This window comes from Enhydra lutris, unplaced genomic scaffold (assembly GCF_002288905.1).
Source record: "Enhydra lutris kenyoni isolate GAN:26980312 unplaced genomic scaffold, ASM228890v2 scaffoldscaffold66, whole genome shotgun sequence".
Taxonomy (NCBI): domain Eukaryota; kingdom Metazoa; phylum Chordata; class Mammalia; order Carnivora; family Mustelidae; genus Enhydra; species Enhydra lutris.
The window spans coordinates 15,814,217-15,954,747 of NW_019154150.1; the positions used below are offsets into that span (position 1 = coordinate 15,814,217).

The window sequence follows — 140,531 nt, forward strand, 5'->3', positions numbered from 1 at the left end:
AATTTAGTGGCTTAAAACCGTACAAATTTATGATCTTACCATTCTGGGGGTCAGAAGTCCAAAATCAGTCTTATTGGGCTGAAGTTAAAGTGTCAGCAGTGCTGATTTCATTTGGAGGCTCCAAGGAGCATCCGTTTCCTTCCTTTCCAGCTTCTAGAGGCTGCTTGCATTCCTTGGGTTCTTGGCCTCTTCTCCATCTTCAAGGCCAACCGCATAGCATCTTCAGCTGGGTGCGTCCTGCACATGGCTTCTCACTCTGAACCTGCTGCCTCCCTCATGTCAGCAACCGTGTAATTAACTTGGGCCCACCTGAGCAATCCAATGTAAGCTCCCTCAACACTTCACTCTCCTTGCTAGCATAGCATGATTTCTGAAGAGAAATTGGGCGTCATTCTTATCTTTGCTCCTCCGTAGGTGTTTTTTTTTCCCCCCTTTGGCTTCTTTCAAAGTTTTTTGCCTTTGATTTTATGTGGTTTGTTATGTTATGCCTAGGTGTAGTTTTTTGGAATTTATCCTTTGTGTTCTGTAAACTTTCTGGATTTGTGGTTTAGTGTCTTGACATTAATTTGGGGGAAATTCTTAGTCATTATTGCTTCAAATATTTTTCTGTTCCTTTCTTCTGGTAATTCCATTATATATATGTTACATCTTTGTAGTCCCACAAATTTGGGATATTCTGTTCCTTGCCCCTCTCCCCCTCCGGTCTTTTTTCTCTTTGCTTTTTAGTACTTGGAGTTTCTATTAACATATATTGTCACCCAGAGATTCTTTCCGCAGCCGTATCGTGTCAACTAATTAGCCCATGGAACGCACTCTTCATTTCTGTTATAGTTTTTTTTTAACTCTACCTTTGTTTTTTATTCTTTCTTAGAATTTCCATCTGTTTGCTTATTATTACCTGTCTGTTCTTACATGTTGCCTACTTTTTCTGTTAGAGCCCTTAGCATATTAATCATAGTTGTTTTAAATTCATGACCTGATAATTCATCATTTTTGCCATATTTGAATCTGATTCTCATGCTGCTTCTGTCTCTTCAAAATACTTTTTGCCTTTTACTATGCTTTGTAATTTTCTGTTGATAGCTGGACATGATACACTGGGTAAAAACTACTCCAGTGAATAGACTGTTAGTAATGAGGTGGTCAGGTGTTGGGGGGAGGAGAAGCATTCCCTAGTCCTGTGATTAGGTGTCAGTGAGCCTGCACCCCTGGGCTGTGAACTTCACAAGTCCTTCCCAGACCCCATTTCCACCACCAAGGCCTTACACCTTAGGTAGACAAGATGGCTAGATGGGGAACACCAGGGGATTTTTCTCATTTTTCCCTTTGACATCCTGGTAGAGCTCGTGGAGGTAAAATTCACAAAAGCATGGGGAACCCCCTGTGACTGGGGGTTTTTAACTCACAGACTTGACTGCTGTTAGTCTCCAGCAACTTGTCAATTACAGTTTAGACTTTCTTACCCCAGAACTCACACCCTCAGAGGTTTCTGCTTGGGAGTTTCTAGTTAAGCAAGTTGTTATTCTATGTCCACTTGCCAATCTCTAATTCAGGGGACAAGGGTTGGCCCTGGGACCTCACTTCTCTGACAAATCTAAAAAGAGTAGATTTTTCAGTTCAGCCTTTTGCTTGTTAGAGTAGAGAGATGACTTCCAAACTCCTTACTTGCTGGCTTGGAAACTGGAAGTCTCATTTCTCCCTCTCAAAATCCTAAACACATCTGCAAAGTCCCTTTGCCAAACAAGGTAACATTCCCAGGTCCCCAGGGATTAGGATATGGACATCTTTGTAGGATCATCATTAAGCCTCCCTACAGGATGTTAGCAGCTTTCAGCTTTTCCAATGCTATTATGAATTGTGCTGTTACGAACACTCAGATGTGTCTGGTGGGAAATATGTTCTAATATCTATTGAGTAGGTACATAGATGTGGATTGCTAGGTCCAAAGGCTATGTGTATACTCAGCTTTAGTAGATAATGCCAAACAGTTTTTCCAAAAAGGTATAAGAATTTCCATTCCTGGGAGAAGATATTTGTAAATGATATATCTAATAAGTCTAGTATCCAGATTATGCAAAGAATTCTTAAAACTCAAGGAACCTAAACTTAAAATGGTCAAAGAATTTAAATAGACATTTCTCAAAAAAAAAAAAAACACAAATGACAAGCACAGGAAAGATGCTTATTCTCATTTGCAGCTGAGGAAATGCAAACCAAACCACAATGGGATAGCACTTTACAACCTAAATAAAAAATGAATGTTGGCAAAGATGTGGAGAAATTAGAACCTCAACATTGCTGGTGGGAATGTAAAATGTAAAATGGCAACCACTTTGGGTAGCAATGTGGTGTTCCTCCTAAGAATATACAAGAATATACATGTCCTAAGAATAAACATGTCGTATTACCATACGACCCAGCAATGCCACTCCTAGATAAGTACCCCAAAGAATGAGAACATATGTCCTCACAGAAACTCGTATACAAATGGTTATAGCAGCATTATTCCTAATAGCGACAAGATGTAAACAACCCAGACATCTACCAACAGGAAGATAGATAAACAAAATGTGGCATATGCTAAAATGGAAAAATTTTCAGCCATAAAAAGGAATGAAGTATTGATACATGTTATAACATGGATAAACCTTGAATACATGTTAAATGAAAGAAACTAGTCAATAAAGTCATGATACAGGATTCCATTTATGCAAAATGTCCAGAATGGGCAAATCCATTGAGGCAGAAAGTAGATTAGTAGTCTGTCTTTAGTTTGAGACATGCTAGCAGGTATACAGTAGGATATTCTAGTGGTTTTAGTTGTATTTCCTTGATAACTAATGAAGTTAAACATATTTCATGTTTATTGGCCGTATAGATCCCCTTTTTTGTAAAGTACCTGTTCAAGAATCTGGAGTCTTGTCCTTTTTATTTTCTTTTTCTTTTTTGGGGGGAGGTTGGGGATAGGGGTGGGAGGAAGGTGAGGGGGAAACTATCTGACTTTTTCTTACTGACTTACTCTTTACATATTCAGGATGCTAATCCTGGTCAAATATGTATTGTAAATATCATCTCTCATTTTGTGGTTTGCCTTTTTACCCTCTTATTGGTATCTTTTGATGAATAGGAGTTATTGATTTTAATGTTTCATTTGTCAGCTTTTCTTTATTGTTTTTGCTTTTATGACCTATTTTAAAGAAATCTTTGCCTGCCTTCAAGGTGATGATATTCTATGATTTTTTTTTCTAAAGGATTTATTTTACTTTTCTATAATCCTGGGATTGATTTTATGCATGGTATGAAGTAGGGAACAATATTTTTTTTTCTTTACCATGGGTAGTCAATTAATTCAGTACCAGTATTGGAAAAAAATCATCCTTTTTCACCTCAGTGCAGTGCCCCCTTGGTCATAATTTGTCAATTTATATATAATTCTGTTTCTTGGCTTTCTATTCTATTTGCCAGTTTGCCTATAAAATACCAGTACTACACTCTCAATCTCTGTCCTTTATCTGGTAACCAAGTCCTCCAATATTGTTTTTCCTTAAGATTGCTTTTGCTATTCTTGACTCTTTGCATTTCCATATAAACTTTGGTATTAACTGGTCCATACACACACACACACACACACACACACACACACACACACACTCTGCATTTTGATTGAGATTGCTTTGAGTTTATAGATCAATTTGAGGTTCATTTGTCATCTTTAAAACATCTTCCAAACTATGTACAGGACTATCCTGCCACTTACGTAGATTTTCTCTATCAATATTTATATTTTTCAATGTATCATCCTGCACCTCCTGTTGGTAGATTATTTTTTCCAGTGAATTTTTTGATGCTGTCATAAATGACATCCTTTTAAAATTTCATTTTATTTGTTGCTGGTGTATAGAAATACATCTTTTTCATATTATCCAGAAACTTTATTCAAATCCCTTTATTAGTGTAATAGTTCATGTGAAATTTTTTATGGATTTTTCTACATAGAATTATGTTATCTGCAGATAACGAGTTTTATTTCCTCCTTTTTAATGTTGTCTTGCTTTATGACACCTGTACACCAGTACAGATACTACAGAACCAATGAGAGGAAGCATCTTTATCTTGTTCCCCATCTCAGAGTGAAAGCTTTTACTGTTCCACTGTTGAGTGTTTTTGCTGCATGCTTTTTGTAGATACTCTAGCAAAGAAAGTTCTCTTCTTTCCTAGTTACTTTATATCATGAGTTTTATCATGAATGAGTGTTGAATTTTATAAACTGTTTTTCTTTATCGAGATACTCATTTTCTTTTTTTTTTCCTGTTAATGGTTTCATTGACATTACCTTTTAAGAATATTAAGCCAACTTTGTATTTCTGAAATAAACTTGATCTTGATGTATTAGTTTTATTATATTGCTGGATTTGAGTTGCTAACATTTTATTAGGATTTTACATTATGCGCCTAAGAAAGATTGGCATGTAATTTTTACTTCTCATCATGTTTTTGTCAGTGTTTGATATCAAGATTATGTTGACCTCATAAATCAAGTTGGGAAGTCTTCTCTTTTTGTATTCTTTGTAAAGAGTTTGTTAAAGATTGGTGTAAATCTTGTCAATTTGTTTCTTTAAAACTATCTGACATCAATTTATAAGGCCTTTGTGGAACTTAACAATAGCCCAAATAGTAATATCCATTACAGTTTTCTTATTTGGGCTTCATTTTTCAGAGAAATTACTTTTTCAGTCTGCAAAATGTCGGAATATGGGAATTCCTCCTTCATGTAGCACCTTATTAATGTCTGTACCAAACAACTGTTCCCCATGCTGAAACAGGATGGCAGTCAATGTCAGGGAATTCTTGCTGAATGTGTAAGACTTCTCCTATGATCATCATTATTTTAGGGAATCTTGGGAAAAATTATGATTCATGCATACAATAAAAAATACAAAGTTATTAACGTGAAGAAGTACATGGATTCAAGAATATTTTTAAAAATACTTCTCAATCATATAACTAGAGAATAGATGGATATGATCATACTTTGAGAAATAGTTGTTACTCTCCATTTTCTAAAACTATGGCTACGTAGAGGTATATATACACATATACATACACACTTAAACATTTGGGGCAGAGTGGTATCTCGATACCATTGTATCACCAAAATCTCTTTAGAATTAGCTGGCGACAATTCTTTTCTGTCTTCTCTTGGGTCAAGATTTTTTTCTAAAATTCAAATACCATGATTCTCCAATTTTTTGTCATGGGACTCCTTTACACTGTACTTAATAAGGAGACTCCAAAGAATTAATTATGTGGGTCATATTAAAACATAAAAATATGGGTCATATCTATCTATATTTGATGTATTATAAAAGCTGAAAATTTTAAAATATAATAATAATAGTAAGGCTTTTACATATTAAATAGCCTTTTTTAGGGCTGACTGGGTGGCTCAGATGGTTTAGCGTCTGCCTTGGTCTCAGGTCATGATCCCAGGGTGCTGGGATCAAGTCCTGCATTGGGCTCTCTGCTCAGTGGAGAGCCTGCGTCTCCATCTCCCTCTCCCCCTCCCCTGCTTATGCTCTCTCTCTCTCTCTTTCTCAAATGGATAAATAAAATCTTTTTTAAAAAATAACGTTTTTTATAGAAAATAACTTTTACAAAACAAATGTATTGAAAAGAGTGTCATTGGTTTTACGTTTCTACAAATTTTTTTAATGTCTAGCTTACTAGAAGACACCTGATTCTTTTATCTGCTGTATTACATCTGATGTCATGTTGTTTGGTTGAATTCTGTGAAGGAAATGCAGCCTCACAAATATATAGATGGAAAGGGTAGGAGTATTTTAATAGCTCTTCCAGATAATTGTAGATTTTCTTTTTGTTTCTAAAACTCAAGAAATCGTAGTTTTATAAAGGTCAGTTGCAGTGTAATGCATCGATCTGTCTTGCATTTTGAATGGATTTTTCCCATGTGATTTTATAACATTATTCATTGGTCTTTTAGAAAATACCAGTTCACTGAGTTAGAGTTCTTCCAAGTATTGACATGTCTTATAGAATATCAAATCACATTTTTAGTAATATTACTGATCTCTTTAGAAGAGTTTAAGACATGAGGTGCCTGGATGGTTTAATCAGTTAAGTGTCTGCCTTCAGCTCAGGTCATGACCCCAGGGTCCTGGGATAGAGCCCCCCAATGAGCCCCACATCAGGCTCGCTGCTCAGTAGAGACTATGCTTCTCCCTCTGCCCCTCCTTCCAGCTCATGCTTATGCTCTTTCACTCTCTTTCTCCTCTCAAATAAAATCTTAGAGAGAGAGAAAGAAAAAAGTTTAAATGATAGGAAACTAACAAGCTCAGTGACAGATACAGGTTGTTCAAAATTCTTTTTTTCTCTGGAAAGTTCAAATTTTACCAGTGTAGTGAATACTACCAGTTTTATTCCTTGTACTGGCAGGCTCACTTCATTCATTTTTGAGAAAATGCCTGCCAAATACTGAAGTCTGAAAAACCAAGTGGCCTATAAGTAGTTCTTTCAAGTAAATATGGTGAAATAAAGTGGCCGTTCAGCTTATAACTATTCAATAGCACAAATGCTTTTCCTTGAAACATCATTGTACTTCAGTATAGAGCAGAAGTAATGTACATATACTTCCCATTTCCTTATACAGAATTTGAAATAAGGCTGGTACCAAATGGTTACAACTTAATAAAACCAATAATTTTTACCTCATTAAGAGAGTTCTTAAGTGAAATCAGCTTTTTTTTTTCTTTCACACATAGTAGTAAAGAATACAATGACTATAAATTCAGTTTGGTGCTATTGCCTTGCTTCGTGCTGGAATGCCAGTAGCTTTATTCTACCAGCAGTGCAAACAACTGTCCACACGGTGAAGAAGCCAAATGACCTCTTAGTAGTCTTATGAGAATAGTTTTGACCTTCCAGAAACTGCAAAGGTCTCAAGACCTCTGGGGGGGGGGTGTCCCCTGACCACCCTGAGAACTGTTGTTATAATCCAAAGTCAAATTACTCCTTTGATTTTGCCCCATGTTGGCTTAGAATTTAAAACAAGGCTTTCATTCCAAAGTTTTGGTTGATACACTGTAGAATGTGACTCTTCCAGCATCTTCTATTGAAATGTTTTCTGTCTGGAACGCTGCAACTTTGCCATTGTTGGCTGAGTGAGACTTGTATTATTCTGTGTTTCGTGTGTGTGCACTCTGCTATCTCCAAGTCTGGCTCACATAGAAAGGACTGTAGACGGCAGGTGATGACCACGTCTCTCGCTGCTCTAGCACGGCTTGACATTTGGAGCACACTCAACCTTCGAGTCAAATAGACTTACTTCAGCCCTGCCCTGCGAGATACCCAAGCACCTTAGCAACCACCTCCATGAGAACCTTCACGTACAAGACTTGCAGTGCCAGGACACTGTGGAAAGAGCCAGAAGAGCTGGGCTACCCGCATTTACTAGTCACATGACTGTGGAAGAGGCCTCTGTTGTCCTGCAGCCTTAGTTTCATCATCTGGTTGGTGGCCAGCACAACCTGTCCAGGTATAGGGTCACAAGTGAGGATAAAAAAGAGGGAGCTTGTAGAAGTGCTATGTAAACTGTGAGGGGTCACACACATTTAAGTTTTTATTGCCACAGGGGAAGGCGTTTTAATTTATATAAGTGTCATAAACACTAGTCCCATGCATAAATGACTCAAGCAAGCATTTTTAGATAGTACCCTAAATGTATTAGTGTAATCAGACCTCTTCTGACAAGCAGTTGCAAGGCAGTTGCTACCTTGTGTGCTTGTTTTACAAAAAATATATATATATTATATATATATTTATACACTATACATATATTGTATATACATATATATAGATCAACTGCTAGCTCTTTGTAAAGAAGAAATTAGATCTATGCCTAACATCAGTCACAAGAATAAACTCCAAATGTATCAGACCTAGATATAAAATATGCAACCATACAAGTATTAAAAGAAAATAAAAAATGAAACGCTTTTGCATCTGAGTGGGAAAAGGCTTTCTAACTTTAATTCAATCCACAGGTAATAAAAAAAATTTAAATTCAAGTACATAAAAATGATTGAAAAACACATGATGACAAAAAGCACCTTAAGCAAAGCCAAAAGGCAAATAAAAATGTAGAGAGAAAATATTTGTAATATATCGCAGATAAAGAGCTAATATTCCTAATTACATGAAGAACTCTTAAAATAAGAAGTGGGGAGCCAAAACCCCTGTAGTAAGTAAATAGGTAAAGGACATGAACAGACAAGTAAAAAATAATATAAAAACAGCCCTTGAACATGTACAAATATGTTTAACTTTCCTTAGGAAGAAATGCAAATCAAAACTACATTGAAATATTATTTCTTCCCATCAGAATGAAAAAAATTCAAAAGCCTGACAACGCTTGATTGGAGAGGGGATGCAGAAATAGATGTATTCATTCACGGCTCCTGGGAGTGCAAAACGACCTCTAGTGAGAGACATTTGCAGTATTTAAAGAAACGAACCCCTCAAACTCAGCAATCATGGAACTTACCCTAAACTTTCCTATCTGACAGTACAAACGTAGTATTCACACAGATACTCAGTGCGGCATTATTTGCAATTGCAAGATATTGGAAGCAACCTAAATGCCTGTACACAGGAAATTGGATGAATAAACTGTAGGACAGCCACACAATGGAGTACTATGCGATTATTCAGAAAAAAATGTGAAGATGATTTCCATGAACTGATAGGGAGCAACTTCCAAGATGGTATCTGTCTCTTTCCACCAAAGAGACACAGGAAAGATCTCCAGTAACAGTCACAAGTTGTGACCTGCGGCGGGTGGTTGGGTGAAATGAGATGGAAGGTATAAAGGCTGAGCAGCACTTCTCTAAGGATACCCTTTTGTATGATTTTCCTTTGAGATTTGTTAATTTTTCACATTTTCAAAAGATAATATTTATTCAACGACGAGGAAAAATCTCTAAGACGGGGGCATGTCTGGGTGGCGCATCTGGTGAAGCATCTGACTCCTGATTTTGGCTCAGGTCATGATCTCGGGGGCCCGGGACTGAGCCCCACATTGGGCTCCACATTCATTGGAGAGTCTGCTTGTCCCCTTCCACTCTGCCTCTTCCCCGCTCGCGTCATCTCTCTGTCTCTAAAATAAACAAATAAATATTTTTTAAAAACAACAACAAACCTCTAACACGGTTTTCTATAATCTTTAATGACTCTATGAGCTATGAGGGAAAGTCTTGTGTTAAGGGTGGCCTTGTGATGACAGGGACTCCCCGTAATCCAAATCCCAACCTGGACCCCACCTTCTCTCTTCCCAGTCAGAAGCATCTACCCTTCTTCATCACATCTGTCCCCCAACTAATCAGATTGTCCTGTAGTAAAATACCCAACTGATGGGGCACTGGAGTGGCTCAGTTGTTAAGCATCTGCCCTTGGCTCAGGTCAGGATCCCAGGATCACAGGAGCCTGCTTCTCCCTCTACCCCTCCCCCCACCTGTGATATCTCTTTTTCTCTCTCTCTCTCTCCCTCCCTCCCTCTCTCAAATAAATAAATAATAATAATTAAAAATACCCAACTGATAATGAGAGCAAGGGCGCTAAGCAACCCATGGTGTCCTCCTTGCCCCCCAGGCCAAATATCACTGTGGAATTAACTCCCTGCAGAGAGCAGAAACCCTAGATCAAAAAGCATTACTAGCATTCCTTTGCCCTTGCAGCCCTCTGCTGGTATAAATGAAATGTGGAGATTGAACATGTTGATGTCTTTTCCTCTCTATTCTAGTTTGTTGGGAGAGGAACTTGATAAACTATCATCCCAAGAAGATATCTGATCCAAACTTTTCTTTGCATATCTGGCATTCTTGTCCACTCTGCGGCGTTTGGAAACGTTGGTAAGGAAAAGGTAAGACTGTTGCTTTGCCTTCCATAGCACCACTTCCTGTGTTCTCCTGCTGGCGATGAACACCTCTTTATTTCTCTGCCTCCTCCTCACCTTCTCTCCCACTCCCTCCAAAGCTCTAGCCTAAATCCTCTCCTTTCTATAGGTGCTTCCCCTTAACACTTGTCAGTTCTGTGTGTCCCCGTAAATGCCTTATCTCTTCCAATGCTCCAGATCCAAGTTTGAAACAATTTACCAGGAACTCCACCTGATGCCCTCAGGCACTTGAAACCTCCGGCCTAATCTGACTTTTTCATCTGTCTTTTGTTGAGACAGATGGTCCAAAACCTGGAAATAAGGCAAAAGGATTATTGACTGCTCTTACCCGTGTCCTACTAGAATAGTGTCCTCAAAGTATGGTCTTAGCCCAGCAGCATCAGGCATCACCTGGGAACTTATTAGAAATGTAAAGTTTGAGGTTCTACTCAGGATCTACTGAGGCAAAAACTGTGGAGATGGGGCCCAGAAGTCTGGGGTTTAACAAGCCCTCCAGTGATTATGATGATCACTCAAGTTCAAGAAATAATGAACAGGAACAGGGCTGGCAAACTATGAGCCAAATCCAGCCCAATGCCTGTTTTCATGAAGTTTTATTGGAATACGACAGCATTATGGCATTTAGTTTTACTCTACAACAGCAAGATTGAGGTGAGTGGCTGCGACAGAGACTTTTATGTCTGTGACAGAGACTTAAATGTCCTTCATAATCCGAAAGACTTACTATCTGGCCCTTTACAGAAAAAGTTTGCCAACCCCTGGACTAGCAGCAAATCATCTACCAAACCCTCTTATGGGTCATTGTTGGTTGAAAGATAATTTGATGTGACTTACTATTTATTACTCAGTTGGGCCCAGAGTCTGTGAAGTTAGGTGTTAATTATAGAAGATTGATAAACTACAAATGATTTTTGTCTGATAGAGGTGAAATGATTTCTCTATGCTAGAGTTAATCACAAAGGCAACAATTTTATTGTCCTTGTAGAGGTTAGTCAATTTTGAGTCTAACCTAGCAACCATATTCCAGCATTTTTCCCTTTCACTATATATTTTTAAACACTATACATACATCCATATAATATATGTACACAGATATACACACATACCACCATCTCTTGTATCCTCCTCTGGACCAGTTTTACTTTCTCCTGATTGCTTTACTAATAAATTAAATCTCTGAAACATGCTCACTATATACTTATATGAGAGTCATCTTTTTAATTCTTTGAAATTTATACTTTGACACTGACAAGGGTTAATGCCTCCTTCCTCCTCAAACAAACCAGTCTCCAAGTCTCACTGATTTTACCTCCTACATATTGTCTTCTGTGACTCCTCTCTGTCCTTCCTTCCTTCCATCTTTGTGCCTGTGTATACTTTCTTTGGCTTCTTTCCTATTGCCTCTCTGCCTACAGTAAGTATCCTCTGTCCTGTTTTCTTCATGTCCAAGGGTAAGTATCCTCTAACCCCCAGTTTGAAATTCTACCAGGCTGATCCTTTAGCTGCAAGTGATTTCTCTTTGCTCTTTCCCAGCACATTTAATTTGTATCTCTTTTGTAGCACATTATCACTTTCTATTTCATGACATGGTCTTTTATGGAGGTTTCTGGGGCCTCATTGTAGGACTTCATCTATGATTCGACTTTGTATCCACATTATTGCCTAACTGTGCTAATATAGATAAGAAAGCTAATAAAAGTTTTCGAGTAGGGATGGCTGAAAAATCAAAATCTCAACGGAAAAAAAGTAGCACCAAATTAATTTTTAATGTCTAAAATCTCACCAAAGTGTATTTTCCCAGACTATCTCTTTTTGTGAATGTTTCCTCTGCCTCATTTAAAAAATATTAACTATATAATATTGAAGGAGAAAAAAGAATATTCTTCAAAACTTAAAAGAGCCTTTCTTTTTTTCTCTTTGGTAGATCTTTTCTCCATAAATAAGATTTCTCATTTTGCTGTGGCAAATCTCAGCATTTAACTGTTCAGTGTTGTTTATTCATGACCAAACATGACAGTTTTCCTACTGGATGCCCCCATCAAATGGAGTCCCTAATTCAAGTGTCTGTTCATGAAGCCCTAAACTCTTTATTTGACTTTTTTTTAATCAAGAAAACTTAAGCGATGCACAGTTGTTATTGTTGTTGTTTTAACTGGGAGGGGTATTAGTGCCTTAATCTAACTGATTTGGGCACCCCTAAATCAATCAGGACAAAAGAAGTTATGATACATCTGCTGTCCTCTGCGTAATGGCTTTTGTTCTTATCACATCATAAAATAGTGTTCCTTCATATGCTTAGATTTCTCACCAGTATCCTCTGGAGAGCTTGTTACAAAAGTATATTCCCAAGACCCACCCAAATTCAGAAACTTTGGGGGCAGATCTCCAAGAATCTTTGTTTTTAGTTAACTTCCCAGCTAAAAATCCCAGTTTGGGATTCTTACGCATCCCAAAGTTTGTGAATCATGAGCTAAATTCTTATCCTTTTCTAAATTCAAGAAGTAGAGACCCCCTAGTGCATTGTCCAAGTGCACCTTAAGTAAACTGAGAGGGCTGGGAGAACCTGTCCATCTTCTCTCCTCGATCAAAATTTTTAAATATAACTTCCCCTCAATAATTTATCTTGAAAATGTTCAAACACAGAAGAGTTGAATTAAGAAACGACCCCAGTAGTCACCCATATACTACCCCGTTAACATGTTAATGTGGTTACTTTGTCACAGGCTTATTCTTTTATCCTGCTCTCTGCTCTTCCACCTGTCTGATTTTTTTTTTCTTTTTTTGGATGAATTTCAAAGTAAATTTCAGACTTCGGTAATGTCTGATTTGGGATGATGGCAACTTGAAGAATAACAGGGCTGTGAGTCCTTGTAGCCCTGGCGAAAACACGGTGGTCTCATTTCATTGAACACGATTGGTGGCTGCTTGGCAGGACATTTATAAGGCATTTAATCAAAGACAGAGGGTTGATTTGGGCTGGCTGTATAGACAGCCCCCGCAGAGTAGTATCTACTTGTCTCTATTCCTGTGAATGGGGGCTTTTGTTCTGTTACCAGAGGAAGAAAGGGAGATTTGGGACCAGGGAGGAGACTAGATTAAATATGGAAGTAGGTGGCAGCAGTGGCCCCTCCCCTCTTGCATGGATTTTGAGGCTCTGACTGCGAGATGGGTTAGAGGCTGAGGTTTGCTGAGTTTATGTTAGCAACAAGGTTGAGTCAAGACTATGTAGGTCTGCATTCCAGCTACCCCTAACCGCCTGCCCTTGGATATATTCCCCCTCTTGGCCTCAGTTTGTTCATCTGTAAAATGAAAGTAATGATAGTACCTACATTACACTGTTGAGGACAGGATATGTGTGCCTGACATGGAACCCAATCACCTTCAGTTGCTAAAATATAAAAATATGAATTTCCTTAAGTTGAGACAAAATTAACATATATGACTGCGGAAGTTGGTGCACAAGTAAGAGACAAGTAAACTAAATGGTTTTGACAAGCCTGAAAGGAATTCAGAGAGATGCAGGAGGGAGCAATCCTGAAAGTCCTTTCAGACAACGCCCTGCACTCAAAATGAAACCAAATTTCTTTCCTTGCTCTACAAGGCCCCTACATGATGTGGCCTCTGCCTACAACTCCAACTTCCTCTTCTCTCCTTCCTAACTCGGTCCTTAGGACATGCTGTTCTCTTTGCGCAAAGGTTTCCCCCCAAGAACTTCAGTACGTTCGACGAGTGACTAAGGCGCAGACGCAGGGGATGGGGTGGGGCTAGAGCGGAGGCGGGGCGGGGCGGGGCGGGGCGGAAGCGTGGGCGGAGACCCAGGAAGTGACGGCCCTGCTGGTGGTCCTTCTGGAGTCGGTCAGGTCCGCGGCGCCACCTCTGCGGCCACCGCGTTCCCGGGCGATGGAGAATGGAGCGGTGTACGGCCCCACCACGGAGGAGGACCCGGGCCCGGCCAGGGGCGCCCGGAGCGGCCTCGCCGCCTACTTCTCCCTGGGCCGGCTTCCGTTGCGTCGGCTCGCGCTCAAAGCCTTGCAGCTGGTAAGTCCGCGGCCGGGGTGGGCGAGTCGGACTTGGGGGTAAGGGGTCTGGCTCCGGAGCCTCCGGCCTGCGGGCGTGGGAGGCTGCCGAGCTGCTGCTTCTCGACCTGCTTGTTCAGGAAGCAGCGGTTTCCACACCCCCAGTTCCTTCTCTCTCGGCTGGAAAGGGGGGCGTTACCTCCCGCCGTGGGGCAGCCTTTACACCCCAGTCTCACCCCCACTGGGTCCCCGGTGACGACCTGGGCCCCCGAGCGTGTTGCGCGGGTCCAGGAAATGCGTCGGAAAGCCTAGTCAACCGCTTAGACTTCTTTCACTCCATCCTCTGTTACGACCTCCGTCTCCTCTCCCAGCTGTTAGGCTGCATTATCGACCAAAGTGCCTGTATTTAGACTTCCAAGTGCCTTTTATCTTTCCTGGTTCTTGTGGTTTTCCTGGTACGAGCCCGTGGGGGGGGGGGGGTGCAGTTTAATTTGTTGGTCGAAGTCTTCCGTTGCCACGCACGGCATTGAGATGGATGTTTCCAGTGAATTGTTTCCTAAGTGTTTTATATTGACTAGAAAAAGAATTACTTCTGAATGAGCAATAATGTGTATACGAAGTACACAGTGAAAAGGACAGTTTGTATTTGCGTGCAGGTGGCAAAAGGAGGGCATGGTTTACCCCTCTCTGAATTTCATTGAGTTTTAGTTCACTTTAGGCAGTAAAGGTACCTTAAACCTCATAGTGAAAATATCAAACATCTTTGGATTTTAACTCCAGTTACACACATACTTACACACTATGTTCTGTTTTAAGCAACAATATTTTCTGCCAGAGGAAAAGTCAGACTGCCTAGAATGTTCCTAAGTTGATTTTGCTTGGTGTTTTTTGGTTTTTGTTTTTTGGGGTTTTGCTTTGTTTTGTTTTGCCTTTAGTCATCTCAAGTAAAAATAGCCAGTTGGTTTCCTTGGGAAGAGCTTAAATTCTTAGAACTCCAATAACCAGAACTTACATTCTTAGAACTCAGGTGACCTACTTTTATTAAATTAAAAAAAAATGCTCTCAGAAAACAGGCACTACTTTCTGGTTGTCAAATGATCACATCTGGGAATAGTTTGGAAATCACTTGGAAGCAGGTGAAAGTGTGACCTAGGGAACTGAGAGCGTCTGGCTTTCTCTCCAGCCTGTTTTTAGGGAGTTCCTCTCTGGTAGCCTTTCAGTGATTAACAGGCATCCAGGGCTCCCTTCTGCCATTGTTCCTTTGTATCATGTGCTCCTTATACCCAGAGATACTTCTTTCTGTTCTTTTGTCAGTTCTAACAGGACTTTTTTTTTTTTAAGATTTTATTTATTTATTAGAGAGTTGGAGAGAGAACACAAGTGGGCAGAGCAGCAGGCAGAGGGAGAGGGAGAAGTAGGCTTCCCGCCAAGCAGGAAGCCCGATGCGGGGCTGGAGACCGATTTGGGGCTTGATCCCAGGACCCTGGGATCATGACCTGAGCCGGAGGTAGCCGCTTAACCAACTGAGCCATCCAGGTGCGCCTTCACAGGACTTTTAGATATCAGTGATGTTCCTCTGTAGTGGAGTTGAAATGTATCTACACCAATAGAAGAACTTTTTAGAACAGAAAAGGTTAGTATCTATATCTGAAGTATACTTGCTGCCCTACAGACATTATCAGTATTGGTGTCCTGCCTGTTAAATCTCATTTTCAGTTGTCTGTTTTTCCTTTCTAATTAGAAATGGCACAGCTGAAGTAAAATTTCTCATTACCTTATTTACAGTTTAATAGACTGTATGTAGTTCCATATCCCTGGACTAGACCTACAACCAGAAATTTTGGTGATAGACTTTTTACTTGAATGGGAGAAAAGGAGGAAATGAATTTGCCTTGCAAGGGTTGGTTGTTCCTGCTTGTTCTCCATCATAAGGGGAAGGAGAGAAAGAATAAAAACTAATGTCTCTTCTTGAAATCCATTTACAGGCTTATCTCGGAGTCCCTGCGTGTTGGGTTCCAGACCACCACAGTAGAGCGAGTATCACAGTAAAGCCAGTCTAGTGAATGTTTTGGTTTTCCAGTGCATATAAAAGTTATGTTTGCACTATACTATGGTTTGTTAACTGTTCAAAAATAGCATTATGTCTAAAAAATATATATACATGCCTTAATTTAAAATATATTTTTAAAATTTTTTAAAAAGGTTTTATTTATTTATTTGAGAGAGAGAACACAAACAGGGGAAGGAGAGGAGGGAGAGGGACAAGCAGACTCTGCACTGAGCTCAGAGCCCAGCAAGGGGCTTAATCCCAGGACCCCAAGATTATGACCTGAGTTGAAATCAAAAGTCAGATGGTCAACAAACCAAGCCACCCAGGCTCTCCTTAATTTAAAATATTATATCACAAAAAAAAAAAAATTTCCAACCATTTTCTGAGCTTTCAGTGAATTGTAATCACTGATCACATCACCATAGCAAATATAATAATGCATATGTTTGAAATATTGCAAGAATTACTGAAATGTGACACAGAGACATGAAGTGAGCAAATGCTGTTGGGAAAATGGTATCAGTAGACTTGCTTGGCTCAGTGTTGCCACAGACCTTCGATTTGAAGAATGTAATCACCTGTGAAATGCAGTAAAGCGAAGTACAGTTAAATAGATATGCATTTATTTACTTATGGGGGATTTGTAATGTTATAAGAATACTTTCTTGGGGCGCCTGGGTGGCTCAGTGGGTTAAAGCCTCTGCCTTCGGCTCAGGTCATGATCTCAGGGTCCTGGGATTGAGCCCCACATCAGGCTCTCTGCTCAGCGGGGAGCCTGCTTCCCCCTCTCTCTCTGCCTGCTGCTCTGCCTACTTGAGATCTCTGTCTGTCAAATAAATAAATAAATAAATCTTAAAAAAAAAAAGAATGCTTCCTTTAATATAGATCTTTAAAAATATTTCATTATTGCTTTTGATTTTGATTGTTGTCTTTTCGTTTCTGCTTTGAGTGATGGCCTCTATCTCTTTATAAGAGCGTATATTATGGAGTTACCCAGGAAGTCCCAAGGAAGTTAAAATGAAATAAATTAAAGCTGTCGTGCAGCCTGGGGCAATAGGCACAGTCTTCTTTGCCTTAAGTCACATTCTGCCTTTAGATTGTTTTACTTTAGATAACTTTTTTTTTTTTTAATTAAGTAGATTTGCAGAGCTCCAGTAAGGAAACACCTGTAATGAAGAAACCCATAGTCAGAAGAGGAGGTACTTAAACTAGGGATGTGCAAGCCCTGTGACATTTTACCCAAAATGTGGTGCATTTCCATGTCTGGGTATGTTATTCTAGACCCATAAATCTTATTAGAGCCTCAAAACTCCAAAAGGGAAAGGAACCTTACTCTAAAACTTAAAAATCAGACTCTCTGGGCTTAGGAAATTCTTAGAGTCCAAAGAGATGGAGTTGGATTTCCGAGGTTCTTTTCACCATTTAAGGTTTTTACAAATCTCTGAGGCGCTGTGGGGTGTGCTGGTACAGAGCTGAACACCAAGCAGGTCGAGAGTGGAGCCTACAAACAGGAGAGGTTAGAGATAAGGAGCATAACTAGCTCTTGAGGTTCGTACTCTTGGAATTCTATAGCTGTGTCTGCTACCATTCAGAAAAAACCTTAATTTCGTCAAAGGCTTGTCCAAAACTTAAGCATCCCGTAACTACCATCTGCCCTTCCGGAGCTGAAGAAGAAATACTCAGCTGGAAATGCAATGCCAGGAGTCCTTGCAGTCCTCAGTTTATGCAGTTTCTTTCTTTTTCAGTTTATTTTGTCCTTAGATTGGTCATTATGCACACATACACACACATATTGTCAAGTTTTTATTGTTATTTTTGAGGGAGTTTTTATTTTCAGGGGAAAATTGGCATTGGGCAACCTAGTTCCTTGCTAGTAAGCTCGTGGAATGATTTGAATATGTGTAATATTCCCTCTGCTACAAGCTGACCTTGTGTTTATGGTACCAGTTGAATGTCCTGATGGCTGCAACGTACTGTGGTTATAATGACTGTTCAGACGGGCAATCACCAGTGATTTAAATTTACCGAATTGTAAAATAATGTTACCGTGTAAGTGCCAAGAAATAAGTCACTGAGAAGTAATTTCTATTCGTGCTCTCTTCATTATTTCAGTGTGAAAATTGATCTGTACTAAGTGGTAGTGCTCTATTTTTAACCTTGAGGAAGATCCATAAGGTCAGCAAATTATATCTTTGAACCTTTGTGAGAGTAAATATTTGCCCAAGGCAAGAGAGGCCTAACCTAACTTCAGGCTGACAGATTTGTTTACTTGGACTTTACATAGGACTGCAGGTTTTGGTCATAAGTTCATTAATTCACAAATTAATATAATTTTATAGTGAGGCCTTATAATGAATGGCAAACATCTGAAAGTTCTTTTTGTAAGAAATGTTTTAATAGTAGACTTAAAGATCAATGATGGAGACTTCATGTTTACTATAACGACTGTTAATTTTAAGGAAGACTGACGTTTCAGCAGGGGTAGTGAAACTGAAATGAAGAGAGACAGAGGGTAGTCACTATCTGAATGTTTAAATCACCAGAACTGTGAGTAAGCCGCGTTTTAGTCACGAAGATTTCCCAAATGTGTTGACCCTAGCACATTGGTTTTAATGTAAAATTTAACAGCAAAAGGGGAAATGCACATTAATCTGATTGTAACTTCCAAAATCCAGTTTTAAGGAAAAACCCAGGCAAACATACCTAGTTGTAAAGTGAGCATAATAAACAGCGTTTCAGTGGGGCGGGGGATGGGGTGGGGGGACCAGCACAGAGTGGGAGTCAGGAGACCTGGGTTTTGGGTTGTGCCTGGCCCCCATGGAACCTCGCTGTCAGAGATTCACTCCATCACCTGTAGACAAAAGGGTGGGAGACTGCCCTCCAAGGACCTCCCAGCTCCAAAGGCTTGACAGTTCCCATAGTTCTGTTTGGGTAAGATTTTATGTTATTAGAAGCAGTCACATTGACTATAATGTTGTTAGGTTCTTAATAGTCAGTAAGCAGTATTTCATGTGACATCTTCATGTTACTGAGAGTAAAATTATGTACCAGAAAATAATAATTGAGCCTTTCAACTTACTTTTAACATTCATCATGATTTCCTTACCGAGTGACCTTACCTCTCTTATCCTTAACCACTTTGGTATTTAATGCTGGTGACTACCCATTTCTTGAAATTATTCCTTCCCTTAACTTTCACACTTACATTTTTTTTTATTTTTTAATACAAAAAGTGTTTGTTTACCAAGAAATATATATAAATTAGGAAATATGATTAAAATCAGCGATGCTTCACCACCACCTCACCCCGTCATTGTTTAAATCAGGGATATGGAGTATATTCACTTGTTTATTGAGGAGTTTTCTTATAAAGTGTTAGACCCCTGTTTCTTGCTTGTCAAGTGTGAGCTGCTCTTTCCCCTCCTACTCCTGAACTGTGATAGTCTTTCAGGCCCCACCCGTCCTCTGTTCCTCCTGTCTTCGAACCAGCTAAACCAGGCCTGTAATTCCTGTTGCTTTCATCCGAAAGCCATTGCTCCCTGGCTTGATCATCACATAGCCACACCCAGCTCCTTAAACATTTTCCGTCATCATTCCCCACTCAGGTCAGTCGCCTCATTATCCCTCTGGGGCTTACCATGCAAATTCTTGCCTTCATGAATCTCTTCTTTTTCATCCTCCACCTGAAATGTTCTCTGCCTATCCAGATCCCATGTGTCTCTTGGCCCTGCTTGAGTCTGGCTCTTCCATTTATCCTTGTCTAGCTACTATTAGTCCATGAGAATCCAAGCATTTTCCTGAGATTTCCTGAATCTGCATATAATGGATGGTCAATTAGGAGGTGTATTGTTTTTTTATTGTTTCTTATACACTGATCTTGTTGCTCTATCATTAATGTGCTTATACATTTTACGGTGTTGGATAATAATACTTAAAATGCACTTCAAAAAATTTTTTGTAACTGAGGTAGAATTGACATGTATTAGTTTCAGGTATACAACATAAAGATACTGTAGAGTACTGTGGGAGATTATATAGGAAGGTTTGGAATATCAGACAGATGGGGAGTCAGGAGAAAACTTCATACTGAATATAATTTGTAGTGCTGATTTCTTGGCCTTTAACTGAGAATAGGAGCCAGTAAATGTCCAAACTTGATATTGTACCCCTTTAATCTCTCAGGATGTCCAGGCAAAATCTGCCTCTTAATACTGCTCTGAGGCTTAATTCCTATTAATAAGTTTGGAGCAGGAGTGGTAAGGAAGGCACCGACTGCTGCTAGCTGAGCTGGGTCCTGCCCCTTTCTTACTGAGAATAGACAAGCAGTCTCTATCTCTGCAGAAAAGATTTTATTGTCATATGGCTTACACAGATGAGCATTCCTGATAACCTAATTATTGTGATATGAATGGCTCTGGAGCAACTCGTCTCAGACCCCAGTTAGAGTTTTAGGCTGGTATCTTCTCACAATTAATTGACTTTTATATACCTGAGGTCTATTTTGCAAATTTGTCATAGAGAAACTCCTAAAAGTTGGGTAAGATTTAACACAGAAGCAAGAATAAAACACATGGAATATTAGACATTTAGTATTTTATTTTACTGGAGTCATGTAAAAACTCACCCTGTAATTATAATTACAGGAGACTAAGGAAGTACCTTTACACAATAACTTTCTGAGATTTGTCTTGGTGTGTCACTTTTTATCCTATGGTGTAATAATTGGGAACACCTTACCTAACCTAACATCTGTCTGAAGATGGGTATTTGGGATACGCTGGACTATTTTATGTCTTACTAACTTGTAGGAAATCATAATAATAGGCTCTGTTTTCATCCCTGTATAGATTCTTTTCAGTTGTGTGTATATAGGAAATTATGTATTGCCAGTTGGCGGGGGGAGAAAATCCCTTAGAGACCTTCATACCAATTTAGGTTTGACCATTGTTTTTGAACTTTTTATTTTGAAATATTTATAGATTCACAGGAACTTGTAAAACAAAACATACAGGGAGGCCCTCTGCACTTTGTGTGCATGTGTATGTGTGTGTGACCTGTGTAGCTTCCTAGAGTCACTACCATAACTGTTGAGAACTGTCCAGTCACCACAGGATTCCCTCTACCCCGTTATGGCCACACCTTTCCCCTCTCCCCTGGCCACCGCTAATTAGTTCTCCAGCTTTGTAGTTTGTTACTTCAAGAATGCTGTATAAATGGAATCGGGCGGTGGGGGGGCGGGGGTTGGGTGCTCAGTGGAGCAGTCAGTTAAGCCACTGACTCTTGGTTTCAGCTCAGGTCATGATCTCAGGGTTGTGAGATTGAGCCCCGAGTTGGGCTTCACCCCAAACATAGAGAATGCTTGGGATTCTTTCTCTCTTTCCCCCAGCCCCTCTAAAATAAATAAACAATTCTTTAAAAACATAAATAAATGGAATCCTATAGTATGTAACTTTTGAGTTTTGGATTTTTTTCACTGCATAGTTTGGAGATTCATCTAAGTTGTTGCATGTGTGAAGTTTGTTCCTTTTTATTGCCAAGTAGTAGTCCATGGTAGGATATATCTTGGTTTGCTTAACCAAAGAAAGACATGTGCATGGTGTCCAGTTTCCAGAGCCATTATTAATAAAACTGTAATGAACTTTCATGTATCGGTTTTTGCACAGACATAAATTTTCATTTTTCCTGGTCACATGCAGAATGTGGGAATGTAGTTGCTGGGTCATACAGCAACTGGGTGTTTAGTTTTTAAGAAACCACTCAGTTGTTTTCCAGAGTGGTGTACCATTGACTGCTGTTTGATGGAAATATTTTGTAGCCTGGGTGGCCCAGTTGGTTAAGTGTTCTGTGTCTTGGTTTCGGCTCAGGTCATGATCTCAGGGTCGTGGGATTGAGCCCTGAATCAGACTCCACACTCAGTGGGGCGTCTACTTGAGGTTCTCTCTCTCTCTCTGTCTTCTACTGCCCCTCCCCCACTCATGCTTTCTTTCTCAATGCTCTAAATAAATAAATAAAATCTTTAAAAATGAAAATAATTTGTAGGGTAACATTTTTATAATATGCAACATATCTGCTGATTTTGGTAGCACTCTTGTTGCCATTCATATATCTGGTTGCTTCTACTGGTCTGAGGGGCAAAATGGCATTTCCCAATAGGCTTTGATTTAGGTTACCAGTCATTTTGATGGTCTAAATGCTTGAAGGAAACTCCCTTGGCTTTCACAAAACCACACAAACTGCCCAAGTGAACCTCTCTTCTTTCTCTTCCTTCCTATTTCTGGAGAAGAGTTAAACCCCAAATCTGGGCCCTGAATCCTATCTATAGAGAGCCTCTTTTCTTCCTTGTCTTTAGAGCCACCCACCTTATTGGTTTCTGCCCAAGTATTTAAATTCTCTCCCGTATTGAAATTCCCTTCCCTTTGACCTTGTCCACTACTCCCCTATCTGGCCACTCATGTTACGCTATCCCTCTTGACTCTTCTGGCTCTATCCCACTGCTTTGTCTTCCTCTCACTTTCCACCATGCGTCCTATAATCTCAGCCTCCCTGGTTGACTACACTGCAATGGGCTTGCTGTTGCCACCAGCAGCCTTCTTGTAGCTCTCTGATGTCAGTGTTTCAGTGTTGTTCTTACCTGACTTTTTTTTTTTTAAGATTTTATTTATTTATTTGACAGAGATCACAAGTAGGCAGAGAGGCAGGCAGAGAGAGAGGGGGAAGCAGGCTCCCTGCAGAGCAGAGAGCCTGATGTGGGGCTCGATCCCAGGACCCTGGGATCATGACCTGAGCTGAAAGCAGAGGCTTTAACCCACTGAGCCACCCAGGCGCCCCCTTACCTGACTTTTAAGTACCATTCATTACCCGTGCTTACTTTCTCTTTGTAAAAATACTTTCTCCTTGGTCTGCTACCTCTTTGGACTTCTGCTCCTAATTGTCCTTTGCTGGTGTTACCCCCTCTGCACATCCCTTGAATCTTGGGCTAGCTCAGAGTTCTGGATAAAGTTGGCTTTCCTCATTCTGGGTGATCTCACTGGCTGATGCCCATGTCTTCATCTCCACCCTAGACCGCTCCCCTGAGCCACAGACCTTATATTCTTTTGCCTCCTAGACACCTCCTTTAACTCTTTCACAAACCCCTCACACATGTCACCTTTAAAACAGAATATATTCTCTTCCCAGCATGCTTGCCTCTAAAAAAAAGGGTGGGGGGGCAAAAAAAACCCTGACTCTTTTTTTCTGCAGTAAGTCCTCAGTATATTAATACCTTATATACAACCGTGGGAGTGCTATTAAATCCCACTTGCATTTAATTGAGTTGCCAGATTTGCTGGACTTTACCATTGTCCATTCAGTACCATTGTCCATTCAGTGCATGGCTTTCTGACCCACGCATGTCTTGAGCACTCTTGCCTCTGCCATTAGTTGACTTGGGTTATTCCCACTACCAACTATACTTTTATGGTCAAACATTTAATTAAATATTACACAGACTGAAATTGAGTGGGAAAAGGAATTGTTTTTGTGAAAACTAAATTGAATGCTTTGGAAAGTCCGAAAAAATAAATTACTAAAGTATTTTCTGTGGAATTAAGTAAGAGTGAGATAACCGTAAAGGGCTAGTAGAATTAGTCCAGATCTAGAAGGATTCTGCACTCTGCTTCTGAAGTGTCCAGGTCTTGCCCCACTTCAACTAAGCATTAGTCTGCAAGTGGTAATAATAGATGATGAAAGTGGTTAATGCAGAAAACATGATGTGGAATTCCAGTCAGTAGGCTCAAAGTCTGAGAAAAGCCCTGTTTAAAAATATTGGTGAATAAAATGCCTTTTTGCTTTAAGTTAAAGTGTTCAAGTCTGTTATCTTTTTTCCTCCCTTATTTGTACCCGTCCTGATAAGGGCTTCTGCCACCTCTTGCCTCTCCCAGTGATTGCAGGAGCTGTTCTCCATTATCACTACCCAGCTCACTGTCTTCCCCTGGTTTCTTCCATCAGCTTCCCTATTGGACATCTGCCCCAAGATTGGCCCTTCCCCAGCCCCTTCTCCATGCCGTAGCCAGTGAAAACCACTGAACGCATAAGCCTGAACATGTCACCTTTACTTTTAAACTCCTAGAATCCAGACTTTTAAAAACTAGAAATTGAGGACATTTAGACCTAGCTTCTGCTTATGCCTCTAGTCTCGTCTCATCGATTTTTGGGTTTTCTTTTTTTTAAGATTTTATTTATTTGACAGAGAGATCACAAGTAGGCAGAGAGGTAGGCAGAGAGAGGAGGAAACAGGCTCCCTGCTGAGCAGAGAGCCCGATGCAGATGCGGGGCTTGATCCCGGGACCCTGGGATCATGACCTGAGCCGGAGGCAGAGGCTTAATCCATTGGGCCACCCAGGTGCCCTCATCTCAACGTTTTTGTGCTGCCATCCCCTTCCTTCATGCTGGGTACCTGAACCATGTTGACTGAACTCGTTCTGTCCATTCAGTGGAGGTGGTGGGATCTGTGCGTGCCTTGGGGTGGGAGGGTGCCAGACCTCTAGCCACCAGGTTTGCCTCTGCTCCTTCTCTGCCTGGAGCTTCCTTCCCTGTCCTTCACCGCCCCGCCCGCCTCCCCCCTCCACCCCCGAAACTGACCCTCCTGTCCCATCAAGTCTCTGCTTTCCTTCAGGAGGCCTTTCTGACCCGCAGGCGGAGGGTCCCTCCTGTGTGCTTTTACAGCAACACCCTGTATTTCCCCCAAGTCTAGCTTTTAGCACTTGGTAGTTAATTATTCGAGTCCCTGGATTCCCTTCAAGGCAGCTGTACTGTGAGGTTCTGTGGGGATCAGGTCCAGCCAGTAATCTCATTTGCTACAGTCTCCACTTCACAGAGTTGAGTGAACAAATGAGTTTTCTGAATACCGGTTTCTGTGGAGAACACTTGAGTAAACCACTTTGCTTCTTTTGTAGTTGCTGTCCCTGCTGGCCTTTATCTGCGAGGAAGTCGTGTCACAGTGCACACTGTGTGGAGGACTTTACTTCTTTGAATTCATAAGCTGCAGTGCCTTTCTTCTGAGTCTCCTCATCCTCATTGTGTACTGCACTCCCGTTTACGACCAAGTCGATACTCCCAAAGTCAAGCAGTCGGTAAGCCTGAAGAAAATAGAACCCCTTGACGAAGAACATGGCTCTTTTGGAATCTTGTGTAGTTTTGTTACTCAGACAAGTGTTGCTTTTAAAACTCAGTAGCATGAGAAGACGCTCCCCATGGTGCCAGCTCTGCCCCTGAGCAACTCCATTTTTCCTGCCAAGAAGGGGGTGGAAGAGGGGGAAAGTAAAATCAGAAAGGGAGGGACAGATGAGGTCAGGAGTTTACAGTGATTGGTGGTTTAGTCTCATTCACACTAGGTATTTCTTAAAGATTAGGATTTTTGTCACTTCCAATTTCTCACATTTCGGAGCATCCCTCATGGGTTCTATAGTCGTCCATTGTGTTCCTGCTCTACACCAGGCATTATGCGAGACGCGAGAGAGAGTGATGAGCTAATGTGATGTATTTCTGGAGCTTTTCAGAGAAAGCACCACATGATGCTACCTATTTTGTTTTGATTTTTTGTTGTTGTTGTTGTTACGAAAGAAGTTACCAGTAAGTGAATTAAGGCACTTGTTGAATTCATTGTTCAGAAATTTCCCTTTTAATGAAAGTGCACACAAGAATTTTATTTTCACAGGATCAGTGTTGCATAACTTTCTGAAGACCATCTGCTGGCGCATATTTTTATTTGAGTAGAGTGTGGATTTGTGAGATGACACATGAGATGATTCACATGTTTACTGTACTTAAGAATGGAGACGTTTCCTTCCTCAGTAGCACTGAAGCTAATAATAGTGGTTTGTGAAGAATTGTACGTGTCAGGGTTGCCATTCATCTCTCTGAGGGAAAAGATACAAATGAGGGTGAATTTTTAACTGTTAAGAACAAGGGATAACAGAGCAATACAAACCAGTAAGATTCTATTAATTTTTTAAACTAATGGGAAGTAAGCATTGGGTCATATATTAATATAAACCTAAAAGATGTACTTTTTTCTGTATACCCTTGAGTACATTGATACAACATTTTTTATCTTTTTGATAAGAAACAAGATTAAAATATTTTCCAGTTTAATGGTCTAACTAAACAATGTGAAGCATTTATTATATCAAAGAAGCATTTGAAAGTTATTTTTTAAAAAGTCATTTTAGAGTAAGTACTGATATTAAAATGTTAGAGGGGAAAATAAATCAGTTGTTTCATTCTAAAACAGCTTTTGTAAATATTTTACTATATCTCTTTTGGGTCTTTTTTGTCTGTTCATAGGTGATTAAGAGACATAGCCCTATATGTTGTACTTTTCACCTAACATTATAAGGATTTCATGTTTGTTTAAAACGTTTAAAAATCACTTTTACTCTCGCTCTGTTAATGTACCTAAATACTTTCTAATATCAGAGAAGTTTTTAGAAAATGTTTTGAGAATGTGGTGGTGGTGGTAGTGTCTGGGGGGTGGGGGAAGATAAGGGGAGATCTGAAGGGTGGGATCTTTTCTATTCCATGCTGTTGAGACTCAGGTTCTGTTAAGAGTAACAACACCCAACACTAACAGGACATTTATTGTGTGCCTGGCACTGATCTAAGCCTTTTCTACTGATTAATCTTTAGAATCACCTCTGAAGAAGAACTGTTATTACTCCCACTTTGCAGATGAAGAAACTAAGGCACACAGATGTTAAATAATGAATTCAAAGGCATAGAGCCAAGAAGTAGCATAACTGGTATTTGAACTCGGATAGTCTGATTCTAGAATCCATGTTTCTTCAACACCACGTTCTTCTTTTTTTTTTTTTTTTTAAGAGTTTTATTTATTTATTTGACAGGCAGAGATCACAAGTAGGCAGAGAGGCAGGCAGAGAGAGAGAGAGAGGTGGACGCAGGCTCCCCACTGAGCAGAGAGCCAGGGCCCTCTCAGCGGGATCGCGGGGCTCAATCCCAGGACCCTGGGATTATGACCTGAGCCGAAGGCAGAGGCTTTAACCCACTGAGCCATCTAGGCGCCCTAACACCATGTTCTTCTGCCTCAGAATGGTTGTCTTGTTTAATGCCTCCTTGAATATCTCCAGATATTCTCCAGATATCAGTAAATGTAGTTTTATTTGTATGTCACAGATTTGAAATAATATTCAAAGAAATAGGAAAAACAGAGTAGTGCAGAAAAACCACCTCTTTTAAGAAGCAAAGAGAAAATCTCAATTTTTTTTTTAATCTTAAATGCACAGTTGACATATAGGAATTCTGTATTGGATGCCTTATTGATATTAGATTTAGGAGACTGCACCTCAGAAAACTCCGAAAGTATCAGACTTAAAACCCTTTGGAATGGCCATCATTTTACCAGTTTCTCCTGAGTCAAGTGTGCATGTCAAGCACTGGTTTCAGTTGGCATCTGAGAGGAGACTTATAAGATTATACCTGAGAAAACCCTTGGAAACCCAAGGAGAATTTCATGTCATGAGCTGCATTATGAGGAGATAAGGAAGCTTTGATAGAGTAGATGAACTCAACTTACAAGCTCATTTTGGGTCACTCACTTGGAACAATTGAAAGCAATATGTTACTGCAGAAAGCTTAAGTGTCTAGAAAACATACTATTGGCATAATTTTATGTAGTTAATGACAGGTGGTTCTTCTGATTCTTTTTTCTAGAGTGCTTTGCAGGCACTAAAGTACCCTCAGAGAGGCCTTCCTAACATAGAATACAGATTTTCCCAACTTACAGTGGGGTTATATCCCAATAAACCTGTCGTAAGTTGAAAAATGAGTCAAAGTGCATTTAATGCACTTAGCCCCCTGAACATTATAGCTTAGCCTAACCTACCCTCAGTGTGCTCAGAACACTTACATTAGTATCCAGTTGGGCAAAATCATTGACCACAAAGGCTGTTTGATATTAAAGTATGGACTCATGTAATTGGGTACTATACTGAAAATGACCAACAGCATGGCCAGCCGTGTGGGTACGGAAGAGTTGTCAGCGTACCTGTTGTTTACCCTTGTGACTGGTGGGTGGCCAGGAGCCACCGCCGCCGTGTAGCATCACGATGGGGGATCGTCCCATACCATGTTAGCTTGAGACAGCATCAAGATTCACAGTTTGGAGCACAGTTTCTCCTGAACGTGTAATTACATCATTTAAAGTTAAAAATCCTAAGTGGAACCATTTTAAGTCAGGGACCATCTGGACTTTGAAAGGGAAGAAAAATTTTTTGTTTCTGCCTTTTGGGTTTTTTTGCTGGAAGTAAGATGGATTTAATAAACCTTTGGCTTTGATAATATCAGTATGTCCTTGAGAAAAACACACACACACACACACATGACCTTTTGGGGGAACTGCTCTTATTAAAAGATTATCTTGTGGGGCACCTGGGTGGCTCAGTGGATTAAGCCTCTGCCTTCGGCTCAGGTCATGATCTCAGGGTCCTGGGATCGAGTCCCGCATCGGGCTCTCTGCTCAGCAGGGAGCCTGCTTCCCCCTCTCTTTCTCTGCCTGCCTCTCTGCCTACTTGTGATCTCTGTCTCTCTGTCAAATAAACAAATAAAATCTTAAAAAAAATAAAAATAAAAATAAACAAAAGATTATCTTGTGATGTACTTTGAATACGCCATGTCCAAAGTGTGGATAATGTTCCTTTATGGCCGGGGTTGGTGGGTGGTGTTAGTGAATGCCAGACTGATGGAAAAGTTAGAAGCTGAAGTATGTAGGTTTGGGCTATATGAAAATAGACACAGAAAATACTGTGTTGCTGAAGTTTTTTAAAAATAAAAAACAAAAGAATTTGTTTCTGTCAACCTAACTGTGTTCTTTATGCACGTTACAGGATTTTTATCTTACTGCGGGAACGGGATTTGTGTTTTTGTTGGCATCCATCATTTTCATTTCCACACATGATAGGACCAAAGCTGAGATCGCTGCAACCGTGAGTATCTCATATTTCGAATCCTTGCTTAGTTTTGTTTCCTTAGAAATATGGAACTTGGAAAGTTCTTGCCAAGTGATACAATATGGGAGAGTAGTTTGTCTTGTAACTTACTTTTTAGCGTAATTTTAAATAGAGGACCTAAGTGCAAATAAATACGATAGCCCTAGCAATCTAGAACCCATCTTTAGAATCTAGAATAAAAACCCATTTACTCCACTTATGAACATGTCACTGCTAATGGAAGTGGTAGAATTGACTTCGTTATCCTATATTTTTCTACTTTGCAGTCCAGAAAAAATACACCTACATGCCATGCCCTGTTCAAGGTGTAGAGAATACATGAGAGAAATGATCCAAAGGTTGAGTCTTTATAATAAAAGATAGATAAATAAATGTCTTTATCTGGAAGCCTTGGGGGAGGGGCAATTTTTTTTTTTTTTTTTTTAAGAGTTCAGTATATTCTGGTTTTTCAAAAGGTAATCCTGCATATATTATATGACACCTTCAGACCTTCAGAGGACTTGGGGCAGCACCCTGTAATCCAACATATTAGTATTTCTGAAGCATGAATATTCACAGTAAAAAGGATAAAGACTCTAAGTAGTTTTACCTCATGCCACTTTTGAGCCCAGTAAATTATGAAAACTTCACTTTTGTGGGTTTTTGGATTTGAGAATGACAAATCAGGGCTCGCGCACCCGAATTGGTGCTGGTCTTATGAACGTGAGTAACTGATAGCTGTGGAACAAATCCTCTCATAAGTCAGCTGGGTTCCAGTTAATCCTCGTCTCATGGCAAAAGTGAAGTTATAATTAATTGACTTGGCAGCTAAATAGATCATTAAAACTATTTTTAATTACAGAACAACTCCGTAGGAGTTCAGGGCCTTGCATGGTTCTATCTACCTGTTCACAGGAGTGCTGTTTACAAAGCACACATGTAAAGCAAGTGTAAAAAAAACAAATTAATGCTGAACTTTGACTCATTCCAGCCACAAGTAGTATTTCTGCATGGGCACGTGAACCAATGGGTACATGAAGAGAAAATCAGTTTTAATAGACCGTTATGGTTAATTGCAGTTTATATACATATTTTTATTGTGGAGGAGTATGGTAAGAGTGATCAGTAAAATGTTTTGCAGTGTGGATATGTATTACTAGAAAATCCTTGGAGGGGGTGCCCCTGGTTGGCTCAGTCAGATGAGTAGTTGACTCTTGGTTTTGGCTCAAGGTTGTAAGATTGAGCCCTTGCCTTGGGCTCCGAGCTCAGTGGGGAGTCTGCTTGAGATTCTCTCCCTCTGCTCCTTCCCCAGCTTGCTCCCTCTCTCTCTCCCTCTCTCTCTAAAATAAATAAAATTTAAAAATCTTTTTTTTTTTTTTTGTCAGAGAGAGAGAGAGTGAGCACAAGCAGGCAGAGGGAGAAGCAGACTCCCTGCTGAGCAAGGAGCCCAAGGTGGGACTCGATCCCAGGACCCTGGGATAATGACCTGAGCTGAAGGCAGCAGCTTAACCAACTTGAGCCACCCAGGCATCCCTAAAATAAATAAATCTTCAAAAAATACAATAAAATCCTTGGAAGAAATGAAACAGAGTTGAGGAAAATTGAGTTGAAGGGGGAAAGAGAGCATGGCATGAAATTCTGAGCTATTAAAACAGCTTATTTGTGTGTTACAATTAGGTGATGTGTTAGATTATCACAGTATTTCGATTTCATTGGATATATTTAAGAGTTAATGGTAGTTTAAAAACTCAGTATAATATGCTGGAAATTACCTTTTGCAACTGTTTAAATTATGAAAAAATTTGCAGACTAAAATGAGTGAGGGAAGCCATTTAAAAAAAAGAAATTGAAGTATGTGAGCAAAAGATCTGGACGATCATTTGTCTGGATGTCCTGCATGGCCCGAAGCTCTCAAGGGGATCAGGGATGGCTTCACAGACACGGTGATATCTGGTCTGTCCTTAAAGCATGTGATATGTTTGTCAGGCAAATAAGGGGATAGATACCAAGATACCATCAAGCCAAAATGAAGACTCCAGAGGGGAGAAGTGACTTGGGTTTGGAGATGGAGGATTGGTAATTAATTGTAGGTTGGACAGATGTGCTGGGGCTGTTTGGGTGAATTAGTGAATTTGGAGTTGAGTTTGCTTTACAGTGGCATGAGTCAGAATGCATATTCTTTAGGAGAGAGGGGTTGGGAGTGAAGGGTCAAGAAACTGGAGCAGATGACAGCAAAATGTTAAAAATCTAGAACAGGGGCTCCTGGGTGGCTCAGTCGGTTAAGCGTCTGCCTTCGGCTCAGGTCCTGATCCCAGGGTCCTGGGATCAAGTTCCACATCAGGCTCCCAGCTCAGCTGGGATCCTGCTTCTCCCTCTGCTACTGCTCCCCCTGCTTGTGCTTGCTCTAACCCCCTCTGCTCTCTGTGTCAAATAAAATCTTCAAAAAAAAATCGAGAGCAAAGTGCTGGTTACCAGAGGGGAGGTGGGTGAGGGGATGGGTGAATGGGTGATGGGGATGAAGGAGTGACTGGAGATGAGCACAGCGTGACATACGGAAGTGCTGAGTCACTGTGTTGTACACCTGAAACTAATATTACACTGTATGTTAACTAACTGGAATAGGAATAAAAACAAAAAACAATAATATAATAAAAATCATGGAGAGATGGGGTGTTAGAGGTGGAAGGGACTTTAGCCATCACCTGCATCCATTTTTCCTTTTTACGGAAAAGTTCTTTGCCCCATTTCTTTAAGAGTTTTGCTAGTGTAGATCCCTTCTTGACAGAACTCTCAGAATGTTTGATCATATGTTAGAAGAGTACAATGAGGAAGTTATTTAAGGAAGTTGGAGTAGGTCATGGTGTCATGTTGCTGTGTCGTTACAGTGTGACAGTTAACTGGAAAATGGTTTTTAGGTAATGTAACCTAGACGTATCTTGAAAATAGAGTTTCTGTTGATGAGTCATTGGATAGTGATTACTTCTTGCCATTTTCACCTATGCTCAGCTCCCTACTCACATAGTTCCCTTCCCTCCTCTGGGGTCAGGCTGACCATGGCTAATAATCTTGTGTTTTGTATCATTTTATAGGATTTTGTTTTTCCTCTGTTAAACTTAGTATCACAGGTTGACACCCCACACATACACATGCACACATAAGACAGGACATCTCTATTTTGCAAAACTTCAACTAATAGCCATTATTCTAGAATTTCTTTTTATAACATCTTTTTGATGCCCTTAAAAAGTCCTTTATTACTAGGATTAAGAATAATGTGTATAAGATAGGGATGCCTGGGTGGCTCAATTGGTTAGACATCTGCCTTTGGCTCAGGTCATGATCCGGGGGTCCTGGAATTGAGTCCTCTGTCAGGCTTCCTGCTTAGCAGGGAGTCTGCTTCTCCTTCTCCCTCTGACCCTCCCCCTACTAGTGCTCTCTCTCCCTCCCTGCCCCCGCCTTGTGCTCGCTCACTCAAGTGCTCTCTTCGCTGTGCACGCACGTTCTCGGTCTCTCTCTGCGCACGCTCTCTCTCTCAAATCTTAAAAAGTAAAGAATGTGGATAAAATTGGTGAATTGTCTCGCTTGTATAAAACACTCCCAGGGCCAAGTAGGAAATGGGAGATTATATTCCAAAATCTGTCACATAAATCCTTGCTCTTTCTTCACCTCAGGTGTTTGGATTTCTAGCAAGTATTATGTTCCTGTCTGACTTTGTCATTATGTTCTTCGAGAGACGACAGGAGTCCCAGATGAGGAAACCAGAGGCTGCCAGGAGTGCAGGGGCCCTCACAGAACCCCTTAATGCTTAAGGACTCTGGGGACCGGGTGTTAAATAAGGTATTGACTGCGTGCCGCCTGAACCCTGGCCGAAGCTCATGTAGAATTTGTGTAATTGTTAAACCACTTCTTTCGGAGAGCAAGGGGAAGGACAGGAAGGCAGTTTTATTAACTTTTGCCTATGTGCCAGTCACCGCAAATTAGGTCAGTGTTTTTGGGTTTAAAAAAAATTTTTTTTTAAATAACAGTTAAAACTTCTGTCACATGAAATGGTTCTACTTTTTTGTTTTGGAGGTGAGGACAGTTTCTTTAAATCTCATAGTTCAACTGATTCTGATTTATTCTGTCATTGTTAACTAGGCCTAGCTTTTAAATTAAGACTGTACAGCCAGCATAATTAAGTTTATCAATTTAGAAATTGTTTTATTTTTAAATTAATTTGTTTAGCCAGGAGTTTTTTAGGTTTGGTTTTTGGTTTTTTGTTTTTTTGATGATCAGATAAAATTTAATGTATATTTAAGAGATCACTATTTAAAATATTGGACTAGGGGTTTTTTTTCCCCTTAAAAATATAATACCCAGGCTTTATTGTATGTCAGCCTTAAAATTATATTGTTTAACATTTTAGGATAATTATTATTAACTCTTTCTGAGACCTTTTATAGCCTAATAGAAACTGTATAGGAGGTGTTGGTATTTCGTATATATAAAAGCAACAACATCAGAAACCCCACGTTTATACTGCACTTTGGTGGTTGGTGATAAGCAAAAAAAAAAAAAAAAACAAAACCAAACCCCCCCCCCCACAAAAGAACCAACAAACATTATAAAACATGTAGAAGAAATGGAAGAAACTCTCATGGCTAAGGACCAAAGATAAAGAAGATACACTTTTTGCACCATACAGTGAAAGTAATTATAAAAACAGTCTTCAACCACTTACCACTGTCTAAAGAGATAAGTTTACACTATGAGTTCGAAATTGGTCCCTTCCCTTACTGGCATATGGTTATTTCTACTGAAGTTAATACAGCTCTGTAGGTCCCATTAAGTGTTTTCCTTGAAGGCGTCCCTCTTTTTAAGACCCCAGCCTTTGATTTTTCTTCTATTTGAGATTCTCCTTGTTCTGTCTCTTTATCCCCATGGTCCATATGCTGCTTCATCATCTGACAGAGGTGAGCCTCTAGCTCCGACTCTTGCTTGATGGTGGTGGTCTTTAGGTGGTCCACAATTTGGGGCCCTTTTAATTGCATAGTATATGTAGCAGGATCTTTCGGGTTTTTGTTCCCACGTTGGGCATTACTCTAACCTCTCTTTGGGGGAGCCCTTCTTAAGGAAGTGAGGATCTAGCAAATCCCACCCCAGTGAATACTGATGATGGTGTAAGGGAGTAGTCAACCCATTCTCAAGAGACACTTCATAACTGGTTCTGATCATTTGGGACAATTGTCTCTTGCTGGCAGGCTGTCTTAGAGACCACCAGACAAGGCACTCAAGATCAGACCTTTCTGACTAAGTGGTTTGCAGAATAAACCTGTCTTGTCCTCCTCTTGGATTTTTGACTCCGGACGCTAGAGTTCAGGCAGTGAGCCCAGGCATCTGGTGTTCTTCAGGACTTCAGTGGCGGCCTCCTGGGCTAGCCGGCCTGGGTTTTCTATTGGAAGGAGTGGAATCATGTTTCCAGTGAGACAATTTAGTGACCCCGCCCTTTTTAAATTTCTCATTTGTGTGTTGTCAAGGTGGTGAATGTGGTGATCAGAATTCATCATTATGGCCAGACCCAGCCTCTACTCTGTCTTCACTGACTCAGGACCTTAGCCCTTTACCAGAGCTTGGGTGCCAGCTGGTGCTGATGGTGTAGTCACCGCTGCCTCCCTGGGAGGCAATGAAACCGATCACTGATGCTGTCGTTACTGGGCATGCCATCCAAGAGAGGAGAAATAGCCTTGGTCTGGGCTCCAAGAATGAAGAGCAGTGCAAAAACAACCCTCTTCTGGTCAGCAGGTTCTGGAATTTCCCATCTAACTGTACCACTTTCATTTGAAATACTGTCTAGACCCAGCTGGGTTTCACAGAAAGTGGTCTGGGCTACCTCTGCCCCCCCCCCCCCCACGCATGGACTTAGTTGAGGTTGATGGACATGTCCCCGCCGGCCTCACACATGGAGTGCGTTGACATTGAGCTTCAGCTCTGCTTGCTCTGAGGCTTTGTTTCCATTTGTTCGATTGGGGCACGAGTGGGCCTCATAGCTGCCACTTAATCCTTCCCTTTTCAGAAAGATCATATATTCACTAGTATTTTTGGTCACTCTAGAACTTTTCTTCATAGTGGTTGTTATGGGACCCGTGACTGATAGCCTCCCTCTTCTATCGTAGAAGGAATGAGAGGAAAAAGACCTCTGTGGAAATGTGGAAAATAAAAAGTTTTCAAGGAGAACTTGGGACCAAAACCCCTTCTATGTCCAAAACAGGGCACACTGAATAAACTGAAGTTTAACATAATTTTTTATTAACAGCCATATTAGACTTAATTTGTTATATTTTATACAAATAAACTGTTTAGAGTGGTTTTTAAAAATTATAAGGGAAATGCACATACAGTATAAAAAATTTTATAATTGTTGTACTTAAATTATGTTCTGTTTGGGGACTGGGAAATGTATTTTTACATTGTTTATGGCCAATCGCTTTTGTATTTATCGATTTAAATCCTGTGTGTCTTCTTTTTTTTATCATCTCTCTCAATGTCAAATTTTGTAGTCTTTTTAAATAAATCCATTTTATTGTCTGACTTTGTATTTGTTTCATTATTTCAGAATCCTGATGCTCAGGGTGCCTGGGTGGCTCAGTCAGTTAGGAGGCTGCCTTCAGTTCAGGTCCTGATCCGGAGTCCTGGGATCCAGCCCCACATCGGGCTCCCTGCTCAGCGGGGAGTCTGCTTCTCCCTTTGAGTCCCCCTACCCCTGCTCTTGCTCTCTCTCTCTCTCTCTACCCCCCTCCCTCAAATAAATAAATAAAATCTTTCAGGGAAAAAAAAAAGAAGCCTGATGCTGAGATGAAACCTTTTTCCAGAATTCTAGGAATTGTCTCCAAAAATGTGGTAAGTCCCTGTGTAGGACACTGAACTGTGGATCCACCCAGGTATGGGGCACAGGCAGAAAAGAAGCCCTCTTCCTACCTAGGGGCTGCTTCTCTTGTTGCCAAGATGGAACACACCTTCAAACAGTGTTTTTAGGGAGCCATAGAGGAATGTTATGGAGTGAACACCTTGAAATACTTGTAAAGAAGCACATTGGGGCTCTCCCATCCCATTTCTCGATGTGGCTAAACAGTGCTAAAAACAAAATAGGCACATTCTCTTTCAGACTGTCCAGTGACTGGGAACGTGAAACGACTGGGGTGGTTCTGGTAAAGCTACAACTATTTGTATCGTTTGCAGAATTCCTGCCTCCAGTCTGGACAAGAAGAATGAGATCTTTATAGTCATCGAGAACTCACTGGAATTTGTACATTCTTCAGAGTTTTGTGTTTTGTTTTGATAAAGAACAATGTGTATCGATGTGCAGTCAATGGCGAGGAGCAGAAAACTTAATTTAAACAGGTCTTAACCAGTACGGAAAATATCTTTCAGAAGAAGCCTGGGTGAGGTGGTTCTGTGATGGTCAGAGTTTGGTGGCTCAGTGGTACTATCAAGCACCCAGACTCTCTCCGTGTTTTTCTGCCCATCCATCTTCTGCTGTGAGTTTTTATCCTTAGGATTAACCATTTATGGTGTAGCAAGATGGAGGCAACATGTCCAGACATCACCCACTTGCACGACTATGTCTAAAGGCCCGAAGAGAAGAGATTGTGTATTTCTCTGTTCCTAAGGAGTTCCTTCTTCCCAGAAGCCCCTCAGTGGACCTCACCTACTTGTCTTTTACTAGAAGACTTTAAATGCCTCTTTCTAAATCACTTACGTGCAGAATGGCATTACTGAAGAAATGGCCTAAAGTAATCCAAATTCCTCTCCTTACGTGGGAACACCCTTTGGAGCATATAGTCTTCTGTTATTGGAACAGATTGGTTTTATAGCAGGAGAAGGGCTACTGTCCTGGGGTTCAACAGTGTCTGTCATAAGCTGGTTGAGGATTGGGCCCCAGCTAGGGGAAATAAAATTCCCATTTAAGAAAGTTTCACAGGCCTGACTACCCCCAAAACAATGTAACATAGAAAAACTAATGATTTTGATGTTTAAATTATAATTGTATAAGTAATGGGTACCATAAAAAATTGGTTTAATAAAATATGGAAAACACTGTTCTTTTCCTGAGATCTTTGCATTTGGCTACTGTTAATTATTGAAATACGTCAAGCACTAGAAGTACGAAAGATCATATCCTGTTGTAGACACCACCCAGCTTTAGAGCCTAACTTTTTACCAGATTTTCTTGAAAGGGCCTTGTTTAAAACAGAAAATGAAGTTTCACTTGTGAAGTACCACCACCTCAAATTTTGCTCTTTTTACTTTTCCAAAGGCAAACACTACCTTGAATTTGGTGGCTGTCTTTCCTGCTTTGTGGTCTTTGCTCTGTATAGAGATGTACCCATAAGCAATGTACAACATGGTATCTAGGCTGTATTTATCCTTTTACAGATGGCTTGCTTCAATTCTGAAATTCATCTGATACATGCAGCTCTAACTCATTCACTTCAACTACTACTTGGTATTCCATTGAACAGATATGCCACAATTTACTTACCTCTCCTCTGTGGATAGAAGGCTTTTAATGTGGTTTATTTTTGACCGTTTCAACCAGTATTGCAGTGAACATATTGGAACATCTCACGCATGTGTGCAAGAGTATATATAGAGCGTGTACTTAGAAATAAAACTGTTAGGTCACAGGGTGGGTGCAATTCCCACATGGCGAAATAGTTCCAAATGGTCTCCAAAGTGGAGACTTCTCAGCAGCGTACAGGGGTGCTTGTTTACTTATTCTTGTCTTGCACTAGTTTTAGTTTGGCTGAACAGGTGATCTCTCATTTGATTGTATACTCTCCTTTCTACTGGTGAGCCTGATCATCTTCTCATTTGGTTGTTGACCTTTTAGGCTTCCCCACATCAAAGAGTTATTCGTTCATATCCTTTGCCTTTCTTTCACATTGAAGTCGTTTTTGGGTTTTGTTTTTGGTTTTTTTTTTTTTTTAACTTATTTGAGAACTCTTGACATGTTATGGATGTTATCCTTTGTTAGTAATAAGCCTTGGAAATAAATCTTCTCAAAGTCTATATATTTTAACTTTGTGTCTTTGCTTATTGATTCTTGTTACCTCAAGGTGAGAGATGTTCTCTGCTTTCTAAGATGTTTAAAGATTTGCATTTTAGGGGCGCCTGGGTGGCTCAGTGGTTTAAGCCTCTGCCTTCGGCTCAGGTCATGATCTCAGGGTCCTGGGATTGAGCCCCGCATCGGGCTCTCTGCTCTGCAGGGAGCCTGCTTCCCCCCCCCCCCCACTTTCTCTTTCAGATTTATCCTAGGTACTTTATTTCTGCAGGTTTCCGGAATGGGATCTTTATTTTTAAAATTGTGTATTCTGGTTAGAATAGTGGAGTGGGGGGCTGCCTGGGTGGCTCAGTGGGTTAAGCCTCTGCCTTCAGCTCAGGTCCTGATCTCAGGGTTCTGGGATCGAGTCCCGCATCGGGCTCTCTGCTGGGCGGGGAGCCTGCTTCCTCCTCTCTCTCTCTCTCTCTGCTTGTGATCTCTCTCTGTGTCAAATAAATAAAATCTTAAAAAAAAAAAAAAAAAGAATAGTGGAGTGGGATTGTGATAGATTGTTACCAATCTTGAATCCAGCACTGTTGCTGGCATCTCTTGTTACTTCTGAGAATTTGTGGCTTCTTGTAGGATGTCTGACATCCTGGATTTATTTGTGTCCTTGTGGCATTTTTTAAAGTATTTTATTTATTTGAGAGAGTGAGAGAGAATGAGGGAGAGCATGAGTGGGGGAGGGGAAAAGGAAGAGGGAGAAGCAGACTCCCCATGGGGCTTGATCCTGGGACCCTGAGATCATGACCTGAGCTGAAGGCAGTTGCTTAACCAACTGAGCCACCCAGGCATCCCTGTCCTTCTGTCCTTCTGTCCTTTAACCTGTTCCTCTCCCTTCCCCATGTTTCCTCTAAACTAAAAGATCACTTTAAAGGCTTGCTTAAAATCAGATTAGTCTTTTCCTTTTGTCAAGGTTTTCTTGTGGGTGATGGTGTGGACTTCACCAGGCTCTCAATCAAGCCTGCACTCGCTGTACCCTTCGTGGTTGGGGGGCTGACATCAATCCCATCAACTTTATTAGTTCAAAGTTTCCATCCCTTGACCTTTCTCTACATCTGTTATCAGAAGTTGCAAAGTGGTGGCTGTCACTCCTGCCGCGTTTGTTAGCTAAAATTCTTCAGTGATGCTCCTCACACTTGTAGCACGCATATCTGACGTTCTACAAACAACGATAATCTGTACTCCTCATCTCTTGAACCCATACTAAGACCTTAGAAGTAACGCCCGTCAGTTCTTCCTGTCTAGAGCACTGTCACGGCCTAGCAGTTTTTACTTCATCGTGTTTTAACACCTCCCTCGCCTCCCATGTGTTCATCTCAGTACCTCTCTCTAGATGTGGTTGCTTCACGTAACCATGGGTATGACACAAACATTGTGCCTGGAATTACGGGGGGTGGGGGCGGCGCACTCACTGGATTATGTCGTCACTAGTCCAGGCCGGGGTGGCCCAAACACCCGAACGTACAGCTAAGCCGTCAGTGACAGCCCAGGAGCCAGCATACGGATGTTGTGCACTGGATCTCGGGGAGATGCACTCTGGCTAGAAGTCCCATGAGTTCAGCCCATTGCACAGGGTGTCCACGGCTATGGGCCATGACCCGGCTATAGCGTTGCACAGGACCTGCTCGCCTATGGGCTGTTTCATCACGGATTCTCGCCAGCTGGCTTATTTGACAGGTGAGACCTTCCTCACACCAGCAGTTCATTAGGGCAAACACCTGTTAGTGAAGATGGTTAAAAGCTCAGGGTCTGGCCCTTCATCAGAAGATCCATTTTCTTCTCAGGAGAGGACTTTCTGGATCTTGTCCCACCTGTGGAATCTAGCTCAGAGGTGCCAGATGAGAATGTCAAGTTGGAAACGGTTTGGTTTAGGGCCCTGGATGCCAGCGGTTGCCTCGCGGCAGCAAGAGAAAACCCTCAAATTCCAGGGCTCACAGGCCCAGAAGCCCAGGAGTTTCCATCACCGGAGGCCAGTCAGCTGTGCGATCCATCAGACACCTGTAGTTCCTTGAGGTCTGGGGGAGACAGAGGTTCTAGGGTATGGCATTGCCTGAATCGCCCCTAAGATTTCCTTGTTGGGGCCCTCCCTCAAACAGAGGCCTATCTGCTGACTTGGGGCGGAGGCTGTAGGAATATCCCCAGGCTTGAGACGTACTGTCTCCAATAGCTAGTATGCAAAGAAGCCAGTTTTGGTGCAGGGCCACTTATTTTGTGGTTGGTGGCTACTACAAAATTTGTCTTTTTTTTTTTAAGATTTTATTTATTTATTTGACAGATCACAAGTAGGCAGAGAGGCAGACAGAGAGAGAGGAGGAAGCAGGCTCCTGGCTAAGCAGAAAGCCCGATGCGGGGCTCGATCCCAGGACCCTGGGATCATGACCTGAGCCGAAGGCAGAGGCTTTAACCCACTGAGCCACCCAGGCGCCCCCCGCCCTTTTTTAAGATTTTTCATTTATTCATGAGAGCCAGAGGGAGAAGCAGGCTCCCCGTTGAGCAAGGAGCCCAACTTGGGACTCGATCCTAGAAACGTGGGATCATGACCTCAGCCGAAGGCAGACGCTTAACCGACTCAGCCACCCAGGTCCAGTTTGTCCTAACTTGATTGTGAAATAGCTCCATGAGCTGTGATACAGCTTCCAAGAGGATCACTTGGAAGGCAGGTCACTTGGATTTCGTCCTCATTTAGGGCCCACCGGCTTTCAGCAGCTGGGCTTGGGTGGCATGTAATGCAGCAAGAGCAGTTTTCTCTGTGGAGCCTTTATGGAAATGCATAACCACGGGGAGTTCACATCATTCTACCGGTGTCCCATGCACTGATGCTCTGTCACCGGAGAATTTGGAGCAATCCAGGTATACTGCTGGATGCTGTGGGGGGAAGGCACATTCCCCCACTCCATGCCCCTACCCCCACCCCTAAGGAGATCTGAAAATCAAGTATTAGCAATGCTGGTAGTGGCTGCAAACCAAGAACCAGGTATGATAGGTAGCAACCCATTCATTCACTTTGATGATGTCACGTACTGTTGGAATGGACAGGACCGTGTTCTTTAAGCTTCCACGGTCTGGCTTCCATTGAAGCCAGCTTCCATTGGCTGGCCTGGGTGTCCCATTGAAAGGAAGCTCGGAAGCTTCACACAGCACCCCTGGCTATACGAAACTTGTGCGAGAAGACAGTGTACTTTTTCTTCTCCCAGGAAAAGGCACAAAGTTTTCCATCATCATGCTTGGCAAGCTACATGGGTAAACACCGTTCTGGGCTCAGCCTCTGACTGACCCTTAGATGAACTACCAACAGAGGTCGCCATGAGTGCGTCCTGTGAGCGGGTTCTTGCAAAAGAGCCACGAGCAGAGTCCAGACCAAAAAACAAAATGCCCCACAAAACCACCAAACTACAGCCAGTATCTAATAAATTGAGGAATATTTGGGGCTTCCTTCAGAGTGGGTAGAAGCCGGAGACCCCATCCCATACCTGATTCTTGTCCCATGGCTAATTAGTGCAGTCGGAATGGGATCAGCTCAGATTGAGGTCTTTGCTCCACAGGAGCTGTGAAATCCGCCCCAGGTTTTCACTTCTGCTGGCCTGTGCACCCTCAGAGCCCCCAGCCAGTCCTACTTCGCCTGGCCTTCTCATTCTGTCTTCCCTTGACTCTTAATCATAAAACACATGGACATGTAAAAGCTTCCCCCACCCCCAGCCCCCAGGGGCTGCTTTTTTTTCTGGCGTTCAGTGGCCTCATTACCCAGGATTTTTATTTCGTAGGAAATCCACGTCTTGTTCAAATGATTTGTCTGTTTGAAAATTTTGGTGGCGTTCTGCCCCGCCCACCCCAGAGCCTTCCTGGTCTTTCTCTCCAGATCCCTCGCCATTCACCTCTCGCCAGGGCTCTGTTTTTCATTGTTAGGCCACTTGCACCCAAGTGAATGATGAGATGCACTGCACAGTGCTTTGACCATTGGAGTTCTTTCCCCTCACCTTGTCTTCCAAGGCCACACCCGAATAAGGCTATTCATGCATCCCCCTCGTAATTCCTGCTTGTGCCCACATACCCAGCCCAATGAACGAACCACCCCATGTGGCAGGAGTGAAGCTGGGAAGGAGAGAGCCAACAGGATGATGCCTTACCGAGTTGGCCACCCCTGTGTGATTCTTGCCTTGGTCCCACGGAACTGTCTTGGAGAAGTGATCTTGGAGAAGTGACGTAAAACCTGTCTCAGAACAGTTTTGTCCTGGGAAAGGAGAACAGATGTATCCCCTGACTCCTACGTCCCAGCAGGTAGGGTAGGGTAGGCACTGTCCAGCACTTGCGGGTTACACATATGGGTGCTGGCTGGGGTCCCTGGCAACGTCCACAGGAAATCTCCCACATGAGAGTCCACAGGCATCAGTGGAGGTCTGGAGCACAGCTGTGTTACGATGGCATGAAGTTGGTCACAGCCCTTGCAGGACTGGCACTACGGCGATGGCTTGTATCAAGACACACATGAGGCCCGGAGGATGAAAGTGTTGCGTAAAGGAGGGAAAGGGGTGTCTGTTACAGCAACATTAACAGTAAGAGAATGAAGTCCCAAAAGATTACGGAGGGCGTGGTGACCGCTTCATTTAACTACAAATAACTACTGTAGTTATATGCACTTTCTAGACAATCCATATAACTGCAATAGAGCTATAGAATAAGAAAAGCAAAGATGTGAATGGAAGGGTCGGCAGGTTATGCTGGAAGGAGCTGGGAAGGGGTGAGGAAACGGAAAGTTTTGCAATCACAGTTCAAGGTTAAACGTTGCGCTGCGCCCCGCTGCCACAAGAGGGCGCGCGCTACTAGGTGAGGAAGCGCCCGGCGGCCACCTGCGCGGCCATCGGGTTTTGTTTTTGCCAAAGGAAAGTTGGGGCCAGCTGCGAGAGGGGTGGCAGGGCACCCCGGGGAGGGCCCCCGCCCCACGGGTTTCGAGAGGAAGCAGGTGCCGGCACGCGAAGCCTCGACGCGCGCCGGCCTCAGCCCTGACTTCCTGCTGCCCCGCACCCTCCTTCCCTGGGCCCCGCAGGGGCGCAAACCGAGGGCCCGCGGGGCTGCGCGAAGCCTCCGCACGGGTGTGGTTCGGCCTGAAGCGCGTCATTTTGAGAGTTCGTTTGGCAGCCTTTAGAACCCAGGAAATGTTTAGCCTGAAAATCCAGACTGGCCCTTCTTCTCTCGGGCACTTGGGGCAGCTGGCAGCCCTGGGCTGCCGTCCCCTCCACGTGCACACCCCCTTCCCTGGGCAGTGCGGTCTTTCATAGTTTGGGTCAGATGGATATTCAGCGGGACCGTTATTCTGGCTGCTAGCGCCGGTCAGAACCAAGCCGAGGGGTGCACTCGATACCGCGACATTTCCTTTTTTGCACAACTCGGCGTGGAGTTAACCCCGGTCTTTCTCGTTTGTGTAATTCTCGTGTACGAAAAACACGACAGTAAAACCCCAGCGAGCCACCAGTCGCCTCATCCACCTTACAAGGTCCACAGGCTCCAGTTCCCCTCCCGGTGGCCTTCAAGAGGAGGCCCCTCAGGGTCCCCTCCGCCGGGCTGGGGCTGGTTGCTCTGGCCAGGACCCAGGAGCCCAGCCTGGCAGCTCCCTTCCTCTCAGGGGGTTCGGAACGTTGGTTTTTTTTGTTTGTTTGTTTGTTTTTAAACAGAAATCCCCCTTCTCAGTCTAAACCATATGGAAACTCCACTATATAAAACAGGAAATAGGATATTAGTATAAATAACCAATTTATAGTTATATATACTGTAAGAACGGGATTAATTTGAAAAGCCCCCAGTTTGGCGTGTATGACCTCTTCTCTGGATTCATTCCCGTGCTTTGTCTTGGCTGTGCAGGGACAGAGAAATTCTGGCTCCATCCAGGACACAGCAGGTTCGGAGACACTTGACTCACACGCTTGGCATCTTCCTCACTTAAGGGCGAAAGGCCAGGGTCCCCTGAGGCTGCCCAAGGTGAGGGAGCCTGTGGGGGTGGCAGGAGGGTCGAGGGGTTCTAGTGTCAGTGTTTGTTACGGAGAATGGAGAGTGTGTGATTTAAGGGGTTAACACATTTTGCACATAAAATCAGACCTCCATGAGCCGCCTGAAGCACCCCCGAGGGCTCATAGGATTTTCAAAGTGCTGGTTGCTGTGGAGAGGGCCCAAAGACCCTTGTTTCCATGGCAACAAAGTTAGCTTTTCATGCTGGGGAGGTGGCCTGAGTGGGAGATGGTGGCACAGGGAATGGGCCAGCTCTGGGTCATCTGAGCATCCTGGCTGGAGGGCTGAACAGGTAAATGTGTCTGGAAGGGAAGCTTCTAGCACATGGCTGCAAGCAGAAGGAGTGTGTCAGGCCAGGACCTCCCTCAGGAGCACACTTGTTTCCTTCTCTGGGCTTATCTGCAGACACCACAGCCAACTGTCTGTGGATGAAGCCAGCTGGCCTAGGCCGGCTCCGCCCTGGCCATTCCCGAGGCCCCCAGGGCACAGTGGTCACAGGCCAGGCCCAGGAGAGGGCCAGATCTGGCCTCAAATCCCAGCCCTTTCGCCAGCCTGGTTTCCCACTCAGCTCCCTCCCTGGGTCCCTGCTCCACTGCCAGTCTGTTCAGGGTAGGTGCGGGGCATTTTACTGTAGCCCAGAGCAGCCCGCTGGAGAGAACCACACCAAGCCTGTCTCAGAGGGCCTCTCCAAGCAAGTTTTTCTTGTGGGTGGCAGAGGCTTCCCCGAGAGAGAGCATCACCCTCCATCTTCCTTCCCTCCCTCCCTCCCTCCTCAAGACTTGTAAGGCAGGCCCAAGGAGGCTCTGCTTGCCAGGGAGCTGGCTTCCTGTGGGAGAGGCTGTGAGCAGACCAGCTTTGGCCTCGTCTCCCAGTGCCCCCTCGAGCCACAGGTGCCAACATGCTTCTCTGGGGGCTCAGGTTGGCCCCTGACTCCCTGTCCTCCCTCCAGGGCCCAGTCTTCCTTCCTCTCGCATCTTTACTGCCCAGTGGGTCACTTCCCACTGGGAGCTGGGGAGCTGGCGGTGGAGTCTGGGTTACACACAGGCACCACCCCTGGACTGAGCAGTCTCACACCCACACCCTGCAGCCTCAGTTCTCTAGCACCGGTTAGCACATGGCACCGGCCATGCTGCCAGCACGGGCTGGGTGGCACCTGGGGCTCTGTCTTCCCCCACACCCCAGGTAGCTCTCCCAGCTGCTGAGGTGCCTAGACAGAATGCCTTGTAGTGCGTTTTTGTTTTTTTTTAATTGTGGTAAAAGATACATAAAACTTATCAGTTTAACCATTTTTAGGGGTGCGGTGGCATTAATTGTGTTGTTGGGCAGCCACCGCCACCATCCAACTCCAGAACATTTCATTCTTCCCAAATGGAACTGTACCCATTAAACATGAACTCCCTGGTCCCCTGCCCCTGGTCCCTGGCCGCAATTCTGTCTCTGACTTGTAACTTCTACAGGAACCTCCTGTAAACGGCATCAGACAGTTCTTGTCCTTGGTTGTCTGGCTTATTTCACTCAGTATCATGTCTTTGAGGTTCCTCATGTTGTAGTATGTTCCAGAATCTCCTACCGTATTTTTTTTTTAAAGGGCTGCTTGCGTGGCTCTTGAATACTGCTTTCTGTTTGTGTGTGAACAGTACTGGCTTCCACCCTTCACCACTAATTTACTCTGAAAATATGCAAATCTGCCTCTGCTGTTCTCCTTCCCCGGGGAGGGGGTGGTGTGCACACACATGGGTGGGGCCCCCAGGCTTCCCATGAGCTCTGTGGGCCCCATCACTCTACTCCTGGTTGACAGCCTCGGTTAATGAGAAATCCTTGTGCAACTGGCCAAGTCAATTATTTTATTACAAAACACACACACACCCCTACACAGACACACACACACACACACACAGACACACACACAATGGGAATTAAGGCTGAGGCCCGAAAGGAGCCAGGATCTCCGATCTGGGGACAGGCTGACCAGACTGCTTCTGCAGATGTGCCTCACTTAAGAAAGAGGGTCTCTCCCAGAGGGGCTTTCCAAGCTAGATAAATTAGGAGATGGCTTGGTTTCTATAAGGGGACTTAAGGCGGCTTCACTCCCCCTGAGGAATGTGAAGCAGAAGCAGATTTAGGCAGGCGTTTCCAGAAACCCCTCCTTCGTGTGTTAAGTGGGGTCATCGGTCCCTGAGGCAGTTGGTTCCCAAAGCAGGAGGGAGAGACCGGATCTCCCTGGAGGCTGGTCTTCTTTTCTAGGCGGGGAGGACTATTCTCCAAGGACTGGAAAGAGGCTCGGTGTGGCTCCAGAGCCCAGGACACCCTCCTGCGTGGACAGGGCTTTGGCACAGGAGCTCAGGGTCAAAAGCCCTTCATGGGGGCTGGCCCACTGACCCTCCTGTCTGCAGGGCCTTCAGCGGGGCCAGCCTGGGGTGGCGTCACACAGCTGCATCTTGGGAAGGAAATGGCAAAGTTAGGCAGCTGGCAGGGCAGGGCCCACAGAGAAGCCACACAGCAGGGGGCCGAGCCTAAGTTGGGCTCAGTGCACTTCCTCCCCAACCCAGCACCAACCGCCCTTGGAGTGATTTTAGTCTTTCTGAATACACTTCTCAAAGAGAAAAAAATTCAGTAGTGCGAGGAGGATTTCTCTTCCTGCTCCCCCTCTCCGCCCAGGTATATCCTCAGAGGGACTTGAACTGCCTAAGCTCCTTCTTTCGGCTCTTCCTTCCCGAATTTTAAGCCCTATGTTTCTGCCAATATTTACACATGTATCACCTTCAGCTGTTACCTAGTAACACTCTTCTCTACTTTTCATCCTTCATTTTTTCTTTCCTTAAACAGCTTGACCGAGATATACTCCAGGTACCATACAACCCACCCATCTAAAGTGCACACTTCTAAGGTTTCCACATGTTTACAGGACGGCACAAGCACTCACCGCCACAATGTGAAAATGTTTTGTCACTTCCAAAAGAGGCCCCCTGCCCATCTGCCGTCCCGTCCCCCAGCCCCTGGTCACCCCCCACCCCATGCCCTCCCCGCCATCTACTTTCTGCCTCCTGGGATGAGTCTATTCGACACATTTCCCATCAATGGGATCCTACAGCCTGTGGTCTTTTGTGCCTGGGTCTCTGCCCTCAGCGTCCTGTTAACTTTCTGTCAGCAGCTTCTGGAAGGAAATGGAAGCTCTGATGAAACAAGCCCTCCGCGGGGCAGCTCGACCCCCAGACTGTACATGCTCTGCTATTTTGTAGTGTATTCTTTTAAAGGAAAGAAGAACAGAGGAAGGAAGGCTGGAGTAGGGAAGGGAACTAATCGACATTGTTGACTCAAGGTCTCAGCAGTGTTACTTCTAGTAATGTATTCTAAAGAGAGACAGTATCAGGGATGAGTATGGGGCTATATTTACAAGGATGTTCTTTACAACACTGCTTAGTAGCAAAGAGTTAAAAAAACAAACCAAATGAAACAATGACCCCAAGTAGGAGACAAACTATGACACAGACATGCAGAGGGGTCAGTGCCACACCATGCAGTCATTAAAAGTGAGGGAGAAGAAGGGGCTTGGCTGTCTCAGTCAGTGGAGCGTGTGACTCTTGATCTCGGGGTTGTGAGTTTGAGTCGCACGTTGGGTACAGAGGTCACTTAAAAATAAAATCTTGGGGCGCCTGGGTGGCTCAATGGGTTAATCCTCTGCCTTCGGCTCAGGTCATGATCTCAGAGTCCTGGGATTGATCCCTGCATTGGGCTCTCTGCTTAGCAGGGAGCCTGCTTCCCCGCCCCTCTCTGCCTGCCTCTCTGCCTACTTGTGATCTGTCAAAATCTTTAAAAAAGGGGCGCCTGGGTGGCTCAGTGGGTTAAAGCCTCTGCCTTCGGCTCAGGTCATGATCTCAGGGTCCTGGAATCGAACCCCGCATCGGGCTCTCTGCTTGGCAGGGAGCCTGCTTCCCCTTCTCTCTCTCTGCCTGCTTGTGATCTCTGTCAAATAAATAAATAAAATCTTAAAAAAAAATCTTTAAAAAAAATAAAAATTAAAGGATAAAATCTTAAAAGTGGATGAATGAATGAATTCATAAATAAACTCTAAAAAAAAAGAAAAACATGTTGGAGAAGAAATCTTCAACCATGTGGGGAAAACGCCTGATAGGCAGTTAAGTAGGAGAACAAGAGCATGTCACAATAACACAGAAAGTCGGATCCTTTAATAAAAGCAACATATATATCTATAGATCTTTATACCTATCTATGTATCTTTATATCTGTCCATCCATCCCTCCATCCAGAGAAAGGAAATACTAGAAGGACAGACACCCAGCAGCTGTTCTTCCTGGGTAATGTGATAACACATGGTTTTCATGAAATTTTTTTTTTCTTTATGTGCACTTTGTAAATTCTCTGCACTTCATCTTTGTCATTAGGAAACTGATTTAAAGAAAATGCTTCAGCATTAGAGGCGGACATGTGAGGGTGTCCCGGGTGTGGAAATGAGGCAAGGGCAGAGGGTCTTGGGTTCCACCTTTCCACCTGGGCCCCACGCCTCAAGGCCTCCCCTGCAGTGGGGCCCTTCCCTGTTGCTGACTGGACTCCACAACAGGCTGTCCTCCCGTTCCCCAGCAGAGGGAACTTTTTTTTTTTTTTAAGATTTATTTATTTATTTGACAGATTACAAGTAAGCAGAGAGGCAGGCAGGGAGGGGGGTGGGAAGCAGGCTCCCTGCTGAGCAGAGAGCCCGATGCGGGGCTCGATCCCAGGACCCTGGGATCATGACCTGAGCCTAAGGCAGAGGCTTTAACCCACTGAGCCACCCAGGCGCCCCAAGCAGAGGGAACTTTCAGAGACCGCCGGTGTTCGGACAAGCGGAACTCACCTGTTGACTGGGTCACACATGAGATCTTGTAGGACATCCAGATGCTCGCCAGGCAGAGGAAGGTGGCCACAAAACCAAAGATCTGCACAGGACAGGGAGGAAAGGAAGTTCCGAGGCCCAGGGCCAATCACTCAGGCTGTCCTTTATGTTTCTCATTCCTGTATGAGCTGTGGCCCAGAGGGAGCCTGGGGAATCAGAGTGACCTGACACCTGGTCCTTGCTCAGGTGCAGGGCTGGTCCCCAGGCCTCCCCCAGCAGGGCCCTGGCTCAGGCCTGGCCCTCAGGCTCTGGCCTCCACCTCCTGGCCCTCCTCACTCCAGGCAACTTCAGGGCCCACGTTCGGGTTTGTATTTACAACTGAGCTAAGGCCAAGACACTGCACAAGACCGTTACTGGACTAACGAACGAGGAAAAGGTGGAACTGTACATTTCAGTTGGGGTTTTTACATTTCTAACGTTCAAATGGATTTTACTGATGGGAGAGGGTTGCATTTCATTCAAAACGGCTTTCTGTTCTGTCTTGCTGTATAGCTGTGTACTAATAGCCAGAATCCGAGGCCTTGATACACGGTTTTATGTTTGCACACATTTCCACAATCGTAGACTAAAATCAGTTGAGGCAGCGCTCCTTCCCTTTCTGAGGCTCCCCGCCGTGCTGAAGTGGCTAACCTCGCTGACCTAGGAAAGCTGACCCAGCCCAGTCCAGCTTCATTTAAAGAGGAACGCGGCCCCCAGAGAGGAAAAGGGCCTCAGGGCAGGGCTCCTCTGATGATCCAGAGAGAAGTGGGTGCACCCTCTGGTGTCTGTCTGGCCCTTCGAAGCCTGACGCCACTTCCTCACCTGTGAACACCTGCAGTAGCTCTAATTTACTGACCACCTACTCTGTGCCCAGCTGTGTTCTAAGCCCATTAGGGGTGCTGTTCCCTTCCACTCCCACCACTCTGCTAGGTGGAGGCTGCTGTTACTTCCCGTCTCCCTCATCTGGCAGCTGAAGACATGGAGGGACAGCAAGTCAACTCCTTTGCCCAGGGCCACGAGCCAGCGAGGGCCGGACATGGGATGTGGGCCCTAGGAACCTGGCTCCAGAGCCCAGGTCGACTGTAGCCCGGGTGTTCCTGGACTCGCCACTGGCTTCAGGCTGGTGACGTGGCCACAACCATGAGCTGACGTGCAGCAAGAAGAGCCCGGGAGCAGCCAGAGACCAAGGGCACGGTCTCCGAGGGCCTGGTTCGATTTTCAAGCCCAGCTGCTGGTTTACAGAAGCAGCTGCCTCCTCTCCTTCCCCTCCCCCAGGCCCCTTTCCTTGGCTCCTTTTGTACCGATTGTCTACAGCACATAATTAGCCTACTGGAGCCCATCCTGGCCCCTCATTGTTCTGCACAATTAGCACATGAGATGCCATCCCAGGCTCCTACTGTCTGCACTGCATAATTGAATAGTTTATTATATCGCTACATCACGCTCTTCTGGATGACAATGCCTTGTTTGCTCATTGTTTCATGGGCCTTAGCTTTGACTCTACACTGGGTGACCCTTTTCTTATAAGCAAGGACCGTATCTTTTAATTTATTCTGGCTTCCCCTGGCCAAGGCTTTGTCCTAGGCACCAAGATGGTGTATGATAAATGGGGCTTACTGGGATTCCAGGGCTTACAAACACGGGTGGGGCAACCTGAATCATAAAACCCAGCAGGAAACTCCCCATGCACCAGTCTCTGTGTCTCCCTCAGCCGCCTGCCTGTCCTGGGGCGGGTAGGAAGCTGGGGTGGTGGCCACCCCTCTCACTGCGGACTGGGGGGTGTGGGGGCACTTAAGCTCATGAGTGTTCAGAGACTTGGTGGCCTGCCGTATCCATGTGTTGCCTGTTCCCACCTTTGGAGGACAGACCCCACCCCTCAGTGGAATTCCAGGCATTTAACCCACTCCCAGCCCCAAGTCTGGAGACTTTTGCTAACATGTAAATGAAAGAGTGATTGTCCCATAAAGCTTTTCTTAAAATTCATTTAAAAAATGAAAGGTGCCTGGGTGGCTCAGTCAGTTAAGCATCCGACTTGATTTTGGCTCAGGTCATGACCTCAGAGTTGTGAGAGGGAGTCCCGGGACGACATGGAGCCTGCTTAAGATTGTCTCTCTCTTCCTCCGTGCCTCCCCTGCCTTCACATGCACCTGCTCTCTCTCCCTCTCTCTCTAAAAAAAAAAAACTCATTTAAAAAATTTAATCTGCTCAATAGTGAGGCAAATCAGGCCACCCAACTGTAACCAATTAGCCGAATCAGAAATCAGATAACAGTAATCTATAAGCCTTTTAAAAATAAATACATATACACATACATACCCCTGTATGTATATTTGCATAGGTGTGGTAAACGATGCTCCCACATCACTGTATTTTTAAACATTTCCATGCTTTTATTCAGGCTATCAGATGGATTAGTTTACACCTTTTAAAGGTCTAGGAGTGTTGTTTCTTGACCTGAATACTGTTACAAATAAGGACCAGCAAAGCTAGGACTCATGGCAGGTATCACTGACGGATCACATGTGCTCTTCCCCTGGGCCCCAAAGAGGCCTTGGGATCTTTGCATAGCTCTGAGGCAGCCATCAACGAATGACCCGAATGGCCCCCTGATGTAAGGAGTGGCTGGCTGAGGGAGGGCCGGGCCACTGGGGCCATTTGAGTGTGCCAGGAACCCTGACCAGCCACCTGCTGAGACCCTTTGCTGTGGGCCCGGCTCTTTGGAGGCTGCTGTTGGCTGGATCAAGGTGGGTTCTGATGAGTACTTTTCTGGGGAAGAAAGTCCCCAGGAAACAATCCCCTCACTGCCCATCAGGAAGAAAATGCTCTAGAAGTGAATTCATTTGTGAAGGTTCCCTGAGACCATCCTTACCGCTCCAGCTACCAGCCCGCTCTGGCTGTAACTCTTGGAGGCTGCCACAATGGAGGCGATCAGGAGGATGAGGGTACCAATCAAATAGTGCAGAAGTTCCTGGGTACAAAAACAAAGCAAAGCAGTGGGTCGGGAGGTCCACTCCTGGTTCTCAGAGACAACTGGGCACAGAAGAGAGGAACAGAGGGGAGGGAGTAATACCACCTCTTCTCCTCATGGCATCCTGACAGGAGCGGTTAGCTCACAGGGAGCAGACGCGGAAGGCTGGCCAGGATGAGGCCCCGCAAGACAGAAAAGGAGCTGGGCAGGCAGCCAGAGAGATGACAGAGAGAAAGAACACTTATCGTGTGAGGAGAGATATCCACTAAGGTCTGCTCCACTCCTGAGAGCACTCTGTAGACAGTACCCTGACCTCTGCCAAAGCTACTGAAAGCAAACAGCTTCTCACAACTCCCAGGCTATGGAGTTTAAAGGAAAACGCCAGCTCTGAGAAGCAAAGCCCCTTCAAGAGGTGTGTACCTTTCCCTGCTTCAGAGAAAGTTCTGGGCTAACGACGTGCTGGCTTTGCTGGCTGCCTGGAGTGCCGCCCGCTCTGGGAACAGTTTTAGGTGTGGACTTGAGGAGCTGGCCCCGTCAGACTTGGGAGTCAGAGCTTACAGTGAGGTCAGGGGCCTTCTGTGAAGTGCTTGTGGGGCTGGGGAGAGCTGACTTTCTGGCCCCTAATAAGCCTCCTCGCTTTGTCCTCATTTCATCTTCTCTCTTCTCTGTTCTCCAGAAGTGTGCCCTCAGGCCACACTGCTGAGGAGTGTGTTAGCCGGGCAGATTCCACCTCCGCTTCCATCCATCTGCACCCCATTCAGCCCCCCGGGCTCAAAACAGCATCCCCGCAGGCCGTGAATGAGGCTGAAGCTCTGTCATTCAGCAGCAGGGTAAGGCTTCCATTTTCTTCCTTCTTCCTCCCCATTAAACACCAGATCAGAGAACTGGGGCTTAGGGCCACAAGAGGACTCCCTCTGAATCCGGAGCGCATTCATTTTTAGTTGTCTTCCATGAGGATCCAGAAATTAGTTCTTCGCAAAGTTCTGCCCATCAGGGCAGGCACCTATTAAATTTTGGAAAAGCATTCCACTTTTAAGCTGCAGCTCATCTGAAAGTTGTGCAAAATCAAAGACCCCTATTTCTCCTTTAGTGACTAGAAAGGACTATCAGAAGGTAGACCACAGAGATTTTTGACTGAAGAGCAGATTAGTAACTGAAGTTCCCTACCTCCAAGATTCTCAAACGAAAGGAATACGACACGGGGTAGAGAAAACTGACTTGAGAGACTGCTAAATGGAAAGTGCCTCCACAGTACCCCATCAAAAATGTGGGGCTGAGCTTACCTTCCAACACATACTCCTCCATTCCTGCCCCCAGCCTTTTTCTCTCCTGTGGGAATCTCTCCTCCAGCTGCTTCATTATCAGCATCATTATCAAAAGAAGCAGAAAGGTGCCATAACTTTGGAACACAAAAGAAGTGTCTCTCAAAATAACATAGTAGGTAATAATATTGAATGTGAATAATTCAACAATCCAATCAAGAAGTGGAGGTTGTCAGATTGGTTCTTTAAGAAAAAGATAACAGGGGTGCCTGGGTGACTCAGTTAAGTGTCTCAGCTTGGGTCTTGATCTCACAGTCATGAGTTCAAGCCCCATGTTGGGCTTCCCACTGGGTGTGAAGCCTACTTAAAAAAAAATCCAACTACATGCTGTCTGTTGGAGAAACACTTTATACTCAAAGATGCAAATAGACTGAAAGCAGAAAGAAGGAAAAGAGAGGTCATTCAAACAGCAACCAAAAGAATGCTGGAGTCGTTCTACTAGTATCAGGCAAAAATTTCAAAACAAAAATGTTACCAGAGATAAAGAGAGATATTCTACAAGGACAAAAACGGCAATCTATCAGGAAAACCGAACAATCACAAACAGGTATTCACCTAGTAACAAAGCAACAAAATACATGAAGCAAAAACTTGGCAAAATGAAGGGAGAAATAGGTAATTCAAAAATAACAGCTGGAGACTTTAGTACCCCTCTTTCAATGATGTGTGGAACAACGAGGGAGAAGACCAAGAAGGAAACAGAAGACTCAATGCTGTAAGACAACTAGACCTAATAGACATCGATAAAACACTCTACCCAACAACAGAACATACATTCTTCTCAAATGCATGTAAGATATTCTCCAGGAGACACTATATGCTAAACCATAAAACAAACCTCAACAAATGTGAAGGATTAAAATAATATGAAGTATGTTATTCAACTACAACAAAATGAAATTAGAAAGCAAGAGCAGAAAGAATTTTGGGAAACCCACAAATATGTAGAAATTAACACATTCCTAACTACTGGGTCAATCAAATGCAGAATCGCAAGGGAAATTAGAAAGTACCTGGAGGTGAATAAAGAGGAAGACACAATATACTAAAAATTATGGGATGCAACTAAAGCAGTGCTCAGAAAGAAATGTATAGCTGTGCATACCTACATTTAAAAGGAAGAAAGTTTTCAAATTAAAAACCTAATCTTCACCTTAAGACACTGGAAAAAGAAGAGCAAACTAAACCTAAAAGCAAGAAGGGGAAAAAAAGGACTGAAGCAGAAATTATGATAGGGAACAGAAGAACAATAGGGAAAACTAGTGACACCAACACTGGTTCTTTGACATGATCTTTTTTGATCTACAAAATAGCCAAACCTTTAGCTAGACTGATCAAGAAAAAAAAGAGAGAGAATAGATGACCATATTCAAATGACCAGAATCAGAAATGAAAGAGGGGACATCACTATGGATCTTACAGAGAAGTAAAAAGGATTTTAAAGGAATACCATGAACATTATATACCAATTAGAAAACTTAGATGAAATAGACATATTCCTGTAAAGACACACCACTGAAAATGACTCAGGCAGAAATAAACAATCTGAACAGATCTATAACAAGTCAAGTTTGAGTTAATAATAATAATAAATTACCCACAGAAAAAACCCAGGCTCAGATGCCTTCATTGCAAAATTCTACCAAGCATTTAAAGAAGAATTAATACCAATTCTTCATAAACTCTTCTAAAAAATATAAGAGATGGTAAAATGTCCAAAACTACTCTGAGACCAGTATTACCCTGATAACAAAACCAAAGACATCACAAGAAAACCACAGACCAATATCTCTTATGAATACAAATATAAAAATCCTCAACAATACACTAGCAAACCAAATCCTATAGCTACATATAAACTGAATTATATATCATGACCAAAAAGAATTTATCCTAGGGATGCAAATGTGTGATCCACATATGAAAATCAACGTAACATACCATATTAATAGAATATTAAGGGGAAAACCCCCAAATGATTATTTCAATGAAGAAAAAGCATCTGATAAAATCTAACACTTTTTCATGATAAAAACAGGGGTGCCTGGGTGGCTCAGTAGTTAAGCGTCTGCCTTCGGCTCAGGTCATGATCCCAGGGTCCTGGGATTGAGCCCCGCATCAGGCTCACTGCTCAGTGGGAGTCTGCTTCTCCCTCTCCTACTCCCCCTGCTTGTATTCCCTCTCTCTTTGTCTCTTTCTCTGTCAAATAAATAAACAAAATACTAAACAAATAAATAAACACATTCAACAAAGTAGGACTGTAAGTTAACTTCTTCACTCTGATAAAGGACATCTACAAAAATCCATAACATCATATTTAACGATGTTATGATGGAATGCTTTCCTCCTAAGATCAAGAACAAGAAACGATGGTGTGGTCTTGCCACTTCAGTATTCATCTGATTTCTTGCAGTAAGACAAGAAAATGAAATAAAAGGTATCCAGATTGGAAGGGAATATGAAACTATCTCTATTCATAGATGGCATAATCTTATATAAAATCCTAAGGAATCCATTAACAATCTGTTAGATCTAAAATGAGTTCAGCAAGGCTAACGATATAAGATCAATATACAAAAATCTCTTGTATTTCTACCCACTTGCAATGAACAATCCCAGAATGAAATGAAGAAAGTAATTACATTTGAAATATCATCAAAAAGAATAAGATACGTAGGAACAAATTTAAGCTCCCCTCCCCCAAAAAACACAAAACTTATACTCTGAAAACTACAAAATGTTGTTGAAAGAAATCAAATATCTAAATAAATGGGAAAACCTTCCATGTTCCTAGGTCACAAGACTTAATATTGTTAAGATGGCAATATCAAATCAATCTATAGATTCAATGATTTGTATTAGAATCACACTGACTTCTTTGCAGAAACTAAAAAGCTGGGACACGTGGGTGGCTCAGTGGGTTAAGTCTCTGCCTTCGGCTCAGGTCATGATCTCAGGGTCCTGGGATTGAGCCCTATATCGGGCTTTCTGCTCAGCAGGAAGCCTGCTTCTCCCTCTCTCACTCCCCCTGCTTATGTTCCCTCTCTCCCTGTCTCTCTGTCAAATTAATAAAATCTTAAAAAAAAGAAACTAAAAAGCTGATTCTAAAATTCATATGGAATTTCAAAAATCCAAAACAATCCTAAAAACATGGGAAGATTCATAATTCCTAATTTCAAAACTGGCTACAAACCTACAGCAATCGAGACAGTGGGTAAGATCAAAGCAAGAGTCCAGATGTAAATCCATGTGTTTACGATCAACTAATTTTCAGCAAGGATGCCAAGACAATTCAATGGGGAAAGAACAGTCTTCCCAACAAATGGTGCTGGGACAACTGTATAATTACCTCGAAAAGAATGAAGTTGAATCCTTATCTCACACTAGACATGAAAATTAATTCAAAACAGACTGAATATCTAAATGTAACAAACTATAAGAAGAAAACATAGAGGCACACCTTCATGATCTTGGATTTGGCAATTTTTTTTAGATTTTATACCCACTTTTTTATACCAAAAAAAGAAAAGCGGTTACATTAGATCTCATCAAAATTAAAAACTTGTGCTTTAACGGACACTATCAAGAAAATGAAAAACAACCAACAGAATGGGAGAAAATGTCTCCCAATCATTTATCTGATAAGGGACTAAAATATACAAAGGACTCTGAGAACTGAGAAATAAAAGGACAACCTAATCCAAAACCAGCCAAAGGATCTGTACAGACTTGTCTCTGCAGAAAATTCACAAATGGCCAAGAAGCTCTTCAAAAGATGACTGACATCAACAGTCTTTAGAGAAATACAAATCAAAACCATGAGCTACCACTCCACATTCGCTAGCATGACTAAAATCAGAAGGTCAGAAAATAATGAGTGTTGAGAAGGCTGTGGAGACACTGAAACCCTCATACACTGCCGATGGGAATGTCAACTGGGCAGCCACTGTGGAAAAGAGTCCAGCCGCTCTTCAAACAATGAGACATAGTTAGCATGGGGTCCCACAGTTCTACTCTCAGGTATCTTCCCAAGCAAAATGAAAACATGTCCACACCAAAGACTTGTAAACACGAATGTTCACATCAGTGTTAGTCATAACAGCCCAAAGGTGGAAATGACCCAAATGTCCATCCATGATGAACGAATAAACAAGAAATGGTCTGTCCTTCCAATGGACTATGACTTGGCTATGAAACAAATGAAGTACTGGCCTACGCTATGACAGAGATAAGCCATGAAAACACTCTGCTGAGTGTAAGAAGCCAGTCACAGAAGAGCACACATGTGATTCCACTTACAGGAAACACCTAGAACAGGAAGATCCACAAGACAGAAAGTAGATCAGTGGTTGCTTTCAGGCTAGAGAAGTTGAGAGGTGGGAGTGTTGGCTAAAGGCAATGGGGTTTCTTTCTGAGGTGAGGAAAATGTTCTAAAATTGACTGTGGTGATGCTTGCACAACGCTGGGAGTATGCTAAAATCCGCTGAATTGTACACTTTAAGTGGGCAATCAGGCATGCGAACTATATGTCCATCAGGCTATTTAAATAAATAATAGAATGGGAAGAAAAACATCCTGGAAACTTCTGAAATCTTTCCTCGGACTCTACTGTCCCATTTAACTGAAAAATCTTGTCACAACAGTATGACCACCCATGGCCTTTATCAGCTTCCTCCTCTCACCTCATGCACACAGATGTCCCCTTTTCTGTCCCTCGAGAAAGCGCATGAGAGCTTTCTTGTCCCTGGAAGAAACCGGCAGGACACGGGCAGCGATGCCCGCCAGACAGTGAGCAGTTCAGGGCTGCAGCAGGAAGAGATGATGTGGGGGGACTGTGGGGGAAGGGCGGATGGGACAGACTCAGTCGGGTCTCAGGGCCCCAGCTCCTAACCTGACCTCTGGGAGCCCAGAGTGGGGCCAGGCCACCCCCTTACCGACAGGGGCCAGCTGATGCACGTGAGCAAGCGGTAGAGGCGGAACAGGTGCACCAGATAAAAGACGAGGATCATTATCAAGTTGCAGATGGTGACCACTTGGAAGTAGCTGTAGGCACTGTAGCTGTGCCACACGGAGCTCCTCACGCAGATGAAGGCGATCAGCAGAGTGACCTGGGACGGAGATACAGACACGTCAGACACAGGCCCGCCCACGACGGACGCCCAGGGAACCAGCAACAGCAGCCCGCCGAGGAACTGCTGCACTTCTGGCGATTTTCTGACAAACTAGCCGCGAGGCCGGAAAGGGCCAAGTTCCCAGAGTGCACGCTTTTAAGGCTGAAGTCCATTATGTTTGCCTCAGACAGAGGGCAGGAACGCAGGAAAATAACCAAGCAGAATCATTCCATTTATTTCCCTATTAGGTGGAACTGTAGGAAGTTGCCAATATTGGACGGTTTTTGACCCACAAAGATGGCGATTCCTATGTCACAAGTTATCAGCTGGCGGATGGTAAGTTACCATTTATTGATGCCTGATGTACATGATCTCCTGGAGGCCTCACAGAAATCTGCCAGGGAGAGGATATCACCCCCATGTTCATATTTGGGAAACTGAGGTACACCGGTTCAGTAATTAGTCCAAGGCTACCCAGCTCATCAGCGGTGGAGGTGGGATTCAAAACCCAAGTCTGTCTGACTCCAGGGACCTGTTCCTCCATGTCAGATACAGTTTTGCCTTCCAAGAATGTAAGCCCTCCTCACAGACAAGCCGAGGAAGGAGGATATGTTATGAAACACAAAGGAATCCTGGTTATTCAAGGCTTGCCTGCTCACCACTGGGAATGTGGTGAGAGCTCACCCAGTATATTTTTGCAAATGAATGACTGGGCCGAATTAAATTAATGACCTATTAATGAATTAACAGGCCTGGTAGATTATTAGCAACAAATGAATGCCATGGGAGAGCAGAGTGGAAGAGGAGAGAGAAGATTCTGAGTTTTTGTGAGGGCCACTCAAAAAGAGTAAAATCTCATTCACCCCATGTAGGGAATAAACCACTAACACGCACAGGGTTAAATGTATGGAAAACCTTGGGACCAATTTTAAAAGTACACCTAATTTTGGATAAAGTTAATTTTTTACTGCTGCCTTCCTACAGAACAGTGAGCAAAGATGTGCGACAAAGAGACTTTGTGTCCTATGGGACCTCGGCAGTGCCTCGTTTGGTTGTCACCACTATGGGAGGTTTCTGCGGGCATTTAGTGGGTAGAGGCCAGGGGTGCTACTGAACACCCCAAATGCATAGGACAGTCCCCACAACAAAGAACCATCTGGTCTCAAATGTGGCCCAGCAGAAACCTGCTGTAGAAGATGTGAGTGTCGGGGCACCCAGGTGGCTCAGTGGGCTAAGCCTCTGCCTTCAGCTCAGGTCATGATCCCAGAGTCCTGGGATCAAACCCCACATCGAGACTCCTCAGAGGGAGTCTGCTTCTCCCTCTGACCTTCACCCCACTCATTCTCTCTCTCTCTCTCTCACTCTCCCTCTCTCAAAAAGATAAAATCTTTAAAAAAAGAAGATGTGAGTCTATAACGAGCATTAAATCATAAAATGGAGCTAATACCGGTTGAAAGGGTTAGTGTGAAATATACTGTTTTCTGAAGCCCCTTAATCCACTCTGGTACACTCCTCAGAACAGGCACAAGGGTGAGAAGAGAGTCTAGCGGAAGATGAAGGCGGGTGCGAGGAGTGCTCTGCTTGCCGGATCTGAACAGCGGAGGGACTCTGACACAAAGGGACCCTCGACATTTGCCTAGTCCCCGTTGCTAATGAGCAACGTGAGTATTTTCATTTTTTCGGTTCCTCTCAAGCCAGCCAGCCTTGCTAATATAATATAATGATTCATGCCCTGAGGTTGTTTTAAAGCTCCAAGGGGATCTTTGCTTCACCCAGCACTGGGCGTGATCACCAGGGCTTTGCTGCTCATCAGTCCCCATTTGCAGGACCCGGGTCTACGGGTCTCCCCACCACCCGCTAACCCCCCTCCAGAAAGGGGGGCCTTCAGGGCCCACCTTAAAATGCAGAGAACTCTGGATTATGCAGCGCCATTCCTAGGGGGAGAAGCAAATTTGTGCCTAATTTAATGCAAAGACTAGATTAATCTGTACAATGCTTCATCTGTGACAGTCACCTCTTTCTCATGGTGACACAGAGATGTGGGAGTTTCCCAGTGAACAGGGGGGTCCATGCAGGTCTTCTCCTCTGAGCTCCCAGGGCTGAGGACCTTGCAGCAGCAAGGATGTTACTGCTCTACCACAAAACCATCTCAGACCCGCCTGGAAAACATTCTCCTGAAGGAAGACATCCAGAATTCTGTTCGATTGGCCTAAGGCCACCTACCACTTGCTCTTCTTCAAAGAATCCCAATTTTGGAAAATCTCATTTAGACCACAGATGGCATACACTAATGCATGCAACTAAATCTTCCTTTTTGTCCAATAATTCACCCATTCCTACTTTAAATGGCCAGCATCTTGGCCAGAGCACCTAAAAAAAAAAAATTTTTTTTTAACTGACATCTAAACTTTTCAGAACTCTTCTGGGCCAGCAAATAACCTCTGCAAATGCTGCAGACCCCGGAGTCATCTAGATCAATACTCTGGGGGCAGCCAGAAAGGTGCAGAAGAATGAGCAAGCCAGACCATCGTGGAGAAAAGGCCCTGGGGTATGGCTTCTCCCTACCCCGCCCCCCCTCAAGGTAACCAGGGCCCCCTCAGACCTCTTCTTGTTTCCAGTTAGAAAAGCAAATCAAAAACACAGTGGAATGCAGACAGCCTGAAGGAGGAGTTCTGATTTCAGGATTGAGTGAGGCAGGCTGGGAGGTTTCTAGAAGGCACTTGTGGTTCTGTTCAGAGTGACTTAAATGTGATACCATCCAACGGACTAACTTGTTTTCCTAGGGGCCCTCTAGCTCCCCTCATAAAGGTATGTTCTTTTATATCAAACTGCCATGGAAGTTGTGAATAAAATCTCTAGCACACACGTCCGGGGGTTTAAAAGGAATGCCGTGAGTCCCCTCCACCCAGAGCCAGGGTCTCAACACCCCTGCTGTGGCACCGTTCAGAATCGCTGGAATCATCTCACATTGAAACCACCCCTCTGCCCCCAAACTGTGTTGTTTCTGACTTCATTCTATCGGAGTTCTTACTAACGGTTAGAGATGATTTTTGTGGAAGCAGCAGTGGGTTTAAATTGCGCAGATGAGGGGCGCCTGGGTGGCTCAGTGGGTTGAGGCCTCTGCCTTCAGCTCAGGTCATGATCTCAGGGTCCTGGGATCGAGCCCCGCATCGGGCTCTCTGCTCAGCGGGGAGCCTGCTTCCTCCTCTCTTTCTCTCTCTCTGCCTGCCTCTCTGCCTACTTGTGATCTCTACCAAATCAATAAATAAAATCGTAAATAAATAAATAAATAAATAAATAAATAAATAAATAAATTGCGCAGATGAGGCAGGCTGACATCACCAGAGGAACGTCCCTCCGCCAGAACTCTGCAACTAAAACATCCTGGTCTCCCCAGCCAGGCGCCAGGCTCCGGTTCTCAGCCTGGGCGGGGGTCCCTCAAGGAAGAAGCCACCTGCTGCCTGCAGTCTGTGCCCTCGAACAGTCCCTCAAGCAGGTTTGATCTTCCCACGCACCTGCCAAGTCTGGTCCCCTGAGCGTTCGTTCCGGCATCTGACTGAAGATGGCACCAGACACCTTATATTTCAAGAACCCCGGGCTGGATGCAGGCAGGTCACCCAACCCCACCTTCTCATGGGGGTTTTTGCCCTGACCTTGGAATAATGTTTCAGTGAGGGAGACAGGCAGGAGAAAGAAAAGTAGCTGATGAAAGCCAACATCAAAAGGTCTCAGATCCAACTCTAAGAGGCTTTTCTGGAAAAGCCTAGGAGATGAAAGCCAGGCTTGTTCAAAAAGTCAGAGATGGGGTGAGTCAGTGATTGCAAAGTGCATTTGTAGATGCAGGTGGGCCCATAAATGACTTTGCTTTGCCGTGGGCAGGCAGGAAGAAGAATTTGATATGCTTCTAACTTCTGAATTCTGCCCTGCGGTGGGCAGAAATTTCCCCCCACCTTCCTGTTAAAGCCCCCGCTGGCCATCAGCGCCAAACAGCCCTTGGGGAACCTCATCAACACCCACGTGCAAAAGAACCCTCCCCAGCTTACTTCCTCTGGATCCCCGTCTCGCTCACCGGTATCAGACTCTAGGTGCAGGCTCCTTCCCATCCCCCCATGCCCCAGCACACAGTTCTGTTCTGTATCCAAGAATAAAAAATGCCATCAAAAGCACAAGGGAGGGGGAATAATCCAAAGAACATGATGTCAGGGGTCCTTAGACGCAGGTCTCAAGCAGGCCTCTAATTAGTGTACTGGGTTCTGACTGACCATGCGGCAAAGGACCTGCGGCTTATTAAAAACCAAATACGCTTGTCCAGGCTGGGACTATTTCCGGAAGGACACATAAGAAACTGGCCGCCTCAGGGAACAACTGATTATTTAGCGGTTTTTCAAATTTGCTATTTTCTTTTCTTGATTATTAAAAAAATCATATACTAAGCTGGAAAAAAAAAAGCGTCCTCTTTTTAAGGACACAACTGGGAGATCTTGAATGGTACAGATTCACCCTTTGCTTTCAGTCAGCTGCGGCTTTATTTGGCCCAGTGTTTCTCAACCTCAGTACTACTGGCACGTGGGGTTGGGTAATTGTTTTGGTGGCGGCTATCTGGGAGGATGGTTAGCAGAATTCCGGTCTCCACCCACGAGGCAGAGCCCTTCCCTAGGTGCAAGAACCACAAATGTCTTCAGATGTTGGCAAAGGTTGTCGGGGGCAAAGAACCGCTACCCTAAACAACCTTTTGCTAAGGGGTATTTGTCTAATTCCCAGTTGTTTTTTTTTTTAAGATTTTTATTTATTTATTTGACAGAGATCACAAGTAGGCAGAGAGGCAGGCAGAGAGAGAGGAGGAAGCAGGCTCCCCGCCGAGCAGAGAGCCCGATGCGGGGCTCGATCCCAGGACTCTAAGATCATGACCCGAGCCAAAGGCAGTGGCCCAACCCACTGAGCCACCCAGGCGCCCCTAATCCCCAGTTTTTTACTAATATACACAACCCTGCAAAAGAATATCCTTGGACATGCCTCTTTATGTATGTATGAACATTTCTGAAAGGTTCTCCGAAGTGAAACTGACGTAGGAAACAGGCAGGAGAAAAGTTATTAAATTTCCTTACTATCTAGAGCCCACTGACAAGTCCTTGAAATAGGAAGAGTGACATTCCTCCAGGGATTCATCTGCTTCCACCTTAATACTTTGCTAAGAGCAAAAGGCAACCCTAGCCTGACCGCTCCCCACCCCCAACCAGGACCCTGTGGGTCTACTTTCACATATAAAAATTCCTTTGGAAACTTCCTTTATCTCTAAACCCTCCAAGATATGTGCTGGCAATCATCCCCAAGCATATGGCCCACCGAGAAACATATCTGAAGGATCTCATGACTAAGGTTTTATTAGACGGTAATAAATGACCTTTTCCCAACAACAGCTAGCCCCTCAAGGTCCTGGAAACCTTGCTTCCAAAATTCCTTAGACATTTATGCTACCCCTGACCCCCTCCCAAGTTACAAGTATATAATGGACCACTCCTCACAACTCCAGGGCAGCAGCTCTTCCTGCCCACAGGTCCTGTCCCCATGCTTAATAAACCACCATTTTGCACCAAAGATGTCTCAAGAATTCTTTCTTGGTCATCGGCTCCGGACCTCACCCCACCGAACCTCACTTATATTCTAAGACTTCATCAAAATGACTAAGTGAAAGCATGTTCTCATTGAAGATTTTGATGTTTGCTGCCAAAATGCCATCCAGAAAAAGAGGAGCTTCCCTGCGCAGGTTACTATCAGCATTTACAAAGCAAGGAAGTGGTATCTTGTTATTTAATCTTCATCTCCCTGATTACTAGTGGGTTGAATACCTTTTTGTAAGTTTATTGGTAACTGCCTGTTCGTATTTTCAGCCTATTTTTCTCTTGTTTATATTTTTATTATGGATTTGATATATTCTAATTAACCTATTAATCAGATTAATCTCCTATTAAAGAGATTGCAAATATAGTCTTTCCATCGCCTTTATTTTTAGTCTTTTTGTTTTACTGAAATTAAAGTTTTTTATGCAGTCAAATCTATGTGTCATTTTTTATAGCTTCTGGGTTTAGTGTCTGACGTTCCACCTGCAGACACAGCCACCTCCGGTCCCAGCTACCTCCACTTCTCTGGGCACACTGGGCCCCCAGAGTGCCTCACGGGCTGCCCCTCGGGTCCCAGTATTCGCTCTGATGGAACTGTTGCGATTGATACTGTATCTCCTTGTTTGTTGGTTAAATGTGTATTTTCTTGTTGGTTACCTTGTTCACTATTCTTCTCCCAACTCCTCTAAGGACTCTGCTCCCAGCAGAGTGCCCTGAACATGATAGGTATTGAATTCAGCATCAGGTGAATGAATGATTTCTGGGATCATCCTGTCATCCTCCGTGACAGCTCCACCACACTCTATTGCACTAAAACCCAAAAACCAAAAAACACACACAAAAAAGGTCTCCTTCCCTTACTGGCCTCAAGTGCTTTGAGAAGAGAATTGTGCTTTTTCATTAAACTTCACTTGGGAACCTAGCACAATGCCTGGCATGTAGAAAAAAATGAATGACTTTTGGAGGCTACTCTCAAACACCTTTCCAAGTTGGCTGAATGGGCTCATTAACTACCCCGGGGGCTCTGGCATTCAGGCTCTCCCAGAGAATGGGGTGTAAAGGTTTCCAGACACCTCGTTCCTGATGGAGCCAGAACATTCTCTGCTTGTTATTCAGGCCAGGCCATGCTCCCCTTGTCCCTAATCGATTTTCCACCACAGAGCCTGGATGGCAATCTAGGCAAGCATCATGTCACCCATGTCACCCCTGCCCTTCGCTGGCAAAGGTCATCAGATCACACTTAGTCTACTGAGATAGAACACTCAACTTGTCAAAAACATCCTCGTATCAGAAAGGATCAGAGAAGCACAACTGACATTTATTAGGGAGCAACCTTGATGGTTTGGTGCTTATACTGAACCAAACTGAAACCATTTTTTGTTTGGTTTCCAAGTCAGTTTCTCTACGTCGTTTCTCTTTCAGTATCTGACCCGATTTCCTGGTCTCTGCTGTGGCTGATTGAATTTCAAGAACAAGAGCAACGTCCTCTGCCTCTTGCTCCTGCTGTTACTAGGGGAGGACCTGCGGCTTTGTCTCGGAATGAAAGTGGAAAGACAGGCCTGGGGGTGGTCACCTCCCCAAGAAATGGGTCATCAGGGAGGACCAGGGGCAGCTGAGACAATGTGGAGATGCCACAGGGGATGGGAGGATTCAACCATGAAGAGAAGAGCCTAATGGCATGGCTCCCCAGAGGCAGTACCTAACGCTGACCATGCACGGTGCACTGAGCTCGAAGTGCTTTACAACTACTCACCCATTTTATAATGCGGGTTCCCAGAAAGGAGGCTGAGCTACGGAGACAGGAAGCAGCTTTGCACCAATCCCTCAACTAGTGAGTACACGCCGGGCTTGGACCTGTGCCTGCCTGCTGCAGCGCACGCTCCCCAGCACCTGCAGCGTCCCGTTGCCATGGCAGCCATGGCCAGAGCCCTGGGAGCTGCATCTCCCAAGGGCACTCCAGCCTCAACACTGGCTACTGAATGTGTCTCAGCAAAGTGAACGGGACAGAGAGGAATGGCTGGGGTGGGTGGTTTTTTTTGTTCTGACTTACACTCCTTTCTGTTGATGCAATTCAAAAATGATTTCCTACCTCCTTTGTACTAGGCACTATTGACAGAATCATTATCAACGTAACAGATAGTCCCTGCTCTCCTGGAGCTTACAATCTAAAGGAAGAGACAGATAAACACCCACATTTACGCCATCACAAATTCATTATAAACTTTTCAGAAGGAAAAGTAGAGGGTTTTCCAAAGACCACAAGAAGTTTAGAAGAACTTGGGGCACCTGAGTGGCTCAGTGGGTTAAGCCTCTGCTTTCCGATCAGGTCCTGATCTCAGGGTCCTAGGATCTAGCCCCACGGCGGGCTCCCTGCTGAGCAGGGAGTCAGTTTCTCCTTCTCTCTCTGTCCTGCTTATGCGCGCGCTCTGTCTCTCTCTGTTTCTCTCAAATAAATAAAATCTTTTAAAAAAAAAGAATAATATATAATACAATAATATATGATAGAGCTTGAAAGGGTCTGCAGGCTAGTTCCATGGAAATCCCTGAGGGGCGAAAGAAGTGCTGGCAGAGGCCGGGCAGGAGGCACCCAGGGAGTGAACTGGGAGCCCTTCGGGGTGAGGAAGCCACAGTAGTGACAGGCACCCCCTCCTACTAGGTGAACACCTACTAGGTGCCAGCTGGTAGGATGCTAACTCATGTCACCCTGGCCCTGCCCCCCACCATATTGAGGTCGCACCATGCCCATTCCGGACCAGGGGCAAGCCAGTTGCCACAGATGGTAGATGGTGGCGCCAGGAAGCAAATCCAGGTCTACCTGACTCCCAAGACTCTGTGAAGAGCGAGTCTATTCCAGAAGGACGGGTTGCCATGCCTTGGTGGCTTGAGCTAGCACGCATCCCTCCCAAGGTCACTTTGTCTGCTCCCAAGCTCCCAAGTCAGCAAGCAGGAGAAGTCCTGCAGGGGCATTTGAGAAGGTGGTGATGGATCGGGGTTGGGGGGAGGGAGGCATAGCCCACGTTTCCTTCCTCTAACGTTTCTTTCTTTTTTTTTTTTTTTAAGATTTATTTATTTATTTATTTGACACAGATTGAGAGAGAGAGAGAGAGAGAGAGACAGCGAGAGGGGCGAACACAAGCAGGGGGAGTGGGAGAGGGAGAAGCAGGCTTCCCGCTGAGCAGAGCCCAATGCAGGGCTCCATCCCAGGACCCTGGGATCATGACCTGAGCCTAAGGCAGACACCATAATGACTGAGCCACCCAAGCGCCCCCTCTAAGGTTTCTTTAAGGAACCTTCTCAACGTGCTCTAGAGAAATCTGAATTGCACTCCTGCTCAGCAGCTGGCCCTCCGTGAGATTGGTGGAAGTGGGGGCAGGAAGGAGAAGGGACAAACCCTCTGGGGGGAAAGAAGAGGAAAAGGGGGGCTCACAAATAGAGGACACAGAGCATGGCTAACGGGGGTGTCCAGTCCCCACAGCTTCTATGTTTCTCATGCGAATTTCCTTCCTGCCATACTTTCTTTTTTTTTTTTTTTAAAGATTTTATTTATTTATTTGACAGAGATCACAAGTAGGCAGAGAGGCAGGCAGAGAGAGAGGAGGAAGCAGGCTCCCTACTGAGCAGAGAGCCCGATGCGGGGCTCGATCCCAGAACCCTGAGATCATGACCTGAGCCGAAGGCAGAGGATTAACCACTGAGCCACCCAGGCGCCCCACTGCCATATTTTCTCTTGTCACAGTCTGGATGTCACACTGCCCTCCTTGACTTGCTCCGCAAATGACAAGTGCTACCATTTCTAAGCTCTTACTCTTCCTCTGTCTAGGCCCTGGGCTAAGTGCTCTATAACTGTTAAACAAGTTCACCCTCACAACAGTCCCAGTACAATTATCATTGTCCTTTTGACGAGGAAATATGAAGCACAGAGAGTTAAGCAACTTGTTCCAAGTCACAAAGCCAGGCAGAGTTGCTGCAGGCCCTGAATCTAACTACCCACTACTCTGCCTCCAGGACCTGCTTGGTTCTCATCACAGCCCCCCTCTCAGCTCCTGGCCTGTTTTCAGCATGGACTTGAATCCTTTGTCCTGACCCCCTGCAAGCCAGCACAGGGCATGGCCTAGGACTCTGCATGATAAAAGGGAAATCCTACTCTGCCTCAGGGTCCCTCCCACTGGAAGCAGGGCTCTGGGACTCCAACTCAGAAACAGCCTGTTAGGAATGGTGTTCAGGGGTGCCTGGGTGGCTCAGCTGGTTAAGCGTCTGCTTTTGGCTCAGGTCATGACCCCAAGGTTCTGGGATGGAGCCCTGCATTAGGCTCCCTGCTCAGTGGGGATTCCTCTCCTCCCTGCTCTGTGTCTTGCTTTCTCTCTCTCAAATAAATTAAATCTTAAAAAAAAAAAAAAAAAAAGAATGCTGTTCATATCAAGTCTCCTATTTAAAGCGAAGTTACTCAAATTATACAATCAATACCTGTTGATGATAGAAAATTAATTATGCAAGTGTCTATTTAAGAAAATAAAAATCACTTCTCATCCCGTTTCTCAAAGATAACCACCACCCCTCGCCTTTTGGAGTATTTCTTTCCACATAGGTATGTTTAAAGAACATACGTATTATTTTTTTCTTTTCAAAGATTGGCTCATACTTAAACATATACTGCATTCTAAAAAGATGATTATTTTATCATTTGTGGATGCGACTTATTCAATTACTCTGCTCCAAAGCCCTTATCATGGCCTAGCAGCTGTTTATTTTTACCTGTTTATTATTATTAGTTTTGGCTGTCATCCCTGAATGTAAGCCCCACAATGATGGGGGTCTGATGATGGGGGTTTTAATCACTCTTCAGCTGTCTCCGCAGGGCCAGGAACCCTGGATGCTACCTGGGTGCCCCAGGGATATTTGGTGAGAACGTGAATGAACAGACAGATGGCTGACTGCAGTCCGAGACCCGTCTGTGTCCCAGGCACTGGGGGGAGGGGAGGCATTCCCCATCACCTGCACCTGGGAGGGGGGTGAGGTGGACAGGGGAGTAGAGGAAGTTAGTAGAAGCATCACTCTGGAGAGATCCCACCTTGACACGTGGGATGAGACCAGGACACTCCCTGGTTTCCTGTGCAGCCTGGAACAAGGAGAGGCTTCAAACCCGGAAGCCAGGGGTCATCAGGAAGTGTGTAGAATACGCACACGCCAGCTGTAGGTGACACCGGAGCGATGCTTTAGTTTGAGACAAGCTGACTCTTAAGCTCATATCCCAGCTGAGGCCGCCCCTGCTCCCCTGTTCCTCAGTGCGTACGCTGCTGACCCCTGGGCACACAGAGGGGGACCATGATTAAGTCCCTGTTGGATCTCCAAGTGCACAGGCCTTCAGTGGTCAACTGAGATCTGAGCGGGGTGGAGGGCCGGTGTTAAGCTAAAGTCTCAACAGCGCTCCTGGGGTAAAAATGGCTGCCAGGTGGGGGGTGTGGCCTCTTCTCCGTAATCACTTCCCCCCAGGCTCTCCAGGGTTTTACGGACAGGGGGCATGGGATGCAGGGCTTTGCTTTTAGGCCTAAGCGGAAGAGGAACAGCCCGAGCAGATGTCACCATAACAAGTGACTAGGATGCCCGGCAAATTGGATGCATGCTGAAACATTAATGGACAAGATAACACACAGTAGAAGGTCTGCCTCCCAATAATATCGGAGCAAATGGGCATAAGGGGTCTTTCAGGGGTGATGGAAATACACCAATCCAATACAATTGGATTATGGGAGGGGCTGCACAACTCTGTCAGATTCATTAAAAATCACTGAACTGCACACATGAAACCAGGAGCTTTTGTGGGATGTATATTATACCTCGATAAAGCTGTTAAAGAATAATATGGGAGGGACTAAGTGGGTCAGGATATAGTTCAACGAGGACTGGCTAAGGGTTGGTGGTTGAGGTCACTGGCTGAGGGCTACACTGCCACTCACTGCGCTGTTCTATTTTCATAGATGTTTGAAATTGTCCATAATAAAGAATGAAAAAAACAACAACGAAAGCTCAGGGAAATAATGAATAATGAAGGGGGAGAAAGGAATTGAAATTTGCAGTCATCCCTGTTATATTAAGGCACCCGTGGGAGTTAGGGAGTTGTTACTTTTATCTGTAAATCTACAAAGCAATAATCTCATGTCATGAACAGTTCCGGACACTGATGCCACGGGGCTTCATCCAAGAGCAGACAAGGGTTTTTGGTTTCTTCAGATAAACCGAATTCCAGCCGAAGGCGACGGGGTCACCAGACCAAGTACCAGAGCAGAGAGCGCCTCCGAGGCAAACAATCACCCCGGGGCAGAGAGCATGGGGGGTACCAGGTGGGCCCCAGGTGGAACAGCTGCTGCCTGTGGTTCTTGGTACAAGGTGGGCTGGACACAGCATGGCCAAACTTCTGCCAAGAATACAAGGAACATTCTGGAGCAATGTTTTTCCACAATTGATCAGAAAAACAGCCAAGCTGCTTTGATCAATTTGGCAGTGGGGTATGCAAAGTATAACCAAGGCGCTCAGATGTCTGGAAATCCACGGTTTGATTTTATAAGCCAAAGAGCCTTTGTGAGCAAAAAAAAGAAGTGAGAAGCCTTATACTAAGATGAGACCCATTTCTTCCCTAAAAGGGCAGCTGCCCCATAACACCCCGGATTCATTCTTTTAAAACCTTTCCTCTGCCCCAATCTTACCAAAACCTTTGGCTTCTAAACCCTTGCTCTCCAGAAGCTAAGAACCCTTGTAAACCCTTTCCCAATGGACAGTTCTCTCAACTCTGGTTTGTCTTTGCTTCTTCTATAGGGAGCACCCCTACCTGGTCCATCAGGGCCAAGATAAGGAAATAAAGGGAACACTCAAGGCAGGGCAGCCAGACTTGAGGCTACAGGGAGCATGCCACCCCCCAGGTCCCCTCGGGTGACGGTGCTTGCCCTAAGGACATGGGGAGCCGCTCTGAACAGGCCTCTCAGGAAGAGCTGGTGGGCAGCCTTCATCATTCAGGGCCCAGCCTACACATGGGTGTCCTTCTCCCCAGACCGTGCCACATGCTCCAGGACTGAGCCCCTCTTATCCCACACTCTCCACAGGGTGCAGCCCTGTCCACCAGTCATGGCCCAGAACCAGGCCACCACGCAGGCCTGGGACCTCCCTCATGTCCTGTTGACAAAGCGGTCTTTGCTTTAGCCAGTTGGATCCAGGGTCACGTGATGCCATATGCAGGCTTCTAGGCCAGCGATGTCCACCAGGACTTTCTGTGATGACAGAGAAGTTCTCTACCTGTGCTGTGCAGTGTGGTAGGCCATGGCCACAAGTGGCCATGGGGCACTTGAGATGTGGCTGGTGAGGGGGGCGCCTGGGTGGCGGAGTTGAAACCACTCTTGGTTTCGGCTCAGGTTGTGATCTCAGGGTCATGGGATCCAGCCCTGTGTCGGGTGCCACACTCAGTGTGGAGTCTGCCCGAGTCTCTTTCTCCTTCTTCCTCTGTCCCTCTCTACTGCTCTCTCTCTCCCTCAAATAAAAAAATCTTAAAAAAGAAAAGAAAAGGAATGTTCCTAGTGAGACCAAGGAACTGAATTCTTAATTTATGTTTAATTGATTTAAAGTTAAATAGCCACACATGGCTAGTGGCTACCGTATCATACAGTTCTATACTGTTCACAAGGCATTCTCTGTCCTTCTGTTCCCCAGACTAAAGGGGCCTCTCCCTCCCCCAGCACCTCACTCTCATCTACCGTACTCCCATCAACCGTATCCTCTTCCCAGTCTTGTGCCCCTCACAAGATGAAACTTCCTTGCAGATCCAGGCAGGGTCTGGGCCTCCCTGGATCTCGCAAGGGAACCATTCAGTGAGAGAACTCACTCACCAAGTGCTTTGTCCCTCCTTGGATTTAGTGTCGGGCTTCCAGCAGTGGCTGTTCCTAGAGTCAGAGAGGTTGGTGAGCTTCCACAGATACGAGAAGAGAGCGTACACTCCAGCCATCAGTTCCATTCCACGTAAATCCAATCTTATTTCTGACAGGCAGCTTGACTCTGGAACGACTGACTGCCTCAGCTCAATGGCTGCGGCCACTTTCCAGCTATGAGGCCTCACTCTTCCTCGCCCCGAGTTCCTCATCCAGTGAGGATATACCTTGTAAGGACGTTGTGAGGATCAAATCAGTTACCACATATACCTCTAGACTTAACACCAAACTATCCTATTAAAACACTCATGGATTAAAAAAACAAAAAAACAAAAAACAAAACACCATGGATATAAGTCAAGATTTATTTAGAAGAATAATGCAGTGTTATAAAAGTGGAGACATTCTTAAAAACCTAAGTATTCAATAGTATATTGATTAAATTATGGCTCACCCTCATGATAAAATACTATGTACCCATTAATGAAAATGTTCAACTACCTAAGAAAAAAAAAGTCAGGCACAAAGCTTTAATTCCTCCCACCACACACCACACAAATAAAACTAGAGACAATACATGTAACGGACACAACCACAGACAAAATGTTAACTGAAAATTCTGGTATGATGGCATTATGGGTGATTTTTATTCCCTGGGTGTTTTTTTCATATTTTTAAAAGATGTCTATGTTGAAATGTATTACTTTCATAATTATGGTAAACATACTTTAAACAATCTTGCTTTAATAACATGGGAAGATATTCCCAACATAGTGTAAGGACCTATTTAGCAAGAGGCTTTCATTAAAGTTAAACTGTCCCTGCTTCCCTACCCCCAGGGGATTCACTTAAAAACAAGTCCCGGAAACCAGCTTCAGGTAACAAAAGCCCAGACTTAAGGATGGGTCAGGCCAGGTGGAGACAACCGATCAGTAGGGGGTTGCATACTGTCTCCCTAGCTACCAAGGAGTAGGGGGCCCCCACCCTTTGGAATCCTTTTGGCGCCAATTGTAATCAAGGTGTAATAGGCTGGGTCAAATGTCTACTAGGGTAAATTGTAATCTCATCGGTCACCTGTGCGTGGCCAGGCCCTACCACATGGTTTTTGCCCTTAAAAGCTAGACTGTGAAACAGAGAACAGTCGCCCTCTCTTGTAAGAGGTGCAGCCCCGAACGTTCGGTTTAGATTCTTGATGCTTGGCACGAAATAAAGCTTTGCTTGACCTTCGCTTTGTATCAGTCTCGCTCCTTTAATCACGGACCCATTATTGGGGCATAACATTTGGGGGCTCTGTCCGGGATTAAACGACGAGAACTGAGCCAGCATCAGAATTTCTGGGAAAAGCCTCGAGGTAAAATCTCACAGATTTTACTCTGTGGGATCCGCCAATCTCCAGGTGCTCTGTGAGATCCGTTGGTCTGTCTGGGTGGAGCTCCGGGTATAGCCCACCGGGGTGAAGCCGGACGCGGCCGTGCTCCCCAGGGCTGGAGAGGATGCGGGGACGCCCCTTCCCTCCACTGGTAGATCACCAGGGGGTTCGAGTCCCCCTAGACAGTCAGGGGGTTCAAGTCCCCCTAGGCAGTCGGGGGGTTCGAGTCCCCCTAGGCGATCACCTAGGCGGTCAGGGGGTTCGAGTCCCCCTAGGAGATCTCCTCAGGTTCTAAACAACTGGGCCTATGGTTGTCTTTGTCTTTTCGTTGTCTGTTCTGTTGTTCATTCTGTTTGCAGGGGACGGAGAAAATTCCCACCAGCAGCAAGATCTGGGTGAGGACAGCTGGGCCTGCGGTTGTATTTGTCTTGTTTTTTTGTTGTCTGTTGTGTTGTTTATTATGTTTGGAGAAATGAGGCAAGCGGGGAGTAAGGGACCTATGACACCCTTAAGTCTTGTTCTCCAGCGTTTTAAGGATTTTCAAAGTAAAGCCGCCCAGTCGGGTGACAAGGTTTATCCAGGAAAACTAAAAACACTCTGCCAATTAGAGTGGCCCGCTTCCTCCACAGGATGGCCGCCGGAAGGAACGTTTTTTCTTGGCTCAAATCTACTCTACTCAGAGCAAGGTCTTCGATCTCCATCGAGACCAAATACCGTACATCATGGCCTGGCGTTATCTGGTAGAAGAGCCACCATCATGGCTCAAGTCTCACCTTCTCCCCACTAACGAAACCATCTCTCTCCCCCTAAGGCAGGTTGGATCACCAAAACCGGAAGAAGAAGAGGAGGGGAAATCAGGGAAGAAGACCATCCTACCTCCATCGGATGTGGAGAATGTGGAATCCCCCCCTTTTTATCTGCCCCCTAGACCTGACTTTCAGTCCTGGGATGCCCTTACCAGCCCACCTCATACACGGTCAGGGTCCACCTATGGGACCACCAAGCAGGAAGACTGCTCTAAATCTCCCCCTTTTCTCTATCCCCCTTTAACTCCCTTCACCTCATCGGCTCCATCGGCGCCAATGCTGCCTCTCCGTGAGGTTGCTCCACCGGACAGAAGAGGGCTTCCCCACTCGACTTATATCCCTTTCTCCTCTTCTGATATCTGTAACTGGAAGGCCCAACATAAGTCCTTTTCTGTTCACCCTCAGGATTTAATCAGTCTTTTGGAAACTGTCTTTCTTACCCACCAGCCCACCTGGGTGGATATTCAACAACTCCTTATGGCCCTCTTCAGCGCGGAAGAGAGGGATCGCATTGTGCGAGAAACCCGTAAGGTGGTGAACGAGAGGCTTGGCAGGGACCTTGATCCCTGGCAAATGGAGGACTATTGCCCAAGGGAACCCCCCGACTGGGATCCAAACTCCAATGAAGGTAAGGAGAGTCTACGCTTCTACTGCCAGGCTCTACTGGGAGGCCTCCGTGCAGCTGCAAGGAGACCCATAAATTTATCTAAAATTAGTATGGTGACTCAAGGTAAGAATGAGTCTCCGGGAGCTTTCCTAGAAAGGCTTATTGAAGCCTATAAGATGTATAGCCCGATCGACCCTGAGGCACCGGAGAATCAGAGGGCAATGAATCTTGCTTTTGCTAGTCAGTCAGCCCCAGATATAAGGAGGAAACTTCAGAAAATTGAGGGATTTGAAGGGAAGAATCTGACTGTTTAACAACAGGGATGCACAGGAAGAGGAAAGACAGACAAAAAAGCTGGTTAAGGTTTTGGCACTACATGAAGCAGGGAAGAAGGGGGAAAAAGGTCAATGGAAAGGGAGAAGGCAGATAGGGGATAGCCAATGGAGGGAAAAGTCTAAGCACAGAGAAAGCAGACTGGAAGACTTAGATTCAGATCAGTGCGCTTACTGTAAGGAAAAAGGACATTGGGGCAGGGAGTGCCCCAAAAGAAAGATGGCAATGCTGGCCACTAGAGACTGAAGGGGCCGTGGTTCGGAGCCCCTCCCCGAACCTCGGGTAAAAGTCAAAGTGGAGGGAAAATCAATTGATTTTTTTGGTGGACACTGGAGCCCAATTTTCATCATTACTTAAACCCATGGGAAAACTATCTAGAGAGGAAGTCTGGGTGCAAGGGGCAAACGGCACGGAAAAACATAAATGGACAACAGAAAGGACTTTAAATTTGGCCTCAGGAGTAGTCAAACATCGATTCTTGGTCCTCCCCAATGCCCCTTATAACTTAATGGGAAGGGATCTCCACAAATTACAAGCTGGCATTCAATTCTCTGACAGAGGCATGACTGTAACCTTGGGACAACCCACGGTGCAGATGTTCATGGCAGCAGTAGATGAGCACCTCCTTTATGAGCCAATCTCAAAACCAGAGGAGACAAGAGACGGGAACATTCTCTAAACCCTACAGGCCGAGTTTCCTGAAGTCTGGGCAGAAGGAAAGCCCCCTGGCTTAGCCAAGGAGCGGCCTCCAGTGGTGGTACAGTTAAAAGCGACAGCCATGGCTGTTCGCATCCGGCAGTACTCTCACCCCTGGGAAGCAAAGGAAGGGATCAGGAAGCACATTAACCGCCTCCGAGGAGACGGGATCCTAGTTCCTTGCAAATCTCCATGGAACACACCTTTGCTGCTCATCTAAAAGGCCGAGAATGGGGAGTACCGACCTGTTCAGGACTTGCGGGAAGTTAATAAACGGGTTGAAGATATCCACCCGACAGGGCCTAACCCCTATACCCTACTCTCCCTCCTGGGCCCTAGAAGAACTGTCTATACTGTCCTAGATCTCAAGGATGCATTTTTCTGCATACCTTTAGCGAGGGAGTCTCAGCTTCTCTTTGCTTTTGAGTGGTCCGACCCACAGGAGGGATTCCAAGGCCAGCTCACCTGGATGAGACTTCCCCAAGTCTCATCTTCAATGAGTCTCTACATGAGGATTTGCGTGAGTACAGAACCTCCAACCCGGGAGTCACTCTGTTACAGTATGTTGATGATTTGTTGATAGCCGCTGAGGACTATGAGTCATGCTTGCGGGGGACAAGAGCTCTCTTACAGACTCTGCACGAAAAAGGGTATCAGGTGTCAGCAAAGAAAGCACAGCTCTGTCAGAGCCGTGCCACTTACTTAGGCTTTGATCTCCATGAGGGAGTGTGTTCACTGTCTGAGTCCAGGAAACAGGTGATCACCCGATACCCCCGCCCCACCATGTCCCGACAAGTGAGGGAGTTTCTTAGGACGGTGGGCTACTGTAGACTGTGGATACCGCGGTTTGCGGAGATGGCCCGGCCTCTCTACGAACTGACTAAGGGAGGGCTCACTATGATAGAGTGGACAGCTGAGGCCGAAGGAGCATTTTGGGAATTACAAACAGCATTACTGAGTGCCCCAGCATTGGCCATCCCAGATGTCACCAAGTCCTTCCACTTGTATGTGGATGAGAAGGCAGAGGTGGCCAAAGGAGTTTTGACTCAGACGTTAGGGCCCTGGAAAAGGCCAGTAGCCTATCTTAGCAGAAGCTAGATCCAGTAGCAGCTGGGTCCCCCCCCCCCACCGCCTCCGCCTAATTGCTGCAACGGCCCTCCTGGTCAAGGATGCGAGTAAACTGACTCTGGGTCAAAATCTCATCTTGACCACCACCCATGCTATCGAGGGCCTTCTCCGGACTCCACCAGACCAGTGGATAACAAATGCCTGAGTGACAGGATATCAGGCCCTCCTCCTCAATGAAGCAAAAGTGACCTTCCGGCCCCCGGTGGTGCTAAATCCAGCCACACTGCTGCCAGAGGAGGCAGCTAACCATCCACACGACTGTGGGGAGGTCCTAACCCAAGTCGCAGGAATAAGGCCGGACCTCAGAGACATTCCCCTTCCGGGTGCCGAGATGACTCTGTTCACGGATGGGAGTAGTTACATAGTCAATGGAAAGAGGTACGCGGGGGCGGCGGTGGTTTCCCCTGAGTAGGAACTCTGGACAACAGCCCTGCCTCATGGAACCTTGGCACAGAAAGTGGAGCTGATCGCATTCACCAAGGCACTGCGGATGGCCAAGGGTAAAACCGCCAACATCTATACGGACAGCAGTCACTGCAGGCATTACAGTCTGTCTTAAAAAGAGCCCATGCAGAGATCCGGACTGCACACACTGAGACGGAGACGGAAGTAAAGCCACATGCCTACCAACCCGGGGACTTGGTCTGGATGCACCGTCACCAAGTGGGAAACTTGGAGCCTCGCTGGAAGGGACAGTTTACTGTCATCCTGACCACCCCCACAGCAATAAAAGTAGAAGGCATCAGGGCCTGGATTCACACAGGTCACATCAAACGCACCGAGGACGAGAACGCCCCCCAGAGGTGGATGCCGCTGCTGATGGACCCCGCCGATCGTGGACTAAAATTAAGACTCAAAAAACAATGAGTTCATTTAAATTCATTGTTGGCCCTGTTGTTAAGATATAGGCGGGAGGTATAAGCAATTGAAAATAAAAAAAGGTGGGGCTTAACTTACTGTTTCTGATAAAAGGGGGGGCTATAGAACTGGCTAAAAAGTCAAAGATTTGACTAGTCTCCAAAGAAAAGGGGGGAATGTAAGGACCTATTTAGCAAGAGGCTTTCATTAAAGTTAAACTGTCCCTGCTTCCCTACCCCCAGGGGATTCACTTAAAACAAGTCCCGGAAACCAGCTTCAGGTAACAAAAGCCCAGACAGAAGGATGGGTCAGGCCAGGTGGAGACATCCGATCAGTAGGGGGTTGCATACTGTCTCCCTAGCTACCAAGGAGTAGGGGGGCCCCCACCCTTTGGAATCCTTTTGGCGCCAATCCTAATCAAGGTGTAATAAGCTGGGTCAAATGTCTACTAGGGTAAATTGTAATCTCATCGGTCACCTGTGCGTGGCCAGGCCCGACCACATGGTTTTTGCCCTTAAAAGCTAGACTGTGAAACAGAGAACAGTCGCCCTCTCTTGTAAGAGGTGCAGCCCCGAACGTTCGGTTTAGATTCTTTTTTTTTTTTTTAAGATTTTATTTATTTGGGGGGGGGGGGGGGGGGATCACAAGTAGGCAGAGAGAGAGGAGGAAGCAGGCTCCCCGCCAAGCAGAGAGCCCGATGCGGGGCTCGATCCCAGGACCCTGATATCATGACCTGGGCCGAAGGCAGAGGCTTAACCCACTGAGCCACCCAGGCGCCCCTCGGTTTAGATTCTTGATGCTTGGCGCGAAATAAAGTTTTGCTTGACCTTCGCTTTGTATCAGTCTCGCTCCTTTAATCACGGACCCATTATTGGGGCATAACAATAGTAATAAATATAGTCCCATAGTAATAAAGTCCCAAAGTGAAAAAAGGTCACAATGTAAAAATATAGTCCCATAGTAATAAAGGTTCCAAAGTGAAAAAGGTCACAATGTAAAAATACGCTTGCCTGTATGCCAAGAGAGAAAAATGGTAGCCAAGTCCTCAGCATGTGGTTCACAGCTCATCGTAACTCAGGGTTTTAGGTGAGGGGTGTGGAGACTCTAGTTTGTTCAGGATAATCCTAGTTTATGCCCCAGACCAGCTGGCCAGTGGTGTCCCCCTAGCTCTTAAGTGTCATAAGAGGTTCTAATTTTCCCATTTGTGTTTTCCAATATTTCTAAATTCTAATGAACAGAATATGTTACCTTAATTATGATTTGTAAATGTGCAACACACACACTGATGCTGTTGAGACTGGAACATAATTTACAACAGATTAGTGCTCCTGACCTCCCTCCTGCCCCTAGGTTCTAAAATCAGTGGAGGGTCTTCCCGTCAGTAGGATCTTAGAACCAAGACAATACAACATATTAATTCAGAAATGGGAAAACACAGAAAATCTATTAAATGCTGTTTGTTGTTCTTGTTTTTTTAAGATTATAAGACCTAGAAAACTGGATAAAATCAGCTGGGTAAGACCCTTCTGTGTAGCCACGGTCTTACTGGTAGAAGGGGCTAGTGTTTCTCAGAGGTTCCCTGATGAGATGATTAACAAAATAAAAGACTGTGACTGCCAAAGAATCTTCTCCAGGACCGGAAGGGGACAGAGGCAGGGCTTACTGCCCTTGCTGGGACCTGAGGGGGGTGCGGGTTTACTATTTCCATGAATGGCTAATTTCATTAGGCATGGGGGTAAATTCTATTATTACCCCCATTCCACAGATGAGGAAACAGGCATGGAAGAGGCATCTGCCCCAGGTCGTAGAGCTGTATGCACAGAGATGGGATTCAGGTTTTCCATTTCGTTCCAGAATGTGCTTCTTAATCACAGTACTATTGCTTCCTGCCTCTTTTATGTTTTTCCCAAGCTGTGAGACTGAGCAGATGAATGCATCAGCAAAGCCTTGATTTGTAAAGCTTTCCCAAGGGCTCGGTGGTCTGGGGTGGGGGTGCGGAACGGTGCAGTGGGGAGGACTGGCAAGGAAGGCTTAACCCAGCTCTCTGCAGCCTCCGCCTCAGTAATGAGGTGTAAACAGAGCACCCAACACTCTATCTATGCACAGTCACTGACTGTGTCTCCCCAAATGGCCACAGCAGCATTTGCAGTCCCACAGACTCTTCTAGAACCTTGCTGTGCCTCACCAAGAAGCAGAATCTATTTCCCCTCCATCAACCTCAGCAGCCTTGCTGGCCACCTCAAATATGGTGTTAAACAGATCTCAGTACTGACTTCCTTCTGCCCTCTGTCTTAAGATGCTCACGCCTGGAACCCTGCTACCATGTTACACGGAGGCTCAGACTCTTGGGAGAGGCCACGCATGGCTATATCCGGCCCACAGCCCCAGCTAAGGGCCCCGTCGCCAGCCAGCATCAGCTGTGACATGTGAGAGAGTGAGACAGCAGCCCATCCCAGCCCCAGCTTTCAAGTCTTCCCAGCCCAGGCCCTGGCATTATGGAGCAAAGTCAATGCCTCTTCACTGGGCCCTGCCCCAATTCCTGCCCCCACAGAATTCCAGAGAAGAAGTGGCTGTCTTACACCACCAAGTTCTGGGGTAACTTCATATGCCACAGGGCAGCTGGACCGCAGACGAAAACAGAAGAGGCCCCCGCTTGGTCTGTTTTGAAAGTTGCGTATGAATTGTTCTGGGTTTCGGGCTCTGATTCTTTGCACAAGGAAGTGGAGCTCCATCCAGAAGGCAGCGGTGGGCCCAGATGGGAGACAGCCAACATCTGTGACCCGCACCTGGGACTCTGGCTTCAGAACGTCCCCTCAGAACGTTCTCAGGCCAGGCTCAGCTGGAAGGCAGCTGTCACCCCTGAGAGTCTCACCTCTAAGTACTGTGTAATGAATCCGCCATGGGGGGATGATGCGAGAACGGCTCCATGGAGCCCACCCCCGCCCCGCGTCACTGAGTCCATGTTCATCCTCAATCATCTGCAGACGAGAGGCTCTGCCCGAGCTAACCCCGCTGCCCCTTGAGGCCCCAGCTTGCTTGAGGTAAATGAAACATGCCAGTGACGCTCAGAGGCAACTCTGGAGAGCTCTTGGTCTCGGCCACCCTGTCGCCCAGAATCCACGAGGGAGGAGGAGGAGGACAAAGAGCGGAGCAGCTCAGCTGGTAGGAGTCATCTACGTGTGCTTCCGGGCACGACTTCATTTGGCTACAAGGCCAACCACCAACTGCATCTACAGGCACTCTGCGTGCTGCTGCCCACGTGGGATTTGGGTTCAATGAGTTCATTCGGGCTAACGTGGGTTCTGTGGCCATGCTATCTTCCCATCCCCCACTTTGGAAAAAAGATTTTATTTCTTTATTTGAGAGAGAGCGAATGAGCAGGGGGAGGAGCAGGGGGATAGGGAGAAGCAGGGTCCCCACTGAGCAGGGAGCCCGAAAACGTGGGGCTCGGTCCCAAGACCCTGAGTTCCTGACCTGAACTGACGGCAGATACTTAACTGACTGAGCCATCCAGGTGGCCCCCCATCCCTTTTCTTTACTCAAGCTACTGGCCTGAGGGGCCTAGAGGATGGGAGACATGGGGACAGGCTGAGCCACTCCAGTGGCCGCAGTGGAAGCCAGCCCACATCAGATGACAGAAGCCAACCCCCAGCTGAGGAAGCAAGCCTCGTTCATAAAGAGCAGGGCCAATCCCAGCTGACCTCAGTCATGTGAGCAATAAACACCTGTTGTTATATGCCACCAAAGGGTTATGACTATTTGTCAGACAGCAAAAGCTAATTCACACATCTGATTTCAAAACAGCCCTGGTCTCCCAGTCAGGCAACCCTGGTTTTGTTTTTGTTTTTGTTTTTTTTAAGATTTATTTATTTATTTATTTGACAGACAGAGATCACAAGTAGGCAGAGAGGCAGGCAGAGTGAGAGGCGGGGAAGCAGGCTCCCTGCGAGCAGGGAGCCCGATGCGGGGCTCGATCCCAGGATGCCGGGACCATGACCCGAGCCGAAGGCAGAGGCTTTAACCCACTGAGCCACCCAGGTGCCCCAACCCTGGTTTTTAAAATGGAAAGAAGAGGGGCGCCTGGGTGTCTGACTCTTGATTTCAGCTCAGGTTATAATCTTGGGGTTGTAGGATCAAGCACTGCATTGGGTGCCATGCTCAGCAGGGAGTCTGCTTGGGTTTCTCTCCCTCTCTCTTTCTGTCCCCCCTCCCTGCTTGTGCTTGTGTGCTCTCTCTCTCTCAAATAAATAAATCAATCTTTAAAAATAAAATAAAAGGGAAAGAATAAAGCTATTAATTCAGTGATTATTTAGGAAGGACCAACCACGCTGTCAGCCCTGTGCTCAGCACAAGGGATACAAGGCTACGCTGGTTTCCCCTTTTGCCCAAGACAATCCTAAGGAAACTGTGATGCAGGGAATGAGTTACATGGCCCATACTTTGGCGGGTGTCCTGGGGAAGTAAATATTTGGAGAAGCTGTGGGGCCAGTCCCAGCAGGAGGCCTGGCATCCAGCCCTGGGCCTGATGCCAGAAGTGAGTGGCTGTTGGATCTGAGAATGTGGGCGTGGGAGGCCTTGATTAAAAACCCAGGCAGTGTCATGCCAAAAAAGTGCCAGCCTGGGGAAGAAGAAATTAGTCTGGGATAAAAAACAAGGCAAGTATGCAAGAACCATTAAGGGATTGTAAGCATGTGTCACTGATAAAAAACCACAGTTGTTAAGGCTGTCTGATCATCAGAAGGGACCCAGTGAGGAGGAGAGAAGGGAGTCCTGCGTGTTGGCCAAAGGCTGGTGCTCAATCTGTAAGTACAGCCAAGTGGGAGCACTAAAGCATGGCCAGCAACCTCTAGAGGTCCAATAGTCACTCAGCAAACACAATTATTAGTGGGCCAGTCAACCATTCTGGGACTCAGTTTCCTCATCTTTAAAAGGCGGATAATTGGGGAGCCTGGGTGACTCAGTGGGTTAAAGCTTCTGCCTTCAGCTCAGGTCATGGTCTCAGGGTCCTGGGATTGAGCCCCGCATCAGGCTCTCTGCTCAGCAGGGAGCCTGCTCCCTCCTTTCTCTCTGCCTGCCTCTCTGCCCGCTTGTGCTCTCTGTCAAATAAATATATAAAATCTTTAAAGGGGGGATAATAAAACCTTCCACACAGAGTAGATGGGAGGATTAAATGAGCCGATTTGGGCAAAATATTGAGAACAGCCTGGAACATCTCTAGTAAACATTCAACAAAGAATAGGTATTAGAAGTCTTTTCAGGGGTTTGTTGGGAAGAGTAAATGGGATGTTTGAGAAGCTCTTAGCACAGTGTAGCTCTTACACAAGGATTCTCCAAAAGGGTGAGGATGTTCAGACCCAGACACAACCACCTTAAAAGAAAATGGGATAAATGCCGTCCAAGAGGTGCTGTTTGTGAGGAAGGGTCTGGAAAAAGGAGAAGGTCAGGCACGTCCTCTGTGAGAGGCAGACGTGGCCCTTGTAAGAACTCTGTAGGAGGTAGGATTTGAACATACAGTGAAGGAAACATGGGGACTTCCAGCATAGGAAACATGACAAAGGGAGGCCCAGGGATGCAAAGGCACAGGGCATATTTGGGACTAGGTGAGTTGTCCATTTGGGGCAAACCCCACACACGTGTAAAGGGGTATGATGGGAACGAAGCTGGCAGGGAGGAGTGGGCACCAGATGCCAGGCTCAGAAAGTAGACACTGTTGATGGGCAATGGTGAGCCAGTGAAGGTTACTGAGCAGAGAAGAGCCAAAACTGTATCTCTGGACACCTAATCCAGTAAGTGGACTGGAGATGGGAGAGAAGAGACTCAGGTCAGTTTAGAAGGCTGTGGACTGAGAGCACCAGCCAGAGGGGATGGGTGGGAGAGAAGGCGGCCCGCGAGGACCCAGACTGCATCACCCCTACCCTCCAACCACCTGGTCAATGCAGCTGGTGAGTTCCAACAGGAAACTCCCTTTGCTAGCTTGGTAGGGAGGTAGCTGCCTCAGATTCCTCTGAGTCCTGACAAAATGCTCAAAAGGAGCTGGCAAAAAAAAAAAAAAAAAAAAAAAAAAAAAGCTGGCAATTCCATCTGTCCAAACACTTTCACGCATGAGACACAGATTAAAGAAAAATCTGCCAGGCCTCACCCATTCTGCAGGCCATTAGCTATCCCCCCACCCCCCCCGCTCTCTGACCCCGTTCTGGAGTGCAGCCCCCCAGAGAGGACCTCTTCTGCCTGCCCTCTGGCTGCCTATGCTTCTAGAGAGCACAAAGCCTGCCCATGGGGAACCACCTCCTTCAACAGGCCAGAAGAGGGACACCTTGTCCTTTCGGCCTCCCTCCTGCAGCTACGCTGTCCCCAGATCAAAGACATGACTACTGTGACCTGCATCCCCAGGTTCAGCGAAGTCATTTCAGAAGGCAGGTGTCAAGCATGCCCTTCTCCGATGTCAGCCTTCTCCTCTGCTCTCTCACTTCTCTCGCATCTGCATGCCAGGGGAAAACAAAGACCTGCCTTCAGAAAGTTCTCTACTCGCTTGGCCTTCACTTATTAAAAATAACCTAGGAAGGCTGGCATCCAGCCAATCCCTGCATTTCCCCTTAACGGACTATAGAGTCACTGAGAGTCCTCTCCCACCAACACAAAAGCCGCCTGGTGACAAGACAAAGAGGGCCTTTCAGTCCCCAGGAAGCAGCCCAGCTTCTGCCCTGGTGCAGATGCCTTTGAAGGAAGCAGAGGGTGTGGCCTAAACAAAGCCCCATCCCTGTGCACCTGCCGAGGGGGAAGGGCCGGCTGGGATAAATCCAACACAGACACACAGCCTTCCAAGGGCAGTCACCGCAGCAGGCACTTAGCTCCTCGGTAAGGGGAGGCCCCTCAGCTTGAATCCGGCTCCTAGGCTCGAATGCTTCTTCCTAAATCCTGTTTCTGAACTGGGTCCACAATCTCATGTTTTGTTTTTTGTTTTAACATGTGGGCAGAAGTGAGAAACAGGTAAAGCCGAAAACAAAAGCTGTCACAGGATGAGGAAAGAGAGACAAGGATTCTGAGTAACCCACAACAGACTATTAGTATGTGAATGTCTCGAAGGGACAGACTGGAAGTGGGCTGAATCATTCGTCAGCTTACGGATAAACTCTTTCTAGGCTATCAGAATCCCTCAACAACGGGACGCCTGGGTGGCTCAGTTGGTTAAGCAGCTGCCTTCAGCTCAGGTCATGATCCCGGCGTCCTGGGATCGAGTCCCGCATCGGGCTCCTTGTTCTGTGGGGAGCCTGCTTCTCCCTCTGCCTCTACCTGCCATTCTGTCTGCCTGTGCTCGCTTGCTCTCTCTCAAAAAAAAAAAAAAAAAAATAAAATCTAAAAAAAAAAAAAAAAAGAATCCCTCAACAAAATATTAGCCTTTCAAATCCAACAATGTATAAAAAATATAAATATATAAAGTTGAGTCACAACAAGTGACTCAACTTCATTTCAGAAAGGCTTGGCAGGTTCAACATTTGAAAATCAATGTATATATATCATATTACCAGACCAAAGATGGAAAACCAAACATGCATATCAATTAATGCCAAAAAAGTACATGACAAAATTCAATACCCATTCATGATTAAAAAAAAAACTCCAGCAAATGAGGATAGCAGGGAGGTCCCCTGATCCAATAAAGGGCACGTTTGCAAAAATCTACAGCTAACATCTGATTTAGTGGTGAGAGGCTGTCCTCTTTCCCCCTAAGATAGGAAACAAGGAAAGGCTGTCATCTCTCACCACTCCTATTCTGCATACTTCTGGAAGCTGCACTAAGCCAAGAAAAAGAAATGAACGACATATAGATTAAAAAGGAAGAAATAAAACTTCTTTATTTGTAAACAATACAATTGCCTATGTAGAAAATCTAAAAAAACCTCCATAAAAAGATCCAAGAACTAATACATGAGCTTAGCAATGTCACTCACAGGTTGCAAGGTCAAGGTGTTTGCCTACATTAGCAATGAACAACTAAAACTGAATATTAGAAATGCATAGGACTATTTATGGGAACACCAAAAAAAGAAAAAAAAGTATTTATTAGTATTTTTAGTATAAAAAGTATTTATTAGGTATAAATCTAACTTTAGAGACTGCTCAAACTACAATAATGATAAAAGAAATCAGAGAAGACCTAAATAAGTGGAGAGGCAAAACCCGTTTATGGATTGGGAGATACAACACTGCTAACATGCCAATTCTCCCCAGATCGATATACGGGTTCAATAAAATCCCAACCAAACCCCAGCAGGCTTTACGGGTACATGTTGACGAGCTGATTCGAAAATTTACATGGAAAGGCAAAGGGGTTACAATGTGGGGAGAGGGACTGACTACAAAGGGACAGCACAAAGGCATTTTGGAGGGTGATGGGGCTGTCCTCTATCACTCTGTGGTGACAGAGACATGACTCTACGCATTTGTTGAAAGACAAAACTCTTCTAAAAGTTCTGATATGAATTGTGGTGATGGCAGCACAGATTCTATGAATATACTAAAAACCACTGAGTTGAACACCTTAAATGGTATGGTATGTGAATTATATCTCAACAGAGCTGTTACCAAACTCCACCCCCCCCCCCCCCCCCCCCCCAAAAAAAAAAAAAAAAAAAATCTGCTGGGAGATGGCGCAATGATGCTGCCAAACCACAGAGTGGGAGGTCTGGGGACAAGAAAAAATTTAGTGGCCCCAGCCCTCACTACACTTTGTAAAGACTTTATTGTGCCATTTCCACACACCGCCCCCCCCCTTTTTTTTCAAAAACTCTGACCTTTTCTCTGCCCTGGAATTTTATTGATCATGACAGAAAAACCTTCCAGAAACTCCCCTGCTATGGAAATGGCAGAGCCCCCAACACTCACAGCTCACCCACCACAGGGCCCAGGTGTTCTTGAACGTACCCAATGATTCTCACTCTGACCCAGCACGCACGTCCATACGCCTAACACTGAGAACAACAAGGAATCTTGAACATTTGCCTCCTACCGCTCAGGAGAAAAATTTGAGACCAAGAAAAGCGACATGACTGACTTGGGGTTACCCAGCTGACAGGTGGCAGACACAAGAGCGAAGCCCATGTTCATTCTTCATCGTCTCGATACCTCTCTGTTGGGTCAAGAATAGAGCCTGGCACATAGGACACGTTCAACACCAGAACACTAAGGGCAGAATAAAAGTTCCACGTACCCCGAACGAGGGGGAGTGAGTTCTCTCTGCATTCCGACACTGACCTAGGCCAATCTAACTTTCCCATCAAAAGGACCAGCACGGAGTCCAAGAAATAAGAAGGGGACACGCAAAGGGGAAAAGAGGATGAAGACCTTGTAGGAAACAGGACTGTTATCAATATGAAGAACAGACGCCATTGATTCCTGGAGAAAGGGGTAAAGTTCTCACCAGGCACTGAGAGGAGGTAATAAATAATTAACATTTCCTCAGAGCTCAAATGCTTCATACAGAATCTAGATAGTAGCCTAGGGACCAGGTGATATCATCATCCCCATCTCACAGATGAAGAAACTGAGGCATAAAGAGATTAGGTGACTAAACCAGTCTCTCACTCCAGCAGTGGGGATTTCACTAGCTGTGTGACCCAGGAAAGCTACATGACCTGCCAGAGTCTCAGCTTTCCCATCTGGAACGTGGGGATGACAAACAGTACCCCACTTAGAGGTTAGCTCATCCGAGGTAATACTGGAAAAGCACTGAGCACAGCACCAGGCACAAATTACATGCTCTACATGTATTATGTGCAAAATAAAAGCCTCACTGGGTCCACGCAACATTCTAGTATGGTGAACAAGCTGTAGGCCGTGTATCATAACATTCTTGGGTTATCACCGCCTCTTCCTTCACTGAATCTTCTCGGAAAGAGTCTCTTTCGGTGTGTGAGTGAGAAACTATAGAAACCACCACTTCATCAGCTTCCCTTTTCCCCCCAGTGGGGAGGGGGCTCTTCCTGAAATGCTTGGCCTTTATTTTTCTTCAACTTTCTCCTTGGCCCCAAGGAACAGAGATGGATATTGACTTAAAGTGGACATCTGTTCAGGGTACCTGGGTGGCTCAGTGGGTTAAGGCCTCCGCCTTCAGCTCAGGTCGTGATCCCAGGGTCCTGGGATGGAGCCCCGCATCAGGTTCTCTGCTCGGCAGGGAGCGTGCTTCCCTTCCTCTCTCTCTGCCTGCCTCTCTGCCTACTTGTGATCGCTGTCTGTCAAATAAATAAATAAAAGGGGCGCCTGGGTGGCTCAGTGGGTTAAAGCCTCTGCCTTCGGCTCGGGTCGTGATCCCAGGGTCCTGGGATCGAGCCCCACATCGGGTTCTCTGCTCGGCAGGGAGCCTACTTCCTCCTCTCTCTCTGCCTGCCTCTCTGCCTACTTGTGATCTCTGTCAAATAAATAAATAAAATCTTAAATAAATAAATAAAATCTTAAAAAAAATAAAAATGAAAAATTAAAATTAAAATCTTTAAAAAAAAGTGGACATCTGTTCAGGGGCAGTTGGTCTGTGCGATTTGAATATTTATTATCTCAGTAATTTGTACTTTACCTCTTCCTAAAAGAAGAAGGTGACAGAAGGGGGCTTGGTAAGAAATGTCAAAGAGGAAGGGAAGAGCAGGGATTTGCACCAAATAGAAACTATGAACACAGTGCTGAAGTATCATTACAAAGAACAACAAGCACGTACAAACTTTCAAAGTCCGTGCAAAGTTAAGAATAAAAATTTAATCTGAAAAGCTTAGGTTGGTCATTAGGACTGAGGGGGTGGAGAGAGTTTCCTGGAAACAGACTCTGGAACAGGTCTCCTGCCCCAATTGGCAATTGTGGGGCAGATACCGACTGAGGAAAGAAGCAAATAAGTAAATATGTATTACAGAATCCCATGCTATGACTTCTAATATGTGTGTATATATACTGTAAAATCAAAAAGCAAGGTGAAAAATATCAAAAAGCAACAAACAAACAACTGGTTTGTTGAAATCAAGTTCCAAATAAAAACTTCATAGTTTTTGCCCACCTTATAATGAAGGGCTCAGGCTGACAACACACAGGCCTACTGATCCATCTTAACATCATGAAAATAAAGAGAGATCATGTATTGCCTGATGGAAATACACATCAGCACCCATGATGTGGTCTTGCGACAAATCTGAGTCTGAAGAACCTCTAAATCTAACTGCCAATTTACAGGAAACATGGAGGACTGTAGAACTTCTTAATGACACCATAAGGATGCACTCAGACACATCTACTCAGTGGGAATGAACCAAAGGAATGAATGAGTAGGTGTGTTCAAGAAATAAATTAATAAGGAAAAAAAAGGAGGGAAAGGAATGCATAGATTAAAAGAAACTTGAGAGGGAGCCTGGGTGGCTCAGTCAGTTAAGTGTCTGACTCTTGATTTGGGCTCAGGTAATGATCTCAGGGTCTTGAGATCAAGTCCCATGTTGGGCTACATGCTGGGCATGGGGCCTGCTTAGGATTCTCTCTCTCCCTCTGCCCCACCCCACTCCTGCACGTGCTCTCTGCCTCTCAAGAAATTTTAATTTAAAAATGAGTACATAAAAGATGGGGCGCCTGGGTGGGTCAGTGGGTTAAAGCCTCTGCCTTCGGCTCAGGTCATGATCTCAGGGTCCTGGGATCGAGCCCCGTGTTGGGCTCTCTGCTCCATGGGGAGCCTGCTTCCTCCTCTCTCTCTCTCTCTGCCTGCCTCTCTGCCTACTGGTGATCTCTGCCTGTCAAATAAATAAATAGAATCTTTAAAAGAATAAATAAATAAAAATAAAAATGAGTACATAAAAGAAACTTGAGAAACATATAAATGAAACACGATAAGTGGTTTTTGTTTGGATCTTCATTTCAACAAACCATTTGTTTAAACACACAATTGGAAGAACGCTGAATAGACTGGATATTTGATGATGTTAAAGAATTATAGTTAGTTTTTTAAGCTGTAACAATAGTAATCTAATGTGTTTGTTACTAAAAAAGAATGCATACTGAAATATGGCGTCTAGGCCTTACTCCAAAATAATCTGTGGGGTAGATCAGAGACAGAGATGAAACAAGGTTGGCAATGTATTGGTAATTGTTCTAGCCGGGTGATGGGTTGGAGTGGGGTCATTATAATATTCTTAGCAGGCTTATGCTGAAAATTTCCCATAATAAAAACTTTAAAAAGCAAGATACCAGCAATGTGTATAAGCGAACTATGGAAACAATGTTGCCACAGGGAATTGTGGCAGCCCAAGAGAGGTGTATAGAAACTTTACCCAATTTTATCCTTTTAGACTTTGTGAATTCTTTGTTGAGAGAGCATGGGAGTGGGGAATGGTGGGGTTGATGGAGAGAGAGAGAGAGAGAGAGAGAGAGAATCACAAGCAGACTCCTCACCCAGCACAGAGACTGATGCAGGGCTGGATCTCATGACCCTAGGAACCTGACCTGATCCAAAGTCAAGAACTGAACTCTGTGAATATATATAATTATACATAATACACATTATGTATTGAGTATATATTATATATGATATGTATATTATATATTTTTTAAATGATTTAAAATGTAAAAAAAAATAGCAACTGTAGCAGAGATGGCTAAGTGATACCAAAATTTGTACTCCTCCTTCCAAAGTACAGAGCTGTAGGTAAGGAGTGGTGCCTAGCCAGGGAACAAGAGGAAGGGTTATTGTGTGAAAGCACTGGAATTGAGGGTCTATTTGTTATAGAAGCTAGTGTTACACTATTACAGCAAAGAACTCAAAGAAATACTGGGAATGAAAAGAAGCTTACAATGAAGGTATAAATTAGTAAATTCTGAATACAAACAAAATTGACCAAAGTTGTTTTAATAATACCTTCTAATTATTAGAACTTATAATGGTCAATAAACTGGCTCATTCGTTTCCATGACATTTCACTATCTATATGGGATCATATACATGCTGTAAATTAGAAATCACTTTGAAATAAAATAACATACATATCCTCTGAGCAAAAAATCCTCTCTCCTGGAATTTATCTTAAGAAAGTGAATGCTAACCAGAAGAAAGCTCTAGTATTGTACAACAACAGAGGTTGACAATTTCTTTGTTTTTTAGCGACAAGTAGGGAGGGGCAAAGGGAGAAAGAGAGAATCTTAAGCAGACTCCAGGCTTAACAAAGAGCCCATCGCAGGGCTCCATCTCACAATCCTGAGATCAGGACTTGAGTGAAATCAAGAGTTGGATGCTCAACAGACTGAGCCACCCAGGTGCCCCCAGAGGTTGACAGATTTTTTTTTTAAAGGACCAGTAAGTCAATATTTTAGGCTTTGAAGGCCATACAATCTTTGTCATAACTACTCAGCTCTGCCACTACAGCCCAAAAGCAGCCATATGCAATACACATAAGTGAATGAGTTTGGCTGTGTTCCAATAAAACTTTATTTACAAAAACAGGGGGCAGGCTGGATTTGGATGCAGGGAGCTGAGTTTGCCAACCTCGGCAAATGTTCAATGTAGTATCATTTATGGTAGCTAAATGCTCAAAAACAACCCACATGTTCAAAAGTGAATGGTTAAGTAAATTAAAGAATATCCATTTCAATGACTGTACATATTATGCACAATTACAAAGACTTTATAGCAACAGACATGTTAGTAAATAAGGAATTTTGTAATTTTAAAAAAAAAGAGGAAGCAGAATCCATGATTATAATCAGTAGGATTACAGCTCTGCAAACTTGATGTACACACTCAGACAAGGACCAAAATAGATCTGTGGAATCTGTGGAATGGTGAGGCCATGGGTGAATTTTGTTTTTAATTTCTGTGGCTAGCAGCAATTCCATATTCTACCACGACCGAAAAGCCCATTTTGTGAACTGACCAAGAAGCTTTCAAGCCCTCTACCTTCCTTCCCAATGCTGGGCCTTTGCAAAGGCTGTTCCCTCCTCCCAGACATTCCCACCTTCTCCTCTCACCTTGCCCCTTCCCATACTCAGGGGAGGTTCCTTCCCTAGAAAAGTCTGACTTATGGACTAGGGAGGACCCCTGTTACCTATGCTCACAGCATCCTCTACTTCCTCCTTCGTGACGCTCACCACCCTGACACTAACCACACTTGACTCATCCAGAGATGCTCCACCTTGCTCATTTTTACTTCCCTGGAGTCAGGGCTGTAACTTACAAATGCTGTCGGCCAACTAGACAGTCGTTGTGGAGTAGTTATCGTTCCCTGCCCTGTGCCATATGCCGGCATCAAAACTTCAGAAGGGTGTCAGCAGCATGGAAGAACATTCCAGAGACAGGAGTGGTGCACACCTTAAAGCGCTGAGAACCAACGGTTTGTGGGGCTGAGGCGGTGGGATGGGGAATCAGATGTGTTCAGTATCACTGCCAGAGCGGGAGTCAAAGAAAGCCTGTGAGCCCACCACCAACGGCTTTCAGTTCTTTTATGAACTCTTCTAAGGAATGCTCCACTGCTCTCACTCTTGATGGCACAAAGGACAACAGGGTGTATAAAAATACTTAAAAAAAAAAAAAAAAAAGGAATTTAGAAGAGGAGGGCTCTGACGGTAAAAAAGGTTGTAGGAATATCTTAAGCAATTTTTTTTCCTTCATCAGTTTTTCTTTTTATGTATTCCTAAGAGTATATAGAATTCCAATTTAATTAAGTCTAAAAGAACTCTTCGAGGGGTGCCTTTTGGTTCAGTTAGTGAAGTGTCCAACTCCTGATTTCAGCTCACATCATGATCTCAGGGTCCTGAGATCAAGCACCCTGCCCCCCATCACATTCCACACTGGGCATGGAGCCTACTTAAGATTTTCCTTCTTCTTCTCCTTCTGCCCCTCCTCTCCCCTCTCCTCCCCTCCCCCTCTCTTCCCTCAAATAAATAAATAAATAAATAATAAAAGTAAGAGAACTCTTCCAATGAGCATAAAATAAAAATTCCAATAAGAGAAATGTCATCGGGGACGCCTGGGTGGCTCAGTTGGTTGGACGACTGCCTTCGGCTCAGGTCATGATCCTGGAGTCCCGGGATCGAGTCCCGCATCGGGCTCCCAACTCCACGGGGAGTCTGCTTCTCTCTCTGACCTTCTCCTCGCTCATGCTCTCTCTCACTCTCTCTCAAATAAATAAATAAAATCTTTAAAAAAAAAAAAGAGAAATGTCATCAAATTACCATTTTCTTTTTTTCTTAGCCATGCCTCAGAGGTAATGAAACCTGACACCTGTTCAGGGTCTGGATTTTGTGCCCACAGGGGAGACATGGACTTGCCCTGTTCATCACTGGAGCCTCAGAACAGGCATATATGATGAAGTCCCGGGAAACAGCACCCTGCCAGCCAAAGGGCCACGACTAGGACGCCACCACAGAGTTGGCGCCTGAGCCAGAAATAGAAATCCAAAAGCGAGCTCGCCACATCTGGCACTGGATTTGTTTAGCCTTTAATCCAACTCTGTAATGCCACTATTCAGCGTCTGCCAGCATCGTGTTAAATTCGGAATCCTGTCCTGACAGCTTGACACACTGACAGACACTTCCCTCATCCCTAGGCTTGTCTCTGTTTGCTCTGGCACAGCAACCCGCTGTTTTCACAGTGTGAGTCAGTGGAAACCTGTCAAGTCAACTAAATAGGAAAGAGAGGTGCTCTCACACCGGCAGCCAGGGCAGCGAATGTCACTTTACCAGAAACTCCAGGCCGGGCATCTTAGTCTCTCCCTACTGAGGTCTCACCTGCATCTTCCTCATCCTCTCCTCCCTCTGCAGGGAGACCCCCCCACCAACATCCTGGCCTGAAGTTAGTACTGTGGGCACGCGGTGCTTCCAGGCCTGGCACAGGGGCCCTTCCCATAGCGGGGCCCACCCCCAGCCCCTCGCAGACACCTCCCCACATGGCATTACCACACCTTCTGAGGAAGATCCAGGTCTCAAGCATTTCATGTGGGCTGACTTTTTTGAAAGGAGGGCTATTACCAGGGGCTTTGGCAAGAAAATATACTTTCATTCATTAAAAACAAAACAAAACTGGGCACCTGGGTGGCTCAGTCGGTCGGGCATCTGCCTTCACTCGGGTCCTGAGATTGAGCCCCACGTCAGGCTCCCTGCTCAGTGGAGAGTCTGCTCTCTCCCTCCCCCTGCTCTTGCTCTCTCTCACTATCTCTCTCTCTCTCAAATAAATAAATAAAATCTTAAAGAAAAAAAAAAGAACTGCTGTGAAGGAATCAAGACTGGGCAAAACGACAGGGTGGTGGGGTTAGGGCAGTGTTAGGGGGACGACTTCAGAGGAGGGCACTGGAGAAGGCCTCTCAGGGGCAGGACAGGGAGTGGTCTAGCGGGAAAGCAGGCAGTCTCTACCCTTAGATTGGTTTCTGTTTCCTGATCTGTAAAATATGAGAAATAGGGCCTTGGAGCCTTCACGTATAGCTGACAGAAAAGGAAAGAGTAGAGAATCCTGCCCCTTAAAAGCCTCCAGCAGGAAGCGACAAATACCTCTTCTATTCGGATTCCACTGGCGAGAACTAGCGGCAGAGCCACGCGGACACAGCCGGCAGGAAATGTCTGCCTATACAGCTGTCCATCAGGAACCAGCCCACACCGCAAAAGAGGGAGCGTGAGCTTGGGGTGAAAAGCTAAGTATCTGTCACCGCACTGAACCCTGTACCGCAGTAACTGACTGCACAATTACGGTGAATTCCGACGCTTGCAATGAAATATGAAAAACAGTAGTACCTAAATGATAGGGGAAGGTCGGGAAGATTAAGTGAGGTCATTCCTGTCAAGTTCATAGAACGGAAAATGGTAGGTGACGAGCCCTCAGGAAAATTTAGCCATTGTCCCAAGGATGTGACATGTGAGCTAAGTCTTTCTTTTTTGTCTTTTTGTCATCGTTGTTTTTTTGACTAGGACAAGCAGTTAAGCTCCACATAAACAATTAACTTTGGAGAGGAAGTTTACAAAAGGGTCTCGTAAGCATAAAAATTGAGATAAGGTGTATGTCAGGATCCAAACGTGTTTTCTTCCCCTTCTTCTTCCTTTGCATCAACTGTGGCTATAAAACACTGCCCTCCAAACCAACTTTAATATCCAGTGATAGGGTGGCTCTGTCCTGGATTCTTTGGAAATGTCAAGGTCATGAAAAACAAAAAGGACTCCTCCGGCTTGAAGGAGATTAAGGACAAATGAATATAACTCATGATCCAGGATGGGATGCTAGAGGAGAAAAAGGACATCAGTGGGTCAACTGGCGAAATCTGAATAAGGCTGGTGGGAGAGATAATAGGGCTGGTGTCAGTAATTTCCTGATTTAGGAAATGCACACTGGAGTATTCCTGGACAAAAGAACATGACGTCTGCAGCTTACTCTCAACTGATTCAAGGAAAAAATAATATAGACGTATATATATGCAAAATGATTATTAGACAAGTGTGTTAAAAGGTTAATAGTTGAGGGGCGCCTGGGTGGCTCAGTGGGTTAAGCCGCTGCCTTCGGCTCAGGTCATGATCTCGGGGTCCTGGGATCGAGTCCCGCGTCGGGCTCTCTGCTCAGCGGGGAACCTGCTCCCCCCCCACATCTCTCTCTCTGCCTGCCTCTCTGTCTTCTTGTGATCTCCCTCTGTCAAATAAATAAATAAAATCTTTAAAAAAAATAAATAAATAAAAAAAAAAAAATAAAAGGTTAATAGTTGAGAATCTGCGGGGGAGGATATATGGAGAATTCTTTGTACTGTTCTTGCAAAGTTTCTGTAAATCTGGAATTATTTATAAATTAAAAGTATAAACGTATTTATAATTAGAGACTTAAGTCACAGGGCACATCTCCAAATATTTTAATTTTTATATATTTTTAAAATTTTTATTTTATTTGAGAGAAAGAGAGAGGGAACACAAGCAGGAGGAGCAGAAGAGGCAGAGGGAGAAGTCGGTTCCCCACGGAGCAGGGAGCCCAATGTGGGACTCCATCCCAGGACCCGGGAATCATGACCTGAGCTGAAGGCAGATGCTTAACCAACTGAGCCCCTTACAAACATTTTTTAAAAATTGCAACTATTTCACAAGCAAGGCTAACTCGATCACCTTAAGACATATTTTGGGGGCACCTGGGTGGCTCAGTCATTAGGCATCTGCCTTTGGCTCAGATCATGGTCCCAGGGTCCCGGATCAAGTCCCACATCGGGCTCGGCAGGAGGCCTGCCTCTCCCTCTCCCACTCCCCCTGTTTGTGTTCCCTCTCTTATGGTCTCTCTCTATATATAAAATAAATAAATAAAATCTTAAAAAAAAAAAAAGACGACATATTTTGGGGCTGCAATATCTTATCTTTAAAAGTTCTACTAGAATGCTATAAAATTTACTTGGCAATCTAATGGTTTGGGGGAATTGGGGACATTTCATTCAATGCCCTAAGAAAGCCAGAAGCAGTTCTTTGGAATGTACTTTTCATCTTTTGTCTCTACTCTGCATCTGAGAATGACTCTCCGATGCTCTCTTCATGTTTGCTCTATCTTTATGGTCCTGCTTTTCTCAGCAGAAATTCAAGGACTGCTTCTCTTTTTGAATAAGCTATTAAGGAAAAAGATGTACTAAAATAAAGAAGATTGAGATGTAATTGCCATCCAGAGTGTCAGGGGATGGCCATCTCTTCTCTGAAACACTGTTCCTAGAAGCAAGCAATGCCTCTTCACGGAGAAAATAGTAAAAGTCTACAGTCTATGCTGCTAAGGATTTTTAGAATTTAACCACAGTGGAAAGTCTTGAACTGGCTGTACTAGTTTCCTGTGGTTGCTGTAAAAAATTACTATCAACTTGGTGGCTTAGAATAACAGAAATTTATTCTTTCACAAGTCTGTAAATCAGACCCAGAAATCAGTATCATCCGGCTTAAACCAAGGTGGCGACAGGACCTAGTTCTCTCTGGGGACTCTAGGGAGAATCCATTCACTGATTCTTCCAGCCTCCAGTGGCTGCCTTGGTGTCCTTGGGCTCATGGCCACATCACTGCAATCTCTGCCACATCTTCATGTCACTGTTGGAGAAGGTCATCAAACCGATGTGACCACCAGTTGACCTGTAAGCTGGACCTGGGCACTCAGAGGTCCTTGCCCCTTCCCTGTCCTTGGAATGTGGGTTCCACTGACCCTTCCCGCTCCTAGAGGCTGCTCCAAGGACACAGCCTTGAGACAGTGAGGCAATGTTGAGAACATCTGGACCATATATGTGACTGAATCCAGTTAAGGCCTTGATGTAAACTTTTACGGTTTGTTGGGCAGGTGCAGAACTGACTCAACTTGCTGCTGACCAAGAAAAGTCTCTTATCTAAGTTCCCTTTGTTTATTAAATGAGCTTCCTTCCTCAGCTCTGCCTGCCCTCCCAGTATGGAGGCTGGTTTCCTATTACACCTGGGGAAGGTAGGAGAGGGTTTCAAAGCCAACAGTCCCCTCCCCTTCTCCTTTGTGTGTCTCTTCTAAAAACACTTGTCATTGGACTTAGGGACTTCACAGGTAATTCAGATAAATCATTTCAAGACCCTGAACTTCATTACATCTGAAAATACCCTTGTTCCAAATAAGGTCACGTTCACAGGTTCCAAGGGTAAGGACGCAGACCTATATTCTGGGGGCCATCTTTCAACCCACTAAACTAGAAAGTAATTTTTCATCCCTAAATCACAGCAAGCAACTGTATGTTGAAGTAGCAATCACATCTCTAAATGTGGGACAGATGTCACCACAAACTGTGAGAGTAGGTCAGCAAGGAGACCCCGTTAGATCCAGGGGAATGCACGTTATGCGGCAGAGATTTTTTTCCTCTGACTTAAGCGGCGGTCAATAAACAGGATGTACTGCTCAGTAATGGTAATATTTAAGGAACCCTCGTAAAACCAGGTCACATCAATACGAAAGTTATTGGGGCCTCTTTTACCTTTTCCACGTGAAACTCACAACAGTATGTCAAAGAGGCCCCAGCTCTGAAATCAAATTGCTTTTCTCCAGGAAAAATTCCTGTGGTTCTGTTCTTAAGTTTTTCCAAGGAGTTAAAACAGATATAATCAAGTTATCTATAGTATGATGGCAGTGACATTGTTTATCATTCCCTTCTAAAAGGTTACAGAAATACTTTTGCTCCCTATTGAGTTTATTTTTCATCCAGTACACGTTGATTTGTTTTCCTCTCCTCTTGTTTCAAATAGGAAATGACAAAAAATAACAGGTCTATTTAAGTGGACCTCAAAAAGTAATGTCAGAAGTCTGGAAGGCTGAGCAGCCTGGCACTGCAGATCCAGAGGGGGCCTGGGGCAAGAATACTGATAAGTCAGTTTTGCGGGTAGAAGCAGTCTGCAGTCAGCTGGCCCCAGACTGCATCAGCTCAGAGCCTCAGGAGAGATCAGAATGACGGGAAGCAACTCCAATGGCTCCGTTTAGCCAGGTCGGTGCACCACTGCCCAGGCACTGCAGGGGGCGCTGCTGCTAACCCCGCCCACGTGCACTAATGATTCCCCCTTAGACAGCTGCAGCGGTCTGGCTCAGAGGTTCCTGGGAGTTTATCTACTCCCCACCACCCCAGGTCCATAGTCAATAAAGAGTACAAAAGCCCAGCTCCCCAGCCTCAAAACAGGAGAATCTCTAGGGTGTACTCACTTTCAAGAGATCCCTGAAACATCAGGCTGATGCTTAGACTTATAAAACCCATCTTTGTCCGGCTCCTTCTCCTGCCCCTGCCTGCCTCCCTCACTCAGAACCGACCAAATGCACAAGAACATCTCTAGCTCTACTCTACGGGAGCGGACTTCAACACTCCCTGTGATGGATGTTGGGAAATTCTAAGAAAAATGCTGGTCACACAATTTTCTTGTTCCCTAAACTTTCCCAGTTCTTAATATCTTAATGCTAAGTGCAACTCTGAACACCAAACACTAAGCAGTCTTGGATGTGGAAGACGCCTGACGGCCTGAAGGAGAAGATCACAAGGTAAGGTCTGTCACGCTCACTTTTGGGACAGATGAAAGATTTCCAAGAACGGGCCACATTTGGTCCAGGAATTCTATTTTAGGGCCTTCTCCTTCTGATATTCCCATACACGTACCAAACTGTGTTACATACAAGGCTATCTGCCACAGCACTGGGCGAACAAGAGATTGGAAATAACCCAAGTGCTGTCAGTGGGGACTAATTCAATAAATGATGGTAAATCCATTCTCTGCAAGGCAATGCAGCTGTTACAGAGAATGAGAACTCTTTTTGAATGGACGTGGGATTAGCTCCAAGATGGAAAACTAAGTAACAAAAGTACAGAACAGTGAGTTTAAGTATGCTCCCATGGGGGGTGAGAGAGGAGACACACATGCGTGCACAGACACACACACAGACACAGAGAAGCACAAAATAATTCCTGAAGGATATACAAGAAACTGGTATCACTGGTGGCCTCCAGGGAGGGAAAGTGGAAACTGAAGTTTTTATACTTTTAAAATCTTGATCTTGTTATCTGTTTTTTTTAAGACTGATGTACTTATTTAAGAGAGGGAGAAAGAGAGCGAGTTGGTGAGGCGAGAGACAGAGACAGAGAGAATCTCAAGTGGACTCCCAGCTGAGCGTGCGGCTTGATGCAGGGCTCAGTCCCATGGCCCTGAGATCATGACCTGAGCCGAGATCATGAGTTGGACGCCTAACCCACTGAGCCACCTGGGCGCCCTGATCATGTTATCTGTTTTTAAAAAGTAAACATAATCTGAACAATTACACAGTCATACTTTCTGTTTGCATCAGGACTTTTATTTTTTAGAATGGCTCTGGAAGGGACCATGGAAGAAAAGAGGACTGCTGGGAGAGGGAGGCAATTTTAACAAGCCTAAAGGCTGCAGAGAAGGCCCCCTCCCCCCACATGTTTCCTCATCTGTAAAATGGGAATATGGACACCTCCTAGAAATGCTATAACGACAAGTGAGTTCTTGTAGATCAAGCAGGCAGCACAATGCCCACAGCAAGGGCTCAACAGATCCACTGCCCAGGAATTCAGTGATGTATGATCATAACTCATATAAAAATAATATGGTCTTTACTGTTATAAGGATGGCACTACTGTTGCCCCATCGTCCCTGACAAGGAGCAGACACAGGAGAGGCTTCTGTGGATGCAGGAGTATGACCACAAACTAAGTAGCTTAGAACATTTATTTATCCTGTCACCGCTTCCACTGGCCAGGAGCTCCAGGTGGGAGTCTTCTGCTCTAGGTCTCACAAGGCTGCAGCAAGATATTGGCCAGCCTGGGGCTTTATCTGAGGCTTGGGGCCCTCTTCCAAGGTCACGTGGTTGATGGCGGATTTTAGTTCCTTGAGCTGTAGGACTTGGTCTGTTTTTCTGGCCATCAGCTGAGGGCTGCTCTCCGCTTCTAGACACAACTCATGGATGCTTGCCACATGGGCCTCTGCCTGGCCCCTTGCCTCACTCCCAAAGCAGATGACTTCTCAGGGCCAGCAGGAGAACCTCCCTCTTGGGAAGGACCCAGTACCTTCTTCTTTTTTTTTTTTTTTTTTAAGGTTTTATTTATTTATTTGACAGAGAGAGATCACAAGTAGGCAGAGAAGCAGGCAGAGAGAGGAAGGGAAGCAGGCTTCCTGCTGAGCAGAGAGCCCGATGTGGGGCTCGATCCCAGGACCCTGGGATCATCACCTGAGCCGAAGGCAGAGGCTTAACCCACTGAGCCACCCAGGCACCCCTTCTTCTTTTTTTCTTAAGATTTTTGTTTACTTATTTGAGATAGAGAGAAAGCAGGAGCAGGGGGTGGGCGTGGTGGGCGGGGGCAGAGGGAGAGGGAGAAGCAGGCTCTCAGCTGAACAGAAAGCCTGGTGTGGACTCAATCCCAGGACCCTAGGATCATAACCTAAGCCGAAGGCAGACACTTAACTGACTGAGCCACGCAGGTTCACTCCCCCACCAGTACCTCTTTTAAGGACTTCCACATGAGTAAATCAGGCTCCCTTGGAGACGATCTCCTTTTGATTAACTCAGAATCAACAGATTTGGGACCTTAACTGCATTGGCAACATCCATTCACCTTGGCATATGACATGACATAGCCATGGGAATGGTATCCCGTCAGATCTGCTGTATTCTATCAGCTGGAGGCAAGTCCCAGGGCCCCCCCACACTCAAGAGGATGGATTACACAGGGTTGTGACTCACTGGGGGTCACCCTGGGGTGCATCTGCCACCCTGGACTCGACTGGGAGCCTGCTCACCCTACCTGAATGGACGGCATACCACAGTGGCAAAAGACTAGGCCTTGCCCACACCTGGCTTCAAATGCTGGCTCCAGAATTAAATGAGTATTTGAACCTTGGGCAAGTTACAATGCCTCTCAGCCTCTATTCAACCAAAAGAAGGGGAAGATAAATAATCTAGGGTCGCTGAAAGGGTGAAACCAAGGGAAACTGCATGGGAAATTGCCTGACACAGTACAGCAAATACACAAACCTTAGTTCCCCTCTCTGGTCCCAACCCTTCCAGGAGGCACTTGTGACTTACCAACGAGGATACTAGTGATGGTTTCCTCTCAAGCCTTCCAGCAGCCCTATGCATGACATGTAAATATGCTTTCTGAAATACTATACACATACTGTTCAATACCCCAGTGAGGGGTTTTCCCTACTCTGGCTGATTTCATCTCTGGCAAAGGGTGAAATTGCCACTGGCACCTGCTGTCGAGTCTCATAGCCCCTCCCTTCAGATCTGCCGCAGCCTATCCACCCACACGGAGCAGACGGGATCAGTTAGGATACAACCAAACAATGGCCTTATATGCACGTATCCCATCATTTTCAAATAAGGCTTAATGACACGGGAAAATACTCAGAGGGTATTGGCAATGAGAATGAAATGACCCCAAACTGTCCTTTCATGAGCTCAAGATCTGACGCAAGCTGGCTGTTTCAAAACCCAGCCTCATTCTTTACAGCTGTGACTTCGGGCAAGTTACCAAACCTCCCTGCCTCTGTTTCCTCATCTATAAAATGCAGGTAACGACAGAACTGACTTATCATGGGGATTGAATGAGGTAACACGTGTAGAACACCTGGCCCAAGGGGAACTCAGTGAGTGATCAACTCTATGATTATTATTGAAGTATCACTTTTATCACTTCAGAGGAAAAGTTCGAAAAAGACTTCTTCACAAACAGTCACTAGCACTGTGGCCAACGTCTTAGGGGAATAAAGAAAACCTAGGAAACAAAGTGAGTAAAACCACGCTGCGGTCACAGGATAGTTAGTAATTCTCGATGCTTTCCAGAAGGTTCCAATTTACTCTGTACCTGGAAGATGTAATTCATTTCTCCTTTATTTCCTCCTTCCCATCCCCTTCTTAAGGAACTGTATTTTCTCCATCTTTAAAACTCAGGATGATACCCCTCCCATCTTTCACAGCAATCCTTTCCGTGGGGAATACATGGAAAGTGCTTTACAGACAATTTCTCCTTCTCTGTCAACCCACCTATCCTTTTACCTATTGGAAGTAAGGGAAAAAAAAAAAGTATGGCTGCCCTGGGGAAAGGAAGGGCCATGTTCCAATCAGATCAGTGCTGATTAAAACACAAACCAGGTGAACTTCTTTTTCTGTAGGAGGCTGAGCAGCTTCTAGGTTCTGATTGTGATTTCTGCCTCAGAGCTGGGATAGGGTGGGGAGAGAATCCCTCCCATTCTCCTTTCCTTCCGAAAAGCCCCTGGGGCTGCCCAGCCACCAGCAGCCAGCAGCAGCCAGCCAGTAGCCGGCTCTGCGCCAGGATGTTGCCAGGATGCCAGGAGTTGCTAAGGCCCTGGTGAGGAATGCCGGAGAGTGAGCAGCAGGCGAGGGAGCGGCAGAGCCAAACTGGTGACAAAGGCAGCAAGCATGTGGCAGGCGGCGGGTGAGAGGGAGGCTTCCATGGGCAGCACGCCTGGGCCGGCGCGGGAGGGCAGAAGGCAGGGGGAGGAAACAGATGGAGGTCCAGTGGCGCTGAGCAGGAAGCCCTGGGAGCACGGCGGGAGGGCAAGGACCTGGGAGGAAGGGAGCAGAGAGGAGCCCTTCCCTGACCCCGAAATTGGATGACACATACTGACCCCCACAGGGAGTACCCGAGTGAGGCCCAGGATTGCCCTGGAGGGTCTTTAATACCCACGGTAATGCCCAAACACCTGTGGGACTCCCTTCTGCCTCATGCGGGACCACACACGCACCCACTTGTGCTCCCCCAGCCCCTGTAGCCCAGGGGACCCTCCATCTGGTGTTTTCCTCTCCTCCGGCCACTGGTTTCCAATCTGGGGGCAGGTAAAGGTTTTTGGGGTGCCCTGGAGGGGAATTCTTGCCAGTAATGCAGAAACGCACATGCTTTGCAGCCTGAATAAATAAGCTGTGGTACTATCACTCTTCAAATTTATGCAGATGCTGTTGTCTTACTCAGATTCAAGTGCACTGAAGAGCACTACAGAATCTTCTAGCCCATCAATGGCATTGTTCCTTTCCCAAACCATCAGACACCAAAAACACTATTACAACTTCAAATACTATTACCATCACCTCTGGCTCCTTGAAATTTCTGGATGATAAAGGGACACCCATTAATTTCTAGATATTAAAACGTTTACATCACTGTTTAATGTCACCAGGCTCTGAAGGGCACAAAACACTTCATCTCTATCTCTGTGAAAGGTCACTGCCATTTATCCTGAGGAAGGATTTAGGCATGTGTATACCAGGACTTCTCTACAAGAAGTTCACCGCGGCTTTGTTTGTACATGGATAGAACTAGAAGCTTTCTGAGCTACAACAAGGGGGAGGGAGCTGTTCACCCAGACCGTGGTACAGCCATGACTGGCTACAGTGATGCTGTTAAAAACCAAATGGCAGACAAACATTAAGTGACACAAGAAAACATCTATCTCATATTAAGCCAAAAAAAAGGCATTTTACAAAATAGATATACGTCATTCTAATTTTCTATATAAAACAAAACAGGGGCCCCTGGGTGGCTCAGTTGGTTAAGTGTCTGCCTTCGGCTCAGGTCATGATCCCAGGGTTCTGGGATCAAGCCACACATGGGGCTCCCTGCTTCTCCCTCTCCCCCATGTTCATGCTCTCTCTCTCTGTCAAATAAGCAAAATCTTAAAAAAAAAAAAAAAAAAGAAAGAAAGAAAGAAACTACCCCAAATTATAGATGTCTACTATGAAATGGTATAAGATTTTACTTTAAAGACTAATCTTAGGGGCGCCTGGGTGGCTCAGTGGGTTAAAGCCTCTGCCTTCGGCTCAGGTCATGATCTCAGGGTCCTGGGATTGAGCCCCGCATTGGGCTCTCTGCTCAGCGGGGAGCCTGCTTCCCCTCTCTCTCTGCCTGCCTCTCTGCCTACTTGTGATCTCTGTCCGCTAAATAAATAAATAAAATCTTAAAAAAAAAATAAAGACTAATCTTGGAAAACAGTCTGCTTTTTTTGTGTGTTTCCCCAAGTTTCTTTCTTTTTTTTTTTTTAAAGATTTTATTTATTTGACAGAGAGCGTGCGAGAGAGGAAACACAAGCAGGGGGAGTGGAAGAGAGAGAAACAGGCCTCCCACTGAACAGGGAGCCCAATGGGTGGCTCGATCCCAGAACCTTGGGACCATGACCTGAGCCGAAGGCGGACACTTAACGACTGAGCCACCCAGGGGCCCCATGTTTCCCCAAATTTCTACAAAGAACAAGCATTACTTCTGTCATTGGGAATAAAGCTCCTAACTTGTTATGTTTTATTATTTTTATTTGTTTGACTATTGATGGAAAATTGTTCTTGGATCAGGACTGCGCCGCGAGTAAAAGAATCTTGGCAGTGAGGTTCTTCGTTGCCTTTAACCCCTTTAACCCTCTGCCTTCCAGGAAATAGGACAGGGGTGTGCAGACTGCATTTGGGAACCCAGCTGGTGCTGCCCTGCTACAGAGACATAAAGCAGAACAAAGAGGGGTGGACCATTCTGGGTTATGCTGGGTCATTCTCCACGCATAAGTCCATTCCCAGCTACACCAGAGGCTGGGCTCCCCCCACAGTCCAATTCTGTTTGGGAACTGGGCTGTGAATTTTCAGAGTGAAGCTCATAATCGCCCTGGCTGCTGGAGGGTATTTAGAATGCTCTCTCGTGCCAGAAAACTGAGTGTACCCTCCCCTGACTCACAACACCACTCAGCTTCCACCCAGCCTGCGTAGGCTACTTTAAGCTTCTTCCAGATAAAACATCTCTTTAGGATACCAAATATTGGCAATGCTCTCATTATTATCCTGAAATTAATAAAATGTATATATATAATATGATCCTAAACCCTGCCACAACCAAAAGTTTCCATAAAGTTCCAAAATAAACTCTAGGGGGCGGTACAGCCCTGGTTTGAAAACCACCACTTGGGTGGATGGTGACAGGATGCTTCCCTGGTATTCTTAGATGAAGGACCATACCCTCGAGGTGATCTTGCAGGTCCCAAGGGTCTGGCCCTTGCATTTTTCTCCAGTCTCACCCAAACCACTTCCACCTCTGTCCCCTCCCCTCCAACCACAGCAATACTCCTTCTTCCAGACTTGCAGAGTCACTGTCTGGGTTTCTCCTTCTTCAGGAAATGCTGTTCCCTCATTCTTCTAATATAATATCCCTTCCTTAGAGAAGCCCTTCCTCACCACCCAGACAGGTCAGACTCTCCATTTAATTCTCTATGACACTTAATACCTCTTTTTCCGAGCTCCTGTCCCAGTTTACAGTTACAGATCTATAATCGTTTTATTAATGTTTATCTCCCCTATTTGACTGATTTGCCTTATTTACTCTTCAGCGTGTTCTAGCATACAACAGGTGCCTTCTTAAACCCATGACCTTTGTCCATGAAACTCATGGACCAGAAGAAGTGGTCCTTCTGGTACTAATTTTCCACTGAACTTATTATTTGATTCATAACATGTCTTCCAGTCTCCATCAGGGTCTGTCTCATTCCCGCTCACCTTTTAAGGATGAAGAGGTAGGCTGGTCCCCTCTATTTGGCTGATCAGCAGTCTTAATGTGAGTCCAAAAATGCCTGGCTCAAAACCAACACTCCTCAGCACAATGTGTTGTTGTTCATAGCTAACACTTCCTAATTTTTGGTCCATCTAGACACCCTTCTTAGAGAAAAGAGAACTCAGCACCCCTCCCTTCAGATGTGGCCTGAGCAGGAAATGAGAGCCCCCTTTACACACACCAGAACAAAGTGCGGCGGATTCACGGGCAAGCTCTCACAGTGTCCAGCATCCTGGGACTGGCCTGCCGTAGGAAACACCGGCTTCTGGCTGCGTAACCTTGTCCCTATATCCACCTTCTTTTCTCCACATGCCTCTTCAAAACTACCACTTCCCCCGCCACTATTCTTGCTACAAACATTTCAATGAGTGGACTCACCAAGAGCCCAACCTAGTTTCACAATACACATGAGACGAATGGGAAAGGTGTTTAAGATGAAAATGTGTTTAAAGAAGAAAAAAAATGGGGAAAAAGAAGAGTGGGGAACAAGAGAACAGGCCAGATGACATCAGCCTTGGTGGAGACCACCACCTGCACCTCGCTCGTCCTACTCAGGGCTCAGACCTGCAGCCTGTCAGGCTTCATAGGTGACTCCCCATTCGGGTGACTCTGGCTCTCCCAAATGAGGACTCCCCAGCACTGCCCATCCGCAGTTTTGCTAAATTACCCACAGTCAACCATAAAGCAGAAGCAGATGACCCTCTGCTCTGCTGATTCGTCAGAAGATCAATAGCAGCCTAATGCTTTATCTCATCCGTCAGGCATTTTTTCATCTCACATCAGCACAAGAAGAGTGAGTTCGTACAAAAAGGCATTTTGAGAGTGAGAGACCACATTTACATACTTTTTATTCCAGCATATAGTTATAATTGTTCTATTTATTAGTCATTGTTAATCTCCTATTATGCCTAACTGATAAATTAAACTTTATCATAAGTATGTATATATAGGAAAAAACAGTAAATACAGGGTTGGATACTTCCTACAGTTAGCAGGGGGACTAGTGCACAGGCTCCTCAAAACGGAGCTTCCCCATCGATCCTCCGCCTTCCAGCGGCCCCCTAAGACCCGGACCCTCCCTTGAACCTGAGAGGTCGGGGGTCTAGGACGGCTGTCTCCGAGGATCCCCATTCCGTTTCCCCACCAGGAAACTGAGAACTTCGGACTTCCTCTCCTCTGCGAAACTGCGCCCAGAGCAGGGCAACCCTGCTCTCTTTGGCTGGGAGGAAAGAGGAGGCCTCGAGGGGGAGAAGAACGGGTTTCGCCGCCTCAGCGCCCCGCCTGGCGACTCTAACACCCCCGGCTCGGGTTCGAAGCGGCGCGGCCAAGAGAAGAGGAAGGAAGAGGAAAAGCAACTTTTGCCTGCGCTTTCTGTCGGAAAGCGGGCCGGGCCCCGCAATGGGCTGGCTGGAAAAAAGCCTGGGGCCCTGGAGACCTGCGTCTGCGGGAGCGAGGGCGGTGTCGCGGCTGAGTTCCAGGGCCGGGGCAGCGTACCCAACTTTCCGAAGGAAGCCCTCCCGGAACTTGACTGTGGCGGCGCCGTGCCGTGCCCCGCCCCGCCCGCCGCGCGGTGGTCCGGCGGGCTCCGCCCGGCTCCAGCCGCCCCGCGCGCCACCGCCCGGCTCCCCTTCCTGCCCCGCCTCTCCGCGAGACCCCGGCCCCGCGCCCCGGCCTCTCTTACCATCTGCGCCACCTTCAGCAGGGCCGAGTACGTGCGGGGGTAGCCGGGGTCCAGCGGCCCCTCCGAGGGTCTCGCGCTCGGCTGTCCCGCGCCGGCCCCCGGGCCGCCGCCGCTGCTGCACGTGGTGCGGACGAACCCGGCTCCGTGCGACATCGCGCGGCCCCTGCCCACCCGCCGCCCGCCGCCTGCCCGGCCACCGCCGACCCGCCAGATAAGCGGGGCGGGGCGGGCCGGGGCGGGCCGGGGGCGGGGCCGGGGCGGAGCGGGCCCGGGCGTGCGGTCGCGGGGCGCCGGTGGGGCGGGGCGCACGCGTCCGGGACCCGCGCGGGAGACCGCGGTCCGCCTCAGCGGGACACAATCGGACTTGGGGGGCGGGCCGGCGCTTTCCCGGGAGAGCGCGGCCTCCCTGCCGTCGCGGAGGCGCGGAAGCTAGCCTGGAGGGAGCGGGCAGGGCCCGGCCGCAGCTGGGTCTGGGCCTCCGGGGGTTTTGTGTGGGCGTGGCTGCGGGCGTGTGGGAAGAGGCCTTGACTCAAGTGTAACTTATACCCACTGAAGTGCGCAAACCCTCCGGGTTCAGCTCCATTACTTTCCCTTTACATGCACACCTGTGTAACCATCACCAGATCAATAGAACGTGCCAATACCCCCCAAAGATCCCTTGTGCTTCTTCCCAATCTACCTTCCCTCATGGCACCCTTGGCCCCCAAGCCTGAGGCAACCACACTATTCTGCTTTCTGTCATTATAGATTTGTTTTGCCTGTTTCTGGACTTGCTATACTTGGAATAGTACCGAGTAGTCTCATTTGTGTCTGGCTGCTTTAACTCAACACTGCATTTGAGATCTTCCTGTTGTACCTAATAAAGCTGTGGTGAACATTCTGGAAAGTTTTGTTCGTTTTGGTGGAGGTAAGCTCTCATTTCTCTGAGGTAAATACCTGTGAGTGGACTTACTGGGTCACAAGGTGAGCCTACGTTTATTTTCATTAGAAGCTGTGAAACAGGGGCGCCTGGGTGGCTCAGTGGGTTAAAGCTTCTGCCTTCAGCTCAGGTCATGATCTCAGGGTCCTGGGATCCAGGCCCACAACAGGCTTTCTGCTCAGCAGCGAGCCTCTGCCTGCCTCTGCCTACTTGTGGTCTCTATCTGTCAAATAAATAAAATTAAAAAAAAAAAAAGAAGAAGAAGCTGTGAAGCATACTGGGTTGTTTCCCTTCTGGGTTATTATTTTTAAGATTTTACTTATTTATTTGAGGGAGATAGAACAGGGGGAGGAACAGAGGGAGAGGGACAAGCAGACTCCACACTGAGTGTAGAGCCCGACACAAGGCTCTCAATCTCAGGACCCCGAGATCATGAACTGAGCCCCTCTGGGTTATTTTCTGAATGAAGACAGGCCCAACGGGGGCTACCACCGGCAGATATGTTATCAGTGTTCCCTTTGAGCAGAGTGTTCCTTGTGGCCAAACTTCTAACTTCATTTGTAAATCACCAAAAAAATCTGCCTCTCAGAAATTACAGGATGCCCGCGCTGTCCAATTAGAAGACTGCCATCAGGGGCACCTTGGTGGCTCAGTGGGTTAAGCCTCTGCCTTTGGCTCAGGTCATGATCTCAGGGTCCTGGGATGGAGCCGTGCATTGGGTTCTCTGCTCTCTACTCAGCGGGGAGCCTGCTTCCCCCTCTCTCTCTGCCTACTTGTGATCTCTGTCGAATAAATAAATAAAATCTTAAAAAAAAAAAAAAAAAAAAAACTTGAGCAAGGTGCTTGGCCAATGTGCCAGACTGGTGTGCAAGAAGACTCCATAGATCGAACCTGCTACCACGAATACGGAGATTTCTACGCTGGTGTGATGCCTCTTGGTGGGAAGGGCTGTCCCTTGGAGGAGCAAGGGCTTAGGCAGAGGACTCCCTAACCCCACTTAAAGATTTCACACTCTGGGAGAAAGCCGAACAGATGCACGATCTCCAAGGAGCTGGTGAGAATTCAAGAATTCCCAAGTTCTTCTCTGTTCACCTGCCCCGAGGGAGTGTAGGTTCCAAGGCTTCAATTATTGTGTCACTGTCTGACTACAGCTCATTTACACCAATGTAATTATGATGACCTCTCTGGTCAGATATACTAAAAGAACATAATAAAATGAGAGCTGACTCTGTATCAGTCACAGTGCTTTTGGTTGCAAGTGACAGAAACCAAACTCAGGCAAAAAGAATTCATTGGCTTGTGTAAGTGCGGTATGCAGACATGAGACCTAGTTCAGGCACAGGCAGAACCAGGAGTTCAAATCAGGCATGCTCAGGACTTCTGTTCTTATGGTTCTGGAGGCAGGAAGTCCAAGATCGAGGGGCCATCAGAGCTGATTTCTGGCGAGGCCTCTCTTCCTGGATCGTAGACACTCACCCCTCTCACTGGGTCCTCACATGTCCTCACCCCTCTGTGCATAGGGACTGGGGGTGAGAGACAAAGAGTTGGGTTGGGGGGAGGTCTGGGGTCTCTTCCTCTTCTTATAAGGACACCAATCCTATGGGATTAGGGCCCCACCCTTGTGATCTCATTTAACCTCAACTATCTCTCATAAGGCCCCATCTCCAAATACAGTCACATCAAGGGCTAGGATTTCAACATATGAATTTGGGGGGGGTGGCATAATTCAACCTATAGCAGCTCTCTGATTGGTCCAAATATAGGTCATGGTTCTCCTAAATATAATGATTATTAAATATAATGATTATTATATCCAGGGGGTAGATACGTTCATTGGACAGGGCAATTTCTACCTACCCAAGTAGCTGCATGTGGGTGGTTCTCTAGGACCACAGGAACTGAGCGGGGTAGGGGAGGGGTGGTTCCCAAGAGGAAAATCAGGGTGCAGGTCCCACAAAGGGGAATGAATATTAGGCAGTGTTATACACTGAAGGCAGCCCCCACAAATTCATACACTGAAGTGCTAACTTCAGTGTTCAGTGTTTTGGTATTTGGAGATGGGGACTTAGAGATGTAATTAGGGTTGGATGAGTTCATGAGGGGATTAGTACCCATGGCATTAATGACCTTATTAGAGACACCAGAGAGTTCTTTCCCTCCCTCTCTGCCATGGGAAAACACAGCAAGAAGGCTGCTATCTGCAAGCTAGGAAAAGAGCTCTCAACAGAAACAGAATTGGCTAACACCTTTACTATGGACTTCCCAGCCTCCAAGACTGTGAGAACAATCAATGTATGTCATTTAAGGCCCCCAGTCTATGGTATCTCATTAGGGCAGCCCAACCTGAGACAGGAAGGCAAAAACATCCATGTCCATGACACTCTTCTAATACCTACCCTTTTTTAAAAAATATATAATATTTTATTTATTTATTTGACAGAGATCACAAGTAGGCAGAGAGGCAGAGGGAGAGGGGGAAGCAGGCTCCCCGAGGAGCAAAGAGCCCGATGTGGGGCTCAATTTCAGGACCCTGGGATCATGACCCGAGCCGAAGGCAGAGGCTTTAACCCACTGAGCCACCCAGGTGCCCCTAATACCTGCCTTTTAAGTCCTTTCTGAGTTGAAGTTTTAGAAGTTTCTTAGGCTCTGAGACCCAACTGGACTTTCAGACCCTTCTGAGGAACATCAGACGTCCCTAACCTCTTGGCAACATCCAGTTGGACCAGGATGGCCCATGAGCCAGGAGCAGCCTGTTATGGGGTCGGCCAGCAGCATTTGGAGGGGCCTGACATGAGAGTTTTGCCCAACAGAAGCACATCAGAGCCTCTGTGTTGAGAGTCTGACTTGGAGGCACTGGGAGGGATTAATAGTTGGCAAGGAGAGGCAGCAGAAGTCACAGGACCACAAGAGAGAAGGCAGAAGTTGTGAGGCTGAGGGCCATGGAAGGGACGAAGGAGGGTTCAGTGGAACAGAGTGGCTGAAACCCTGCAGATGGAGAGCAGTGTATGCCCATTATTGTGGGCCAATAAGAAACCTGGTCCTTGGCTCTGGGTGGGACCCCGGAACTTTTGTTCCTGCTACCTGGCTGTGTGGCTGAGGGGCAGGACTTGGGAACCAAAGCCCCTGAGTTTGGCTCCCGGTTCCATCCCTTGTACATATGTGTCCTTGGGCAAGTTACCCAACCTCTCTGAGCTTCCATTTCCTCATCTGTAAAGAGGAACAACAGCAGAACTGACCCCCAGGGCAACTGTGAGACATGAATGGGATAATATAGATGGACAGCGCCTCCAATAGTGTTTGGCTCATAGTAATAAACGTTACTTTTTTTTTTTAAGTTATTATTCCAGGAGTGCTTGGGTGGCTCTATTGGTTAAGTGTCTGACTCTTGGTTTGGGCTCAGGTCGTGATCTCATGGGTCATGGGGAGGAGCCCGTCAGGCTCTGAACTCAGCAGTCTGCGTGAAGAGTCTCTCTCTCCCCTTCTACCCCCACTCACACACACATGCTCACACATGCTCTCTCGAATAAATAAATAAATCTTTTTTTTAAGTTATTATTTCAAGGGGTGCCTGGCTGGCTCAGTTGGTAGAGCATGCAACTTTTGATCTCCAGGCTGTGAGTTTGAGCCCCATGTTGGGTATAGAGATTACTTAAAAGTAAAAGAAAAAAGAAAGATAAAGAAAATTCCACGTCCAGAAGGTTGCACTGGAGAGGCCCACCAAACATTCAAAAGTAATTATTCCTTATGCCCTTATGTATTTAAACAAGAAGACGCCACCACCTGGAGGCTGAGGGACCCCCAGCAGGTTGCTGTTTCCATTAACCATAAGCATCAGAGACCATTTCTAAGGGTGAAATAAAAGACTTCTTGGATCTCTAATAAGATGTCAGTGGGCGCCGGGGTGGCTCAGTGGGTTAAAGCCTCTGCCTTCGGCTCAGGTCATGATCCCAGGGTTCTGGGATCGAGCCCCACATTGGGCTCTCTGCTCCGCAGGGAGCCTGCTTCCTCCTCTCTCTCTCTCTCTGCCTGCCTCTCTGCCTGCTTGTGATCTCTTTCTGTCAAGTAAATAAATAAAATCTTTAAAAAAAAAAAAAAGATGTCAGACAATCTGAGTAACTGAGAGTTTCTGGGGGAAAATTTCACTGGGACGGGGTGGAGGGGGAGAAAGAGGATTTACTTAGTTATTTGTGACTCATGTGTCATGACCCTTCCACATGCCAGGCAGAACAATTCATAGAAGAGGAACTCCCTTACCCAGGGAGTTTGTAGCCAGTAACAGTATGGGGCAATGGAGTCAGGTAACAGAGGGAGATGTGATTGTCAACTCAGGGAAGGCTTCCTGGAGGAGGGGCCATCTTAACCAAACACAGAAGGATAATGAGCCGTTAACCAGCCATTGGTAGCTGGAGAAGAGAGTTCAGATAAATACTCAGAGGCATGATGTATCAGAGGACGTGAAGTTTATTGAGGCTTGAGCACGGGGGTCCAAAGGAGGGGAAGCCCCATCATGCTAGATGAGGCTGAAGAGGTTGCGAGACAACATGGCAAAGACAGGCAGGTCCCCTCCTGTGTGTGCACCCAGTCCTGCACCTACATTGCAAATGTCTTTGTGCACCACACTTCAGGCTTAGCTCTCTTCCCAGACCGGAAGAGCCTAGTGGGAAGAAATTACTTGTGGAAACTCCGCAGTCAAGGTCATGCTGCCTTGGGTTTGAATCCTAACTCTGCCACCTACCAGTCTGTGAATTTGGGAAGTTTCTGAGGCCCCCTGGGACACTGTTTCCCTATCTGTAAAATGAGGATGAAAACTTGGACCTATGCTTCCTAATCCAGTTATCATCTGCAGCATAGCAAACCACCCAAAAGGTTAGGGACTTACAGGGGTGCCTGGGTGAGTCAGTGGGTTAAAGCCTCTGCCTTCGGCTCAGGTCATGATCCCAGCATCCTGGGATCGAGCCCCACATCGGGCTCTCTGCTCGGTTGGGAGCCTGCTTCCTCCTCTCTCTCTGCCCGCCTCTCTGCCTACTTGTGATATCTGTCAAATAAATAAATAAAATCTTTAAAAAAAAAAAAAAAGGTTAAGGACTTACAAACGTTCATTACTATCTCATATGGTTCTCATGATTTGACCTGGCTCAGCTGTGCCATTCTCCCTTGGAGTCTCATGCAGTGGGAATCAGATGGGAGTCAGGGCTTGAGTCATGTGAAGGCTCAATTGTGCTGGATGTTCTAGAAGTTTCTCTCCCATGTCTGACAGTTGATGCTGGCTGTGGACAGGGAGCTCAGCTACGGCTGTCACATGGAGTGCCTGCAGGTAGCCTCTCCACGTGGCTTGGGCTTCTCAGATCATGACAGCGGGGTTCTGAGAGGGAGCACTGCAGCGAACATTCCAGGAGGCAGGGCAAGGACGATGCCAGGCCCATTAAAGGTTTTGCCTGGGACTGGCACATAATCGATTCCTCCATATTCTACTGGTTAATGAGTTCACAGGACCTGCCCAGATTCTAGAAGGTTGTAAAATAATCTCCACCATTTGATTAGGAAGTTGTATGGTGACATTGCCAAGCCATCTTTTGAAAATACACGCTGCCATGCCTTCCATGAAGATTCGATAAATTAAAACATGGAAAACTCTCGGCACTATGCCGAGCACATAGCAAGTCCTCTGAAGTATGCAGGCTCTTCTTGGCCTTTATCCTGACACCCTCAGCACTAATCACAATGCCCGGCACAAAATAGTGCATCTTTATTACTTTTCTATTTGATAGTAGACAAACTATTTACCACTTATTTATGTTTAATTGCTAGGCAGCCCAAGAATGATTGTGATTCTCATTAAATGGGTCAGATCAATTTCACTGTTGTATTCAAGCAAAATCAAGTCTGAACACGCATTTTCCGTCTGCATTCTTCGTTGTGCATACAGAATCATCCTCTACTTGGCAATGGGGAAAAAGTGAGAGAAACTATGTCTAGAGAGTCAAGAAAAGAGCAGCACGGAAAGAGCGTTGGACTCAGAGGTAGCTGTCCTTGGTGTTCAGGCGCCTTGGAGCCGCTCTGGGCATGAATCCCCGTATCGGCAAAGCGGAGGGCAACGCAGCTTTCCTCCCAAGGCTGCTGTGAGGCTACACTAAATGAGATTATGCTTGTTTGGACATTTGGTACAGGTTAGTGGAATGTGAAACAGGCTGGGATGAAAGCTGGTTGGGGCTGGCAGGTTAGGGCACTGGCAAACAGGTGCAAACAGTATTGTAAGCCAGGACCTAGCAAAAGACAACAAAACAAAACAAAAGCAAAAACCCAAACACCCCCCCCCCCAAAAAACCCACAAAAAACAAAAAACAAAAACCTCAGGGCTGCCTTTGGTTCATGCTTGCCCACTTGGCTTATAACTCTCATCCCGTTTATGTGCCTTGTCCCATGTCCTACAGAAAACCAAGAGAGGTCCGAGCATAACTGAGGGACAAGAACGACTGCCAGCGCTTGCTGGCCCAGCTGTTTGTCCTCCGTTCCAGCCTGCATTTGAGAATTTGGCCTGAAACTGCACAGGTGGCTCCTCATTCTCTCCCCGTCCTGCCCAGCGTGTTTCTAGAAAAGCCACCATATGGTGGGTTGTCATTGAGCAGACTGATAGCCACTGATGTTTGTCTACTCCAGTATGATTGGCGAGGTGAGGTTTGCTGTCGGCCAGTGCACACACGGTGACGTTTCATGCATCAGGCAGTGAAGCCCAGTCTGGGAGAGTTTTCTCTCATTTTGTTGATTTCCTATGTGCTTGCCATGCCTCCTTCGTGCGGCTGTAACTTACAGACGAGCAGGTTCCCCATGCTTTGCGGCTGTGCATTTTAGGAGTGGTAGGGTGGGGGGAGGACACCTTATTTTCTTATGTAGTGGAGGGTCTGCACCAAGCTCCTGGTTTTGTTTGCTTGACCTCTGGAGTAAGGGCATGGGAGTCTGGCTGCTGGTCTGCCCAGAGGTTAGGTTGTCTGAAGGTCAGCGTTTCTCTTTGTTAAGGGCTTGGGTACCGCCTGTCTTTGGTAATAAAGTAACATACAAATACAAGGAATAGTTTGCTTTTCATGCTAATGTTTTCTACCAGAATCACTGTTCCTTCTATGAAGTTATCAGGGGAAGGGGGCGGGAGAAGAGGTGGGGGCAGGAGAGGGGAGAGGCTCTTTTTCCTACTTTCTCCATGGAATCTTTCATAAATGAAAGAAATGGTGGCCAAAGAGGATTCTGCTTCCCTTCAAATGGAGACGGACGATGGGTATAGTCCCCTGAATGGTTTTCATGCAATTGCTCTGGGGGCCACGGGTCCACCTTCATAACCGGGAGGTGAAGATGTTAATTCTCCCACTAATCATGAGGATCCTGGTTTTTCCAACCCCCTTGAAACCACTGCTTGCTCTTGTCTTTGACTGAAAAATATTTGCTATTTCCTGATTATGAATATATTTCCTGCTCCTTATAGAAAATTCGGAGAGATTAAAAACAACAAAGAAAATAAAAATCACCCCATGATCCCACCACTCTTTATAATTTGGTTTGCTCTGCCTTTTGTCAACTCCAAGTGATACTATCGATGAGCTCTAATAAAAATTCCTCAGTTTTCAGTCGCAGCATTGATTTGTGTGTTCATAAAGGACTTATTTTTCTCCATTCTGTAATTTTAGAAAGACAGCCCTTTAACAACTGATCTTCAATTTAATAACCAATTTAGCAAGCGCAGTTCAGCACAGCTTGCGAAGGGTGTTAAAAATACAAAGTTAAATCATTAATGATGGCGCTAATCAATTCTGATTTGGAATAAATTTGGGAGGGAGTGGGTTGTAGTGCATTCATTTCTAAAGGCTCATTCAATGGACTTATTTATTTAACCATTCTTCTGTTAGGGTTTTAGGCTAATGCCTTTTTAATTTTTGTTTTTATTTTAAGACAACTCTATGCCACATGCAGAGCTCAAACTCACGACCCTGGAAACAAGAGTTGCACGCTCTACCAACTGAGCCAGTCAGGCACCCTAGTGTTTTTTTTTTTTTCCCTGCCATACATAAGGCCAGGATTAACATCTTTGTGCATGAAACTCAGGCTCTTAAGAGAAGCATGACCAAATCCACGGGAGAGAGTTGTTTTTTTTTTTTTTTTTTAATTTTTTTTTTTTTTTTTTGTTAGGGGGGGCACAGGCCGCCAGAGTGGGAGGCAGGGGCAAATGGAGAAGCAGGCTCCCGCTGAGCAAGGAGCCCGATGCGGGACTCGATCCCAGGACGCTGGGATCATGACCTGAGCCGAAGGCAGCGGCTTAACCAACTGAGCCACCCAGGCGTCCCGGGAGAGAGTATTTTTTTAAAGCTCTACATATATATTGCCAAAGAGATTTCTGGAAATGTTGTACCACCTTATTCCCCCACCCTGTGCAGTTTCCACCTTCTTCTTTTCCTCCCACTACTGATTTTTTCAGATGGCTGGGCTGGGGGAGCTGCAGACTGGGGTAAGAAGGCCTGCAAGATGTCAGCCCAGGCTCTTCCAATTACTCGCGGTGTAACCTAGGACAAACCGCGGATACCTAATGAAGTCTCAACTGTCCTTATCAGATATGCGGCGGTGGACACCTGCTTTCTCTAAGACACAGATGTTCTGAGGACAACCGACACCTGTATGAAAGCAACTCATCAAGTATAAAATTGTAAGCTGACTCATATGAAATTTCTGTAGGTCAAAGAGTCTAATTTGGCAAGTTCATGAGTTCAACCTAAGGCTGTATCATTAAGTGGTTGGAGATTATTCGGTAATTAGTCATTTATGCCTTCCAGAAACCAATCAGCTAGTTGTGTGTTTTCCCAGGTACCTCGCCCTAACCTAACCAGCCAGTGGCTCTCATGACTAAGTGCTTTCTGACATTAGTTTTCAGGCACCATGAGTGGAGCCACAGATTCAGCTCTTCACCTGCAGGGAGGTCCCTGGTGGCCCACTCAATGCTGGGCCCCCTGCATGCGCAGAGCACTCACTTACCCAGCCTCTCCCCTCTCCTGCCCCCACCTCTTCTCCCTGCCCCCGATAACTTCATAGAAAGAATGCTGATTCTGGTAGAAAACATTAGCATGAAAAGCAAATTATTCCTTATATTTGTAAGTTACTTTATTACCAAAGACAGGCGGTACCCATGCCCTTAACACTGACAGCCCCGGCTTCACAGCCACGCTCAGCCTCTTTGTCTTCTAACCTGTGGATCCTTCAAGGTCTTCTGGGACTCTGCAGTCATGTCCCAGCATCTTCACTGTGGCCGGCATTTACTGAACACGTACTATAGTCCACGCACCACGCTGAGCTCCAGAGGGTAGACGGAGATGAAAATGCACTACCTTGCCCATGCAACACATCGCTGACCAGATGGGAGAAAGACAGGGATAAACCATTCGACAGTATGGCAGAGGAGGACAGGGGCCTCAGGACATTTCAAAAGGCCCCCTAGTATTTTTCTTTTAAAATTAACTTTACCTTTTAAAAAATAAATATAATGATAATATATAATGTCAATACAAATAATGAGAGAGAGAGAGAGAGAGACAGACAGAGAGAAAGAGAGCACAAGCAGGGGGAGTGGAAGAGGGAGAAGCAGACTTCCCATTGAGCAGGAAGCCCAACACAGGGCTCTATCCCAGGACCCTGGGATCATGACCTGAGCCAAAGGCAGATGCTTAACCAACTGAGCCACCCAGGCTCCCACTAACCCTTACTCTTACTGGGTTAGTTTCTTCGGCACTAAGGGCCAACTTACTTCCAGAGAAGGAAGCCATCTCTCGATGGCTAATTAGATGACTAACTGTCTTTGAGATGCAACAAAGGAGAGTTTTCATTATAAGTTAAAATGATAGGTCATACTGTTCATGTTTCCTTCATAGGCAGTCTTAATATTGCAATGACCAAAGTCAGGTCGTGAAAACTCCTTTGAATGTCCATTCCCCTGCTGTTTCTCTCCCTAGGATCTTTCCATGTTATCACCATCCTTAAACAACAGCTTTGGAAAGGCCTACGTCAGCCTCTCAAGCAGACTCTCAATTCTTCCTTTCTCTCCCCACCACCCTTTTTTTTTTTTTTAAAGATTTATTTATTTGATAGTGAGAGAGAGCTCGGGCACGTGTGGGGAGGGGCAGAGGGAAAGGGAGAATCCCAAGGAGATCTCTGCTGAGCACGGAGCCCATCCTGGGGCTCAATCTCATGACCCTAAGATCATGACCTCAGCCGAAACCAATAGTCAGACGCTTAACTCACTGTGTCCCCCAAGGAGCTCCCTTTTTCTACCTTTCTACTGCTAAATAGTACTGGAACTAACATTGACCTACACCATCATTACTGTCATCTCCTTAGAGCCTGTGGCAACTACTGGAAAGTACATCAGAACTAAGGCATTACACATTTGCTTGAAAGCCATGTGCCAGGATGTCCTGTGCATTGGTTAGGGTGCCTGCTGCTGGAAGTAACAAGAATTAGTTTAAGCAAAGTGAGTATAATTGCTCATGTCATTGCAAAGCCCAGAGTGTGACAGCATGGATTCAGTGGCTCAATGATGTAACCAAGAAGTTTCTTTCCATCCCATTGCCCTTCCTTCCAGTCCCCTTCATCCTATGACTGGCTCCCCCTTGTGGTCATAAAATATTTACCAACAATTTCCCCACCTACTCATCGTTGGCCACCTTCCTCAGTTTCTGAAGTCATCACCTCCTGGTTGCCAAGCATTTTCCCTCAAGCCCGGTCCTCTTCTGTATAACAAACACCTAAGTTCACCTACCCTCTAACTTGTAAGCAGATTTATTCTAATCTTGCCCATTACTCTCAGTCAGCCACATGGAGACAGTCCTCCTACCTTCCTTCACAGGAACCCACAGTTGGCAGCACACTGCCAGAAATTCCACGTAAGGCCAAGTGAGCAAATGCTTCTGAGGTTGTCGTCCTACAGAGTATGTGCCTGCTCACGTGTCCCAGCTTTATACACATGAATTATTTTTTTCTGCGAAAAATCCATCTTTACAATTAAAATGATAATTGTCTAGGGGATAGAAATACAGACTTTAAATTGATTTTCTACCCAGGGCTGTATCTTCTGTTAGTATTTTTGAGTGTCTGTGCTCTATGCAGAGATCACTTCATGTATTTAAATGCTTTTGCGTGCTGATAGCTTGAAGGGATTTTTCTGTGAAAGCAGCAACTTTCAAATGTACAAAAATAATTGATATTGAACAGTGTTGTCTCTAGGTTTTCTTATAGTTTTCAAATATTGGCTAAATATTTATCTTTTGAGGGCTATGAGTTGGACCTTGCAATGGAGAGAGATTAATTGCCCAAAGTGTGTCATTGATTGGCCATAAGTGAGTAAATACATCAAACTCAAAACCCAGCCAACTCCACCAAAGAGGACATGATGGTTTGGGGAGGGCAGCTGGTGAGCATGGATGACCGAGAACAGTTTGAGCACATTTTATACTGTGCCTGTACTAATACTTTTCAAACTCCAGAAACCTAATCTTTTTGTTATGTTGGCTGTATTGCATGTGGCTGTTTGTTTTTCTTTCTTAGGAGAAAAACCAAAGCAGTTCAAAACTTATAGCTTCATCTGAACAACAGAGAATCATTTTGTTGTCTAAAAACCCACACTTAAAAATTCAAGAACAAAGCCAGTATTCAAAAGAGGAAATAAGAATTTCCTTTCAGTTAAAAAATCGTGTATTTCTGGGTTTTGTTCTGTTTTTGTAGCAAACGTTCAGGACTACACAAATGGTCAAACTCCTGAAAAACCACGAATACAAACACCAAATGCCTCCGCATGGACACAAACAAGTACTGTTCTCTTGAAATCGATCTCCTTGGTGCTACTGGTTCAAGAAAGACCTATAGCTGTGGTGTCCTTGGAGAACATTTCAAAGTGGTTTATGGAACTTTTCACTGCAGAAGTTACTGCCTATCAATGGGGCCATGATTATAGAAATCACACACACACACACACACACACCCCACAGGGGGTGGGGAGGACATAACACAGGCTTCTTTCTTGATAGCTGTTTCCAGAAGTTTCCAGAAACAGACACATCTGGAGGTTAGAGTTTGTCTGCCTTGTGTGGAGCTTTGGTTGCAATGCAACATACTTAAAAACACCCAAAGTATATGGAAGACGGATATGCCTTTGTGAGTGAGAGAGAGAGAGAGAGAGAGAGAGAGATGAACAGAGAGGCAAAGCACACCAATTCTGGCTAGTGATTTCAGCTTTTCTTGCAAAATCAGGCAAGTTGAGAGGGTGTCCTGGTGATGGCTGGGGATGCAGCTTCCCTTGGACTGCAGCCCAGGTCATCTGCACGTTGGACTCAGAGTGGCCCCCTGTATCCCCCCAACACCCACCCACTCCCACCCATCGGGACCCCACATTCACCTTATGCCAGGTGCCCCCCCCTCCCCACTAGCTATTTGGGTCCAGAACTGTGGGTGGGTCTGTGGTGGGTGTTAGTCACTGAAGCAATCTCAACTCTCCTATATAGAGGTAAACAGAACTGGGAGAAGAACTTATAGTTAAACAGGAAAACCAACCTAACAACTGACAGGGGAGAGAAACGGCGCTGGGAGAGTAGAGGCCATGGGAGTTATGCCCACAGAGTGCGAGCAACTAAGACTTTTCACTGTCGTCAACTATACTAATGTTTCTGTGGTTTTTTGTTTTTCAACAGAAGCCCACATTGAAAAAAATCACCCAAGATACACTGCCGTGCCAGCAAGAACCACCCTGCCTCAACACACACCTGCCTAGCTGCCTGGGGTTCTTCCCACCATCTGACAGTCTTTAACAGCGGGGCCATAAAATGTAAGTTCTGGAGACTGGAGACGTCTTGGTCGGGTATTTTCCACAAAGTACGGTACACGTGTCACTGTGGGGTCAGCAGGTATCTTAAGGTACCTGCAAGTATTTATCGGTTTAATGGTTATACACTTATTTTAATATATATTAGGAAACAATAACCACACAGCCCATCAGTCTGGGCACTCAGCAGCATCACTCAGGGCAAGCTTGTTACCGAGCTCCAAGGCCATGTCTCATTAGATGCCTTCTGGGCCAGCTGGTTGGCATGTGGGAATCGTGGCCGCTGATGAAACCCCCAGCCTCGGGGAGACGGGTCTCTCCTACTGTCCTGGCCTGGTGGCTGTGGACAAGGGTGTCTGGACAATACTACCACTGGGCAGCCTTGTGAGGATAAAGATTTACCCACAGCCCCCAACCCTGGGCTTTGGCAGTAGGTCTCCTTTCTCAAATCAGACACCTTACCCCAGATTTTGAAACATTTAATTCAGAAAAGAATCTGGCATTTTAAAAGTTAAATTTACAAACTTGACACAGTCGTAACATCAGCAATTTACCTATTTATACATTGTCTAAGAAAATAAGGTCCATGAAGACATCAACAAGATATTTAAGAGTTCATTATAAGCTACAACAATTTGCAAGTAAGTATCCAGTTTAATTGTAACAAACCACTGTAAGCAAATTTAACTAAGTATATAAAAACATTAGTTAAATACAATTCTCTGGAAATATACATTATACCTACAGTTTGTTGTTGTTGTTGTTTTTTACAGTGAGATTCTTCTTGTTTTCTCCTTTCTTTAAAAATTCTCAAAATGGCAAATCACTGTATGGTCCTGGATCTCCAAGCTATAAAACTGAAATATGTGTTTCCAGCATAGCAGATGGTAACCAAAAAGGCAAAGAACTGGAGAAAACAGAGCATAACAGAAAGAGGGCTTAGGGCACATTCTAATTAGCAGAAATTATCATTTCACCTCCATTGAATCAGGCACTTATAGCATCCCTTGACTCCAGGCTTTCTCATCTAAAATTGCTTTATTGGTTCATTTACCTTCCTTCTGAAATGATCCCTGGCTATGTTGGTTGTTTCGGGGTTTTTATGTTTTGGGGCTTTGCTTTTCTTTCTTTCTTTCTTTCTTTCTTTCTTTCTTTTTTTTAGAAACATATCTGGAAAGCTTGTAGTTTTGCTCAAATAACCACAGGGTGTTCACTTCGGGGTAAATATGGTGTTTGTGTATCCGAGAAAAACACATGTATTCCTAATTTAGTACAGACAGTTTTAGACCAGGGCTTAACCTCAGATTGCTATAGGGTCAGTTAAATAAAGGAGTCGAGTGTGTGGGAGGAAGCGATGAATCCACAGGGTATGAATGGTGAGCAGGGAAAATGCAGGCCCTTTGGAAGGGGCAGCCATCGGGCAGTTCTGGCTGGTTCCTGCTGCATGACAGCTGGAGCCCAGTGCTGTTAAAGCTTGTGATTTAATTTTTTTTTTTTTTTTTTTTTTTTTTTTTTAAGTAGGCTCCATTCCCAGCATGGAGCTTAATGCAGGACTGAACTCACCAGACCCTGAGGTCAACACCTGAGCTGAGATCAAGAGTCAGACACTTAACTGACTGAACCATGTACACCATGCTCTCTACCTTTAAATAGAGATTTTCAAATATAAATATAAGAATATAAGAAACAGGGGAGGCGGGTTGCCTGGGTGGCTCAGTCGACTGATCTAGCGTCCAGCTCTTGATCTCAGCTTGGGATCATGAGTTCAAGACCCACGTTGGGCTCCACAATGGGCATGGAGCCCACTTAAAAAAAAAAGAAGAAGAATATAATGAACGGCTGTATATCCTCGATCAGTTTTAACATGATCATTTTGGTATTCCTATCTAACCTCCATCCCCCCCAACCCCATCCCCACCAATTACTTCTTTTGGGAATGGAATATTCTAAGGCCAATCTTAGAGAAACTTCTAAAACTCATTTTTAAAATCAAACTACAATACACATTTATGGTGTAAATATGCAAAGAGTATGGAAGCACATATAAAAAAGGCAGAAGCCCCTCAGGCCGCTCCCCCCACCACCTACCCAACCGTCTCTGGGAGGAACCTCTGCTGGTGTGTGCTTTCCTAAGCATTCTCATTGCATAAACAAACATCTCCACTTCTTAAGTAAAAATAAAATCATAGTGTGCTCATTTTTTTTTTGCAATTATCTTCCCACTTGAACTGTAGTCAGTAGAATTATTCTCAGACTGTCTCAAATATTTTTTCTTCCTCAAACACTTATCTTGTTCCGGCTATTTGACTTTCACTCAAGCTGGGTCATTTAGCCCCTGCTCACTTCAGGCCATCAGGAGGCCCCAGTCATTTTTGCAGCTTTCCAACCAACAAGCTAATTACCAGAGTGTTAGGAGCGCAGGTAAGGCTTTCCTGCCCCCACAGATGGCTTGGTCCTCCTCCTGGATCCCCAACCCCTCTGGGAGGAGGAGACTGTGACCCTGACCACATGGGGGGGGGGCAGGGCAGGTGAAAGGGCTTGGTCACTCACCGATGAGGCTGCCCAGCTGTTGAAATTGTGGCTGTCCCTCTCGGGGTAGACAGAAGATGCGTCCACCACAGCTGCTGAGAGGTATAAGATGAAGGCACTGCCATTAAAGCACAGACCCTGGGGGAGACAGGGAGGTGGAGAGGTCAGGGAGCGTGGAAGGTCTGGCACCTCTGGATTGCTCAAGAACTGCACACCAGGTGTGGTAAGAGGTGCATCTGGACACTTGGAGGGGGCAGGGATGAGGAATCTGAGAAGCAGCTTATCTGTGCCTCCGGGCGGAGGGGGCTTCCCACCAGCTTATACACGGCACACCCAGATACCCCTCACCTGCCCCCAAGACCCCCAGGCTGCTTTGCTTGTCCCTTCGGCCACCTCTCTCTCTTTCAATTTGCTCTCGATCCTTGCTTCATCCAGATTTCAGCCTTGGCAACCTACTGGCTGAGGAAGGCTGGCAGCTGGGGGCCCCCCCATGAGGATGGTGGCCCCAGCTGCCATGGCACTTCAGCACCTGTCCCGGACCCAGAGCTGGGAGACAGCTCTTCCCAAAGCAGCCCCAGCCGACTTCTATTCCCCTCAGGCTAAGCAGCAATCCTAGCAGCAACTTCTTAAAAATGAAGAGAACATTATACATATTAATAAAGCCCTCTGGGAACTAATCTCACCCCTGGCTTCATCTAATTTTTTCCTATTCTTAGAGAAGAGAGAGATGTAAATCCAAGTAGATATTTGGTTTTCGGTTATAGTTAAACTTTAGGAAATCACACTGTGATATGTGCAAAACTTGATCCTGTCTGTAGAAGGGGGAGAAGTGGGGATGGGATGGGGCAAAACCGAGGCAGAAAACCAATGCTTTTTACAGGTAGGAAAAGGATGGCTCTCAGAGGTAGGCCACCAAGGGTCTAACAGCTCTCCCTCAGTAATTCAGAGAGACAGGAATGGGTAGGGGGAAGGGGGAAGCAGTATCTTTTCCTTCTAGAAGAAAGAAAGGCACACAGAATTTTCAAGAGGCAGGTCCTCACATTCTGAGGTGGGCTGTGTATCCCTCCGACCACCTCCACACTTTACTGACATTGTTCTGAGTTAAGGAGATTAACCTTTATGATAAAGGTCAGTCCCAGGATTCAGGCTGCCCATGAAGCTCGCCTGCCATGAGACGTGCCCCCTGGGTGGCTCAGCTGGTTAAGTGTCCGACTCTTTGATTTCCACTCAGGTCATGATCTTAGGTATCTGGGATCAAGCCCTGCACTGGGCTCCCCACTAAGCAGGGAGTCTGCTTGATATTCTCTCTCTCCCTCTCCTCTCCCTCAGTCCCTCCCCCTCACTCTCTCTCCCTAATAAAGAAGTCTTTAAAAAAAAAAAAAAAAAAAAAAGGTCCCCAGGAAGCCCTGGTTTCCCTGGATGATTCATTATGTTTGCTGGTTGTGGGGTTTTCTTGGTCCCCTGAATATTTATATTTATATATTTTTTATAGTTATATATTTTTTAAACTAGTGGTTGCTTTTTTCTTTTTTAAATTGCACATTACCTCTGGAGTTTTGCACATTTATTATCTGCCAAGTAAAGGACTTCCTTTTTTTTTTTTTTTTTTTTCTTAAATGCTGAAACAGTTCAGTGTCGTTACCTCTGAGGGGTGTGAGACTTCAGTTTCCGTTTTGCAGCCTTTTATGGGTAGTGGTTAAGCTTACTCATTTAATAAATTAGCCATGTAATACATTTGAAACATTAAAATGCATAAGAAAAAAAATTAAAAAGTAATGCACGTTCATGGTAACCAAACAAAATCCCGTCTGGACAGAATAATCTGGAGTAGAAAATCAGTCTACTCCTTTCACCTCAACCCTTTCCTCTGAGGTCTACACAAACACAGACTCTTCCACAAACAGAGAGAGAGTCAGGAAACTCAGTGGGGTTTCTCTGTTTCGTTGGGATTTTTTTTCTTCATTGAGAAAGACACTAGGGACAATTTCACACGTCAGTACAAACACAGGGACCTCAATTCTCGTCATGACATGAACACCTCAGAATTGAACTTTTCACCTGTTGATGGGCATTTGATGTTCCTAGTTTTCCCAGGATTATAAACACTGCTGTGAGTAATGTCTTTAAACATGGATTTGGGGGTACTCCTGCATGTCCAGTCCCCATACGAGGGGAGACATGAGTGAGAGAACTCCTGAGAGGCCAGCCTGGCCAGGACCACCCTGACACAGGCTCAGGCCCTTGTCCCCACTGCTGCTGGGCTGCACAGGGAGTGGGAACACGACTCTGTACTAAGTGCGGCCCAATCGATTTTCGCAAGGAAACAAGAAATTCTATTTCCCTTGGAGAGAAGTGGGGAAGAGTTTCCTTCCCCCACACACCACCCCAAAGGGTCCCAATTGGTTCTCACAGCCTCTGTTCGTCTACCTCAGAGCCAAACCTAATGGCTCCCCCCATCATTCTAGGACTCCCAAAATAAGTATGTCTGGGGGAATACCAGGTGTGGGAAACTAGTGAAAATAGGTGGAGAGAGGAAAGAAAAAAGAAGGGCAAAGAACCTGGATCTGAGATTGTTATAGAGGTTGGAAAAAGAGATCTGTGGGACTACAGAAGGGAAGGAGGGCAAGGCGAAGCTTCAGCGGGTTCTGGAACAGCCCAGAGTGTTTCGGAAACATGAGAGTGTACTGCTCCAGAGCAACAGGACCCGAGTTGGAGACTGTTCTAGCTGAACGACCATTAAGCTCCTCCAACTCAAATGCCAGTTCTCGCATCCCTGGGCCCCAGGGGTCATTGAACAAATACAGTGCCTCCCAAAAGGTTTCCAACTGACAGATGCTGGCGAGGATGCGAAGAAAGGGGAACCCTCCTACACTGTTGGTAGGAATGCAAGCTGGTGCAGCCACTCTGGGAAACAGCATGGAGGTTCCGCAAAAAGTTGGAAATAGAACTACCCTATGACCCAGCAATTGCACTGCTGGGTATTTACCCTAAATTTGTATTTACATACAAATGTAGTGATCTGAAGGGGCACGTGCCCCTGAATATTTATAGCAGCAATGTCCACAATAGCCAAACTATGGAAAGAACCTAGATGTCCATCAACAGATGAATGGATAAAGAAGATGTGGTAAAGATATACAATGGAATACTATGCAGCATCAAAAGAAATGAAATCTTGCCATTTGCAAAGACGTGGATGGAACTAGAGGGTATTATGCTGAGCGAAATAAGTCAATCAGAGAAAGACAATTATCATATGATCTCCCTGATATTAGGAATTTAAGAGGCAATGTGGGGGATTTGGGGGGGAAGGAAGGAAAAAATGAAACAAGATGGGATCTGGAGGGATACAAACCATAAGAGACTCTTAATCTCACAAAACAAACTGAGGGTTGCTAGGGGTAGGGGGGGAGGGAGAGGGTGGTTGGGTTATGAACACTGGAGAAGGTATGTACTATGGTGAGTGCTGTGAAGTGTGTAAGCCTGATGAATCACAGACCTTACCCCTGGGGCTAATAACAATTATATATGAATAAAAAATTTAAAAAAAAAGGTTTCCAACTATTCCCTTTTGGGAGAAGATGGAGGGAGGCTATTCTTTTCTGAAATTTGATCCCTCTTTGGTATAAAATGTGACCCCCCCATAAAGGCACCCATAGATAAAAACCCTCAAACAGCCAGCCCCCTTGTTGACCCTCCACACTGTGTTACTGGGATCTGCCACTGACCAAACCTAACTGCCAAGAATGCTTCATCCCTTCCCAGTAGAGCAGAGGCAGGTTCTTCCAGCGAATTCCTGAAGACTAGAACCAGGGCACTTGTGTCCCCTGGGAGCCAAGCAGACTCCAGGGCTGACAACTGTGGTTGGCCTCCGGGGACCTGCATCCCATTCCTACAAAAATCCTCTAGTGTCTCAGTTTCTTTACCTGCCAAACAGAAATAATCCATTCCCTCTTTGCAGTTACTGGGAGGTGAAACGCTTTAAGATATGAAGGACCCAGCATGACCTCTGGCACTCAGCAGGGATTTCCCAATGGTGGCTGCTGTTGCCCACAGCAGGAGGCCACGCACACCGCCCTCTGCCCTGTGACCCCCACCGCTCAGAGTGCTTGCAGTGAAGCCAACAGGGGTGAGGTGCAGAGGACGAATCCTCAGAAAAAGCTTTAGTGGAGGTCCTGGTGCTCAGTGCTCTGAGGACAAACTGTTTTGTTCTGCCTTGAAGTTTGAGCTCAGACCAGATTTGTCAGAAAGCACATCACAGCCTCTCCGGGTAGATGATACTGCCCAGGAGCTCAGAGGTGCTCTCGGTGGGAACCCGCGGTGGTTCCCGCTCCATGTAAAGGAAGGAGACAGTAAATGTGCACCTGTATTCTCTTCGGATGTGTTAAGGAAAATGCCTATTGTCAAGCCAAGTCCAGTGCAAAGCTCATGCCTTATCAAGCAAAGAGATATATGGCGAAACTACCAGACTCTGTTTTTTGTAGTGTCCCTTGGGGGGTCTCCCAGTCAAGCTTCCAGGGGACTAAAACGACCCCATCTCTGAAATCTTAGATATTCCCCAAATGCTCCGAAAAACCAAAAGTAAATCCCAAAGTCATTTGACAGCGAAAACTGTCTAGCATGGACATGGGAGCAATGCATTCTTTATCTTTCCTTTTAGCGGGAAAATGCATGTATTTTGCAGAAACATTAACATGTCTGATTACAGTGCTGCTCCCAGACTCAGGGGGAGGGGTCAACTTATGTAATAAATGCACCAGATTACGTCTTCCTAAAATTTGAAAAAGAAAAACCGTGATTGCAAACATATCTGGCCTAAAGGTTCCAGGGAAGGGGTGTAGACCCACCCTGTGTCTTCTACACATTAGGTGCCTAAGAATTATCTGGAAAGCTTATAAAAGAGATTGCCAGACCCTCCATAGAGCTTCTGATCTAGTCGGTCTGGGGCAGGGCCAAACATTTCCAATAAGCTCCCATGTGATGCTACTGGTCCAGGGGCTGCACTCTGAGCAGCGAGATTCTAGAAGGCTCAGTCTGGCACCAGAAGCTTATCGGGTGTCTCTGCAGAGTCCTGGTCCGCCTGACCCCTGTCATGCCTCAGTTAGTGTGGGACATACAGTGGAGGCTAGCGAGCGTCCAAACCAGTCTGTTTCTACATAAGCCCCTGCTGGGCACAGGTAATAGAAGACTTGAGACCTCCGTTGTTATACGTGAAAACTTTCCGCAGACCCCATTCAGGATGTCCAGTTAACACTGCTCAACCCACTCGTGAATGCTCAGAGAGGTCGCAAAGGGGCTTCTCAGAGCAGGAAATAGAGCCCACCCCCCAAGCCGAAGTCAGACATGTTTGACCTGTAGCATCTGCCAGCAACAAAAGACGTTTTTACAATTTGGCTATAAATATTTTAAAAGTGAAAGAGTTCACACAAAAGCCCAGATTTCTGGATTGCCTTAGGGAGGGAAATAACAGATCTAACAATTCTGAGAGCCCGTTTGTAATTTATTTCTTTGGGAAGTGAAGAATATTCCCCAGTTGGTTAAGATGCCCCCAAATTGTTTCTGGGTGGTAAAGAATTCAGCACTCACTGAATTTACACTCACTTGCATGACCTGTCTGGTCTTTGCACACATGTGAGTGTGTAACCTGTAGGTGGAGGCTGACGGGCTTGCTTAATGAGATGAAGGATTCAACAACTCTAACGGGTCTACAAGTCCTGGTCTCCTGACTGCTGGTTGGGTTCTTATACATTACTCAGGCAGAGGCATGCCTGGAATGGAACAAGATCAGAAAAAAATGCTGGATGGAAATCGAGAGATGGACCCCAGCTGTGTGTGCATCTAGGAGAAGCTATGAGGCTCTAAATCTCAATTTTCTTATTTATAAAAGGGGGACACACTTCATGATGATGAATTCTGATCAAGCAAATCAAAGCATTCTAAAACTAGGAAGTGCCAGAGGGGAGCACTGTTAATTAAAAAAAAAAAACAAAACAATATTTCAGGGTGCCTGGGTGGCTCAGCTGGTTGAGCAAGTGCCTTTGGCTCTGGTCATGATCTTGGAGTCCCGGGATTAAGTCTCAAATCAGGCTCCTTGCTCAGTGGTGGGGTGGAGAGGTGGGGGGGTGTCTGCTTCTCCCTCTGACCTGCCACCTCTCATGCTCACTCTCTCTCATTCTCTCTCTCAAATACATAAATAAAATCTTAAAAAAAAATAAAAGCAATACTTCAATTTTTTTTTTTAATTTTAAATAATCTCTTCACCTAACATGGGGCTCAAACTTACAGACCCAAGATTAAGAGCCTCATGCTCCACTTGATGGAATGAGCACTGGGTGTTAGAGGCAAATAATGAATCACTAAATTCTCCCTGAAACTAATAATACAGTACATGTTAACTAATCTGAATGTAAATAAAGAATTAAAAACTTTTAAAATTATATATTTATATAATTAAAATATATATAATTTATATAATTTATCATTAAATAGAATTTATATAAATTATATATTTATAATATATAAATATGCAATTAATTATATAATTATATAAAAATATATATACATATATATGTGTGCATGTGTGTGTGTGTGTGTGTGTGTATATATATATATATATATATATATATATATATATATATATATATATACGCGCCAAGCCACTAGTCTGTGGACCATCCAAGCAGGCTCACAGAGAGGCCACGTGTAGGTACTCTGGCCCTGGCCAGAGCAGTATCAGCTGCTGGACATGTGATGACTCCAGCCTCCAGCCACCTTCAAGCCATCCCAGCTGATGAGAGAAGCAGAGCTAGACTGTCCTATTGAGCTCCTCCCAAATCACAAATTTATGAGCAAATCCAATCTTGTTACTGCTTAGGGGGAAAAAAAAGTCTCATGCTCTACCGACTGAGCTAGAGCATTCTTCTAATTTTAAAATATTTTTAATATTAAAATTATATTTTTTTTCAATTTTTATTTTAAATTTAAATAATTAAAATTTGAATTTTTATTTAAAACTTTATTTTTAAATTTCAAAATTTTATTTGAATTTAAAATTTAAAATTTACATTTTAGATTTTAAGCCACTGGGTAGCTCAGACGGTTAAGCAGCTGACTCTTGGTTTCGGTTAAGCAGCTGACTCTTGGTTTTGGCTCATGATCTCAAGGTCTTGGGATGAAGCCCCATGTAGGGCTCCATTCTTAGTGGGGAATCTGCTGGGGATTTTCTCTCTCTCTCCCTCTGCCTCTGCCCCTTCCCCTGTTCTCTCTCTCTCTAAAATAAGTAAATAAATATTTAGTTTTTAAAAATTTTAATGTATTAAAAACATTTTAAACATTTTAAAAATATAAAATAATAAGTTAATGAAAAATAAAGACAAAATAAACTATTTTAAAATATTTTGAAATTTAAAATTTTTAATGTAAAAGTCAGTGGAAGTACTTTTGGCTTAGAGAAGAGAGAGACCAGAGATGATATGGAGCAGAAGTCAGCAAACTATGGGCATAGGCCAAATCTGGCCCACAGCCAGTTTGTGGGAATAAAGTTTTACTGGAAAGATCATCACTAGCCACCAGGGAGATTCAAATTAAAACCACATTGAGATACCACCTTACACCAGTTAGAATGGCCAAAATTAGCAAGACAGGAAACAACATGTGTTGGGAGAGGATGTGGAGAAAGGGGAACCCTCTTACACTGTTGGTGGGAATGCAAGTTGGTGCAGCCACTTTGGAGAACAGTGTGGAGATTCCTCAAGAAATTAAAAATAGAGCGTCCCTATGACCCTGCAATTGCACTACTGAGTATTTACCCCAAAGATACAGATGTAGTGGAAAGAAGGGCCATCTGTACCCCAATGTTCGTAGCAGCAATGGCCACGGTCGCCAAACTGTGGAAAGAACCAAGATGCCCTTCAACGGACGAATGGATAAGGAAGATGTGGTCCGTATACACTATGGAGTATTATGCCTCCATCAGAAAGGATGAATACCCAACTTTTGTAGCAACATGGACAGGACTGGAAGAGATTATGCTGAGTGAAATAAGTCAAGCAGAGAAAGTCAATTATCTTATGGTTTCACTTATTTGTGGAGCATAACAAATAGCATGGAGGACAAGGGGAGATGGAGAGGAGAAGGGAGTTGAGGGAAATTGGAAGGGGAGGTGAACCATGAGAGACTATGGACTCTGAAAAACAATCTGAGGGTTTTGAAGGGGTGGGGGGTGGGAGGTTGGGGGATCCAGGTGGTGGGTATTGTAGAGGGCACGGATTGCATGGAGCACTGGGTGTGGTGCAAAAATAATGAATACTGTTATGCTGAAAAAATAAAAAATTAAAAAAAAAAAGACTATCATGTTCATTCATTTGCAAATTGTCTACAGCTGATCTCATGGTGCAAGCAGAGCTGAGTAGTCATGACAGATTGCATAGCCCCCCGAAGAGAAAATACTTATTGTCTGGTCCTGTATAGCGGAAGTTTGCCAAGCCCTGATCCAGATAACATCCCTAGGAATTGAGACTCAGCAGGAGTGGACTGAAAGGTACCGCTCATTCCCGCATTTACCCACTTCCTCTCCTGTGACAGTCTCCAAGTTCTCTTCTTCCAAGTTCACAAGCACTTTGCTCAAGACACCCTTTTAAGATCCCTCTTTCTCCATGACAGCATTCCTTACATTCCCTCACCACCCTGGGCTGTATGCTCTCACCTGTGACTGTTCCTTCGAGGGGCTCCCCTTTTTTGATTCCCCACATCCAAATGAGTCTTTCCTCCCAGTGCCCACCCAGGGAGGCAGGACCCCAAATCCAGTAAGGCTGTGTGTGCCGCCCCAGGTGGCTCCAGGCACATCGACTGGTTTTACTTTCAGAACCACGTTCCTGAGAATTGTAGTGGAGAATCCTCCCTTTTGTATTTGGGAAAACCGTCAAGAGGCAGTCACTGTGTTTTGTGAAATCGAATGAGACCTGCTTTCTTGTGGGTTAACTTAGCTCTGAAGGCAGCTCCCAGGAAGAACAAAGCCAGGTACATTTTGAGCAGTGATGGCGCCGTGGGAAAGGACTGCCAAGTTCATTTCTGTCTATAACCCACAAATATGCTATGCTTCAAATCTGGTTTATCAACCAGTTATTGGGAACTGGATATTTTTCTGATATATTGGTTGAAAACAAACAAAAAGAGATTATCACTCTAGAGGTCTGTTTCATACAGACACGTGTGGCACTAAATGCGGTTCTTTTGTTTCTTAAATCATGCAGCTACTTCAAATTCCCCAACAAGATTGCAAATGCTCCAAGGCAAGGGAGACCTCACCTTTTATCTCTGTGAGTTCCCCTTAGGATGTGCATGGTCAGTCTTCAAGATGACACTAAATGCCGGCTCCTCCTGGAAGAGTTCCCAGCTGTCCCAGCTAAGATGGTAACTTCCGTCACACTTTCTACAGGGTACCATGATGGGTTGATTTCATATGTTAACCTGACTGGGCCACAGGTACACAGATATTTGGTCAAACCTTATTCTGGGTCTATCTGTGAGGGTTTCTGGATGAGACTAACATTTGAATCTACAGAGTGAGTAAAGCAGACTGCCCTCTCTAATGTGGGTGGGCCTCATCAAATCAGTTGAAGAACTGAACAGAGCAAGAAGGCTGAGTAGGAGGGAAGTGCTCCTGCCAGACTGCCTTGAGCTGGGACATCAGTCTTTTTTCCTGCCTTTGGGCTTGATTTGAAACATCAGGTCTTCTTCAGTCTCAAGCCTGGTGGCTTTCGGACTAGAACTTAGAGCATCAGGTTCCCTAGTTCTTAGGCCTTTGGACTCAGCCGGGAACTACACCATCAGCGTTCCTAGGTCTCTGGCTTGTGGACAGCAGATCTTGGGACTTCTCAGTTTCCACAATCATGTGAACCAACTCCTTCTAATAAATCTCTTTATACACACACACAACCTAAAGCCCATGCTTCTCTAGAGAACTCTAATACAGAATTTATATTGAGAGTGGGGTAGAGAGATTTTGGAACCAGGAGTGGGGTGTTGCTGTAACAAATATCTAAAAATATAAAATTGGCTTTGGAACTGGATAATGAGTAAAGGCTGCAGAATTTTGAAGAACATACTAGAACTATGGATGTTGAAGCTGATTAAGACTTTATTTATCTATTTGTCAAAGAGAGAGAGAGCACAAGAAGGGGAAGGGAGAAGCAGGCTCCCTGCTGAGCAAGAAGTGGATGCAGGACTCAATCCCAGGACCCTGGGATCACGACCAGAGCTGAAGGCAGACGCTTAAATGACTGAGCCACCGAGGAGTCCCAAAAACTGGATATTTGAATGAGGAGATTTTTTAAGCAAAGTGTTCCTCCTGTTTATAGTAAAATGCACAAGGAAAGAGATGAGTTAAAGAAGAAACTGTTAAGCAAAAAGAAGTAGAACTTGAAGGTCTGGAAAGTTCTCAGCCTATCCATATTGCAAAAAAAATAAGAAAGCTTGGGGTGCTGGGTGGCACAATTGGTTGAGCATCCAACTCTTGGTTGCAGCTCAGGTTGTGATCTTGGGGTCTTGGGATCAAGCCCCGTGTTGGGCTGTGCACACTCAGCATGGAGTCTGCTTAGGACTCTCTCTCCTCTTCTCCCTCCATTCTTCCCCCCAACTCTCTAATAAATTTTTAAAAACCTACTAAAAGAAAGAAAGAGCTTGCTCCAAAGAGAACAGTACAGGTGTGGCCAAACAACCATTTGATAAAGAGATCATGGATGCAAACCACAGATCTAATCATGGGTCAGCAGAAGCCAGAAACAGGTAAGGGATTATACCTGTGAAAGGGCTGCCATCTGAATGAAAAGGGTGGAGATGGGACAAAATAAAGGAGTGCTGCTGACTTCTTGAGATCTAAACGATAGAACCATAGAGCCATTTGGCTGTGAATATGTGCCAGTCTTCCAGAATAAAGAATGAATCACCTAAAGGCTGATGCAGAGATGATCAGGCCCCAGGGGAAAGTTGGTTACTCCTCAGTTTCAAAGGGTTGGCCTGCCTCTCTGGGTTTTGTGTCTCAGGGGCAGGGTCACCCAGCAGATGCATAGGGGTGACAATGCCACCCCAGAAGGCCTGACGGTAGAGCACTAAACCAAAGAGGCTTATTCTGGAGACTTAAGATCCAATAGAATTTGTCTTGTAAGTTCCGGGCTTGCCTGGGACTCGCCTCCCCTTCCTTCTTCTCTATTTCTCCTTTTGGAATGGGAACATCTATCCTATGCCTGTCCCACCACTGTATCCTGGAAGTACATAACTTGTCTAGTTTCACAGGCTCGCGGCTGGAGAGGAATTCTGCCTGAGGATGAACTGTACCTCCAATCTCATCATACTTGATCTAGATGACATTTAGGCGAAACTTTGGATCTTAGACTTCAGTCGATGCTGGAACGAGTTAAGACTTTTGGGGAGGTTGAGATGGAATGAATGTATTTTGCACATTCGAAGGGCATGATTTTGGGAAGGCAGGGACAGAATATTATGGACTGAATGTCTGTGTCCCCCCAGGTGCATAGAAGCTCTAATTGACAACATGGTGCTATTTGGAGATGCTGCATCTGAGAGGTAATTCGGGTTCGATGAGATCTGGAGGGTGGGAAGAGATGAAGGAGAGCTCACACTCTCTTTCTCTTCCATGTGAGGCCCCAGCAAGATAGCAGACACCTGCAACTCAGGAACGGAGCTCTCACCAGAGACCAGCTCTACTGAAACCTGATTCCATCCTCTAGAAGAGTGAGAAATCAGTTTCTGTCACTTAAGCTACCCAGTCTGTAGTGCTTTGTTATGGTGCTGGAGCCAACTAAGACAGGTGCATTTTCTTATCTATTTCATCCCACACCATGTGTTCCTCTTAGTTTATCCCACACCCAGTACGGTGTCTGAAGCCAACACAAGCATCCAATCACCCTTGACTGCACTTGCTTCCAAATATGAAGACACCCATTTATTTGAACAGCAGTTTCATTTTTTGTTCTAATTCTGCACACACTGCGCTTCCCAGCATCAAAGAGCTCTGTGTGCAAAAGGCTAAGGTCACGGCCCCAGGAGGGGTTTGAAGGAAGTGAGGTCTGCTGAGGCTGATGCCCTGACGTGCCTGTTTCTAGGTGATGGTGTTTATGGGGAATGAATGAAGAAGTGAACTTCTCTTCATTCAGTCTTCTGAGAACTGGTTTGCTATTTTGACTGAAAGAAATTCCTGGATGTTCCAGCATGGCCAGTTTCATACCCAGGTATAAAACACCTGCTGCACTGGGTTCTCCCTGGCTTTGTCCTCTGCTTTGCTGGCAGAGCAACAACCCTGAATTCCAACACTAGGGACTAGGAAGGACTAAGTTCCACCCTACCTAGCGGGCAGTGGACAAGACGATGACCCCTGGCTTCCTTACCACCGTTGTCCAGGGCACCTGGGGAATCCTGGTGTAGGTCATTGTAATGTAGATGATGAGGAAGAAGACGGTGAGGACCCAGTAAAATACAGCTACGAACATGACCCAGCCAAACGCAGGGACCCGGAAGTACTCGGTTCCAGCAATCAGCGTCCACACCAGCAGTCCCAGAACCTGTAAAATGGCACAGGCAGTTCGAAAGAAAAGGAAGACATAAGAGGAAGGTAAAGAAGGAAGCAGGGAGAGAGAAAAAAAAATGTTAGGGTGCCATTTACAGCTTTTGTTCATATTCACACACATCACTTACGAATACAAAACAGGGGTTGCAGACTCATGTGCCCACAAATGCCAGGGAGGTACAAAAGATGAACGTGGTTGGCTGAACAGAGACCAGAAAACAAGAAAAACTGTGTCTGTTGTAAGGGGTGGTCTCTACTCAGCTCCAGCCAACTGTGCTGGGCCAATCTTTTATTAAGTAAACTCTAGCCCCCAAGGTGGGGCTCGAACTCATGACCCCAAGATCAAGAGTTACATTTTCCACTGACTGGACCAGGCAGGCTCCCCTGTTGTGGGTCAGTTTTGCTATATCATCATCTTTATTTTCCCCTCAAGAAAACACAGAAAGTCAAGTCTGTACAGAATCATCTTGATTTTTAAATGTTGGCACTAATAAGGAGTTCTGAAGCGCTAGGAGGGGAGAAGATACACACACCTGCTCACAGGCTGATGCTTGTCAAGGAACAAGACTGCAGGTCCACTTGAGGTGGTCCACGGAACTGATCTTCTCTCAAGGGAAGAACTTCTGAGGATTCCCCACCTGCCACCGCTGCCCCCTCTGCCCCCTCTGCCCCGTTCCCCAGCAGATGGCAAATAATGTGTGGCTTGAGAGAATTTTCAGAAAGGAGAACACCCGAGGGCCCAGTGCAGATGCTGGCATTGAGCATTTTAACATAAGCTGTGCATTTATTCCAGGAAGAGCCATCCAAATCTTCATGGCCAATGAGTAAGACCAAGCCCAAAGCCAAATCAATCTCCAATTAACTAAAGGAAGATTTCATCAAGGGAAAGGAAACCGATCTGAACTATGGACATCTTTAGTTCTGAACAAAGGAAGGCCAGCACAAAGGATGCATCTCACATTCCAGCACATTCCAGGGACCAGGACTTTATTCCTAGGTCATGAAAAAGTTAGTATCCCAACCATAGCCCCAGGAGTCCAGAGCTGGCTCTAGCTGTTAAGGCTCAGGACAAATTATTTCATTTCTCTTTTAGCTTTCTTTGTGGCATATGGAACAAAATACTACAGGAATTTTAATCACAAATCTAGGAAGATTGTTTTCACTTATTTGTTTAACCTTTGAGAGCACTAAACTCTGCCAAAGCTTCCTGCTGTCAGGCCCCAAGGATGGGTGGGACACACACTGAACCAACCCTGTGGTTCTTGAAGTCTAGTGGGGGGAAATATTTGAATAATTGTAATTGTGAAAAATGCTATAAAGGAACATGAAGGGTTTGGTATGGGTGTATAATAGAGAGATACGCCCTTGTTGCAGGCATGGGGAGTGTAAGGGAAGGCCATACTGCAGAATATCCTGAAGACCCAGGAAAAGCTAGCGAGACGGACAAGCAAGAAGCAGCAAGGGCAAAGGTCTGGGGGGCAGGGCTTTGCTGTCTTCTAGAACCTATAAGAAAGTATACTAAGTTAGGACACTGGTGCAAAATGTTTGAGAGGTCGGAGAGGGTGAGATAGTATGGGCCCAGGTGGCCTAGGGATTTTGTACCTTCTCCTAAGGGTGGTGACAGGTTGGAACAAGACAGTGATAGGACCAGGGTAAAGTTTTAATACTGTCACCAGCTAGACCCCAACACCTGACCTTTACTGCTCACCTGCTTGTAGCCACTGACCTCTGTCCCACATTTTTCCTTCAGCTCTGCTTTCTAGCTTATCTCTTAACTGAGGAAAAAGACCGAACGGGTACAACATCCTGTGATGAAAACTGAGACTACCCCTCAAGCAACAGCGAATGCTTGGACCCAGAGTTCTGGTGGCCCAGAACCCCCAGATCAGTTTGAACTTAAACCCCACTCATGCCTCTGCAGAGAGCCCACGGAGTGACCCAGGGAATGACTGACAGATACCTTTATCTCATTATAATACTAAATCTCCAGGCACCTGGGTGGCTCAGTCAGTTAAGCGTCTGCCTTTGGCTCAGGTTGTGATCTCAGGGTCCTGGGATCGAGCCCCGCATTGGGCTCTGTGCTCAGTGGGGAGTCTGCTTCTCCCTCTGCCCCTCTCCCCTGCTCATGCTCACTCGTGTGCTCTCTCTCACAAGAATTAAAAAATCTTAAAAAAAAAAAAAAATCGGGGCGCCTGGGTGGCTCAGTGGGTTAGGCCGCTGCCTTCGGCTCGGGTCATGGTCTCGGGGTCCTGGGATCGAGTCCCGCATCGGGCTCTCTGCTCGGCGGGGAGCCTGCTTCCCTCTCTCTCTCTCTCTCTGCCTGCCTCTCCGTCTACTTGTGATCTCTCTCTGTCAAATAAATAAATAAAATCTTTAAAAAAAAAAAATCTCCCCACAAGCTCCACAGAGGAGCCCCAGCCTCATTTACATAACACACAACATATGTACAGGCAGGTTTCCTTAGGACACACACACAGCCTTATGCTCCCCTCTACGTGCAGTGACAGATCTAAATATTCATCCTCACCCTAAATAAAAGGAACCCCTTCACCCTTGCCTGGGGAGTCATGGCGTTGGAAGTGATTCCCCGTGATCTCCTTATTTGCTGCACGAGACCTCCGCCTGGTGGGGTTTCCATCCATGTCTCACCAGGGAGCGAACGCACATTAGTTGGCTACAGTACTACTCTGGCTGCTTGGGGAGGACAGGCACGTGGAAGGGAAGGGGGTATGTGTGAGGAGACAAGCTCACAGACTGTCACAATAGTCCCAGTGGGAGAAGATGATGTATTCAAGACCAAGATGGTGGCAGTGACTATTGGGAAGTGAGGGAATTCCAGACACACTTCCGAAGTGGCCAGGGCAGGACCTGAACAAATTTAGTAGATTAGGACAGAGTGGAAAGATATGCAGAGTCTCTGGAAAGATGTACGGTGTATAAGAGGGCCGTCACTTCCTCACCTGAACAATGAAACAAGAACAGGTCAAGGGGCTGATCTACACCACAGCTCCAGAGCTCCGTTTGCAACCGACCCAGCCTGAGGTGGGCAGGACCTCCAGATAAGGATGACAAGTGGACGCTGCAGGGGCAAGAGTGCAGGCCCCTCTTTTCAGAAGGAAGCTTACTGTGAGGTCATGAAGTTCACAGACAGGTTTCCGAGGGACACTGCCCACTGCTCACCGCAAGGAGACCACCTTTCTGCTACAGTTTGGATGCTGTGTTGGGGAGTTCAAGACAGACTCTCAGTGTTGCTGCTTTTCCTTTAGAGGTGAAAGCTGCTGTTCCTTTTATCCATTTGATACTATATATGATTCCAAAGCAATGCTTAATGGAGACGTGTTTTTATACTTCCATTCGTGGCAGCAGAATTGATCAAAAGTGAATATGTGCAAAATGAGAGAGAATTCCAGAAAGTGCTAAGCCTCACAATGATGGGGTTTTGGGCCTGAATTCATCATAACTGACAGGTAATCTACACACAGAGATGTGATCCTTATCGGATCAGTGAGACTGGTAATAGATGTAATCCAGCACGGTGGGGTCTGAAATAACATCACGGGATTCCTGATTCAAACTTCCAGTGCCTGGAAGCTTCATTCTCATTTCTAGTTACTCCTGCCCTCCTGTAACAAAAGAACAGCCTTTTGTTGATGATGCACAGAGGAAACATCACTGTGTGAAGAAACACAGCAAACAGGGTCAGGTTGTCCCCCCAGGGGAGTGCAAGGGTTTAAAAGTCTCCAGCATGAGCCTGTGTCCAGGTCGACCGGCTCCGCTAACAGCTCTTGGCTCTGAATGCAAAGACGTTTTTCATTATTAAAGCAAGCAGGCCCACTGTCCAGAGATGCTTTGTTTAACGGGCTAGCAGTGCTCATCTTTTACACATGGGGACAATATCGTTAACTGAGTCATCTCTCTAAGAGCAGGAATATCTGACCCATGACCTCACCCACAAACACAGTTAAAAGAATGCCCCCATCAAGAAAAGAATTCTACCCAAGTGAATTTCCTAGGTAACAGAGACAAGAAGCAAGCCTTTTGTCTACCACGATAACCAATACTGACGAAAATCACTCTACAAAAATGTTAGTCATCTCCTGCTGGCTGTGCATGTTGTGTTTAAGACAAACTCTAGATCTCTAGATCTTTATTTGCTTAAGACAAACACTAAATCTTTATTTGCTTAGACTACAAAAATACTGTTTGTTTTTTTCACTGATGAGCATTTTTTTTTAGGCTAAGACTTTTTT

General features: G+C 45.4%; 3 protein-coding genes across 6 annotated transcripts in view; 1 reads left to right on the plus strand and 2 right to left on the minus strand.

Moving 5' to 3' along the window:
• The first annotated feature begins 13,828 nt into the window (after positions 1-13,828).
• LOC111159126 (CKLF like MARVEL transmembrane domain containing 6) lies at positions 13,829-35,627 on the plus strand. Of its 3 annotated transcripts, none has more exons than XM_022521547.1 (5): positions 13,829-14,005; positions 24,967-25,143; positions 28,912-29,010; positions 32,685-32,850; positions 35,606-35,627. In XM_022521547.1, the coding sequence occupies exons 1-4, from the start codon at positions 13,868-13,870 to the stop codon at positions 32,820-32,822; spliced, it is 552 nt and encodes a 183-aa protein (XP_022377255.1). In that variant the 5' UTR covers positions 13,829-13,867; the 3' UTR covers positions 32,823-32,850; positions 35,606-35,627. The 3 variants fall into 3 exon arrangements, with proteins under 3 accessions (XP_022377255.1, XP_022377254.1, XP_022377253.1); XM_022521546.1 differs by lacking the exon at positions 35,606-35,627 and adding an exon at positions 34,530-35,328; XM_022521545.1 differs by lacking the exon at positions 35,606-35,627 and having other exon boundaries at positions 32,685-33,236.
• Positions 35,628-45,362: 9,735 nt separating this feature from the next.
• LOC111159094 (CKLF like MARVEL transmembrane domain containing 7) lies at positions 45,363-107,596 on the minus strand. Its single transcript, XM_022521493.1, has 5 exons — positions 107,410-107,596; positions 58,187-58,360; positions 51,832-51,930; positions 48,945-49,026; positions 45,363-46,529 (listed from the first exon to the last, which is right to left on the minus strand). The coding sequence occupies exons 1-5, from the start codon at positions 107,560-107,562 to the stop codon at positions 46,516-46,518; spliced, it is 522 nt and encodes a 173-aa protein (XP_022377201.1). The 5' UTR covers positions 107,563-107,596; the 3' UTR covers positions 45,363-46,515.
• A 14,051-nt stretch (positions 107,597-121,647) lies between these two features.
• Positions 121,648-140,531, minus strand: part of LOC111159136 (CKLF like MARVEL transmembrane domain containing 8) — a 106,233-nt gene continuing 87,349 nt past the window's right edge. The window contains exons 2-4 of one of the 2 annotated variants that reach the window (XM_022521558.1): positions 136,103-136,276; positions 123,720-123,836; positions 121,648-122,076 (exon numbers count right to left, since the gene is read on the minus strand). In XM_022521558.1, coding sequence (XP_022377266.1) covers positions 121,993-122,076; positions 123,720-123,836; positions 136,103-136,276 — 375 coding nt within the window. In that variant the 3' untranslated portion in view covers positions 121,648-121,992. The remainder of the gene's footprint in view (positions 122,077-123,719; positions 123,837-136,102; positions 136,277-140,531) is intronic. The other variant, XM_022521559.1, reaches the window with a different exon arrangement.

Coding starts and splice junctions, on each gene's coding strand:
- LOC111159126 (XM_022521547.1), top strand. CDS start 13,868: ATGGAGAATGGAGCGGTGTACGGCCCCACCACGGAGGAGGACCCGGGC. Junction 14,006..24,966: donor CGCTCAAAGCCTTGCAGCTG/GTAAGTCCGCGG, acceptor CTTCTTTTGTAG/TTGCTGTCCCTGCTGGCCTT. Junction 25,144..28,911: donor CTCCCAAAGTCAAGCAGTCG/GTAAGCCTGAAG, acceptor TGCACGTTACAG/GATTTTTATCTTACTGCGGG.
- LOC111159094 (XM_022521493.1), bottom strand. CDS start 107,562: ATGTCGCACGGAGCCGGGTTCGTCCGCACCACGTGCAGCAGCGGCGGC. Junction 58,361..107,409: donor TGCTGAAGGTGGCGCAGATG/GTAAGAGAGGCC, acceptor TCTCCGTCCCAG/GTCACTCTGCTGATCGCCTT. Junction 49,027..51,831: donor GCGGGCTGGTAGCTGGAGCG/GTAAGGATGGTC, acceptor TGTCCTGTGCAG/ATCTTTGGTTTTGTGGCCAC.